The sequence below is a fragment of the Crinia signifera genome, chromosome 9 (assembly GCF_055691185.1).
Source record: "Crinia signifera chromosome 9, ASM5569118v1, whole genome shotgun sequence".
NCBI classification, from domain to species: Eukaryota; Metazoa; Chordata; class Amphibia; order Anura; family Myobatrachidae; genus Crinia; species Crinia signifera.
Window position 1 is genome coordinate 65,093,787 of NC_139225.1, and position 144,179 is coordinate 65,237,965.

The 144,179-nt window shown below is 43.6% G+C and overlaps 1 protein-coding gene across 1 annotated transcript; it reads left to right on the plus strand.

The window, feature by feature from the left end:
- The first annotated feature begins 17,476 nt into the window (after positions 1–17,476).
- STEEP1 (STING1 ER exit protein 1) lies at positions 17,477–62,550 on the plus strand. The gene is made up of 7 exons (XM_083159132.1): positions 17,477–17,661; positions 24,398–24,515; positions 37,550–37,591; positions 54,913–55,051; positions 56,437–56,526; positions 56,718–56,810; positions 60,999–62,550. Exons 1-7 carry the CDS (start codon positions 17,538–17,540, stop codon positions 61,059–61,061), a joined length of 669 nt encoding a protein of 222 aa, XP_083015258.1. The 5' UTR covers positions 17,477–17,537; the 3' UTR covers positions 61,062–62,550.
- Positions 62,551–144,179: the final 81,629 nt, after the last annotated feature.

The window sequence follows — 144,179 nt, forward strand, 5'->3', positions numbered from 1 at the left end:
TGAATGCCCGGTTTGTGCATAGTGTCGGGCAACCAGCTGCTCACTGTCACCTTTTAATACCGCCATACGGATGACCAGTCTATGCTGCGCCATCCACACTTTAAACTGGCAATCAGTTTTACCTACGTAATACTTGTCGCACAGGCAAACCATTACGTAGACTACGAATTTGGTAGAACAAGCAGGGCCAGATTAAAGCAGGGGCAAAAGGGGTCAGTCTTGCTAGGGGCCCCCTGTGGTTGGCATGTATTTAAAAAAAAATTAGCTAAAGTTTTTTTTGCATGGGACTGGGGTAGTGCTGCAGCTTCACCTGTCTGCCAATTTGACAATGACTAATGGTGCTGAGCATTGGTGTGCCAAGGCACACTGACTGCACAAGTGTGCAGTGCATTACTGGGAGTTGACTAAGCCTCATGCCACTTTGCACAAGAGGGCAGAGGCTTAGAAGTTTGTGCTTAGCTCTGATTGGTAGAGCTCATTACATGCTTCTCAGGACCATGGAGGACAGCAGCAGCAGCCTAATCATTGGAGGGTTTTTATTTAGAGGCAGCACTGGGACTGTGAGGTATCCTACAGTCCTATAGAGTAAGGTGCAGAGGATTTTCATGTGGTATGTGTGTATATATATATATATATATATATATATATATATATATCGAGGGAAAAAAGAGACAGGCACTCTCTTTACAGATGCTGAAGTCTGACTGGGGATACACCTAGCTCCTGGCTCACTGAATTATATCATTGAGAATTGGCCTGGAAGTTATCCACTCTATATTGATTGTTCACACTCACCAAAGAGTGTCTGCTTCTTCGCCCAACATTGATTGTGATTCCTGGTTGCTATGGAGCCTATTTGATACATCGGCCTAAGACCAGAATTCTAATACTATCAGTCCGTTCACAAACGGCATTTCGAATTGATTTTATGCTGAAAAATCTTGGCTTTTTGATTTATAAGGCCTTATTGGATCCAGATCACCCCTGAGGAAGTCCTAAGCTTCATTCTGGTGTTGGATCATCTTGTTGGATCTACTGATCAAATTTTATGTTAAGTCGTATTATTGAATTGAAAGTTTTTATGTATTAATAACTGTAATAAATACAGATTTTTAACAGTGTGCAATTTCTGTGGTGAAAAAACTGTATTGGGCGCACTCCTATTCCTTTTCTTGTTTCTAAATATACAGTATATATATATATATATATATATATATATATATAGAGAGAGAGAGAGAGAGAGAGATATAGATACATATATAGATATATATCTCTCTCAACAACTTGGAGAGGCACTCCTTAATAAATTCTATGCCGGTGCACATCCAATGCTCCATTGCTGGAGCTAAATATACGGACCTCCATGGCAGCACACGATCAATGAAATAATTTCACATAGGCTGTAACATGAACTCAACGTTTCAAAGCACTTTAATACAGCTTCTTCATCAGGACAGATATGTTTCGAAACTTTGAGTTCACGTTACAGCCTATGTGAAATTCTTTCATTGATCGTGTGCTGCTATTAGAGATGAGCGGGTCCGGATCTCCGGGATCCGACAGAGCCGAATATGGTGATCCGAGTCAGGATCCGAGCAGGCTCGGGAGTTCTCGCCTGAATTCCGGACCGAAAACAAGGCAAAACGTCATCATCGTGCTGTCGGATTCTCTCGGGATCTGGATTCTATATAAGACACACGCGCCCCCCGCCATCTTCTCTCCATTATAGGAGAGGGAAGAGGGTGGTTGGGATCTGTGCTCCATGCTCCGTGCCCTGTGCCCTGTACTGTGATTTATTTAGTGACTGATTTTTTATTTTGATGTAAACTAGGTGCTGCAGTGCTCACACGCAGGGGCTGCAGTGCTGCTGACTGTACACTCAGTGTACAGGGGCTGCAGTGTCCATAATACAAGGGGCTGTGTCCAGTGTGTCAGGGGCTGTGTCCAGTGTACAGGGGCTGTGTCCAGTGTACAGAGGCTGTGTCCCGTGTACAGGGGCTATGTCCACTGTCCAGGGGCTGTGTCCAGTGTCCATGGGCTGTGTCCATTGTCCAGGGGCTGTGTCCATTGTCCAGGGGCTGTGTCCATTGTCCAGGGGCTGTGTCCAGGGTGACGGGCTGTATCCAGTGTGATGGCCTGTGTCCAGGGGCAGTGTCCAGTGTGACGGCTGTGTCCAGTGTACAGGAGCTGTGTCCAAGGGTGGTGTCCAGAGGCTGTGTCCATTGTCCAGGGGCTGTGTCCAGGGTGACGGGCTGTGTCCAGTGTCCAGGGGCAGTGTCTAGTGTGACAGCTGTGTCCAGGGGCAGTGTAAAGTAAGAAAAATAAATAAAAGTAATAAATGAAATAAAAACACATTTTTGGAGGATGATGGAGGAGGAAATAGTGGGAGATCAGCAACCTGATAGAAGTGCTGAAGCTGCTACCACCAGTCATTACAAGGCCGATGGTCAAAGGCCTAGAGGCCATGTGAAATCAAAGCAGAGATTTTTTTGGGGTAGTTTATTAAACTGCCACACTGTCTGCCCCTGCAGTGCTGCTCTGCTTCCAAAATGTGCCAGGTTGGAAGTGTAAGGTCCACATGTATGTGATGCCCACTGCTGTCACTTAGCTTAGTCATCCAGCTACCTTCGGTATAACCTTTTGGCCCAACTACAGTAAATTAAAACAATTTTGTGAGCTGTGAAGTGATCAAAACTGACTAGAAATGAGTGGAAAATAATGTTATTGAGGTTAAAAACACTTTAGGGGCAAAAACAGGCCCAAATTCTGATATTTTAGCCATTTTTAGCATTTTTTCATAAAAATCCAGATCCAAAACCAAAACTGCCAAGGGTGGTTTTGCCAAAACCAATGCAGATCCAAAACACGAAGGGAGATCCATATCCAAAACCCGAAACAGTGGCCGCCGCACATATCTAGCTGCTATATATATATATATATATATATATATATATATATATATATATATATATATATATATATATATATATATATATATATATATATATACTAGGTGATTCATCGCGCCCTACGGGCGCTCTTCACACCGTCGTAAGGGGCTCCGGCCCCTTAAACGGTGAATATTTTTATTGTGTTAAATATATGGGTAATGTAGGTAGGGGTGTGGTGGGTGGTGGAGGGTTGGGTGCAAGGGGTGTTGAAAAGTGTTAGCGGTTGGTGTGTGTTGTGAAGTGGTGGGTGTGGGGATACTATGTGTGTGGTGGAGTGTATGTTGGGAGGTGGGCCATGTGGGTTGGTCAGGTGCGGTGGTGCGCCGTTTATTTGTAAGGTGCATATGCGATGGGACTGCGGATGTAGCAGCAAGGGTAGTGCTTTTGGGAGAGGGATGGGTGCATTGGTAGTGCGGGTGGGTGATGGCCGGGTGTGGTGTTGGCATGCGTGGGTGCATATGTGAGGTGGCTCACTGTACAGTGGTGCTGCGGGTGTGGTAGGGTTGGGTGTGCTGCAGGTGTTTTGGGGGTGGTGTGGGTGGGTGCATTAGTAGCGCAGTTGGGGGAGTGTACCTGTGTTACTTGGAAGGTGCAGTGTGCAAGAGTGTGTTAGCAGCAACAGTGTGCAATATTTACCGTCCTTTACAGTGCTGGAGTCCCGCAGAGGTTTTCCTACCTTCTGTAGGCTTGTAATGCGGCTCTGTAGAGGCAGCAGGTCCTGTGTTTGTGGTGGCGGTGGTGGGCAATGCAGGATGGGGTTGCCTTTTGTTTCCTGTAAGTCCTGCAGGCAGTGCGGGTGGCGCTTGGTCTGGTTGTGGCAGCAGGGAGGAGAGGCGGGCTGTGTAGCGCAGGTTCACTGCACTGGCAGGTGAGAGGATGGTGCGGCAGGGATGTGGGTGTTCGCCGCTGCTTCCAGGGGGTGAGTGTCAGCAGGCAGCGGGGGCGGACTGTTGCCTTAGCAGGCAGTGCGGCACGGGTGCTGTTCAAGGGGCTGTGTGGCAGTATGGTGATTGCTGCAGAGGAGGAGGCGGATGATGAAGGAACTTTTCCTGTTCTTCGCTAAACATGAAGATATTTGCGAAGCTGGGTGCCACTGGGCTTCCCATCGCACACCCATAAAGTTGTTGGAAAAATTTTCCATCATATAAAAATAATTACGTTCTAATGTCAGACGTAACAATTGCAGAAACAGTGGATGGGGACAGGGCTGGACAGTTGCTAAGATTGGAATCCAAATGGATTTATCGCCTGCAAACGATCAGACCACAGGGTCTGAATGAAAGATTTAGCTGGCAAATATTTCTTTAAATGTTTGCTTGTACATTTATTAAGCCATTGCATTGCATAACATCTCATTTATTGCATATTATGTATGGACAAACTGCACTGCTGTGCATCCATGTTGCGGTATTCACGGCCGGCTATGATCCTAACTGCGGCCGGGGATGGCGTCCTGTACTGTTGCTTGGCAACCTAGCCAGGACTGACGTCAGCAAGTAGCGCCGCTCCCGCTGGAGGGGACACTCACTGCACCCGGCCGTGGTGAAGATCCAAAGCTGGTGAGTATATATGTCTGTCTGTGCGCCGCAGAGCGCTGTTATTATGGGGGAAATTTCCCAAAATGGATTTGTAAAAAATATTTGTATTCGTAGGCAGAAATACACCTATTTTTTACACATTTTTACAATTCGTATTCCTAAAGATGGAACATTCGTATTTGTATTTACAAATACGAATGTCTACACCATCGATAGAATACGACAGAAATCACCATTCAAAAGAATGGTGGCTCCTGATGTACTAAGCAGCCGTACTGATAATACGGCTGCTAAGTGGTGTAAAACACCCACGCAAATACGACAGGAAAATACACCTTGCTTTCCCTGTCGTATTTGCTTTAAGCCTGCACGGATCAGTCAGATCCGTGCAGGGCCGGTGCAAGGCACCGGAGCGCCCCAGGCGAGTCGGGGTGGGGGGTGTACCTGTCCTGCGGCTGTGTATATAAAGCTTGCGGTGGCGGCAACGGGGGGTCCCTGCAGTCAATAAGAAATAACGAGCGCTATCCGCCTGGCTACGCGTAATCGCTTCTGTTGTGAAAACACTGGCCGCACGGCGCACGCTGATTGGCTGAATCTCAGCCAATCAGCGTGCGGCCAGTGTTTCCACAACAGAAGCGCTTCCGCGTAGCCAGGCGGATATCGCTCGTTATTTCTTATTGACTGCAGGGACCCCCCGCTGCCGCCGCCGCCGCCGCAAGCTTTATATACACAGCCGCAGGACAGGTACCCCCGCAGCACGGGGGGGGGGGGCGAAATGCCGCCCTCCAGTGGCCGGCGCCCTAGGCAAATGCCTAGATTTGCCTAGTGGTGGCGCCGGCCCTGGATCCGTGCAGGCTTTAGTGTAAAAAAATAGAAAAAAAATAAATATTTAAAAAAAAAACAGCGTGGGGTCCCCCCCACAGCTGTAACCAGCACCAGGCTGAAGGAGCCGGGGCCGGTAATTAAAAATCAGGGAACCCGACAAATAGGGGTTCCCCGATTTTTAACAACCAGCCCCAGGCTCCAGGTCCGGGGCTCATACCTCCCAACACTCACGATTTCAGCGGGACTGTCCCGATTACTGGGTCCTGTCCTGCTGTCCCAACTGCGGCCGGAGGTGTCCCGCTGCGGGGGGGGGCAGTTGGGAGCACCCCCAATTTAACAGAATAGACGCTGTGCGCATGCGCACAGCGTCTATTCCCGGCCGAAAACGGGGACACGGCTCATTTGCATAAGCCGCGCCCCTCATTCACATAAGCCGCGCCCCCTTTTTGGACGCGGTTGTCCCTATTTCTGCAGCTACAAAGTTGGGAGGTATGGGGGCTGGTTCCCAAAATACGGGGGACAAAATGACTAGGGGTCCCCCGTATTTTAAGAACCAGCCCCAGGCCAAACCAGCCAGCAGGGTAATGCCACAGCCGGGGGACACTTATGATATAAGGTCCCACGGCCAAAACATTAACCCTACCGACCAGTCAGCCTGGCCAGGGGCCCTGGGGGAGTGGGGACCCCCCCAATAAAGGGGTCCCCACCCTCCAGGACTTACCTGACCAGGCTGAAGCCTGGTGCTGTCCTCGATGCCCCTGGGCGGTGGGCATCGAGCTGATAGTGGTGTAAAAAATAGAATAATCTATTGTCTAATACTGGGGCACTATGAGTCCCAGCAAGCCTCCCCTGCAAGCTGGGACTTGGAGAACCACAACTCCCAGCCTGCGGGGCATTAAAGGGCCACAGTATTAAAAATAGTAAAATAAAACACACTGACACACACTTAAAATAAAACTTTAATACATACAAAGCCCTTACATACTGATACTCAGGACTCAGGGGCCCATTGTTACCACCTACTGCTGTTTGGCATATTGTAAACTTGGGTACACATGGAGGAGGAGGCCCAAATTATATTTTTGCACCTGGGCCAAACACTCACAAGTTCCGCCACTGCCTACAGCCCATAGGTAAAATCCGCCATTGAATGATATGCTTTAGCAGGTAAATAAATAACGTGTTTTTTTTAATCCATTTTTAACTTGCTTTAGACTTGTTTCACATTTTATATCAGCCAAAAAGCAGTGGGAACAAAGCCATAAGACATAGGGTGTAATTGTAAACAAGGTTTCTTAGTTTCCTTTAAATTCATCATCATCATCATTATTATCATCTATAACACAAATATAACCTTATGTGTGAAGGGTCATCTGCTGGTGATGGTGTATAGGAAGACAATCTCTAAGCCATACAGTATCCCCCATGGGCACCTAAGTATACACTAAAAGCATTGCCTCTGGCCTTGTTAGGGAAGTGTGTGAAGTGACCGCTCAAGCATAAGACACTGGGGACTAGAGCAAAATAATTGCATTGTTGTTTGTGAATATCTGATATTTGTTTTTCTTCTACACTGTACTGTGACAAAATGATTACATTGCATGTTTATGTCTTGTTCTGAAAAATGTTTTGTTAAATAAATTCATATTTGGTAGATGTGGCTGGAAACCTGGCCACATGAACAAAATGGACGCCACGGCACTGAAGGGGTTAATTCCTGTGCTGCCATCTTTAAATGACAATGGAAACTTGACATGTTTAAAATGTGTTTTAACATTTTGTATCTAGTGTTGTATGCACAGTTGTAGGGTTACATGTTTAAGTGTATTTATACAGTATTTAATATGTGATTGAATGTATTCTAAAGGGATTGCCATCTTCTAGGACTAGGAGATGATATGCAAATTGTAAATTCCTAGCAGGAGGTCTGATGAATGACCAGTGCACAGCAGGCAATGGGCTTGGGACCTTATTGTGGTCCACAAGCAATGCTGAGAATTTTTCAGAGTTGCTTGTTGATAAAACGCCACTTACCACTCGCACAGCTGTCCGACCCCCTCTTGCTCACCGAGTTCCCCGCAAGGCTGCGAATGGATGATTTGCATAAACATCCATTTTCAGCCTTGGGTACGGGGGCCAAATCAATCGCTGGTCATTGAGCAGCGAATGATTTGGAAGGTGCATGCAAAACTAAGACACTCTCTGGTGTCTTAGCTTGGCGTGCTCCCTGTACGAGAAAAGGGCGGGCAGCTGACATTCGCTGCTTGCCCCTGACACCCACGTCACTGACTAATTTCCATGGGAACACCCAGCATTTTCATGGGAACATCCAAGTTATGCTGGTTGTTCAAATGGGTGCAGCCCATTGCTGCAGCCCCCACCTCCCTCCCGCACTGGGATGGCGAACTAGCAATGTGCTGTGCCCGCTCACACCCAGCATATGCACATGTGCAGAAATGCCTCTGTTTTTCTGTGGGAATCATCCTCCTACCCAAGAGTTAGAGATTCTTAGGAATTGGACTGATTATTTTGAAAAGGTGCGATTTTCTAACATTTGCTATTTTTAGGCAAAAAAGGAAGAAATCACACATTTTTCTAAAAAATTGCACTTGTAATAGGGTGCATTTTGCGAAAACAATTGCACATTTTGGCCTGTCTAAAGATAGCACATTACAAATTACTAGAGACAGGATTATATGCATTTGCATATTTGCATATGCATGTGCATATTTTGCCCATTCTCACTGGTTATTGCATATTTTTCCTAAAATCTAGTGATGGTGCATATTTTAGGCCCAGCCCTCTTCCCACCCGCGAGTCACAGCACTGCTTTGCCCTACTGCTGCTGGACAGGTAGTGGTAGAGTGTGCAGGCTGGGGCAATATGTGCGCAGAGTGGGGAACCTTGGATGTACACTATGTCTAACACTGCTCTAGGCTGCCAATCCATGTTGATAAAAGTCAGTCAGGGCGGAAGCCGATACGAAGTTCCTGAACCTTGTCTGCCCCTGGCCTGGGACTTTACACCAAGACACAGACTTCTGCAGCAGAGGAGGCGGGCAGAAGGGTTGTGACATCACGCGGTGCTGAGAAAATGCTGTGTCACAGTGCGTATGCGGCGCAGGGAGGAAGCCTTCTACTGCGCTGCCCTCACACGCTATGCTGACATTTTATCCATCGGCGCTGGAGATGAGGGTCCGTATAGTTGATGCAAGAAGAGCTTTGGATGCTGCAGTATGCTGTAGCAGCCAGGAAGAAAAAAAGTCCTGTGTATAGCACTAGACATCTGCAGATGCTGTGGGACTATTTTTGAAGTTTATTTGCAACAAATTTTATGCTGATTTTTAAATAAATAAGTTAAAAATTACTTTTTTTATGTAGCATATTTTAACACTTTTCATGCATATTTGCATGCATATTTCAAGCTTTTTTTGTTGCATATAATTCTGTCTCTACAAATTACATGCAGATGTTTTCTCATAGAAATCAAAATCGCAAATGTAATAGGGTGCGATTTTGGTAAACATTACAAAAATTTGCAAACCAAATAGACCAGGTCCAGGCTGTCAAATTTCACTGAACTATGGGGCAGCTTCAGATCTGTTCACTTGGGTCCGAATTCGTCCCCGTCCCCGATGCTCAGGGTTTGCGTAAATATGTGCATTTGCAAACCCAAACTCTCTGAGCAATTCACTGGAGGAGGGGAGGGAAGGGGCAGCAGCAGGGGAACAGCATACTGTACCTCCCAACATGACCCTCTCCAGGAGGGACACATTGCTCTGTTTCTGGACTTCCCTATTAATGTATGATTGCCATCACCTGTTTTAAACAGGTTAATGTATAAGAAAGGTGCTTCAACACCGGTGATACTAATCCTAAATTAAGAGCGAAGTCCCGAAACAGAGCAATGTGTCCCCCCTAGAGAGGGTCATGTTGGGAGGTATGGAACAGCCAGCGTTTTATCAGGGATGTGCAGTCAGGGGAGGCAGTGTAATTTTGTATTTTTGTATCAAATAATACTAATAATATACTTATGACAAATATTCTGTGTCATAAGTATTTTCTCTATGTTATTTTAGCAGCTTATAGTATTTAAATAGTTTGGGAGGCACCGATAAGCAACAACAACTGATAACAAATGCAAGGGGGTGAAGTGAGGGGGGGCACCTAAGCAGTGGGCTAAAAAAAAACATTAAAAATAATGGCAAAAGTGGCACTTCTAGAAGTGCTTCTATCACAACATTCAAGTATTGTTTGGTTCTTACCTGGTTTGTGACTTCTCCTGTCCGTTCAGCTCTGCTCCATGCTGCAAGGAAGTTCTGTGTGGTCTGAGCTTTGCTAATTGATTGCAGCACTTGGGTGAGTCCATGCTGCCAGGCAGTTCTGTGTAACCTTTACCATTGCTTATTGATTTAAGCACCTGAGTGAGACATGCTCAGCCCTCATTGATTACGGCACCTGTGAGAATCCAGTTCCTTGTGCTTCCTATAAAACAGTGGTTCCCAACCTCAAGTACCCCCAACAGTGCACGTTTTCCAGATCTCCACACAGAATCACAAGTGACATAATTAGCTCCACCTGTCGATCTTTTTAAATGTGTCTGAATAATGAGTGCACTCTTGAAAACATGCACTGTTGGGGGTACTTGAGGACCAGGGTTGGGAAACACTTCTATAAAAGGCAGTCTCTGGCAGGCAGACTCTGCCAGAGTATAGGTTCACACCAGCTCCAGCGGTCCTGTGCCTTATCCATTACCTTGAAATTCCTGACTATTGTATTTGACTTCGGCTTGTTTCCTGACCATTCTCCTGCTTGATCCTTCGGTACCTGACCTGTGTTATCCGGTGTATGATCTCAGCTTGCCTAGTGACCATTCTTCAGCTTCATCCTAGTGTACTGCAAACTGTGCTTTCCTGTGTATGACCCGGCCTGACTATGGACTCCCTTTGCCTTATCCCCTGGTAGCTGCTTAGTCAGTTCTCATCTCAACCAGGCTAGCTGACCACACTTCCATATTTCACCCTCATTAGTAATTATACCAACTCACAAGGGAAACCTGACTGGGGGGCCGCGACTGATGTGTCAGGCGCCGCAGAAGCCCGTATCCCGATTGGTGGGATCACTGGCAGAAAACCCCCGGCACGGTTAGACTCCGTGCCTCTGCGTCAGGTCACGCCAATTCCCGAGTTAGGTAGAACAGTACTTCAGTTTGTGACAGCTTCATTGACAGGAGCTGCTGTAATTGGACAGCAGATCAAGCTGCAGTCCAATCACAGCAGCCCCTGCCATGTAAGCTTTTGGCAGTGCCGCTTCCCCTCCCCTGTGAATTGTACCTCGACTCCCCCATCCCCAAGTATATTGGTAAATGCTGGTGGGGTTCCGCGGGGGGTGTTGGCGGCGGCCAGGTACAAGTGAGTGGGGTGGTGGCTGTGACTGTGCCTCTCTGTTCACAGCCACCACCGTACGTCACTGCATTTATAGGCTGTGAGTGTATGCAGCCTAGAGAACAGGTCTGAATCAGGCCCCATGTGTCGAGATCTATAAAGCACTTTAATGGCTCCCTGCTCAGCTGCACTGAGCAGTGTATAAGTGGCTGCTGAGAAACGTTGCTTCTGGCAGTGGGTACTAACCTTTTCAGCACCCAGGACAAGGGACAGCTCCCAGGCATCATTCCATTCTTTTCACATTTCCTTTCAACAGTATTATATCTTGATAAATCAGCTCAGCCACAGCCAGGAAGCCTCTGACGATCCTCTCCTGACTACTAAGCCACTACATGTGCTGCATTCTGAAGCCTATTTCTCTCTCCAATGTAGCTTGCTCCTACACTTACCTACACTTCCAACTGCAATCTCAGTTGGTCTATAATAAATAAGAGCCAGTTGCGTACTGTTACTAGTAGATATTCTCAGAAAACCCAGAACCTGGGATCTGAATCTTCAAGGGTGTTAATTACAATCTACATAAAACACAATTTCAATAAAGTGTTCCATAGTGCTTTAATACAGTATATATATATTTTTATGGAGCTAAAGGTACTAGAGTAATATGCTATTTCAGTAGAACTCGATCTGCCAGAGACTGGTGGTCATGTGAGGAGAAGTTATAGCAGAGACATCTGACAAGTTGAATTTTAATGAGTGTTCTCCCCCTGTCCCTAAGCCTAACTATCTCCCTAGCAGTGGCGTAACTATAAATTTTGCTCCCCCCTGCCAAAAAGTTTGTGCCCCCCACTTCTCTCCAGCATGTGACGTGATGATGTCACATGCATACCGGAGAAGCTGAAGTAGGATGGAGGAAGAGAGACCAGCAGACACTGCTGCTTCCCTTTGCTCCGGCGCATCCCAGGCCACCCTAGCACGCCCATCCGCCCACCCATCCTGTACACAGTAGCCAAAAGCCGGCTCTGTGTATAGGCAATTGAATCAGTGGGGGATTTGTCGTCGCTGCCATGGCCGCATCCGTGCTACGGCTGACTCACCTCAGGTGCTCAGCCAGTGGGCATCGTCAGGCAGCAGCATGTCAGTGCGTCGAGCAGGTGCCAGCGCCCACATAGACCCCGTTGTGGCTTGCTCCCCCAAGCGACTGCTGGTGCTGCCTTACAGTAGTTACGCCACTGCTCCCTAGTGCCTAACCCTAAAGGTGCCCATACACAGGTCCGATTTGGCCTGTTTTAATCTGAATGGGACGGATCAGCCCAATATATAGGGTGAAAATTGGTAAAATCAGACCTGTTTGGCATCCGATCCGACCCGTGTGCATTGGATCGGATCCTGTAGATCATATCTGCAGCATGTATGATCTATTGGATCAGACCTATCAGCAGCACATTGTGGATACCTTTTTGCACCCTTTGTGTTTCACATCTGATCTAGCCGTAGGTGTCTGTAGAGTGGGGAAACGCTGGGCAGGAGAGGTGTTCTCCCCGCTCTGCACCTCCAAGACCCCCCTTTCCTCCACATGCCACTGGCAGCCAGAGAGAGGCTGATGTAGCGGCACTGCAGCCAGGAGATTTGAAAACTCCCATTCAAAAGAATAGGGGCCACTGAGCACTCTCTCAGCCAATCAGTGGCCACCCATTCATTTGAATGGGAGTTTTCAGATCTCGTGCACCCCCACCGCTACTGCAGATCCATGGGAGTCCTTTTTACATGCGATAAATCGCACATAATTTTTCCCATGTAAAAAAATGGCACATCAAGTGCTAAATAGTATGCAGTCCTCCCTGTGAGCTGCAGGGAGGATTGAAGGGAAATCAGGTCCAACTTGTGTATGGGGATCATATCACACACCCCCAAAGCATAACCCAACCTAATGCCTAGCCATAATCCTCCCAAAAGCACATAAACCAAAGTGTCAGCATTCTGAAAACGTTGACATTTACTTTATAGATGTTCACATTGTGAACATTTGGACATTTTTAGAATGTTGACATGATAACTGTGATTTTACGGGAGTGAGAGGTGATGAAGTGGCGGGGTGCGAGGTGATGGCGGGGAGAGGGGGTGAGGTTACGGTGGGTTAGAAGGGTAGGGTTATGGGGGGTGAGGTGGCAGGTGGAAGTAGGGAGAAGGCAGGTCTTGTTCTTAACATGATCAGCGGGTCTCCTGTTTCCTGGCTGACACTGGTCTACTTTTCTGCTCCGCAACTGTTGCTGCTTTCTGGCTGCCATTGCTGCTCTCCTGTGTCCCAGGTGCTGGAGGCTGCTGATGTTTGGTCCCTGTCAGATGTTGCTCTGCTTGGCCAAGGCTGCTCTCCTGCTCCTCGGTTCCAGCAATCACAGCGGACATCAGAGCCAATCAGAGCCGCTGCTGCCTGATTGGCTGATAAGTTCTGAGCTCCAAATGGTAGGACCGGCCCTGAAAGGGGCAATGTTGAGTGGACAGGGGCAGAACTGCCTCTAAATGGAACTGACGGAACGCAGTTCTGCCCTGTTCCGGCACACTTTAACTAGGGCTGTCTTTCCCATTGGGCTTAATGGGCAGTTGCCCAGGGGCCCAAGGATAGTAGGGGCCCACCACAATGGGGAAGAGGGCACTGTCCTAGGGAAAGGCGGCGGGCGGGGTGCGGCAGGGATACGGGCAGCGGCGGGTGGAGGGGATCCGGGGAGCGGCGGGTGGAGGGGACCCGGGCAGCGGTGTGTGAAGGGGACCCGGGCAGCAGCATGTGGAGGAGATCTGGGCAGCGGCATGTGGAGGGGATCCGGGCAGAGGCGTGTGGTGGGGTCCGTCCGGGAAGCGGAGACCTTGATGTAGTGCTGCAGATTTTGAAAAGACTGGCCAGATGCTGATTGGCCAGACGCTCAGCCAATCAGCGCCCAGCCAGTCTTTCCAAAATCTGCAGCGCTTCCCGCCAGGCGGCAAACAGCACTACATGAAGGTCTGAGTCGCCGCTTCCTGGACGGACCGCTCCACCCACCGCTGCCCGTATCCCCGCCGCTGCTGCACATAGGTGAGGGGGGTTGTGAGGGGAGGGGGGCCCTCAAATTATTTTGCCCAGGGGCCCATTATATTTTTAAGACGGCCCTGACTTTAACCCCTGATGCTAATAGTCAGCTGGCTCCTGGTCCTCAATGGGGAATAGCTTCAGCTGTTGTCTGCTACGTGGGGTGTATATGAAGCTCATGCTGCTACCTCAGGTGTTTGGCTGTAGCAGGACACACTGCGCTTACTGATCCTCGCTCAGGTGTTTAATCTGGGTGTTGTATTATGCATTTCCCAGCCCACCACAATCATTGGCTACTTCATCAAGAGTGGAGACAAGACACTTTTATTGTGCATTGTTCTGTGTTAAAAAAAAATGGCATGGGGGTCCCCCCTCGTGAGCACAACCAGCCCTTGATCAACAAATATGGGGGTCGATAGGATGATACGTGTAAGTTTTTTGAAATTGCTTTTCACAGGTAAACTAAAAGTCCCAGCAGGCCAACACCAGCATACTGGGACTTGGCAAATCACAAGTCCCAGCATACTGGGCATTAATAGGTCCCATTGGACTTGTAGTTCACCTGTAAAAAGAATATTTAAATAAAACAGACACAGAGAAAATAATAACTTTAATGTACATATACTAATTTCACAGCACTATACATACCATTCCTGGCTCTGTCGGTGACTGTCTTCGCTATAGTAAGGTGACCTGACATATTCACATGCAGCGAAACGCATTAGAATTTCACCCCTGTGGATCCACATATGCTGCAATAGTATCGCAACCATCTGGAGACGAACCCGCCCTACATTCAGGGTCAGACTTAGGAAGGCTGAAGATCCTGATGGAGTGTTGCCATCTACCCTTAAGACCTGTGCAACGCAGCTTGCACCCATCTTCACTGTCTTTAACACCTCACTGGAAATGAGTAGTGTCCCCGCCTGCTTCAAAGCTCAGTTATTATTCCGGTTCCCAAGAAGTTGGCTGTGAAGGATCTAAATGACTTCAGGCCAGTCGCACTAACATCAGGCATTTGAAAAAATTGGTACTAAACCATCTAAGGGAATTGACCAACACCCATCTCGACCCTCTGCAGTTTGCCTACCGTGCAAAAAGAAGCATTGAGGATGCAGTTAACCTAGGGCTGCATTATATCCTGGAACACCTGGATCATCCAGGAACCTACACGAGGGTCCTATTCATCGACTTCAGCTCTGCATTTAACACAATTACCCCAGCTATCCTACAGCCAAAACTTCTCTCCCTAGGAGTTCCAGAATCTACCTCCTCCTGGATTGTTGACTTCCTGATGGGACGGAAAAGCTGGTGCCTTCACATCCGTCATACGTATGATCAGCACTGGTGCTACCCAGGGATGTGTCAGTAAAAATCATAAAATTTGCTGATGACACCACCATCATCGGCCTAATCAAGGAGGAGGTTGAGTCTGCATACAGACGGGATGTGGACAGGCTTTCACAGTGGTGCGGCAAAAACAATCTTGACTTAAACCCCATCAAAACAGTTGAGATGGTAGTAGACATCAGGAGAAAACCAAGTGTCAAGGTACCACTAGTAATTTCCAACACAGTGGTGTCATGGGTAGAGACCTTCAAATTCCTCTGGGACAAAAATCTCTTGCAACCTCAGATGGGAGCCCAACTTAACTTCCATTGTTAAAAAGGCCCAACAGCGGCTGTTCTTCCTGAGGCAACTGAAAAAATTCAACATTCCGCAGGAGCTGCTGCGGCTCTTTTACACATCTTTTGCTATCGTGGAGACCATTCTATGCGCCTCTATTACAATCGTATGGAGGGGCCAATGAATTTGACAAACAAAGCCTGCAAATAGTAGTGAGGACAGCAGAGAAGATTATTGGGATGGACTGACTAATGACCTGTCCAACTAACGATCTGTCGAACTAATGACCTTTCGACCTAGAACCATGTCGAAGTTTTCCTATGTCGACCTAGACCCGTTTTGACCTTTTCCCATTTCGACCTAATAGAGTTGACTGTCATGCTGTAGCATACCCTCCAACATTTTCCCCATGGAAACCGGTACATGGGCGTGGTTACTGGTATAGGGGGCGTGGTCAGTGGTATAGGGGGTGTGGCCTCGTCCCCATCTGAGGACAGACATTAATTTTAAATCTGTACGGTACTGTCTGATGTGGAAGTGGCAGGCACCCATGGCGAAGATGATCCCCCGGTCATGCTCGCCCGCCGCCTGGGCTGGCCACCGCATCCCTTTTGGCGCTCAGGCAGCGCAGATTCGTGCCCACAACAGTCAGCTCATGCGGAGACTGAGGGCTGACTGAGTAGATGTCCTTTCCCATGAGTGCAGGGTGAGCGGGGCCGGCCCGTGATGTCATGACGCACGGGACCGGCCCGCAATGCACTCTTGGGAACGGGGGAGAGGAGAAAGCCAGCACAGCGCCACCTTTCACATCCCATCCCTTCCCCCGGTGGTTGCGGCCTGTGCTGGGCCCGAGCCTCGTGATCTTCCCAGTGACACAGCCGCTCTCAGCGACTACAGCTGCGGCCTGACCCGGCCAGCTCGCCCTGCCCACTTCTGGCACTTTGCAGCATCCCTGAGCGGCCAGACTACAACTCCCGGCATGCAGTGCGGCGTGCCTGTGTACGCACATCTGCTGACGGAGCGGAGCCAGGAGGATTTTGTGAGCACAGTAATTAATAACTGACTGCCGCAGGGAAATAAAAAAAAGCGGTACATTCTGTACTATTTTAATTTGCCGGTACAGACTGTTGAAAAATGGTACTGTACCGGCAAATTCGGTACAGTTGGAGGGTATGGCTGTAGACCAAATGACTGCATCTCTGATGATGTGGCATTAGATAAATACCTCCCAACATGACCCATTCCAGGAGGGACACAATGCTCTGCTCCTGGACTTCCTTCTGTGTTGAACAGGTTAATGGATAAGAAAGCAGATTCAGCACAGGTGATGATAATCATACATTGGCCCTTATTCTGGTTGGTGCGGCCGGAGCCGCACACGGTGCTCCGGCCGCACAAACCAATCCCCGCCCATGAGACGGATCGCCACGGCCGTCCGTACACGGACGGCTGGCGATCCGCATAAAAATGGTGGGGCGTACGCCTCCACCATGGTGGGAGCTGCCCCCTGCATTCGATGGTCGTCGACCATCGAAGGCAGGGCCGCACGCCACAGCAGCTCCCGCAAGCTGAGACCACACGGACAATCGTCCGTGTGATAGCTTGTATGGGGGCTGAGAGCTGACATCCGGCGACGTCAGCTTTCCGCCCCCATCAGTGGCGTCATACCCTGATTAGCATGCATACGCCCCGCGTTTGCATGGGAACGCCCATGAAACGCGGGGCGTATACATAGGGAAATGAGGGTATGAAGCCCCTCACGCCCCTATACGCCCCCTTTGCGGCGGACGAAATACGTCTGCGGCGAATGGGGCTGCACATGCGCAGATTGACCTCTGCGCATGTGCAGACTAAAAACATCGGCGGTACGGCCGCACGCGGGCCGTACCGTCCGATTCAGAATAAGGGCCATTAAGAGGAAAGTCCAGGAATAGAGCATTCTGTCCCTCCTGGAAAGGATCATGTTGGTAGGTATGCATGTACTCAGTGATTCAGCAGCAACTTCCCACTTCCAGCATATCACGCTTTCCTTACAGTAGAGTAGTAGTGAATCTGTCTGATCTGATGACGTTGCGAAGTGACATCACGGATCGGCCGTGTCACATGACTCTGAGGTCATCACTGAGCTGCACGATTGGGAGGCCGTCGCCGCTATGCCTAAAGTGGTGTCCCGGTCAGTGGTGTGCTCCGACACCCGGGACAGAGAGGAGTATGATGACGGGGAGAAGCCGCTACACGTGTATTACTGCCTGTGCGGGCAGATGGTGCTGGTGCTGGGTGAGTGCGGCCTTGCCTTGTCTAAAGCCTCGGCGTTGCGTAGGTATGGGAGCCGAAACCCACTAGTGTTCGGAATCAAAGGGTGTTCTGTGACATTCGGTGCCCCGTATCTCGTGTTTCTGTGACCGCAATTTCTTACGCAAGTGCTGGGGGAGTAATGAAGTTTAGGTAGCGAGTATGCCACGTTACATTGTTATTAGTGGTTCAAGTTAAAACATGCTTACCTTCCCTTCCCCCCGGGTTACTATCCTGACTTCCATGCTTCAGAATATGGAAACCCCTGGGTTACTAGCATAGCTGCACTGCTTCAGAATATGGGAACCACTGGCTTACTAGCATAGATGCTTCAGAACATTGGACACCCTGGTTTATAGCTGTACTGCTTCAGAACGTGGGACACCCTGGTTTATAGCTGTACTGCTTCAGAACGTGGGACACCCTGGTTTATAGCTGTACTGCTTCAGAACGTGGGACACCCTGGTTTATAGCTGTACTGCTTCAGAACGTGGGACACCCTGGTTTATAGCTGTACTGCTTCAGAACGTGGGACACCCTGGTTTATAGCTGTACTGCTTCAGAACGTGGGACACCCTGGTTTATAGCTGTACTGCTTCAGAACGTGGGACACCCTGGTTTATAGCTGTACTGCTTCAGAACGTGGGACACCCTGGTTTATAGCTGTACTGCTTCAGAACGTGGGACACTTTGGTTTACTAACATAGCTGTACTGCTTCAGAACGTGGGACACTTTGGTTTACTAACATAGCTGTACTGCTTCAGAACGTGGGACACTTTGGTTTACTAACATAGCTGTTCTGCTTCAGGACGTGGGATACTTTGGGTTACTAACATAGCTGCCCAGTTTTAGAACAAGGGACCCCTGTGTAATTAGCATACTGTAGCTACTCTGCTTCAGAGCAACCCTGTTCCCCTGGCCCAGGTTAATAACTACAATGCTTCAGAATAAAAGACCCCTGGGTTACTAACATAGCTGCCTTGCTTCAGAACATGGGACACCTTGGGTTACTAACCACCGCTGTTGCTGGACTGTGAGATGAGATGCTGATTTTTCGCTGCAGACCACTGAATCTTGTGAGTCCAACCCAAAGTTTATACTTTAAGGTGAGAGGGGCACCAAAATCAATCATGGCTCATGGCGACTGGGTTGAACTTACGCCACTGCCCCACTGAGTTGCTGACATAGCTGTCCTGCTTCAGAACATGGTCCCCCTAGGTTACTAGCATAGCTGTCCTGCTTCAGAACGTGCCCCCCCACCTGGGTTACTAGCATAGCTTTCCTGCTTCAAGGGTGCTGGCTGCTTCAGAACATGCCCCTACACCTGGGTTACTAGCGTAGTTTCCCTGCTTCAGGGGTGCCGGATGACCGTCCGACAGTCAGGATCAGTATACCGACATCATGCTCTGAACTTGAGCCATAATTATTTACAGGCAGAAATATTGGTGTCTTCATTCTGAAAAAGGGTCCTGGTCCCATCTTTATTAGTCTGGAGGGGTGTCAGCCCAGCACCCCACTATGTCCCGGCCCGCACTCACGGTCATAAATAGATGATTTTCACTTCCGCACCTTTCAATGGCGGCTGTTATCAGAAACCCCTCATTGAATGGTGTTAATTCAGTGTTTCCCAAACTGTGAGCCTAGACACCTTTTTGGGTGTTGCAATACACTTACAGGAGTGACTTGGGTTGGTGGATCAGGACCAAAATGCATTTTTTATGGCCAAGTGATAGGCAAAACCAGTGCTGGTGCCTGCCAAATGTAAAATATGTGCACTATTAGAACCACAATCATGTCCACCACTACATAACTGAGCATAAGGGTAATGTTTTTGATCATTAGGTCGATATGAGCCAAGGTCAACACATGGGCTTAGTTTGACATTGGTATTTTTGTATAATATCTGATTATTGTAACACAACAGGGAGACCAATATAGTTGGCTCTGCTTATTATAAAACCTTGGGGTAATGAAATGTTTTTCCCTTTGTGTCTGTCCATTTGTTTATGTCTGTTTTCTATTTCTTATTTTATTTTCTATATTATCTCCTATTGAAATCTATACACTATAAGCTGATATTGCCCATCAAATACACACCTACAGATGTAGCGCCCCTCATTCAGGCTGGGGCTGGCGATTGAATCGGCAGCCTCCACCATCCATCGGACAGTGCCCGCGCACAAGAAGCTTGTGCGCCCCGTTCTGATGGAGCTCTTCGTCTGTCCCCACTGCCTCCTCACACCCTAACCCTGCCCGTCTCCGACACATCCTGGTCAAATGGAGTCCCTCTCAGCCAGCGCTTGCCAGTGGGGACATTCTGTTGAGCCCTGAAACTGAATGAGAGGGGCTCCATCTGTATATAAACCACTCGGCCCATTAGGAGGAAGGGCGGCGATGCCCTTACAATACAGTCTGACGTGTGAGTACAGTGTTGCTGCTTTCAGACTGCAAAACTGGCTTTGACCCTGTATTTGAAAACGTTTACAAAAACGGGTCTGCCAGGTAAAACCCCTTTCACACCGCATCTCTTAAACGGTATATTACTGTTTAAGTGCGGTTTTTTGGACACTGGCAGACCCGTTTTTGGAAACTCCCAGTCTTCAGCGCACTCCCCGCGGGTTAACACACACAACCCCCCCCCCCTCCAGGGACTAACAACCCCCAATGTGTTTAAGAACACCCCCCCTAGGACTAACAACCCCCCAATGTGTTTAAGAACACCCCCCCCCCCCCCCCTAGGACTAGCAACCACCCAATGTATTTAAGAACACCCCCCCCACCCCCCCACCCCTAGGAGTAACAACCCCCCAATGTGTTTAAGAACACCTCCTGAGGATCCCGGCAGTATGGACGGCTGGCTGTGCTTATGAAAAAAAAAAAGTGACTTTCGGAAAATGTCTGCCCCATAGGAAAGACAGTTTTTTTAAACAGGTTTTCCTATGGGGCAGCCATTTTCCGAAAGTCCCTTTTTTTTTTTTTTTCATAAGCGCTTCCGTCCATACAGTACTGCGAAGGGGGGGTTCTTAAACACAATGCGGGGGGGGGGGGGGGGGGTAGGGGATGTTAACCCGCGCAGGGGGGCGGCGGCGGGGGGCTCCAGTGCAATTAATATTTAATGAGCTCATTAAATATTCACTGCGCTGAATTTAGGACCCAGCTTATTGGCTGGGTCCTAAATACCGTTTCAGACCCGATTTTGATGCCAAAATACCGGGTCTGAAACGGGTAGTACCCCTACATTTTAACCGGTTTACAAAACCGGCTTTTGTAAAACAGTAAAGTGGTCCTGCACCTTTCAGACCGCACAGATTACCGTTTTAAAACGGTAAAAAATTGGCAAAATATCGTTTTTTAAGTGCGGTCTGAAAGGGGCATAAGAAGGGTGGATATGATCTTGCTTGGAGGAGATAAAGGAACCCGGGCAGGGATTTTCGATTATGCAAGATCCTGAGGAAGCCTGGCGCTGGCAAAAGTAGTCTACCACTGCTCACATTGATCCCGCCGAATGTCTCATTATGCACACTGCGTCTCGGCGGTGAAGTCTACCTGGCAACATATCCCCTGAAGGTAAAACCCATGCTGGCCACCCACTTTGGACAAAGGTACTGTGGCCTCCTATTGAAATTCTGTGAGTGTGACTTTAATTTATACCTCCTCCATACCAGCCCAGATTGCAAGGGCTGAGGGATTTGGAGTATACCTCCCATGTTGATTCAGAGAGTCCCTGCGTAGGAAATGAATGTATACCAGTCCAATTTATGGGCTGTGGATAACAATTGGATCCAGATTGAACGGTATACAGTCAGGTCCATAAATATTGGAATGTGGACACAATTCTGATATTTTGGGCTCTATACACCACCACAATGGTTTAACTACAGACTTCCAGCTTTAATTTGAGGGTATTTACAGCCAAATCAAGTGAAGAGTGTAAGAATGACAACGGATTCTATATATGCTGGAAAGAAAATAAATGCAGTGAGTTTTTTTTTTTTTTTTTTGGTAGCTAAGGATATTTAGCACTGGTAGGTTTGTCCTGCCCCAGCAAAACCCAGCACTCAAGGGGTTAACACAGAACTGAACCTAAGAACCACATATAAACACAATCTACTTACAGTAATTTTATATATATTTTTGGGCCTATGGGTGCCGTGGAAAAATTCTGATACACTGGTGTCGTGATTCAAAAAAGATTGGGAACCCCTGGCATAGATGATGACTAATATGGCAGAGTAGAACTTGGTCACCAAAAAAAGCAGTCCTGCTCGGCAGCAGTCTCGGTATCTTCTATGGATACAGTTACCTTTATTATTTTATTTATTTTCTTATCATTTAACACGTTGGTCCATATACAATTAGCTGCCATAGTTTACAGCAGCAAATTGATTCGGCCAGGTATATGCAATTAGCTCTAATAAATGGCACTTAACGAATATTGTTTTGGGTGCCCCAGGAAAATATATCAGATTTCAGAATCACGGATAGGAGGCTGACCGGTGCCAGTATTAACTTTTAATAATGTTTTTATAAATATGATGCAATGTTATTTGATATCAATAATCTAGGCGACTGGCTCTTGGTGGCTGCATCTGCCAGCTATGCCCATCGCCTTCTCTGTTTTATGCCCACCCAGTTTCAGTTCCTGCAGACGACTCTGTTCCTTAGCCAGACCCTGGCCTACCAACATCCCTCGCCATCGCTCCATTGCCACCTCCAATGTGCACAGCGGCTATATCCTGACGCTATGGTTGTGAGCCTTGCACCGCAGAGTGCTGAATACTATTGTCCCCCCTCCCCTCTTCCCCCATCCTCCCCGCTATACCTGCAATACCCACCGGTGCCCCGATAGTCTAAAAATCCTGAATCTAAAATACTTCTGGTCCCAAGCACTATGAATATCAAAACCTGAACCTGTTAATGAAACAGATGTTTTCTTTTAGGTGATAATCTGCTTCTTGGTCTCTTAGGTAATAGCTTAGGTTCTAATGACAACTTTATTAGTCTCTTGTGATACTTTCTTTTAATGCCTACAATGAACTTTGAGAATTAAAAATAGCCTTCTGTAAGCAATTTTTTTTCTAAGCCTGTGTAATTGGCCTCAGTGGATGTTGTTCAATCAAGCAATTGCATGTTTGCTCTGGTAATGGAGGTAATTGCTGGCATCTATCTCATTACAGAAGGCTTTAGTAGTTAATTTATCATTAGTGGCTACAATGTTGAGATCCTTAAAAGACGCATTGGAATTGGTGATAGCAACTGTTAAAACTATATGGTTATTTCAGTGACTGGCTTGATCTTCCTAAACTAAATAAAAAGGTGATCACTAAAGGCCACAAAACACCATGCACACCCCAAACTTATGTAGTGGTTATTGATGTTCTGGGCAAACGTGTTACCCCATAATTGAATTGCCTACTACTGTACCTCCCCATAGTTTCTTGTGTCTCTGCCTTATGTGACAGTCGGGATTGCCACGCTGTGGACTTGCTACCTATTTCATTCTCCCTTTATGGGGGTTGTGGACCCCCACGAGGGAGCAGTCGGGATTCCGACGTCGGAGTAATGACTGTCGGAATCCCGGCTGTCGGGGAGCCGTCCGGCACCCTATTTTTTGCATTAGAATTTTAGCGAAGTAGTAGTCTGCTCCTGTATTGAGGATGCAGCTTCTATTAAATATATTGTTTGAGCAGCACGGATGATGTTATGGTTAGTATTACTGCCTCACAGCACAGAGGTCATAGGTTTGGTCCCCACCATGGCCCTAACTGTGTGGTGTTTGTATGTTCTCCCTGTGGTTGCGTGGGTTTCCTCCGGGTACTCTGGTTTCCTCCCACAATCCAAAAATGTACAGGTAGATTAATTAAAAATACAACAACAACGTTATTTTTATTTGTTATTGTGAAGTGCTTAATATATATAGATTTTAGTGTTTATCTCCCGTTTAACCACTTTGCCTGCATATATAATATTCCCTACTTTTAAGAATATATTTATCTTCAAATGACGTTAACCATTTTATATAGAATTTCATGGCAAAATGAAGTCTTCTGAACTGTTTGGGATAGCGGTATTCTAGTCTTTGAGGATATAATTGGATTTGAGTTCCTTTGTGTCACTTGGCTTGCTCCCTGCAGTGCTGCAGTAATATTTAATTTGTGATTGGGTGCACCGTGCTGCCGATAAGAACAATTCTGTGCTTAAATGTTTTTAATTAAAGATCCTTTTTCCTCTATTTATAATGACACAACCATAACATAAGTGTAGTAATGTAAAACTGTATTACCTCAGACATTTGATTCTGGATAGAATAAATGTTTTAATTACAGAACATTGTGCTCTTAACAGTAATAATCTGCAGGTCACAGAATATGGTCAAGTATTTGTATACTTTGTAATATAGACCCTATGCAGCAGTAGAGTAGTTCACAAGCCTAGCTGAGACCAAGGGCAGAATTTGGCATGGATCACATATGACATGAGCAGGAACAATTGATAAAGCAATTTTTTTGCAATGACTTTGGAGAATGTAGCTCAATAGTGGCATGGACATTCATTTTATCTTTACCCATTCTTCAATGCTATATTAGACCGAGTGGGAACCACAAACCTTTCGTGCTTGCTGTTTGTCACTAGATTTGGCAAACCGCTTTATGTATAATATGAAAAGGGTATTTATGGAACTTTTCCTGACATTTCTTTGTTTTATATTTTTTCCCTTAGACTGCCAGCTGGAAAAACTTCCCATGAGGCCGAGGGACAGAGCAAGAGTCATCGATGCAGCAAAACATGCTCACAAATTCTGTAATACAGAGGAGGAAGAAGCAGTTTACCTGCGCAGGTACTAATAAAAAAAAAAAAAATAGATAGATATAGCAATGGTTTCCAAATAAATGAAGACTGGAGGCTATATTATTATTGTGGAAGGCACCTCCTTGTTGATATCGGATGTACCAAGTGCCGGTCGTCATATATATATATATATATATATAGAGAAATGACAAGTGTGAGCAGCGCTGTTAATTAGAGTCCAAAACGTCTGTAAGAAAGTCCAAAGTCAAACTTTAGCAAGGATGACCGATATTGTGCACCAAGTCCAGGTTAATGAACTGCAGCAACCTCTCTTAAGGGGGGCATCCAGGGTCAGGATGAAACAAATATCTAAAATAAACAGGAGAGAGAGGTGCGCCTCATAGTGCAGATCAATGAGTATTTATTAAAGAGTTAAAACACTCCAGGTATAAAACACAGTTGCTCGTACCATGAATTAAAACGCTGTGGACTGATTACCACATGATATAACACGTTACCCACGGCAAACAGCTCCTCTGGAACCACGAAGTCCTTAGTAGCATGTATCGCTGCAGACACTGGGTTGTGCCGCAGAAACCAGCAGACGGTCGGACGAGGGGACACCAGAACAGGAGAGAAGACGGGACGTGATGGAAAGCGGGTATCACAGGCCACGCCCTAACGCGTTTCGTCAGAGACTTCGTCAGAGGGCGTGGCTCTGTGACTACCCGGTTTGAATATAACAGGACAACAACCAATGAAAACACAGTGGGTGTCTGACATCACTAAAGGTGTACACACTATAGTAACGTGCTGATTAGCAACAAGTGCATGAATGGAAACACATGAATTCAATGCACCCTTTCTTTTACATAGTACTAGCGTATTATGACGGGCTGGAGTGATATATATCATGTCGCAATCCTGTATGCATATACAATTTATGAACAAAACAATTAAAAACATGATTTAAAACATGTATAATAAAAATATATATATATATGTGCAAAAAAAGCGCACATGAAATATCATTAAAACAATACAAAACAGAAAGACATAATATACATTAAAAAAGATGAATAAGTGAAAGATATTTATCAATAAAATAAGGACATATAAGCAGTGAATTAGTTGAGGAAAGGAGTTATTTCATAACCCTCATTTAATCCATATGGTGTTAAGGTATTTAATTTAAGAATCCAATAGGTTTCTCTACGTGTTAGCAATTTATCCCTATCACCTCCCCTTTTGGGGATAGGAATTTGTTCTATGGCTCGGATCTTCATACAGCCAGGGTCACTATTGTGAAAGTTTTTGAAGTGACGGGGAATGCTGTGGTTAAGAAGTCCATTCTTTATGTTACGCTGGTGTTCAAGGGCACGGATCTTAAATGCCCTCTTAGTTTTACCCACGTAATGTAGGTCACAACTGCAGGATATGATGTAAACCACGTAAGTGGAATTACAATTAAGAAATTGATGGGGTTTAATAAGGGACAATTTAGGATTATTCAGATCTGTCCCCTTTGCAATATGTTTACAAATCTTGCAGTTATTGCAAGGAAAGCACCCCTTAATATCCAAAAAGGTGTTAGAAACAGCAGTATTGGTTGGTTCTAGCTGACTTTTGGCAATCATATTTTTTAATGTCTTTGCCTTCTTGAACACAATACTGGGTTTATTAGGCAATTGTTTACCCAATACAGGGTCTAATTTAAGTATGTGCCAATTTTTATCTAAGATGGTCTTAATTTCCTTTTCTTTAGAATTAAATTGGGTAACAAACAAACAGTCATTTCTTTTAGCCACAGGTTCAGATGAAGTTTTATATTATAGGTAATTTAGAAAAGTTACATATAAAAGAAGCCAAACTTTGGTGGGACCTTAAGAGTCTAAATAATTATATTGAGTGTAAACGAATCCCACGTGGGCTCCGCTTATTGAAAACTCCTACTATAGGTTCAGAAAACGAACAGTTTTTAAAAGACTGGAACCACATCTTAGATGAGTGTTCCCTAGAGCTCATGAGATTGCTAGTATCTGAAAAGACTAAACTTTTTAAAGAGACAGAGAGACAATTACAGGTCATAGCTGTTGATTTAGAAAAAATTTTGGACAAAGAAAAAATTTTAGCAGTAAAAACATCGATTGAGAAAAAAGTATCGATAATAGAATCCAAAGTTATTGAAACTAAACAGAAAAAATTTCTGCGTGATAAATCTGATTATGAGCAAAATATTGTTCGCACTTGGTCTCAAAATAGAGATACCATCCAAAACAAGAGTGAGATACCCCCTGTAACTCCACGCACAATTAGACCTAAGAATAAAAATGGTGGTCCGAGAGATAATCATTATATAAGGAATGATACTCATAATATACAAAATAAACATTATGATTATGGATATCAACATCAGCGCAGGGGTTATTTTAACCAGCGTAGAGAGTATAATAATTCTAGTGATTATTATCCCCGGAATAGTCATAATAATGACCGGTACAATACCAAAAACCCTGATGGATGGACAGTAGTACGTCCCAAAAATAGAAGTAATAGAAATCCCAATATGAGGGACCGTAGACAAAATTTTTGGAATCAACCTGTCTTTGACGAACCACATGGATTCGTTCATGATAATCGTTTTGAGCGACTTTATTCTAAAGATGGTGAAAATGATCAGCATTTTTTAGATCAGGCCCCCCATCCAAAACATCAAATACAGAAAAATGTACCCAGAACCCCAATAAGCATCAAAAGAAGATTAGGGGAGGGAGGGGATCAGGAGCTTCCACTAAGAGAAGCAAAGATCAGAGTATTATAAACACTATAATTCCTGTTACTGATGAGGCCTTGGATAATAGTGGGATTTATAATCTTTCTAAAAAAATACTCACTCCCGTTGAAAAATCACTTCTTATGAAGGGTCTTTCTTTTGCGCCTTCAAGTCTTCCTAATAAGGTCGACCTCCAGATAGATTTAAACCTTTTTGTCAGGAAGTTGACGCTCAAACGTCATTTTCTCAAAAAAGATGGAGAAATTAATTCGATGGTAGACAAGCCTCCAAATATCGATAACTCTGGCCTCAAACTTAAGTCTACTTTTTATCCGCTTGAATCGAAGGGCCCATATTTGGATATGTTTTCTGAATTAGTTAAGAAAGATCTTGATAAAATCGATAACACTAAGAACAAACCCTCAAATCTTACTTTTAAAGAAAGAGGTGCTTTAAAAGATCTGATGAGTGATTCATCTATAGTAATTAAAAATGCCGACAAAGGCGGTGGCATTGCTATAATGGATCGTGAATATTATGTCACTGAAGCATATAATTTATTATTAGATGATGTTTCATATAGAATACTTGACAATGATCCTACACAAATGTATATAGCAGAATTGGAATTATTATTAAAGCGTGGTCTAAGTGAAAAAAGCATCAACTTGGATGAATTTAAATACCTTTATAATACTACACCCTCATTTGCCACTTTTTACCATTTACCTAAGCTGCATAAGAATCGGGAACGCCCACCAGGGCGCCCGATTATTGCAGGTGTGGGGTCCTTGACCTCTAGGTTGTCTGAATATGTAGACACGTTTATTAAGACCTATGTTCCTTCCTTAGACACCTTTGTGAAGGATTCCACACATATGCTTAAAATATTGGAAAACATCGAATGGCGTGCTGGGTTTGGTTTTGGTACAATTGATGTATCCTCCCTTTACACCAAGATCCCACACCAGAGGGGTATCGATGTTATTAATGATGTACTCACTAACAATAGTGGTTTATCTGATGTGAAAATCCGATTTATTTGTGATTGTTTAAGATTTGTGTTGCATTTTAACTATTTTGAGTTTTTGGGGGATTGGTACCTCCAGACTTGGGGCACAGCGATGGGGACGATTTGTGCCCCAAGTCTGGCCAATCTCTACATGGGTGATTGGGAGAAGAATACCCTGACCCCTGACTTGCTAAGGAATGTGAAATTGTTTAAAAGGTACATCGATGATATCATCGTTATATGGGATGGCGATGAATCATCATTCAATTCCTTTGTCGATGTTCTCAATTGTAATACTTATAATCTCACATTTACCCACAAATTTAACAAGAAAAATATTGAATTTTTGGATCTCTTTTTAAATGTGGAGAATTTCCCTGAGGTTACATCTATTGAGACTTCTACATTCTTTAAACCTGTAGATTCTAATAGTTACCTGCAATTTGAGAGCTGCCATCTCAAATCTTGGAAGGAAAATATTCCATTTTCGCAGTTCATCCGCCTGAGGCGTAATTGTTCTAATATATCCATGTATGATTCCCAGGCTGAGGTTTACACCTCTAGATTTGATGAAAGAGGGTATCCTAAAAATACTGTAACTCGTGCACGCGAGAGAGCAAGAGCTTTAGAACGCACAGACCTTTTGGAATATAAAACTTCATCTGAACCTGTGGCTAAAAGAAATGACTGTTTGTTTGTTACCCAATTTAATTCTAAAGAAAAGGAAATTAAGACCATCTTAGATAAAAATTGGCACATACTTAAATTAGACCCTGTATTGGGTAAACAATTGCCTAATAAACCCAGTATTGTGTTCAAGAAGGCAAAGACATTAAAAAATATGATTGCCAAAAGTCAGCTAGAACCAACCAATACTGCTGTTTCTAACACCTTTTTGGATATTAAGGGGTGCTTTCCTTGCAATAACTGCAAGATTTGTAAACATATTGCAAAGGGGACAGATCTGAATAATCCTAAATTGTCCCTTATTAAACCCCATCAATTTCTTAATTGTAATTCCACTTACGTGGTTTACATCATATCCTGCAGTTGTGACCTACATTACGTGGGTAAAACTAAGAGGGCATTTAAGATCCGTGCCCTTGAACACCAGCGTAACATAAAGAATGGACTTCTTAACCACAGCATTCCCCGTCACTTCAAAAACTTTCACAATAGTGACCCTGGCTGTATGAAGATCCGAGCCATAGAACAAATTCCTATCCCCAAAAGGGGAGGTGATAGGGATAAATTGCTAACACGTAGAGAAACCTATTGGATTCTTAAATTAAATACCTTAACACCATATGGATTAAATGAGGGTTATGAAATAACTCCTTTCCTCAATTAATTCACTGCTTATATGTCCTTATTTTATTGATAAATATCTTTCACTTATTCATCTTTTTTAATGTATATTATGTCTTTCTGTTTTGTATTGTTTTAATGATATTTCATGTGCGCCTTTTTTTGCACATATATATATATATTTTTATTATACATGTTTTAAATCATGTTTTTAATTGTTTTGTTCATAAATTGTATATGCATACAGGATTGCGACATGATATATATCACTCCAGCCCGTCATAATACGCTAGTACTATGTAAAAGAAAGGGTGCATTGAATTCATGTGTTTCCATTCATGCACTTGTTGCTAATCAGCACGTTACTATAGTGTGTACACCTTTAGTGATGTCAGACACCCACTGTGTTTTCATTGGTTGTTGTCCTGTTATATTCAAACCGGGTAGTCACAGAGCCACGCCCTCTGACGAAGTCTCTGACGAAACGCGTTAGGGCGTGGCCTGTGATACCCGCTTTCCATCACGTCCCGTCTTCTCTCCTGTTCTGGTGTCCCCTCGTCCGACCGTCTGCTGGTTTCTGCGGCACAACCCAGTGTCTGCAGCGATACATGCTACTAAGGACTTCGTGGTTCCAGAGGAGCTGTTTGCCGTGGGTAACGTGTTATATCATGTGGTAATCAGTCCACAGCGTTTTAATTCATGGTACGAGCAACTGTGTTTTATACCTGGAGTGTTTTAACTCTTTAATAAATACTCATTGATCTGCACTATGAGGCGCACCTCTCTCTCCTGTTTATTTTAGATATATATATATATATATATATATATATATATATATATATATATATATATATATATATATATATATATATATATATATATATATATATATATATATATATATATATATATATATTTATATTTCATGGGACCTATTCTTAGTGTTATGAATTTGCGGTTTGATAAACTACTGGCAAGCACTCCAGAAAGGCTGCTGAATACAGAGGTCGCTCTAACCAGTGAGACCATTTGGCCTATATTAACATTACATATAATGCTACAAGTGTGGAGCACAATTGGGGCCCATAACATAGTAAGTGTAAGTATATTTGTTGCCCCTATTTTATAATAATATAGCTCTCAATAACCTATTGATATTATTGCCCCCAAATTAAATTGCATTTGAAAAAGAATGCCCCTTTATTACAATACAGTATCGCTGTAATAGCATAGAATAATTTGCCCGAATACTAACTAAATTAAACAATTGTCCTTTTTATAAAGATAAGGAACAGCATTGTCCACCTAAATGAATAAATCCTCTGGTGTCTCCTTAAGTTCTGTATGGTTCTGCGTGCAGTTTGTGTTATAAAGTTGGGAAGAACCATATTCTGCCAGATATGTAGCAGTTTGGCTCAAAGCGCCAGTGGCTTTGGGATATCAAAACTGGCGGCCATCACCAGGTTTAACATGAGCCCTGGACAATAAATCAATCGGTGATGTATGGATATATACAGGATGAAAAAATGTGCGCAGGTGTAGCAGCTGAATTAGTTCAAGACTCCCAACAGAAGGTTCTCCCTGAGACCAACAATACAAATGCAAACAGAAATAATGGAGTCATAAACACTTATCCAGCGCTTTCTGTAAAACTTCTTCTGCTGAAAAAGCCTTCGTTCAGCATATACTCCACATGTAGGGAATATAAACAAATCACTTCATCGTGTAATCTGCTACAAATTAATTATTTATTTATTACACAACGAAACAATCAGTTAAAATACAATGCAATCCAATAAAATTTCTTCCAGCATCAATCCTAAGAAGGGGGGGTAATTACCAGAAGCGGAGGAACTGCAGGCATACAGTTCAAACAAGCGTATGGTATAAGTCTGTGAGGAGCTCTGGATACCGGTACTCCTTTCTCCTCCTGTCCGCAAGACTGTTCCTCCGATAGCCTGGAATGCCCCTCTCTCTTGGCTGGAATAGATACGGGTGCGGGCTCCACCACCGACGCGTTTCTTCCCCGTCCTGGGGACTTTATCAAGGTGTATTTTCTGCCCGCTGTACACGATCTTTATACCGCCGCCGTCCAATCAACATACTCCGGCAGCCCGGCTGGATTCCTAGACAGAGGCTCACTACAAGTCCCATAATCCTTACCGCGGCTGCCGGCTTCCTGCCGCTGGCGTGATCACGTGGTCCCAGCGCCCAGGGTTTCCATGACTACAAGACGCCTGAATGCAATCACGGCGTTTGTGTCTCCTTCCTATATTTTTTTCTCCATGTCCCTATGATGTCTGTTTTATTTTTCCTCCTCCGTGGTGATCTTTATGAGGAAGTGGAAACAATACATAAGATACAATGAAAATTTACACAATATAAAAAGAACCTCATTAAACCATCTACGAGCTAGGGACCCTTATGCCTGGGGGTCTCAATGCTGACTTTGAGATCAAATGGTTCCTCTAAACATCTAGGGAGGGTGAAGGTTCTCATACTGTCCTGCACGTATTTCCCTCTAACTATAGCACTTTAACACTCTAGCACTTTATCTCTCTTTAGCACCTTAGGTATCTCTGGCACTTACGTGTATACTATGTCATTCTCTTAATTGAAGCTTTTAATTGGAGTTTTTAATGAGGTTCTTTTTATATTGTGTAAATTTTCATTGTATCTTATGTATTGTTTCCACTTCCTCATAAAGATCACCACGGAGGAGGAGAAATAAAACAGACATCATAGGGACATGGAGAAAAAATATAGGAAGGAGACACAAACGCCGTGATTGCATTCAGGCGTCTTGTAGTCATGGAAACCCTGGGCGCTGGGATCACGCCAGCGGCAGGAAGCCGGCAGCCGCGGTAAGGATTATGGGACTTGTAGTGAGCCTCGGTCTAGGAATCCAGCCGGGCTGCCGGAGTATGTTGATTGGACGGCGGCGGTATAAAGATCGTGTACAGCGGGCAGAAAATACACCTTGATAAAGTCCCCAGGACGGGGAAGAAACGCGTCGGTGGTGGAGCCCGTACCCGTATCTATTCCAGCCAAGAGAGAGGGGCATTCCAGGCTATCGGAGGAACAGTCTTGCGGACAGGAGGAGAAAGGAGTACCGGTATCCAGAGCTCCTCACAGACTTATACCATACGCTTGTTTGAACTGTATGCCTGCAGTTCCTCCGCTCCTGGTAATTACCCCCCCTTCTTAGGATTGATGCTGGAAGAAATTTTATTGGATTGCATTGTATTTTAACTGATTGTTTCGTTGTGTAATAAATAATTAATTTGTAGCAGATTACACGATGAAGTGATTTGTTTATATTCCCTACATGTGGAGTATATGCTGAACGAAGGCTTTTTCAGCAGAAGAAGTTTTACAGAAAGCGCTGGATAAGTGTTTATGACTCCATTATTTCTGTTTGAATAAATCAATCAGTGTATACAGAAATTTTGCTGATTTGTGTTGGTTTTGAGATTGCCTGAAATAAACAGCATGATCTACATATCCTCTAAGTATTTAAAGCATATACTGGACATTTACCTTCAACATGTACTTACAGCAGTTCAGTCACTACTGTAGCTTTCATTAATTGGCATGCCGGGGAGGTGGCTAGCTTTTACAGGGTCATCAATACGTAATATGGGTTATAACCCTCCCCCCTAGGGTTAGGATCTTATAGAATGCTGCTTAACCACTGATGAATAAAATGAAGATTTAAACACTATTTTATTCCGATTTCTGAGGCAGGTAAAGCAGACAGCCACATTGGGTTGCAATGTAACTCCCTTCATCAAACTATACACACATTGATTTCTCAGCTGTGGTATGTTTTCTAAATCTATAGATGTTTTTTATCTATCTATCTATCACCTTGTTTGTATTTTTGTTCTGCACCAGGGATATGTTTGAATGAGCAGTGTGCTAATTCCTATTAGTTGCAGTAGAAAGTAAAATGAAGATGCTTTTCCTTGCCACTGTATGGCATCCCATCATTCATTTATTATTTGATTGCCCTTGATTACTGGAGCCAAATTTCTCTCTGCTTCTAATGTGCAGTAATCGGTACAAGTCTTTAGGTTAGGGAAAATTTTAGCCACATTCCAATTAAATATTTACAGAGAAAACAAACATTTTCCATGTCAGGTGATCACCAATCATTTACACTGCAAAACCAGTTTGATGTTGCAGTGTAAATGATTGGCGCTTTAAAAAGAAATGGAGATTTCTCACCAAATCTCTCACTTTCTGAATCTCTCATTCCATTAAATCTCACCCAATGTGTTTTTTTATTTATTTACATACTGTTGTTTAAGTTGCATACAGATGGAACGATGCTGGAGTGTATCAATTCGTTCATCGTGCGTACACATGGAATGATACACTTCACAAAAGATTGGTCTATGATCTTCCTGCAAGCAGGGAAGACCATAGACCATTGTTAACAATTGGCAGGTACGCGCATCGTTAACGATGCACAGTACATTTTGAACAATTGGTCCTTCCCATCGATCAGGAACACCCACATTGTCCTTCAAATCGTTCTGTGTGTATGCACCTTTAGTTGGAAGTTTAATAAATAGGAAATTGGTGTTTGCAAAATATGTAAAGAAAAAACACGAGGTGCAGATGCATACTCCACATTATTCATCAGAATTCAAAGTTCTTGGTATATTTACTGGACGATAAATTTTGGCCACCAACCAACTTCATGGTGACCTTGTTGTCTCTGGTGGGTCCCTAATATGAAGTTTTAATCAGGGGCCATGTACCCCCAAAAAAGCCGGCAAAAGACAGTCACCCCAGGGCAGCACACAAATGAAAATCTAAAGTGTTTGTGTTAATAAGAAGGAACCAGAAGCTAATGGTTAAAGTGTTATACAATGGAACGTGCTAGAAAGTATAATATTAGTGAAAAATAAATAAATAATGCTAAATAGATGTGCCACCACAAGGCAACCCAGCAACACCAACCCAAGGGGAGCTGCGCCCTAAATCCATCGCGAAGACTAGCAAATCGTGTGCATTTTTTGGTCTTATCTTCATTGTGCCTTCAGTTTGCAGTCTGTGGCTACCAGGGACCAAGCTGGTAAAAAATGTTCAGATCGGGTGGGTGGGGTGCTATTCCAATTGAAGGAGTCCCAACCTTCAGGTGTACGGTGTACACAATGGTGTAGATGCACACTCCACATTATTCATCAAAATTCGAGGTTAAGGCAAGTGACAGAAAGGCCCAAGTAATAGCCAAATTGTCATTGAAGGAAAACATATATTATAGTGTTCTTTCTAGTACCCGCTATCTTTGAAAACCCATGCAGTTCCTGTTACCTGCCTGGGGGGTCGCTGGTTGCTGTGGTGTTTCTAGCACAGGTCTGGTTTGCATATCAGTGCTGATATAAAGACCAAACTGTGCTAGAAGCACTACAGCAGACAGTGACACCCCCAGTCAGTGAAGAGGAACTGCATGGGTTTTCAAAGATAGTGGGTGCTAGAATGAACACTAGTAAAGGTTATTTTGCAAAGAAATTTACATGTATTTGCAACGCCCATAGAGAAATTAAAGGTTGGAGCTGCTCCTCTCAATATGTCTCACATTTTGTGGGATACTATATATCTATATTTTAGATCTATGTTGAGTGAGTATGCAAAAAGCTCTACCACCTTCTATCTATCTAATCTATACTATCTATCTATCTATCCTATCTATATATGTATCTTATCTATCTATCTATCGAGATTTCTTATGATCCTTATTTTCACAAAGGTACAGATAACACTCCAAAATAAGGTGGCAACAAAGAAAGTTTGCAGGATTCTCAGTTTTCCCACAGGATGGTGTGCAATATCATAGGTGATGGAACTCTTGTGTCTTCAGTGTTCAAATAAATAGTATCAGTCTATAAAGGTGACAATCCTTATAGTTATTAAGTCATTTGCGCACCAGATGTTATATGTCAGGGCATGTATGATCCTCTATTCCAAAATCCCCTGGACTCTATAGTTTTTTTTTTTTGAGGTACCAGAATTAAGACAGACTCCTCAAAAAGGAAACAAACATTAAGACCAAAATAGAGGAAAGCTGACCTTTTTATGTGGTGCACCTCATAATTAATAAAAATAAACTTTTATGAAAGTAGGTTAAAATTGTGAAATATTGTATAAAAGATAGGTGACACTAGGAAAATAAAAATAAAGTGTTTAAAAATAGGTGGCGGACAGTCGGTACACTTTTTGACTTCTATATAGTAGAGATTTATTGGTACTCTTTACCTAGAACGGCGCCCGCGATCAGAATCGCGGGCGTCGGGGGTAAAAAATCGCGGGCATCGCGGGTAAATCGCGGGTACATCAAAATCGTGTACCCGCGATGACCGCGATTTTCCCATAGGGAACAATGTTAAAAAGCCTAATTGACCGCGATTTTAATGTAAAATGCCTCAATGCCCGCTATTTTACCATAGGAATCAATGTTAAATGGGCTACAGAGCCCAAATAGACCCAATTAACCCTTAAATGTCACCCCAATTTTTTGACGCCACCCCACGATCCACGCCAACCCGAAGCGTGGCGAGCGCAGCGAGCCCGCGAGGGGCGGCGGTACGCGTCCTCCGACCTTTTCATGCCCTACTATCCACGTCGGCGTGGAGTTGAGAATAGAATAGTGTGGCGAGCCCGAAGCGTGGCGAGCGCAGCGAGCCCCGCGAGGGGACGCGGATACCTTCACAGGTAAACGCGTCCCTTCGCGGGCTTCACAGGTGTCGGCGTCGCCACGGACACCTGTGAAGTCCGCGAGGGGACGCGTATAACTGTGAAGGTATCCGCGTCCCCTCGCGGGGCTCGCTGCGCTCGCCACGCTTCGGGCTCGGTGGCACGCTGCGCTCGCCACACTATTCTATTCTCAACTCCACGCCGACGTGGATAGTAGTGCATGAAAAGGTCGGAGGACGCGTACCGCCGCCCCTCGCGGGCTCGCTGCGCTCGCCACGCTTCGGGTTGGCGTGGATCGTGGGGTGGCGTCAAAAAATTGGGGTGACATTTAAGGGTTAATTGAGCCTATTTGGGCTCTGTAGCCCATTTAACATTGATTCCTATGGTAAAATCGCGGGCATTGAGGCATTGAATGCAAAATCGCGGTCAATCTGGCTTTTTAACATTGTTCCCTATGGGAAAATCGCGGGCATCGCGTCGCGGCCGTTTATGTACTGCCCGCGATCCCGCGATCACCCCGATGGGCGCCGTTCTAGGTAAAGAGTACCGATTTATTTAATGCCACAAAGGATTAATGTAGACTATTTGTATTTTTGTCTTCTATTGTACAAAGCAATCAAATCCTTTATTTTTTATAAAAAGCTTTATTGCAATACCTCTTCACATAAAGTTATGTTCTCTCTCCAATCAGTTGTTACTTGTTGCAAAATCATCTCACCATAGAACTTACATTGTTACTGTACAATATGCAAGTGAGAAAAATGTTGCCATCCACTGTAATAAACTTTTCTTCACACTTGGTGTGCCTGATATTATAATGGCATTAAGACTAGAAAACTCCCAAACTGGAAAGAAGTATAATAGTGTGATATTTCAACATATTTAACAAAACACAGAAGAGAATGGTAAAAATGGACTCCTCAATATTTAAAACATAGTAGTGCTTCTCTGATTGAAGAGGTAGTCAATACGGCCACATATGTGTCCTGATGACAGGTTGGTCCTGAAACCACATAGATTACATTAAAGAACCATGTTTGCACATTGCTAAGCCTGGACTGACACTTCTTCCTGCAGCTTTATATGTGGGGATCTCACCCTCCCCAAAGCGGGCACCTGGGAAAGTCTGTTTCATTATACCAACAGCGAAGTGCTGGACCACTTTTTTGGGGATATGTATATACAGTATGTTTGTATGTATATGTTTTTTTTTGTTGGGAGCTGTGCAACACTTGTGGCACCGTATAAAAAGACAATAGTAATATATTTTATTTTCCCATTACAGACCAGATGGCATTGAGCGTCAGTATCGGAAAAAATGCAGCAAGTAAGCAAACAAGAATTATTATAATTTTTTTTATGGTAAAATATTACATTCTATCAATTTTCTTGATTGAAATTACAACAGAATATTTTAGTGAAAATTTTTATTTTTTCTCTTTAAACAATTTGCAATGTTTGTGTGCAGTGTGTTTAAAATATTCCATTCTTAAGCTGTGTACTCACGGGGGCGATAGGGTCTGAAATCGCTGGAAATATGGTCGCAGGCAACCATATTGCCAGTGATGGGAGTGTGCCCCGGCGATAAATCGCCGGGTGCGCGCTCCCGTTTTCAGCCCCGTTCTAATCGCTGGTCGCAGGAGCTTGCTCCTGCGACCAGCTGATTACCTCTGCGGCACCGCCGGCAGAGGTTCCCTTTCATCACCGACCATCTCTGGTCGCTGATGAAAAGGAGAAACTGAGCAATATATTGCTCAGCCATATATTGCTAGCAATAGACTACATAGGATATAGTTATACACTAAAATACATTTATACAAATACATTTTAATACTTATTACTTTAGTATTTTTTTTGTATCTTGCTGTATTTATTCGGTAATTCAGTAAACTGTTGAACTACAAAAAATGGCAACTAATCAAAAATAAATTGATTATTACAAAATACAATAATACACAATGATTTCTCAAATGGATTAGTAACTTTTTTTTTGAACTGCAATATATGCAAAGCAAGAGTTTGATAATAATAAATAAATTATGACTTGAAACTTTTAAGAATAAGAAATTTAAATGCTATTCAATATTGTATATTATAATTACATTTTAAGTATGAAGCACATGAGCTACACAATTCCGGTCCCTAGATGATGGGCCACAAGCTTTTGATCAAAATAACAGCCATTGTTTTATTTGTTACATACAGAGGTTTGCAGTATATTTGTGCCGATAGAAAAAGTTGAACTTTGATCAGAATTTATGTTTAAGCATAAATCTGAGAATGTTTGTAATATTAAATGGGCTAAAAAAGTTATTCAATTTAAGTGGTTCAGATGTTATGAAAAGATTCTTCGAAGTGTTGCAATTTTGTGTTGTAAGTGAAAGTAAATGCCTACTTCTGTATTTTTTTTTTTTTTGAATAAACAGTATTTATTGATCCAGGCTTAAAAGTACTGTGCGAGTATCTGGGGAGAAGCCGTTATTTTGAAGGAATGATGCATGAACTTTGACATTTTTGTCCCAAATGCTGTTGGGGGAAAAGAGCTTTGGTTGCTCTCTAAAGTGGGGAATGTGAACAACAAGAAATCCACAGTGTATATACCCTTCCATTAGGTCTGGAATATTGGCGATAGCCTACTCCAATGCAGCCGTTAATGAAAGCATTGAATACATTTTTTTGGAAAAGTAGAATCTGTTTTGATGCGGATTGTCAAATTCATGGCCTTTTTTCCGGCAGTTGAAACATTGAGTTCTGACTTTTGAGTTAGTGTCGGATCAGAAGAAAAACTGTCAGAATCCCGGATTGAATACCCCCTTTATTCTGGTGTCTTGTGCTATAGAGCTATATAAAGTGATTGTTGAAGTGCATAGCAGGAAATATTGTATCCCATGCATGAGTACCCCAAAAAAATCCTTCCCTGCATCTAGTGGGGCACCAATAATAGAGTTTCCAGTTTGTTGCCTAAATTAACCCCTTCCCGACATTTGACGTATATATACGTCATGGTCGGGAAGTACTTCCCGACACATGACGTATATATACGTCATGGCTGAAAACTGTCACTGCGTCTAGAGACGCAGTGACAGAGGGACAATGTCTGCTGTCCCTGACAGCAGACATGTCCCTGCGTGCCCGGGGGGGGGCTGCGATGCCGCCCCCCCGTCGCCGATCACTGTGATTGGCTGTTCAGTGTGAACAGCCAATTACAGCGTTTTCTGTGTCACCGGCGAATAACGTTCGCCGGTGACATGGGATCGGAGGTGATTGGTGCTGTAAAGTACAGCACCAATCACCGTGGGGTGTAAGGGTGACACTGGTGTCACCCCACCTCACCCCGCCCGCCCCCAAAGGCCGTGATTGGTTCGTCGGACCGACGGACCAATCACAGCCATGGAGGGGGGTTTAAACTAACGGTGACTGCACTGCAGACGCCATTCCGGTCTGGAATTGCGTGCAGTGTGGTCACCGTGCCTGGCTGCCGCAGTATACTGACCTGATCCGTGCAAACCGTGCAAAATACTTACCTGATCACTGCCTGGATCTTGCTACTTGTGTTGTGCTGTGTTGTGCTGTGTTGTGCTGCTGCAGTGAGAGAGAGAGAGAGAGAGAGAGAGAGAGAGAGAGAGAGAGAGAGAGAGGCCTAGTGACAGAGAGTGCTATATTTTGCTGCAGTGTAATAGAGTTATAGATAGAGAGAGAGATAGAGAGATAGTGACAGATTGTGATATATATTTTTTATATAACTGACTGCTGCCCCCCCTTTTGTGCTGATCACTATATCTGAGGTGATCAGCAACTTTTTTGGGGGTGCAGGGGTTTGCTGCAGTGTCATAGAGTGATAGATAGTGAGAGATAGAGAGATAGAGAGAGAGAGTGATAGAGAGTGCTAAATTTTGTGTCTGCTGCCCCCGCCTTTTGTGCTGATCACTATATCTGAGGTGATCAGCAACTTTTTTGGGGGTGCAGGGGTTTGTAAATTCCTGTCAGTGCTGCAGTGTCATAGAGTGATAGATAGTGAGAGATAGAGAGAGAGAGTGATAGAGAGTGCTAAATTTTGTGTCTGCTGCCCCCGCCTTTTGTGCTGATCACTATATCTGAGGTGATCAGCAACTTTTTTGGGGGTGCAGGGGTTTGTTTTTTAAATTCCTGTCAGTGCTGCAGTGTCATAGAGTGATAGATAGTGAGAGATAGAGAGAGAGAGTGACAGAGAGTGATAGAGTGCTATATTTTGTGTCTGCAGGAAATATATACCTGCCAGTTGCACCAAAGGTTGTGCACCTGCTGCCCCTCACCTTTTTTTTTTTTTTTGAGGGTGCTGTGGGTATTTTTACACACACTGTGATTTTGTGGGTGTCCTGTGGCCACTGTGCGCTGATCAGTGACGTACATCACTGATCAGCTTTTTCGGCACAGGGTTGATTTTTTTTTTTTTTTTTTTTAATAAATTCCTGTTGCCTTTGAGCGCTGTTCAGTGACGGTCGTTACTGACTAACATCTGTGCTCAATTTTTGGTGCAGGACCTTTTTTTTTTTTTTTTTTTTAATAAATTCCTGTTGCCTTTGAGCGCTGTTCAGTGACGGTCGTTACTGACTAACATCTGTGCTCAATTTTTGGTGCAGGACCTTTTTTTTTTTTTTTTTTTTTTTCTGCACTACATACACACTACCTGGTTGAAATAAAGTTTGTACCCCCCCCTACACTATACACGTGTTGAAACATTTCACAACCACAAACACAAAAATAAAAATGGCATCCCAAAGGTCATCCCAAATGTCATCCCAGTCATCCAGAAGAATGTACTCAGCGGAGGAGGCATATGCCATGCTTGCCTCTGACAGTGACACAGACAGTGATGCAAGCGGGGAATTTGAAGGATTTGTGTTAACCTCATCTTCCTCCTCTAGTGATGAGGGACCCCCTCAAAGACGCCCCCGTAGAGCAGCTGAGACCCCCCCCCCAATGATTGATCCCGTATGGATCCCACCACCAGCCAATTTTGAGCCCCAGGTTCCTGAGTTTTTGGCCATCCCAGGAATCCAATTTGATTCCACAGGTCTCAGAGAAATTGACTTCTTCAAATTATTTTTCTCTGATGATTTTATAAATTTAATGGTGGACCAAACTAATTTATATGCCCAGCAGTTTATTGCTCAAAACCCCACGTCATCATTTGCTAGGTGGACCCCTGTAGATGCAGTAGAGATGATGGCGTTTTGGGGTCTGGTGTTTCATATGGGCATAGTAAAAAAGCCAGAAATTAGGCAATATTGGAGTACAGATGTTCTGTACAGCACCCCATTTTACCGTATGGCCATGACCCGGACTCGTTTTGAGATGATCCTTAAATTTCTGCATTACAGCGATAATGCACAGTGCCCACCCAGAGATGATCCCACCTTTGACCGGCTATTCAAAGTCAGGCCGGTCATTGATCATTTCAGCGCCAAATTTGAGGAGATGTACATCCCCCAACAATTCATTTGTGTGGACGAGTCCCTTTTACATTTTAAAGGAAGGGTTAAATTCCGCCAGTACCTTCCCAATAAGAGGGCAAGGTATGGCATAAAATTGTATAAACTGTGTGAAAGCACCTCAGGGTACACCCACAGGTTTAGGGTATATGAAGGGAAGGATTCAAGTATTGAACCGCCAGAATGCCCCCCCTCCCTCGTAGGTGTTAGTGGAAAAATTGTCTGGGATTTAGTGCACCCCTTCCTGGATAAAGGTTATCACCTCTATGTGGATAACTTTTACACTAGCATCCCCCTGTTTAAGGCCCTTGGTTCAAGAGGTACAGCAGCTTGCGGTACTGTGCGCAAGAACCAAAGAGGCCTCCCAAAAACGCACATTGCCCAAGTAATGAGAAGGGGTGAAAGCAGGGGAATATGCACTGAAAATATGTTGTTGGTCAAATATAAGGACAAGAGGGATGTCCTTATACTGACAACAATTCACGGAGACAGTACCACCTCCGTCCCTGTACGAGGTACCAGTACCCACACCTCAAAACCTAATTGTATCCTGGATTACAATAGGTACATGGGCGGAGTGGATCTTTCAGATCAGGTACTGAAGCCGTACAGTGCCCTGCGGAAAACAAAAATCTGGTACAAGAAGCTGGCCGTGTATATCATCCAGATGGCACTGTATAACGCTTACGTGCTATTCCGTTCTACCGGCCAGAGGGGGACATTTATGCACTTTCAAGAGGAAGTCATAAAGGGCCTGATATTTGGGAACCAGCAGGCAGAGGGCCCCAGTACTTCTAGTACTGGCCCCCGTATTGTACCAGGGCAGCATTTTCCCAACGAAATCCCCTCCACTGCAAAAAAGGGCAGGACACAAAAAAGGTGCAAAGTTTGTTATAAAAGGGGAATAAGAAAGGAAACTATTTTCCACTGTGAAACTTGCCCTGACAAACCCGGCCTTTGCATAAAGGAGTGTTTTAAAATATACCACACATCTATGGATTATTAGGTCCATCAATTCACCGTGCATCGGGGGTCTTGCTAATGCCACATAGCACCCACCATTCATTCCACCTGAATCTGAGCCGCAAAATCCAAAAATCACTCCTTCCCTTCTGAGTCCTGCCATGCACCCAACTGGTATTTTTTGGTCACATATGAGGCATTGCCATACTCGGGAGAAATTGGGGCATATATTTTGGGGTGCTTTTTCTCCTTCAAACCTTGTGAAAATGAAAAATTTTGAGCCAGAACTGCATTTTTGTGTAAAAAAATGTAATTTTGCCCAGTTGTATCAAAATTGGTGAAACCCCTGGGGGTTTGAAATGTACATTATACCCCTAGATGAATTCCCTGAGGGGTGTAGTTTGCAAAATGGGGTCACTTGTGGGGGGTTCCACTGTATTGGTGCTTGGGGGGTCTTGCTAATGCGACATAGCACCCACCATCATTCCACCAGAATTTGTGCTGCAAAATCCAAATATCACTCCTTCCCTTCTGAGTCCTGCCACTTTTTGGTCACACATGAGGCATTGCCGTACTCGGGAGAAATTGGGGCACAGATTTTGGGGTGCTTTGTCTCCTTCATTCCTTGTGAAAATGAAAAATTTTGAGCCAGAACTGCATTTTTGTGTAAAAAAATGTAATTTTTCATTTTCACTGCCCACTTGTATCAAAATTGGTGAAACCCCTGGGGGTTTGAAATGTACACTATACCCCTAGATGAATTCCCTGAGGGGTGTAGTTTGCAAAATGAGGTGACTTGTGGGGGGGTTCCACTGTATTGGTGCAACATAGCACCCACCATTCATTCCACCAGAATCTGTGCTGCAAAATCCAAAAATCACTCCTTCCCTTCTGAGTCCTGCCATGCACCCAACTGGTATTTTTTGGTCACATGTGAGGCATTGCCGTACTCGGGAGAAATTGGGGCACAGATTTTGGGGTGCTTTTTCTCCTTCATACCTTCTGAAAATGAAAAATTTTGAGCCAGAACTGCATTTTTGTGTAAAAAATGTAATTTTTCATGTTCACTGCCCACTTGTATCAAAATTGGTGAAACCCCTGGGGGTTTGAAATGTACACTATACCCCTAGATGAATTCCCTGAGGGGTGTACTTTGCAAAATGGGGTGACTTGTGGGGGGGTTCCACTGTATTGGTGCAACATAGCACCCACCATTCATTCCACCAAAATCTGTGCTGCAAAATCCAAAAATCACTCCTTCCGTTCTGAGTCCTGCCATGCACCCAACTGGTATTTTTTGGTCACATGTGAGGCATTGCCGTACTCGGGAGAAATTGGGGCACAGATTTTGGGGTGCTTTTTCTCCTTCATACCTTCTGAAAATGAAAAATTTTGAGCCAGAACTGCATTTTTGTGTAAAAAAATGTAATTTTTCATTTTCACTGCCCACTTGTATCAAAATTGGTGAAACCCCTGGGGGTTTGAAATGTACACTATACCCCTAGATGAATTCCCTGAGGGGTGTAGTTTGCAAAATGGGGTGACTTGTGGGGGGGTTCCACTGTATTGGTGCTTGGGGGGTCTTGCTAATGCGACATAGCACCCACCAAAATTCCACCAGAATCTGAGCTGCAAAATCCAAAAATCACTCCTTCCCTTCTGAGTCCTGCCATGCACCCAACTGGTATTTTTTGGTCACATGTGAGGCATTGCCGTACTCGGGAGAAATTGGGGCACAGATTTTGGGGTGCTTTTTCTCCTTCATACCTTCTGAAAATGAAAAATTTCGAGCCAGAACTGCATTTTTGTGTAAAAAATGTAATTTTTCATTTTCACTGCCCACTTGTATCAAAATTGGTGAAACCCCTGGGGGTTTGAAATGTACACTATACCCCTAGATGAATTCCCTGAGGGGTGTAGTTTTCAAAATGGGGTGACTTGTGGGGGGGTTCCACTGTATTGGTGCTTGGGGGGTCTTGCTAATGCGACATAGCACCCACCAAAATTCCACCAGAATCTGAGCTGCAAAATCCAAAAATCACTCCTTCCCTTCTGAGTCCTGCCATGCACCCAACTGGTATTTTTTGGTCACATGTGAGGCATTGCCGTACTCGGGAGAAATTGGGGCACAGATTTTGGGGTGCTTTTTCTCCTTCATACCTTCTGAAAATGAAAAATTGTGAGCCAGAACTGCATTTTTGTGTAAAAAAATGTAATTTTTCATTTTCACTGCCCACTTGTATCAAAATTGGTGAAACCCCTGGGGGTTTGAAATGTACACTATACCCCTAGATGAATTCCCTGAGGGGTGTACTTTGCAAAATGGGGTGACTTGTGGGGGGGTTCCACTGTATTGGTGCAACATAGCACCCACCATTCATTCCACCAGAATCTGTGCTGCAAAATCCAAAAATCACTCCTTCCCTTCTGAGTCCTGCCATGCACCCAACTGGTATTTTTTGGTCACATGTGAGGCATTGCCGTACTCGGGAGAAATTGGGGCACAGATTTTGGGGTGCTTTTTCTCCTTCATACCTTCTGAAAATGAAAAATTTTGAGCCAGAACTGCATTTTTGTGTAAAAAAATGTAATTTTTCATTTTCACTGCCCACTTGTATCAAAATTGGTGAAACCCCTGGGGGTTTGAAATGTACACTATACCCCTAGATGAATTCCCTGAGGGGTGTAGTTTGCAAAATGGGGTGACTTGTGGGGGGGTTCCACTGTATTGGTGCTTGGGGGGTCTTGCTAATGCGACATAGCACCCACCAAAATTCCACCAGAATCTGAGCCGCAAAATCCAAAAATCACTCCTTCCGTTCTGAGTCCTGCCATGCACCCAACTGGTATTTTTTGGTCACATGTGAGGCATTGCCGTACTCGGGAGAAATTGGGGCACATATTTTGGGGTGCTTTTTCTCCTTCATACCTTCTGAAAATGAAAAATTGTGAGCCAGAACTGCATTTTTGTGTAAAAAAATGTAATTTTTCATTTTCACTGCCCACTTGTATCAAAATTGGTGAAACCCCTGGGGGTTTGAAATGTACACTATACCCCTAGATGAATTCCCTGAGGGGTGTACTTTGCAAAATGGGGTGACTTGTGGGGGGGTTCCACTGTATTGGTGCAACATAGCACCCACCATTCATTCCACCAGAATCTGTGCTGCAAAATCCAAAAATCACTCCTTCCCTTCTGAGTCCTGCCATGCACCCAACTGGTATTTTTTGGTCACATGTGAGGCATTGCCGTACTCGGGAGAAATTGGGGCACAGATTTTGGGGTGCTTTTTCTCCTTCATACCTTCTGAAAATGAAAAATTTTGAGCCAGAACTGCATTTTTGTGTAAAAAAATGTAATTTTTCATTTTCACTGCCCACTTGTATCAAAATTGGTGAAACCCCTGGGGGTTTGAAATGTACACTATACCCCTAGATGAATTCCCTGAGGGGTGTAGTTTTCAAAATGGGGTGACTTGTGGGGGGGTTCCACTGTATTGGTGCTTGGGGGGTCTTGCTAATGCGACATAGCACCCACCAAAATTCCACCAGAATCTGAGCTGCAAAATCCAAAAATCACTCCTTCCGTTCTGAGTCCTGCCATGCACCCAACTGGTATTTTTTGGTCACATGTGAGGCATTGCCGTACTCGGGAGAAATTGGGGCACAGATTTTGGGGTGCTTTGTCTCCTTCATACCTTCTGAAAATGACAAATTTGGAGCCAGAACTGCATTTTTGTGTAAAAAAAATAATTTTTCATTTTCACTGCCCAGTTGTACCACAATTGGTGAAACCCCTGGGGGTTTGAAATGTACACTATACCCCTAGATGAATTCCCTGAGGGGTGTAGTTTGCAAAATGGGGTCACTTGTGGGGGGGTTCCTAACTTTTAGCATCTTATGGTGCCTAGAAACCTACATGGTGCCTAAAAAATAATCTCATAAAAAGGAGGCTCCAAAATCAAGTAGGTGCTCCTTCTATTATGAAGCCTGTGGTTTGGTCACCGTGCACACTAGGGCCACATATAGGATATTTATGAAAACAAAAGAATTGGGGGAATCAATTTTTAGTCACATTTCTCTAGTAAAATGTACTGTGTTCCTTAGAAAAATGTATTAAAATTGCAAATCTGCAAAAAAAAAGAAATTTTGAAATTTCACCTACACTTTGTTTTAATTCCTGTGAAACACCTAAAGGGTTAACAAACTTCCAAAATGCTGTTTTGAATACTGTGAGGGGTGCAGTTTTTTGAAATGGCATCATTTATGGGGGTGTCTCACATACAAGTCCCTCAGTCACATCAGAACTGAACTGGTCCCTAAAAAAATCAGTGTTTGAAATTTTCTTGAAAATTTGAGAATTTGCTATTCATATTGTAAGCCTCCTAGTGTCCCAAAAAATTAAAAGGAAGTTGAAATAATGATGTCAACATAAAGTAGACATATGGTCTATGTTAGTTATTCACTATTTTGAGTGGTATGATTATTTGTCTCACAAGCAGAAAATTTAACATTTTGCAAATCGCTAAATTTTCCATTTTTTCACGATATTTTGGTATTTTTCACAAAAAAACACAGACTGTATTGACGAAAATTTACCACTAACTTGAAGTACAATGTGTCACGAGAAAACAATCTCAAAATCACTGGGATAAGTAAAAGCAAAAAAAAGTTATCCCCACTTAAGTGAGACATGTCAGATTTGAAAAAAATGGCTCTGTCAGGAACGCAAAAACTAGCTCTGTCAGGAAGGGGTTAATATCTACTATGATGTGGCATCTATTGTGTGGCATGGAATAAAGCAAACTTGGACCTGGGCATTTGCTGAATTAATAGACCAGGCCTAGTTCCAGCATGTACAGTCTGTATGAAAGAGTTATTAGTTACAGTATGTGATGAGTTGACATAGCCATAGCCCATTCAAAACCATAGCAAACGTCTACATTCAGTAGTGACATTATACAGTGGCTGAAGCATAAGGATGGTTCTGTGTCTAGTTTGACACGGTTCTTCCCCGTAACATAGACACACCTTTTATATTAGAGATCACATCCCAGGTAGAGGCAACCTGTTCTGAAACACCTCCCCAATATAAAAGGGTTATGACCTGCTGATCTTTTATGCTAATTAAATTGCTGCATGCTCTCATCCTTCTACCAAATTCTTACACCAAATGCCTAATTTACATAGCGTTGCCTCATGTCGCAAAGGAGCTACATCCCAAAATGGAAATACAATGCTTTAAAAATGTCCCGCCATAAATCCTTTGGTGCTGTAGCACAGGATTTTATACCAGTGCAGAAATGCCAACCATTAAATGCAACCTATGTAATGACAAATATATCAACATAACAAATACAAGAAAACATTCTTTGAAGATGATATTGTCCCAGAGATCAGGGTAGAAAAATTCTAGTTGTGTAACCTATTTGTGTATTGAGGGATAATGCCCCCAAGGTCCAGGATTACTGACAGAGGGTACCGTAGTCAAAAGATTAGAATTAAGATGGAAAAGGTTTCTGATATTTTAATTGGATTGCAAATTTAAATTAAGGTGGGTGTGTCCCATGCGGTTCCCATTGAAATGTATTTTCCCTGGCTATGTATTAGTCAGCCATATAAGTCAAATCACTTGCCTAGTCTAATGTTGTTTTTTTGCCTTTTTGCAAAGTTCACATGGAATCTCTATAGGAGGATACTCTATTAAGTATTAATTTGAAGATGCAAGTTTGTAAGACTTTGGAGAAAATAATGAGGCTGTCTCTAGAGTTGTTGCATCTTAGTCCATCTATGTGACTGAAGATCATCTTCCTCTGATGTCTTTTGTCTATATAAATTATGGGTTGAGGTAGTACAAGCCCTCTTCTGGATATACAGCACAATACAACTGGAGTAGTGCAGATAACCGCATACATTTTTATGTTTTATCTTGGTTAGAAAAACCATTGTTCTTGTTTCATTTTGGACTTGTATAAGACTTTGTGTTGGACTCTACTTTATTATTCCCCCTGGCTGTGTAAGTGTGCCTCTACACAGTTCATATTCTATTTTAAGCTTTCTGCTGCTGTTCAGCACAGGAACATGCTACATTCTTGACATTTTTATAATCCTCTGTGCTGCAGTAAAAAAAAAAGGCAAGGTCCTGGGAAGGAACCTTTGGGAATAAGAAGTTAGTAAGTACATCTTAGGCAGACTGGCCATCTTTCTTTAAATCTGCCATTACAAGACTAAGCTATAAAGTGCAGATTTCATTGGGTGGCAGTAAAAGATGTTAACATTGTTTGAACAAGATGGTGCAGGACTTTTGAGAGCAAAGGGGGGGGGGGGGGGGTGTAAGGTGTTTGTTTTCTGCCCTTTACTTTGTATTAGTTAGCAAGAGGATTACTAGTGATTAGTTCAAGTGTATATAAATGACACCTAAAAGAGCTATACAGTACATGGTATATGCTGCTCTCTATAAGTAAATAAATAGATAATGGTTTCCATCTGAAATTGATCTTGGTTTTTATTGGAGAAGCTTAACCTTTTGAGAGCTGTACTTTGTTCATGTCTGTAGACTAAAGGTGCCCACACACTAGAAAGATCTGCGATCGTAAGATGTGCGCATAAATTATCCTTCAAATCTTTTGCCTGTCCTGGACAAAAGATTTCAGGCAAGCGCACATCTTTACCAAAGATTTTTCTTAAGATCCCATGTGCGTTCCTATGGATATTTTGTTAAATCTTCTGATCTTTCATGCATCACGTAATATCAGAAGATTTAGCAAAAGATCCACAGGAGCACGCATCGGACAGAAATCGGCTGATTTTCGTCCGATTATCGGTAAACATCGGACGATATATCGGCCGATTTATCAGAAATAGGCCAATCGGCGTAAAAATCGTTCTAGTGTGTGGGCACCTTAACATATTGTAGGTCTTGACTAGGTGCATTCAGCATCCCATCAGTTGGGGTGCCGGCTGTCACAATATCCACACCATATTGTGGTGCCAGAATGCCGACATTGATGCAGATGTCAGGATGCTGAACGTAAGTATGCAGGTAGCATTAGGGGGTAAGTTTTAGGCAATACTGCTGGACTTGGATGGGGGGTGGAAAGAAGGTAGGAAGGGTTGGGCACTTAGAAGGGGGGTTAGGTTGCAGGGTGGGAGGATTAGGTTTTGTTAGGATGTTGGGGAGGAGGGTTAGGTAGGGGGGAATGAAAAAAAAAATATTCTTGCCTGACCCCTGTCTGGATTCCTCCATTGTGCTGCCGATGTCTGTATTCTGACCACTGGTCATCTCCACTGACAGTCATTCGTATGTATCATGTCCCATGTTTGGTTTTTTTTTTTTCTGCTTGATGAAATACTCAGGTTTATTCACTAAGATAGGAGTTCTATTGAAGATGGGATGTTGCCTATAACAACCAATCGGATTGTACTTATTTATTTAGCACCTTCTAAGATAATAGAATCTGATTGGTTTCCGATAGAAACATCCCAGCTTCAATAGAACACCCATCTTAGTAAATGTTCCCATTTTGTGAGAAATTTACTAAATGCCTGTTGTTGTTTTTATTTTTATTTTTTTAAATCCTGGTGGGATTATACCTATCATCTACTATGTTTAAAACCACCACAGATACACAGAGATACCACACTTTAAACTTGATATAACTTTCCAGCCCCCCCCCCCCATTTGAAGGATTGAAGCCATTATTATTAATAGTATTATTATTTTTTAAATGTATGCTTTCAAACCCACCACCAAAAACCCAGAAAAAAACATGCCTTGCATAGTGACTGTTATCAAAGGGCTGTGTATGTTTGTTTGTGTGTGTGTGTGTGTGTGTGTGTGTGTGTGTGTGTGTATATAAGAGGGGGTTAGGGGGGGGGTGTTAGTGGTACCCAAAATAAAATCCTGTAAGTAAATAAAAGAAAATGGAAGGATGTGGGGTGCAATTAAATACATTTATATTTTTTGTGTGTGAGTGTCTCCTGTCATTGTATAAATAGTATCTTTACAAGTGACCTACATGTCCCAATCAGCCCTCTCTGATTTGAATGTGCAGCTCCCACACTGTTCTTATCTGGTAGAGCCTACTGGCACTCATTGGGGCAGATTTATTAAGCTTGGAGAAGAGATAAGCTGGAGATAAAGCAGAGAAAAGGTAAAAGGAGATAAAGCACCAGCCAATCAGCTGTGTTGGAAAAGGACAGTTGGGAGTTGATTGGCTGGTGCTTTATCTCCTTTTACCTGTTCTCCGCTTTATCTCCAGCTTATCTCTTCTCCAAGCTTAATAAATCTGCCCCATTGTCCTCATCAAACGTATTATTCCCACAGTTCAAGTACTAGCAATTAAATATTCTTTCAAATGTGGCAGGTCACATTTACTTATTGGCCTGATTTCATTAGGGATTCCAGTCCAGCGTTTCTGCACTATGTTGCTGACTATGCACAATCGGATACGGTTCGTTTTATCGAATGACATTAGGTCGAATGTCATTTGGTCGACCCCACTAGGTCGAATGTGTAAAAAGGTCGACATGGGTTTATGTCGAACTTCCGACTATGTCGACTGCCATTAGGTCGACTGGGGTTAGGTCGAATTGCTCTTTTTGGGGGTTTTTTGGCCGAAATGTCAACAGTGTCGACATGGACACTGTTGACATAGTTAATCGGACGCTCGCTTCACTCGCGATGCTTCGGGCACGGTGGCTCGCTTCGCTCGCCACAGCTTTAATAACCTCCTCCACGCCCTAGTGGATGGTAGGGCATGAACCACCGCCTGTCGGCACATGTCGGCACCAAAAAAAACCCAAAAAGAGCAATTCGACCTAACCCCAGTCGACCTAATGGCAGTCGACATAGTCGGAAGTTCGACATAAACCCATGTCGACCTTTTTACACATTCGACCTAGTGGGGTCGACCAAATGACATTCGACCTAATGTCATTCGATAAAACGACCGTATCCCTGCACAATCCCATGAGGCTTTGGCGACATCCTCTGTTTCCTGTACATGAGGACAAAAGAGTATATCGATAGTGAGAGCCATACTGCAAAATGCCAGTCCCACATCCCTGCTGGGGTACAGATGTCGTCCTGCGTGTTGCCAGCTTTAAAGCCTAGTTCTGGTTAATGTAAAAAATTCAATAGAAGTCCCCCTGATTCTTTCACTACCAGCTTCCACTTCAAGGCTTTAAGGATCAGAATGTAGGACAGTCGCTGGGATTCAACAATGTTTAGAAACCCAAAACAACCTTAATTAAATACTGTAGTTTTGAATAGACTCTACGCAGTGGGTCACATCGGTTTCGAAACCTCTTAAAACCTGCAGCTTGGAAAATTCAGACCTACGGATATGTAAGTGGATTTGCATAATGATTGTATATGCTTTTCTGATAAAATGGTTCCTGTTATACCTAAAAAATGAATGAATGGTTAAGGTTATACCTAATGAAATTGTCAGCTTGCCACACTTAATACCTTATTCAACTATGCAGGCTCCCACTAATCTTTGGGGACAAAGTTTGGGATGCCTCCCAGAGATTGCCAGCTTCACAGTGAGAAGTGTGCTGAACTCTTCCTGTGCTCCCTGGGCTGTGAGGCCTGAGGTTATGAGCGGATGTTATGCTGCCACCTTGTGATCCCAATAAAATTCTAAAATAGGAAAAATATGTAAACAGCACTTGGTTGTTAAATCAACTTTTCATTGAAATAAAAACTCCATTTTTCTGGCTCTTTATTTGCAAACTATGGGAAAATTGAATGCTTATTTGGAAATCATGGGAATTACGCTTCTTCACTTATTATCTAAGGTAAAAGGAATGAAATGCTGGGGACGTGGTGCACTTTGTCACAAACAAATGTGACCCATGTCAACCTTTTGACTATCGACATTCCAATGTCAACCTAATGATTGTGTCGACACACTGATCCTGTCGACCAAAACCCATGTCAACCTTTTTCAAGTGTTGACCTAAAGCCTGTCAATCTTCAGTGGTTGACCCAATGCATGTCGACCTTAGTTTGGTGGACCCAATGACCCATACCCCTTTCCATAGTGTCCTGCTGGAAAGTCATCTACTTCCGGGAAAATCTCTAAAACAAGCGAAATCCGCTCAGTGTGTATGGACCTTTACACTCTTTTACTTGGGTCACTCATCATTCTGAGTAACTGGTTGTGTAATTGTTTCATTATCACATGCGGTTCTGTACTATATGCCTTATTCAGACCTGACTGCAGGACAAAACCATGTGCACTGCAGGTTGAGCAAATGTAACATGCAGATAAAGTTCCCTGTTACAGTGATATACTCTTCAAGCAGGCGATGTACAGTCACTATAACATCAAATGTGGATGTTCTACCATGGAACTTGATGTGTGCCAAATCTTGTCATTTCCTCTTCTCTATTGAGACATGGCCACCCAACATTTGGGCTATACCTGTACATATTCAGTATAGGGACCACTTTTCCCAGAACTAGTTATCTTAAGAATAGGATAGAAGTTAAGTTGGTATTCATTTAACAAACCTTTTTATCCAAAAGCGTGCTGTATGTTTTCCCTGAATTCATCTGGCGGTCGAGCTCCAACTCTATGGAACTCTCTTCCTCACACAGTGCGAGTAGCCCCCGCTGTAAAAGCTGTTAAGCTTGTTGTGTATTTTGAGCTGTAAAGGCAATGGTGAAGCACTTTGAGTCCTATTGGGAGAAAAGTGATATATTATTATTATTATTAATTATTATTATGTTAATAAAGATAACACTCATACGCCATGCAGTTTAAGCAAACTCTTCATGATCCCCATGTGCATCAGGCTTGCTGCTGTTCTTAAGGTGTGTACACACTTGTACAATTTATGGTGTGTACACACTTGTACAATGTGCATGAGATTTTGACTATATAGCATGGGTCCTCAAACTGTGGCCCTCCAGATGTGGTGAAACTACAAATCCCAGCATGCCTTGCCACAGTTTTCCTATAAGGGAGTGTTAAAACTGTGGCAAGGCATGCTGGGAGTTGTAGTTTCACAACATCTAGAGGGCCGCAGTTTGAGGACCCATGATATATAGTCAAAATCTCATCTGGATTGCATGAAGAGCACATGGGTTTTAACCCTTGTGATCCCGGTGCGCGCTCCCTTATTTCAGCCAGAAAGTCTTGGCTGCATAGACTATATAGTGCAGATCTGCACTATATAGTCTAAATTGTATGCAGATAGTCTAAATTGTACAAGTGTGTACACACCTTTATGGTGTGTACACACTTGTACAATTTAGACTATCTGAATACAATATATACAATTTAGACTATCTGTATACAATTTAGACTATCTGCATACAATATATACAATTTAGACTATATAGTGCAGATCTGCACTATATAGTCTATGCAGCCAAGACTTTCTGGCTGCGATACGGGAGCGTGCATCGGGATCGCAAGGGTTAAAACCTGTGTGATCTGCATGCGATCCAGATGAGATTTTGACTATATAGTCAAAATCTCATGCACATTGTACAATTGTGTACACAGCACACTTGGTTCCAGCATTCGGTTCAGACCACAGCTGATCTGCCTCTGATGTAGAGACCATGTATACTGTATCGCTTCTTGTAGCAATATTATTCCTTACTACATTATTTACAGATGTGGCCACATACATCTATCCTCCACAAGCTAAAGTGTGAGCCCTGTTTGACTCTGTGTATCGCCGGGCGTCTTTTGGTTTGACTTTTTTCACTAAAATGTCTCTTTGCATATTTTTCTAGAAACACTGTAACGTATTATTTTGTGTGCAGATGCAATCATGCTGTGAACATAGACATGCTGCTTGTCCGTCGTCTTTGCGCCCTTGTGTGAATACGATGCATTTTAATGGAAAAGGCACAAGATAGATGAGTGGTGCTGAGTGACTAGAAGGGCTGTTTCTAGGGAAAGGAGGCTATATGTATGTGGACGTTTCTTTATGTTGTAACTTATTTTTATGTGAACAGGTATTTTCCTTTTCTAGACTGATTTTCCTTTCATATGCTGCTTGCTTCGACATCCTATATAATAAGACTAACGCTGCTCCTCACTTCTATGGGGGGATTCAAGTGGTTTGCTTGCTGGCAGCCTCTAGGTGGCACCCGGCGGAGCACTTCAAATGCTGCCATTACTGTTATGATGATCCATCATTTTGACGGGTAACTAACATGTTTATAATGATGATCTTCTTTCTGCAGATGCTTCCTCCTGCTCTTCTACCAGCACCACCTGAAGAATGCCCCTGCTACATTCATTGTCAATGGATCACTGGTCAAGTTTGGCCAGGGATTTGGCAAAACAAACATCTACACCCAAAAGCCAGACCCACCTAAAAAGGTATCATCTGTCTTATTTTATTTGTATCGTGCCAGTGTACATTGTTGCGCTTTACAATTGGGGACAAAACTGTAATAACACAACTTTGTAATGAAAGACAAAGATCAGAAAAACACCTGCTTACTGTCTATGGGGAAATGCACTCAGTCTCTTTACGGTTTTGTTCCCTATTGTAAATAGCAATGAATATGCTGGCACTGTAACCAATTCTTTCAGCTAGACACACAAGCCTGACCACTATTAAGGAATAATCTATCTTGCAATGAAAGTCTCTGGTGTAATCTATTGTAGGTTTGCCAGGGGCCACCCAAATACCACCTATATGCGGCATAACTGCAGTAAGCAGGAGCCAGAGCAGCCGCAATGTATGGGATCGGAAATGTATCGTGTGATAAAACTTTGTATTTGGGATGAGTCTTTCTCCGGACGATAAAAACTGCCTATAATTAGCCCGATAATGATCTTGGGTCAAAAATCCGGCCTTTTTTTGGTCAGAACAAGGATCAAAAGGAATTGTGCTCTGTATTGGCGGAGCACCCAGATAATTGTATAGTGCATTTGCCTAAGCAATCTGACAATATTTCCAGTCAGACTATCCAGCATGATGTTTTCGTGTCAAGCACTGACCTGGCTGTCCCATGCACATTTTCCCTGTTTCTTCACAGCAGAAGAAAGGAGAAATGTCTGCTCCTCAGAGCAGGAACCCAGATATTGTATGGTCACACACTTGGATATCTACATGTATAATCGCAAAGGGTGTGAGGCTTTCAGATAAAATGCTGTGCCTAGCTTAAGATATGCAAAAATATATATCTAGCATATAGGTAACCTTTTATTCTACTGTACAAAACTTAACCCTATTCCTCCAGACCTACCCATGAAACATTAAGATGCACCAAAGTCAGAATAGAGGTAGAAGCTGTGCTCATGCGTAGTGTAACAAACATTCCCCAATTTACACTTTTATGGTTTTGTAAACGGACTTTCACCCATCTGTAAATCAGTCCCCTGGTGTCTAATATAGGACTTAGACGTGTGCTGGCTTTCTTTGTTCTGTTTACTGACCTTCATTTAAGCAGAAGTGCAAATGGCATCTCAGGCTGGAACATTGTGGTATGTGGGAAGTGTGGAGGACAGGGAGAATGTTAAGTGGCAAGTGCACGCTCTGTTCCCACCCTGGGGCAATGACTGAACACCAGTAACCGTTCATTGCAAAATTCAATTGCAAAACAAAGTTTGAGGACAGCTGACAATTATACAAAGGTGATAGAGAATCTGTACAGAAGCCTCCATTTTGTTAATCCAATTAAGATTTTCTAACAAGTTTTAGATCAGGTTTTGAGTGTCAGTAATTATATTGTGCCAATATTGACTTGTTGTTTTAGGTAATGATGACCAAACGCACGAAAGACATGGGCAAGTTCAGCTCCGTTACGGTGTCCACCATCGATGAGGAGGAGGAAGAGATAGAGGCGGTAAGTGGATCAGTATAAAGCAGTTTTCAACATGTGCTAGTATTATCCTTAATGTAAATCCCTTTATTATGCATACTAGACTTTCATGCAGCACTAGACTTTCATGTAGCGCACATTAGTACATGTTATCTATTTGCCACATGACTGAAATATTTCTAATCTGATTTACTGTTCCCCTCTGTGCCATTTAGAGGGAGGTGGCAGACTCCTATGCGCAGAATGCCAAAGTGATTGAGAAGCAACTGGAGAGAAAAGGAATGAGTAAGAGGAGGCTGCAGGAACTGGTATGTACTATGTTTGTTTGTAATCCAGGATTAGGATTATTATTATTACCATCCGTGGGGCAGCACGGATGGTGTAATGGTTAGCATTACTGACCCACAGCATTGAGGTCATGGTTTCGATTCCCACCATGGCTCTAACTGTGCAGAGTTTGTATATTCTCCCTGTGCTTGCGTGGGTTTCCTCCGGGTACTTCGGTTTCCTCCCACAATCCAAAAATATACAGGTATGTTAATTGGCTTCCAACAAAAAAATTAACCCTAGAATGTCTGTGTGTGCATGTGGTAGGGAATATAGATTGTAAACTCCACGGGTGTGGTATATTAACCCGACAGTCAGGATTCCAAAAGTCAGTACTCCGACGTCGGAATCCCGACTGCACAGCGTGGGGAGTGCAAAGAAGCCCCTTGCGGGCTTGCTGCGCTCGCCACGCTGCGGGCACGGTGGCAAGCTGCACTTGCCGCCTATTTTATTCTCCCTCTCGTGGACCCCCACGAGGGAGCAGTCAGGATTCCGACGTCGGAGTAATGACTGTCGGAATCCCGACTGTCGGGGAGCCGTCCGGCACCCAAGCTCCACTGGGGCAGGGACTGATGTGAATGTTCAAATATTCTCTGTAAAGCGCTGCAGAATATGTGTGCTCTATATAAGAAACTGTTAATAAATAATAATTATATTCATAAGGCGCCACAAGTGTTTCGCAGCGCCATACAAAGGAACAGTACAGGGAGACAAAACTTAACATTTACAGTAAATAAAAAATAGAAATAGATTGCAGGTAAAATGAATGCCACAGTTCAATACACAATGCAGCTTAAATGTAAGTAGTGAGGAATTGATTAACGTACTATGTGGACAAAGATGGACACTGAGTTTTTGAGTATGGGAGAGCAGTGAGTGAAATGTGAAGAGAAAAGGGCTTAGACGACAGGAGGGCAGAGGGTCCTGCTCTGATGAGCTAACCATCTAGTAGGATGCCATTATGCCTGTTCTTCACAAGCATCATCGCTGCATATATTTGTGTACAGAACACTTTTTTGTTTAATATAGGGAAAAGTAAACCTTGTATTAATCCCTTCCTAAAACTATATTTATCACAAACACTTTTTCAAGGTAATTGCTTCTGAAATAGAGATTCTGAATTTATTTTAATGTTTGGAAAGTGGAGAACGGTATAACCTGATTTTGGGGCTGTGTTTACATATCCTGCTCCCACAAACATGAATCAAAAATTGGCTACTGACAGTACAGCAGTCATGCCAGTAACACATTTATGTTCCTTTCGCATCTTTCTTCCTGATATTTACACCCATTTTCTCACACTTTTATTATGATCTCAGAAGATTTTAAATGTACTTTTATTTTCTAAGGTGGGACTTGTATTAAAGATGGGGATGTTGCTATGGACAACCAATTGGAATCTACTTATTTAATTAGTACCTTTATAAATAGAATCTTAGTGGTTGCTATGAGCAACATCCCAGGTATTGTAAGTTTTCCTACCAAGTTTTCTGAACTCAAACATTAAACAACTCATTGGTATATTCCAATAATTGTGCTTTTTTTTTTTTTTTTTACTCTGTTTAAAATGTTTTATTCTTATTATTGCATTGCCATATTTTGCAGTAAATATTGTAATTTGCGAATGTTTAATTCTTATTTGTAGTCGAGTGGTTCCCAACCTCTGTCTTCAAGGTACACTAAAGCTCCATACACACTAGGTGGTATTGTGAACACGATTACTCAGAAAGGGCTTTCTGAGCGGTATTCACATTATCGTTGCGTGTACACTAATATCGTTAACAATGCAGGCTCCCGCGCATCATTAGCAACCCCCTCCCGTCCTGCGTGTTCAGATGAGGGAAGTCCTTGGTAACAACTGCTGCAGCACGGTCATTGTTAACCCAACCAACCTCCCACCATACCTTGTTTTCTTGACTGAATCTGCAAGTGTGTATACGCTTGCCGATGCCGGCACTCCACTGAGTCCCTGCCACAACAGTTGTGAAACAGTGATGTAGCCTATGTAACAAAGACTTTTCCATAATGAGATATAGCAGAGATGAGACCAAAGTCTAATCCTAAAATGCATCTGTTTAATATAAACCTTATACATGTGTCTTGAAGGTCATTTATATACAATAGTTTTACTCATTTTGTGTATTAAACAAAGGGTACTTGTGTATTAGCAGGGCACCCAATTAGCATACGTACGCTAGTGTAGGGAAATCGCATCGCATGGGCCGTTTTAGTGCCGTGCCAGGTGATTTTCCTATGTAAATTATTCACTGCTCTCTTGGCACCGGCGGATCGCATGCTTTTTTATTGGGTGCGATGCCATTACGTTAGCTATGCACTTGTATGACATGCATTGAGGTTTTAGCCCCCCCCCCCCCCACTATCCACGCCACCCCAAAGCGTGGCGAGCGCAGCAGAATGCGTCCTCCCGACCTTTTCAAACCTCCCAGTATCCACGTCGGCATGGAGTTGATTTTATTATAGTGTGGTGAGCCCTGCGAGGGGACACGGAATACATGTAAAGTAATCCGCGTCCCCTCGTGGGGCTCACCACTTTTCAGGCTCACACATTATATAAAGTCAACTCCACACCGATGTGGATAGTGGGTGTATGAAAAGGTCGGGATGCTGCGCTCGCCACGCTTTGGGGTGGCGTGGATATTGGGGGTGGGGGGTGCCTAAAACCTCATTGCAGGTCATACAAGTGTATAGCTAATTGTATTGGGGGTAGAAATGCACACTCTGTGAGTATGGTCCACTGAAGATGAGTTCCTCCTGTCAGGCTTACTTGTGTCTGTGCGGTGATGCTACGGTGTCAGATTGTGCGGTGCTCACAATACGAGATAGACAATGGAGTGTGATGCACATAAAACATTTATTGCACAGAAACCGGTACAGTCATGCTATGTTAGCAGAGTCCTGTGTTACTGGCAATGGGGCGGGGTGGGGGATGGGTGGGTCGTGGTGTCCGACCTGGGTGACAGGGGTCTGTGCTGTCTGTTGCTGAGAATGGGGATGGTGGTGTGTAGTCACCGCAGTGGCTACACACTGGAGAGTACCTGATAAATCAAAGGTCGGCGAAGTCTGAGGCGGGAGGCACAGGTGGGTGGTGTGGGGGGCTGGCGTCCTGTCCCCTAACCGCAGTACACCTCTGTCCTGGTGTCCAGCGAGCTACTTCCGGTCCTTGTTCCTCTGGTTCTGGTCCTGGATGTTTCCAGCCGGGACTTGATCGATAGTGGTGACCCGTCCCAGCTCCACAGAGCTGGTGGTGCGTGGCTTCTGGGTGAGTCGGATCGCGGGACCCTCGCCGCCCGGTGTCGCGCCTTTGATCAGGTACTCTCCAGTGTGTAGCCACCATTCCCAGCAACAGACAGCACAGACCCCTGTCAACCAGGTCGGACACCACGACCCACCCACCCCGCCCCATTGCCAGTAACACAGGACTCTACTAACATAGCATGACTGTACCGGTTTCTGTGCAATAAATGTTTTATGTGCATCACACACAATTGTCTATCTCGTATTGTGAGCACCGCATCCTACAGAACCCAACAGTGCACAATCTGATACCGTAGCATCACCGCACAGACACAAGTAAGCCTGACAGGAGGTACTCCTCTTCAGTGGGCCATACTCAGAGTGCGCATTTCTACCCCCAATACAATATCGATTTATACTGGGTTCCAGGACAAGACCCAGAAATTGCTGCACCGCTATACACCCATCAGGGTAGAGCGCAATACTGAAACCCCAATAGCTAATGTAATGGCATCGCACCCTATAAAATCGCATGCGATTTTGCGGAGATGCGATCCGCTAGGGCCAAGAAAGCAGTGAATAAATTACATAGGAAAATCGCATCGCACGGCACTTAAAAAGGCCCATGCGATGTGAATTTCCCTGCTAATACACAAGTACCAAACAAAGTTTGTGCTTTGAACCATCAGAAAGCAAAGGTATCTCAGCTGCACACATATTCTGTGTTCCAGAGTTTTGGGTATTGGGGAGAGTACCTTTGTGTTCTGTGATATTAGACAACTGGTGGATGGGGAAAGTTCAATGCAGTATCTGAGGAACCTTGTCTAATCATACAAGGTCAGAGAGGACTTTGCTTATGCCAGAAGTTTATTCTAAGCCACAATTTGTTTTTATTTACCTTGTTCTTTTCACAGGCTGAATTGGAAGCAAAGAAAGCCAAAATGAAGGGAACATTGATTGACAACCAGTTCAAATAGAAACGACACCTCAAGTAAAAGAGAATTCTTTTTTTAGAAGGATTTTCCAGGCAGAACATGATGTTTACAAGCAGTATGACAGATGTGTGTGGCATCAGTGCCCACCCTCTACAGCTCCTTTATGGCACGAGTTTGGGCAGCTGGGAAACATCTGATTACATCCGAGTTACAATCCTAATTATGCCTACTGTGTATATTTAAAGGAAGTCTGTCAACAGCACTACATGGAAGGCAGTGCAGAAGGCTCCGTTTTGTTCAATGATTCAGCAGCTATTAAATGTTTGATTCTTTTATAAAGTATTGCAATTTGCAGAAAATATATAAAAAAAGAAACTCATGTCATTGTGTAGTTTCCTCTGTTACAATTTGTTTTTATTTGTACAAATTAAAATGAATAAAATGTATTAGGATTTTATATTTACATAGACTTGAGAATCACTGTTCTAGTTTATACAGGTGTGTCCCCGTTCTCTCCCATTATGGCATTCTGTGCAGTCAGATGCATGCTTGACTTGGACACCCCACTATGGGTAGAAATTCTCAGGCTTTCCTATATCTAAATCTCGCAGCTGCACTCAGTTATTTATAGCCATCAATTCAGTTAGATGTGAAAGGTTCAAGTTGCCATTGCCACATGGTGTCAACGTGGCCAGGAGCACTCCGTCTTGCAGCCTTCGAGACCCGATTTCTGCTCAAATTAATTTAAAAGTGCTTGCAGCCCCATAGAGGGATTTTGTCGCACACCACTGCATCCTACATTGCCAGCAACCATAGTAATGCTTTGTATGTTAATCACAATTGTGCTCTGAATTAGACGCACTGGGGCGGATGTATTAAGCCTTAACTAGAGATAAATGCAAGGGTGATAAAGAGAGATAAACGTCCAGCCAATCACCTGCTAACTGCCATGTTATAGGTTGTGTTTGAAAAAAGTCAGTAAGGAGCTGATTGGCTGGACGTTTATCTCTTTATCACCCTTGAATTTATCTCTTGTTAAGGCTTAATACATCTGCCCCACTGTGGCATCAACAGTTTCAAATGGGAGCTTTTAGCATGATTTGAAAATAGGTAAGTGAGAACACCTACAGTATGTACATGGGTATTGTGATAAGGGGGAGGGGGTTATACTTATATCTGCATATTTTTGTACTTAAAACTCTTATCAGGAGTTGTAAGGATTTATTCTGTTTAACCTTACAAGTTATCTGCTGAATTTTTTTTATTACTTGTGAAGGACTCTGGGAGCCAATGGGGGATTAACAGTGGCACATGCAATTTATCTGATGTGCAGCACATCTGAACTCCAAACCCAATGTGCACGGGCAGGGCCCCATACACTGATATCTGTGGGGGCCCCCTTCCCCATAAAGCACAATAGCGGTAAGGAGCAGGGATGGAGTAGTGGTGGGGACCAGATGACTGAGCAGGGTGGGGGGCAGTGACAGGGAGATCGGTTTGGGCACCTCAGATTAGAGCTGTCCCCTTCAAACCCCCCCCCCCCCCTTTCCTCTCCCTTTCACCGGGCCTAACGTCAGAAACTATGATACATACATACACACACACACATACATACATGTATCCTCAAACATGCATACATGCGCGCGCACACACAAGTAGAACATATATATAGAGCACAGACAGACATACATACATACATACATACACACACGTAGTGCACACTGACAGAGCGAGGAGAGCACAGCAGCTGTCATTGATGCCAGGTCTGGCCAGCAGCCTTTTTATCTTTAAGCCTCTGACCCATGGCTTAAAAATCACGCATTTGGCAGGTCGGCGGGGAGGGGGCAGGGCCAGTATGACAAGTTTACATGACAAGTGTCATTTTGGCTCCACCCCTTCACTGTCGACCCGCAAATTACGGCAAACAGCTGTGAGGGGGCAGACTAATGTTGTGTACACACGGTGAAGATATGCCGTGCTATGTGAGTCCTGATACGATCAGATCATATCGGGACTCGCACGGCATGCATGTAGTGGCACAATTTTGACGATATAGTGCAGATATGCACAATATAGTCAATGCAGCCAAGACTATCTGTCTTGCGATACGTGAACGCGCATCGGGATCGCAAGGGTTAAAACCCTTGCGATCTGCATGTGATGCTGACACGATGTTGACTATATTGTAAACATCGGAAGGCATATCTTACTGTGTGTACACACTATAACACTAACACTATGTCAGTGTAAAAAGAAAACATTTGTTTGCCTAGGCTAGCACTTTGATTTAGGATTGTTTAATTTGTCTCATTACTTTTGGTCCCTTAAAGTGGGAGGCACATATAGAAATCGTTGTAATTCCTACACTGTTCACCTGGTCAAATTAAAGCTGAAAGTCTGCAGTTAAAGCACGTATTGTTGGTTTATTTCAAACCCATTGTGGTGGTGTATAGAGACAAAAATATGAGAATTGTGTGGATGTCCCAACTTTTATTTATCTGACTTTATTAAATACCCCCCTTAGTGAGGTATTTGGCATTACTGAAGCTATATGCATTGTTACTCATTTTTGATCAACTATTATTTTATTTATTTATTTACAGTTTCTTATATAGCGCAGCAGATTCCGTTGCGCTTTACAATAGTAGACAGTGATAAGACAAACTGGGTAACAAAAGACAGACTTGGAGGTAGGAGGTATTGAGAAAAAAGATAGTTGGATCACCCTTGGGCGCAGCTGCTACTGGGTATCGAACACTTGATGAGGAGACACCACTCCTCCAACAACACATCTACTACACAAAGTTTTCAAGTGGACACCCTATAGCGCTCTGAACACACAAAAAAAAATATACACAGTACTTCCCTTTTTAAACTTCTAGGACAGTTGGATGAAACAGGCGATCCTGGTGATCAATTTTTCATTGTTGATTTTTCATGTAAAACAATGGAAACAAAGGGATCATGTGATTAATGAACTGTCCATACAATAAGTGGGTTGGTGCACCCGTGTGGATTTTGATGGGATTCTGTGCAGCTGTTATTCCTCCACCAATAAATGGGATGTATAGATGAGCGTACCAAAACTCACATCAAAGATGTGGTGGTTAAACACATCAAGGTATCTTTTATATGCGTACCCCAACTCACACTAAGTGGATGTAGTATTCACACATAAAGGTATCTTTTGACTGAGATGAGTAAACGATATAGCCACCAAGGTGCGTACCCCAACTCACTGAATAAAAGGCTGTGACGTTCACATCAAGGTATCTTTAGGACCACTCAGTATATGGATCATAAAAGCTTTTAATGTCTTCCACATCCAGAAGTACATAACATAAAAATTAATAAAATAAAAACAGGGTGGTCACTGTGACTGCCAGTTAGAAGAAAACAATGGCGAAGTAGGAATTCTACAACCTGGAGGGTCTTCCGGATAGTCCACCAGGTAGAAGCTTCAACCAAGGTCCCAAACTGGATAGCAGCAGTCCAACAGCAAGCCCCTTCCTCTGGTCACACCATTGATTCTAATACATTTGATTCATTAATTTGGAAGCTTTTAATAATTTCAAAACAATATGAAAAGACCAAAATTGTTTTGTGTGCTCCAAAAATATACGGTTAATAATCATTTTGTAACACGTCAGTGCTGAGTGAGTTGTTTATGTGCTTTGATGACCAAACAATGATCTTGCTATACAAGTGAATTGATTGATTTAATTATCCCCCTCTGACAGAACTGCCATTTGTGCTTCCTGCCCTTCATTAATCTGCTTCCTCGTTTACCTGTACGTAAGACACATTGATTTGTCACTCTGTTGTCTTGCATACTGAAATCTGTCCCCTGTCATTTGGCATCTTAATAAAATCTGACAGCTCTACATTGCAAATGCAGAGGCAGCATCTGTTGGTGTGAGCCAAAGAGACATCTGTACTAGATCTGCGTTTATTCCCAGAGGTAGACAGAGGAGACACTTCTTAGTGTGCGTTTACTATAGTGATGCGCATTTGTAGTGAAGATTAGGTAATATGCGCTCAAGTTTATCATTAGCGTGGGTCCTATAGGTATGGAGAGGTATGTGTATGGTCTTAAACGGGCTGCAGTCAATCAGGTGTGTCCTGGACACCCTGTGAGGTACTATGAGAAAGAAATGGATAGACTGCGCTCACCTGTGATGCGCTTATGATGAATATACAAATATATAGTGTGTGGATGTAAGCAAAGAGGAGAGTAAGATGGTAAGTGGGTAAAAATTAATGAATTTATTAAATAAAAATGAAGTCGCAGTGGGAGAATGTGTGGAGTCCTGGTGATGCAGGAATAGGCCAGCGGGGTATCACTCCACTAGGCCTATTATTTAGGTGTAAGAGTGACCTAGGTAGGACTCTTTAACCATAGGTCCCTTAATAGGAACCTATGTACCTATGTGGGTGACCGCAGCGGTCTGTATGGGCAAGGGGATGGGGGATAGCGTGGATACAATGTCCAAGTTCACAGTATTGCGAACTTGGACATTGTATCCACGCTATCCCCCATCCCCTTGCCCATACAGACCGCTGCGGTCACCCACATAGGTTCCTATTAAGGGACCTATGGTTAAAGAGTCCTACCTAGGTCACTCTTAAGGGGCATACACACGTAGAGATCTGTGCTGAGCAATTTTGCTAAGCTATTTTGCTAATCAATTTTGCTGGTGTCAAGATCTCCCATGGGGAGCACATACACATGCAGAGTTTTGTGCTAAGTGATTTTGCTAAGCGATTTTGCTAAGCAATTTTGCTTAAGCAAAAAAAGTCAGGGTAATGGTTCAGAATGAGAGATTGTGATCAGTATCTCTCATTCTGTACACACAGAGAGATTTGCAGTCATTTGCTAAGCAATCTTACTAGATTGTGACTGCATGCACTGACTTAGTTAGCAAGAGATATTTAATCTCTCGGAGCATACACACGGAGAGATCTGTGCTTACTTTCTAAGCAATCTAGTCAGATTGCTTAGAAAATAGCACAAATTTGCTCCGTGTGTACACCCCTTAACACCTAAACAATAGGCCTAGTGGAGTGATACCCCGCTGGCCTATTCCTGCATCACCAGGACTCCACACATTCTCCCACTGCGACTTCATTTTTATTTAATAAATTCATTAATTTTTACCCACTTACCATCTTACTCTCCTCTTTGCTTACATCTACACACTATATATTTGTATATTCATCATAAGCGCATCACAGGTGAGCGCAGTCTATCCATTTCTATAGTGATGCGCAAGCTGACAGCACTGCCAGAAGCTCCTAGTGCTTTCAGACCCTTATTTATTAATATTTATTATCATTTTTGCTTGGTTGTTTTAACCTTAAATAAGTTATTGGTAATGGATGCAGAGTGTATAATAAATCATCTTACAATTTCATTTAATAAGTAGGTAATCAGGTTATTTTCTGTAAAACAGGACAATCTCTAAGATTATATGCCTTCCAACCATTCGTCTGCACAATGGGCCTAATTCAGACTTGATCACACTGCAAATGGGCTAAACCATGTGCACTGCAGGTGGGGCAAATGTAACATGTGCAGAGTGAGAGAGAATCAAAATTGCAGTATAAAGTTAACGCAGTCAGTATTTACCCTGCACAGAAACAAAATAACTCACCCAAATCTAGTTCTCTACACTTTACATTTGCCCAACCTGCAGTGCACAGAATTTTTCCCATTTTTGAGAACAAATTTGTCCCGCAATCAAAGCTGAAGTAGGCCCTTACAACATCTAGTTCTAGGTAATGCAATTATGCCACATTACCCTGATTTTTCATCTACTTCTCAGCTCTAGTGCCTCACACTAGGTACTTTCCCTATGACCTTAATCTATGGGATTCTCTCTTGAATGTTTAGTGCTTGGAGATCGTTAACACTCAGTGTGGGAGCTGAGAAAAGCCACATGTACTACCTTATGCTGTGTGAGAATCCATTCAACAACTATATGGGCATTACTCATTTTAGCGCTAGCACCAAAATACGCTTCCCTTCTCTGTACACAACACAGAAACAAACCAATTTTGAAACACTCCTATGACATGTCTACAAGCATGGGTGGATTGGGACACAGGGAGAATCACACTTCCTGCTTGTCTGTACTTCCTTTCTACAAGTATAGTGCGGTATTAGAGGGGAGGCACCAGAATGCTCATCCCCACTAAGTTCAGCAGTCGCTGTCACATGATGACACTGTGGCAGTCAAACTGAAGGTACTGTTCTTGGACATGTGCTTAAGAGTATTCTTCACCTCGGTGAACGTAGCATACCTCCCAACATGACCCTCTCCAGGAGGGACACATTGCTCTGCTCTTGCTCATTCCTCTTGATGTAAGAATGCCATCACCTGTGTTGAAGCACCTTTTTTTATCACATAACTTGTTCAACACCGATGAAGGTAATCATACATTAAGAGCAAAGTCCAGGAGCAGAGCATTGTGTCCCTCCTGGATAGGGTCATGTTGGGAGGTGTGCAGTAGTACACTCACACCGCCAGCAGAGGGGGTGGGCACTGAGACGTGTGGGAATGTGCAACTGCAACAGCAGAATCTAGGGATGGCCATCGGTGCTATAATCATTGATGATTGTCATTGCACATTAGCCATCAATGGCAACCATCAAACGGTCATCGATGGTCATCTATGTGATGTATCAATGATTTTACTTATCAATGGCCATCAATTTTTTTTGACTGACTGGCTCGAAGGCTAATCATAACCTGGGGACGTGATGTCACGAGTGGATCTATGCTCCGTGTCCCGGAACCTTAGGGGTAAAAAAACAAATCTAGAATGCTGAGCCATCGATGGAGGGAAATCATCTGGTTCTTCCTCCATCAATGGCAAAACTATTCTTCATCGGTTGTAAACCATCAAGAATTATGAATCCTGGATGGTCCATGGCCATCCATAGCAGAATCACTCTGAGATTTACTGAGCTTTAACTATAAAGTAAGTAATGGGAAGGAGCAGAGTGATAGAAGAGAGAAGGGCCTGGAGTCTGAGGGAAGGAGGGAGATAGAGCAGAGGATGGGGCTGAGGTGCAGGGTGGTTTTACAAAGGGACAAGCCATGCAGCTGCACGGGGCGCTGCATAGCTCGTCCCACAGAGTAGATGACTGTCTTTGACTGGTCTCAAGAGATGCCTTGGCGCCGCTGTTTAACAGTCATATATGATATACAGTCAGTCGCACGGACCCGGCCGCTGGGAGTAGGATGGCGTAAAGAGCCGTCCCGTGCAGTGATATCCCCATCTGGACATGCCATGTCTAGCTTAAACATTTACTGATGGACATTTATTTAAGCCAGACCTGGCTGGACTATATGCTTTTGTTGTTGCGGCTGGTCCAGCTGGGGTTGTGCAAGGCTGCTCTTTACTCCTCCGCCAGGTGGCCAAGCTCGGCGCATGTGCTGTTGCTCATCCAGTATGCTGAAATCGGTGTCCAGTGCTATTTCTCCTGGCTGGTGGCTACACTACACTGCGCTGCTGCAGTCCTCCGCATCTGTTCCGACAGTCAGAGACTCCTTATATGGTGTAACGGTGGTAGGTGAGTCCTCCTCCTGCTCATTTCTCCTCTAAGCTCCTCATGACTAAAATTAAGGTTGACGACCTGGCCTGCCTTATGGTTACCAGGGTTTTCAAATTCTGAATCTGCTTACTATAATTAGTTAGTTAAAAAAAAAGTGCACACTGCCTGCTTATTAATTACATGCGTTTTTACATGCACGCTGTCAGTGGGCATTGTAGTGTTTGTTATAATGTGTAATGTGCATTACAGTGTGGGGCATAATGTTAATGGGCATTAAGGTATGTAGCATAATATCTAATGGGCATTATGGTGTGTGCCATAATGTGTTATATGTATTACAGTGTGTAATGGCAATTACGGTTAAACAGTGTATATTGATCGAAGTATCCTGTTACTGTTTGGGTTTCGGGGGGTGATTTGTGCACCCTACTGGGTCACTGTAGGGCCTTCATGTTTATATGTCTCTGTAAGGCCTTCAGGCAGCCAACCTAAGTGGGGAGGACTGTGACCATTGCTGTGGTAACCAATGTCTGCCCATGCAGTTTGATAAAGTGGGGTGTAAGTTATTTTTTTCCCTACAAGAAACAAGGTACCTCAAAAGAGGGAACACAGGATAGATATTTCTGTATAATGGGGAAAAGACAATGAATCGGAGAGCAGCGCAAATTTTTTTCACAATAATATGTTTAATAATATTTAAACACTGATTAATATATATATATATATATATATATATATATATATTTATATATATCACATGTACATAAGTATTCCCAGCCTTTACTCAATACATCGTTGGTGCATCTTTTGGCAGCAATTAGAGCCTCAAGTCTTTTTGAATATGATGCCACAAGCTTGGCACACCTATCTTTGGGCAGTTTTGCCCATTACACTTTGCAGCACCTCTCAAACTCCACTCACAGATGCTTCCTTGGATGGGAAGCGTCTGTGTACAGCCATTTTCAGTTCTCCCCAAAGATGTTTAGATTCAAGAGATGGGAAGAGGTCACATTTAAGTTGCAAGTATAGTCAGAAAACTGAGGGAGAAATACGTACATTTACAGAGGAGAAAGTCCTCACAGAACTCTCAAAACTGAAAGTGGATAAATCAATGGGGCCAGATGGGATACATCCAAGGATACTAAATGAGCTTAAAGGGAAGCTGGTAAAACCAATAACAGAATTATTTATCCAGTCATTAGCTACTGGAATAATCTCAGAGGACTAGAATGTAGTCCCACTGCATAAAAGTGGAAGCAAGGAAGAGGTAAGCAACTATCAACCCATGAGCATAGGTGAATCTAGGGGGTGGTCCGGGGGTGCACAGGACCACCCATTAGCCCATTTTGTAGCTGAGGATGGGGCTTTCCAACGAGCCCAGCCCCGTGTCTCTAGCCCCCTGGGAATTGGAGATATGGCCAGGCAAAGCTGGAACATTTTCCCTATAGGATAACATGAGACCCGCTAATTACGACCCCCACCCTGTTCAACAGCTGCCAGTGTTCGGCATCACTGAAGCTCGAGATTGATCTTGGTCGAACCCAAATCGCTGGGCCTTCAATCTGATACCAGGCTGGATCCATATGGGTTAATTGGTTCCAGGGATATTGAGTTTAAACCATTTTTTTTAAAATTTCTTAAATGTAATTTCATGATTGTTTATGTTCTTTGAGGGCAGATTTCTCTGGAACCGAACAGCCCAGTTTCACAGGACCAAAATCATTCAAAGCCAACTCAAAAGTTTGTCAATATGATACTGGTCTCATGTAAATGGGTCAGTTAGTTCAGCGACCATATTTCCTGCGATATTACACAAAATTGCCCCCCCGTGTGTACGCACCTACAGAGTAGTAGATAAGTAAAATAGCCTCCCATCAGTGGTGGTAGAGGCAAAAACAGTAGTAGAATTTAAACATGCTTGGGATAGGCATATTGATATCCTTACAAAAAAAAAGGATCAAATATGGTTTGAGGTAACATGTTTAACAAGAGGGGGCATACTAGATGGGCTAAGTGGTTCTTATCTGCCATCAAATTCTATGTTTCTATGCTAAGCCTGGACTCTGGCTGGGTCACTCAAGGACATTCACAGAGTGGTCCTGAGGCCACTCCTTTGATTATAATGGCTGTGTGCTTAGGATCATTGTACCGCTGGTAAAGGAACCGCTGCCCGTCTGAAGTCAGTAGTACTCTGGAGCAAGTTTTCATCCAGGATATGTCTGTACATTGCTGCATTCATCTTTTCCTCTATCCTGACTAGTCTACCAGTTCCTGCCACTGAAAAACATCCCCACAGCATGATGCTGCCATCACCATGCTTCAATGAACTGTAGGTATGGTATTGGCCTGGTGATGAGCAGTTCCTGGTTTTTTCCAAACAGGATCCCTAACATTCACGCCAAAGAGTTTAATCTTTTTCTTATCAAATTAGACTTTTGTTTCTCATGGTCTGAGAGACTTTCTGATGCATTTTGGCAAATTCCGATCGGTTTGCCATGTGCTTTTTACTAAGAAGTGGCTTCCATCTGGCCACTCTACCATACAGACCTGATTGGAGGATTGCTGCAGAGATGGTTGTCCTTCTGGAAGGTTCTCCTCTCTCCACATAGGATTACTGAAGCTCTGATGAGTGACCATTAGGTTATAGGTCTCCTCCCTGACCTGTTCTCTCCCGATCGCTCAGATTAGGTGGCCGGCCAGCTCTAAGAAGAGACCTGGTGGTTCCAAACTTCTTCCATTTACGGATGATAGAGACAACTGTGCTCATTGAAATTGTCAAAACAGCAGATATATTTATCTACCCTACTCTGGATTTTTGCCTCAAGGCAATCCTGTCTAGGAGGTCTACAGACAATTCCTTTGACTTCATGCTTGGTATAAGCTCTGACATGCTCTGTCATGTGTGGGACATTATATAGACCGGTATGTGCCTTTCCAAATCCAAATCATGTTTAATCAACTGAATTTACCACAGGTGGACTCCAATTTAAGCCATAGGAATAACTCAAGGATGATCAGTGGAAACAGGATGCTCCTGAGCTCAGTTTTGAGCTTCATGGCAAAGGCTTTTAATACTTCTGTACATGTGATTTCTTATTTTTTTTTATTTTTTAATAAATTTGCAAAAATCACCAAAAAACTTCATTGTCATTATGGTATATTGTGTGTACAGTTTTGAGGGAAAATTTGTGGTACTTATGTAATATCTGGGCTCCCGTTTTTCTTATGAGACCACGTCCCCTCGCGGGGCTCGCTGCGCTCTCCACGCTTCAGGCACGGTGGCTCGCTGCGCTAGCCACACTATATAGAATCAACTCCATGCGTAGTTGGATAGTAGGCTATGAAAAAATGGGGTGCATTTAACGAGGGAGCCCAGATAATACATAAGTACCAAATTTATATTTTACGATTTGGAAGACAGCTGTAACATAAGGTGGGAAAAGTGGAGCGATGTGAATAGTTTACCTTGTCTTTCAGGTACGGTAAAGAGAGCATTTCCTCCACCATTATTTATTTATTTATTTACAGTTTCTTATATAGCGCAGCAGATTCCGTTGCGCTTTACAATAGTAAACAGTGATGAGACAAACTGGGCAACAACAGACAGACTTGGAGGTAGGAGGGCCCTGCTGCAAGCTTACAATCTATAGTGATATAGGGGGGAAACACAAGGACAGGCACCAGTAATAGCATAGCAGTTACAAGTCCAGAAGGGAAGCTATATAATACATAAGTGCCTCGGAGGGTTATGCATGTAGAACTTAAATATGATAGGCTTGCCTGAAGAGGTGAGTTTTCAGGGAACGCAGACGATGAGCGTCTTGCGAGGAAAATCAGCCTAGCAGCAGCATTTAAAATTGATTGCAGTGGTGAGAGTCTGTTCTTGGGAAGACCAGTTACAGTAGGAGACTATTGCAATAATCAATGCGGGATATAATCAGTGCAAGTATAAGAGATTTGGTAGTGTCTTGTGTGAGAGAGGGTCGTATTTTGGATGTTTTTTAGATGCATGTAACATGATTTGGAGACAGATTGAATGTGGGGAAGAAAGGACAGTTCAGAGTCGAGGATGACCCCTAAGAAACGAGCTTGTTGGTAGGGTAGATTGTCGAGTTGTCAACAGCGATGGAGATATCAGGATGGTAACTGTTCTTAGTTGGCGGGAATATAAGTAATTCCGTTTTGGAAATATTGAGCTGGAGTTGGCGACAAGACATCCAAGATGAGATGGCAGAGAGACAATCAGAGACTCGACCCAAAACCACTGGTGACAACACTGTGGTTGATAGATAGATTTGAGTATCATCAGCATACAAGTGATACTGAAATCCAAAAAGAGCCGATTAGTTTGCCAAGAGAGGAGGTATAGATTGAGAAAAGCAGAGGACCTAAGACTGAACCTTGCGGAACTCCGACTGACAGAGGTAATGAAGAGGTAGAGTTAGAGAAGCGAACACTGAAAGAGTGATCAGATAAGTAAGATGTGAACCAGAAAAGGGCTGTATCATTAAGACCTAGGGAGTGTAGTGTTTGTAAGAGAAGAGAGTGATCGACTGTGTCAAATGCAGCAGAAAGATCAAGAAGAATAAGTAGTGAGTAATGGCCTTTAGGCTTAGCCATTACCAGATCATTCACCACTTTAGTCAGTGCTGTCTCAGTGGAGTGTTGAGAGTGAAAGCCTGACCGAAGTGGGTCGAATAGGGTGTTAGAGTTATGAAAGTTTGTGAGGCGAGAGTAGACAAGTCTCTCCAGTAGCTTGGAGAGGCATGGGAGCTGAGATATAGGATGATAGTTAGAGAGAGAGTTAGGGTCAGAATTCTGTTTCTTTAGAATAGGAGTTATCACTGCATGCTTGAGCAGAGAAGGAAAAGTACCAGTAGTAAGAGAGAGATTGCAGATTTTAGTTAAGGTTGGTATAATCACAGGAGATAGATTTTTAATGACTTGCGCAGGTATAGGATCGAGAGGAGAGGTAGTAGAGTAAGAGGATAAGAAGAGTGCGGATACTTTCTTTTCATTTGTGGGTTCAAATGAAGAGAAAGTGCCAGAGGGTTCAGGTGGGGAAGAAAGAATGTTATCAATTTTGTCCTTAAAGTAGGAGGCAAGTTCTTGTACACTGATGGTAGCTGGTGGGGGAGGAGGGGGAGGGTACAGAAGAGACTTAAATGTGTTAAAAAGTCGCTTAGGGTTGGTGGCATGAGAAGAGATGAGAGATTGGTAGTATGTTTGTTTGGCAGCGTTCAAAGCATTGCAGTAGGAGTGGTAGCTAGTTTTATATGTGAGAAAATCCGTCATACTACGAGATTTACGCCATTGGCGTTCCACTTTACGTGACTGATTTCGTAGTTGTCTTGTTGTTTTGGTGTGCCACGGTTGGCATCTAAGCCTACGTGGGGTGTAATGGGTAGCAGGAGCCACGTCATCAAGGGCTGTTTCAAGAGTCTGGTAGAGGTGGAAAACAGCAGAGTCAGGAGAGGTAAATGTAGAAATTAGTTGTTGCAGGGAGGTGGTAAGTTGTGGAAAATTAATAGCATTAGTATTTCTGAGGGTTACAGTAGGCTTGCATGATTTCAGTGTCAGTGAGCTTGGGGTAATGGAGGAGAGCGAGAGGTTAATGAGATTGTAATCAGAGAGAGGGAAGGGAGTGTTAGTAAAATCAGAGACTGAGCACAGCCTGGTGAAAACAAGGTCAAGGCAGTGGCCTTCCTCATGAGTAGAGGAGTCAGACCACTGGGAGAGGCCGAGAGAGGAGAGGAGGTTAGAGAGATTAGTTTGGAAGCATGCAAAGATGGTCGACTGTCAATAGCAATATTGAAGTCACCCAGGATGACAGTGGAGATGTCAGAGGATAAGAAATGGGGGAGCCAGGCAGAGAAATCTTCTAGAAATTGAGTTTTGGGAAGCCCAGGTGGGCGATAGATAACAGCAACACGCAGAGGGAAAGGGGAAAAAACCCCTAATAGAGTGAACTTCAAATTATGTAAATGTGAGTGAAGGAACAGGTGGTAGAACTGAATATGCGAAGTCTTGTGACAGTAATATACCAACCCCATCTCCTTTACAGTTACCAGGCCTGGAGGTGTGAGTGAAGTGGAAACCATCATGTGACAGTGCTGCAGGCGAGGCCGTGTCTGATTGTGTGAGCCAGGTTTCTGTAACTGCCAGCAGGTTGAATTTGTGAGAGATAAAGAGGTCATGGATGGATGTTAATTTATTGCAAACAGAGCGTGCATTCAATAGGGCACATTTAAGTTGTTTGGAGTGTGGTGGGGGGCATGTGATATTTATGAGGTTAGCCGAATTTCTAGGCATACAACCAGTAAACTCTGAGTGGGACAGGTGGTTGGGGCCTGGGTTTGGTGATGTCACCAGCTAATAAGATTAGAAAGGAGAGATAGATAAAGGTGGATGTTTGTGTTTTTTTGTATTGTTGGTGGGATGTGGATGTTAAAGTACAAGTAGAGAAGTAAAGACCCCCCATACACTATGCGATTTTGGGACAATTTAATTCAATTTCGGCACTTTGGGCCGATAACCGGGTGAAATCGGCCCAAAATCGCAGTTGTGTGACATCTGATCCGATGCGCGGTCCCGTGCGCATCGGACCGGATCAGGGAGGTCGGACGGTCAGTACATACGATCACGTCCGACCTCCCTGTATGCTATGCATATGCCTGCCCACCTGACAGGCATATGCATGCAGACTGACCGGGAGCAGCACGGCAGGCAGCGGGTCCCTGAGCACACTGACCTGGCCGGGCATGTGATCACAAATAGCGCTGCAGGACAGGCAGTGCAGTGGCGGCTATTACATTTTTTAAATACCTGTCAAATGACAGGACGTTCTCTGATTGGCTGAGAGCTCTCTCGGCCAATTAGAAAACGGCCGGTCATTTGACAGGTATTTTGAAAATCGAATAGCCGCCACTGCACTGCCCGTCCCCGCTGCTGCTATTGTGATCACATGCCCGGCCAGGTTAGCAGCACTCGCCGCACGCACCCGGCACCCGCCGGGAACACTTCTGAGAGCCGCCGCCCGCCCCCACTACTGCCGCTGCCTTGCTCCTCATTGGCATCGCCGCTGCCCGCCCCACTGCTCATCACCACCCTGCAGCTCCCCATTTGTTTTACATGTGATAAATCGCTTGCGATTTATCACATGTAAAAATTGGCTCATCAAGTGACAAATTGTATGTGAGCCTCCCGGGGAGCTGCCGGGCGGCTCGCAGGAGAATTGGGTCCGACTTGTTCTAAGGACAAGTCGGCCTAATGTATGGGGGCCTTTAGTAAAGAGCTCATGAGTGTTTAGAAGAGGGGAGTGAATAATAGAAGAGGCAATGTGAACAGAGTGGTGAGTGTCAGGGAGATTATAGGATGAGTGAAGTTTGGTGAGAATTCCATGTAATGAAATGAGAAGTAGCAGTTTGGTGAGCATGATGTAATAATGTGTATTGTATTTACCTTGCTTGATGTTGTTCAATGTTTTTTAACTGTTCTTTAAAAGTAATATCACTTTGTAATGTATCACTTAGTATATTTCTAACTTAAGCTGTGTACACACGGGGGCGATAGGTGCTGAAATCGCTGGAAATATGGTCGCAGGCGACCATATTGCCAGTGATGGGAGTGTGGCCCGGTAATAAATCGCCGGGTGCGCGCTCCCGTTTTCAGCCCCATTCTAATCACTGGTCGCAGATGAAAAGGGGACACTGAGAAATATATTGCTCAGTAATATATTGCTAGTAATATATTGCTGAGCAGTATATCTCCCCCCCCCCCCCGTGTGTGTGGCTTTAGAGAACTGCCCAGGCAGAGGACTGCCTTATAAGTGCAGTGGTGTAGGTTGGTTCCACGGTGCCCGGAGCAAGTGCATGTTTGCCGCCCCCCCCCCCCCCCCCCCCCCCGTCGTCATGTCGCTGCATCCCAAACCGGCGCATGCGCAGTGAGAGCGCTCGCCGGGTTTTAACTGTCCCCACAGACGTGCACAGGGTTAACACTGTGCTAAAAAATTGAATAAAGCTGCTCAATAAATAATGCGGTAAAAAATGAGGGTGAAAATCTCCCCTCTCCTAGTAAAAGGCACAGATGGGGTTAAGGATTAGTCCTGCCTGTGTTCCTCTGGGTACCCTTGGAGATAGGGCCACACTGGCCAACTCACGTGCTCTGGGCTGGTGTCTGGGGTGGTCTGGTTCCAGACCTTTCTATTCATGTGCCACAGGATGCTGGGGGCCATCACTGGTCGCTGCCTGATGTGGGGTGCTGCTGTGGGGGGTCAGTTGCTGTGGCCAGGTAGGTGCTGGCTCCCTGCCGCTCTGGCTGTTGCCCAGGCGACACTGGGTACTGCGGCCAGGTGCTGGGTACATAGGCTTGATGCAGGGCCTGGGCTCTCCTTCTCTCCTGTGGCCACCAGGACTTGCGGCCACCAGGACTTGCGGAACAAGGAGGCCACATTGGCCGTGGAGAGGAGAAGTACCTGGTCCCTGGAGAGGAAGCCCGGGGTCGGGGTCAGTGCAACGAGGAGAGTGAAGCTGCATGGCGAGGGGCAGGAGGAGGAAAAGCAGCATTGTGGCCAGCAGCGCATGGGAGCAGAGATAGGACGGAGCGGAGATTGACAGCTCCAGTCCCCGGCACCCGACAGCAGCGCCTGATACCCGGCAGCCAGGTGCCGTGGACTGGTGTGGTGATGCGGCTGCCGGGTATCGGGCGCTGCTGTCGGGTGCCGGGGACTGGATCTGTCAATCTCCGCTCCGTCCTCTCTCTGCTCTGCTCCCACGCGCTGCTGGCCACGCTGCTGCTGGCCACGCTGCTGCTCTTCCTCCTCCTGCCCCTCGCCATGCAGCTTCACTCTCCTTCTCCTCCTCGTCGCGCTGACCCCCGACCCCGGGCTTCCTCTTCCTCTCCAGGGACCAGGCACATCGCTCCATGGCTAATGTGGGCTCCTTGTTCCGCCCCCTACACAGGCACAATGGGGATCCTTGGCACAGAGGGGAGCGGGGGGAGCCGGCGGCAGAGCTCCGGAGCCAGGTGACATGTCGGCGCCCGGAGCTGGTTCTCCGCCGGCTCCACCCTAGCTACACCTCTGTATAAGTGAAGATATATACCAGGTCTGATTAGAAGAGGCAACAGCTGAGGTCACATGACCAGCTAATCAAAGGACATCAATTAGCTTGTTTTAAATAAACACTAGCCAAAAATATATACCCCAATAAATTAGGCCTCTCTGACAACAGCTTCAAACAGGTTATGCAAAGGCTAGAAACATCCTTAACAATACAACACTGGATCTGCAATTGCCATAATTCAGATTAGCAGTTAAAGTGATTTCAAGAGACAAATTAAAAGTCACATACATGGAATAATTACTGCAAGACCTCAATAGGAGTATATGCAGAGCACTGGTACTTGTAGTGCTCACAAATGAAAAGTCACATACATGGAATAATTACTGCAAGACCTCAATAGGAGTATATGCAGAGCACTGGTACTTGTAGTGCTCACAAATGAAAAGTCACATACATGGAATAATTACTGCAAGACCTCAATAGGAGAATATGCAGAGCGCTATTAAACCACACGTCCTATATTTCAACATTGGATAGATCCTACTAACACAATTTGACAGAACCGATAACATGAATTTTTCGTTAGTGCCCCCACACCTCCCAATGTGACAATATGCCTGATGACTTCCCACCAAGTGGCTCAAATATCACCAGCTGGAAACAATGTCATCACTCACAGACCATTGACACAATAGCATCTGCCTCACTCTGACAGAAAAGAAAACATCTGACAGGAGGATCTGAGGAAACTACAGGAATGCATCAAAGTCCTTTGAATCAATCCTCTTCAGAGAGTTTAAAACTGGTGAGAAATTCTACTGAGTTTCCACAGTTTGATGGTTACAAATGTTCCATCTTCAGCAAATTCTGATTTGATTTTGCAGTACATGTGCGCTGTTTGTTTGGGTACTCTTTCAAGAATTGTTAAATATTTTAAAATAATAAAGAACTGAACATATTTTTATTTATTTATTAACAGTTTCTTATATAGCGCATACACATTCCGCAGCGCTTTACAGAGTATAGTTGAACATTCACATCAGTCCCTGCCCAAGTGGAGCTTACAATCTATGTTCCCTACCACATGTACACGCACACACAGACATTCTAGGGTTAATTTGTTGGGAGCTAATTCGCCTGCCAGTATATTTTTGGATTATGGGAGGAAACCCATGCAAGTACGGGGAGAATATACAAACTCCGCACAGTTAGAGCCATGGTGGGAATCGAACCCATGACTTCAGGGCTGTGAGGCAGTAACGCTAACCATTACACCATCCGTACTTGACCAGCATCTCAGTTTCAGTTTAAATGTTGATGTTTACTTTCCTAGAGGTTTGTTGAAGGCTTTAAATGGTAATCATATGTGCCAACCCTCCTGATTGTCAGGGAGACTCCCTGACAAAAGAAGCAATCTCCTTGCTTCCCTGAAGAATCTCTAGAAATCTCAATGATTGCACCTTACCCCCATTATATAGCTGTTATACAATATAGCAGATGTGGCGAAGCAAGAAGCAATCCCAAACAGATGTATTAGCATCTCGGCTGTTGGAGTGGGGGAATAAAAAGTGCATCATCATAGTCTCTGCCGGGCCAGCTCCAACGGACATACACAAGATCTCGAAAGCATTGCAAGACCTCCCCTGGGTCCTGGCAGCCTTCACAGCCAGGTGCAGTAGCTGTTGGAATGGTCACAGCTACTGACAGTTTATACTTTGCCAGGCACATTGGCGCGCTGTCATGTAGATAGCAGCATCGATAAAGAAAGGGTGCTCTTGTCAATTACCACGCAACCCTACATTCATGCATGTGTAAATTCAGAGATATTTTTTTTAGATATATTTGTGCAAATTTATGATTTAAGGTCGTCAAAGCTTCTCTGTATATTGGGGGTCCTCTATTGCTATATCTAGGTGCAGGGTGCGGCACCCCGAAAAATCTGCATAAATCAGAAAGCCCGGAGCAACACACCAGTGAAAAATATAATTAAAGTAATTCGTTAATACAGTAAGTAAACCTGATAGGAAGCCAGAGCTACAGTATATACAACCACACCAATCCAGGCGCCCCTGCATTTGTGTGGTTAGATGGCTCTGAGGTAGCACAATATTATCTTCCTTCAACCACTAAGCTCTTCTCTAAAGGTGCGTACACACGGGGGTGATTTTGTATAATATCGCGGGAAATATGGTCGCTAAGCGACCATATTGCCCACAATGGGAGTGTGCACCGGTGATATATCGCCGAAAGCGCGCTCCCGTTTTTACCCCTGTAGTGATCGCTGGTCGCAGGAACATGCTCCTGCGACCAGCTGATTACCACTGCCGGGCTCCCCCGGCAGTTTCTTTTTCATCAGTGACCATCTCTGGTCGCAGATGAAAAGGAGAAACTGATCAATATATTGCTCAGCCATATATTGCTCAGCAATATATGGCTGAGCAATATATCTCCCCCGTGTGTACGGGGCTTAACTCTATTTCTTAGTTTCAATGACATTCATTATTTTTGTTTAACTTTTTGTATATAGCTCTGGCTTCCTATCACTTACACTTCGTAACACTTTAAATAAGTTTTTCACTGTTGTGCTGCTCCAGGCTTTCTATCTTATGCTGATTTTTTGGGATGCCGCACTCCGCACCTACTGTAGATATAGCAATAGGGATCCCCAATATACAGAGAAGCATTGACGACGGCTTTAGGGGTTGAATCATAAATTTGCACAAATATATCTAACCAATATCTCTGAATTCTTTTATAATGTATTGTTCAAGACTGGTTACTAATACCATTCAGTTCGCTGGAGGGAAGCAATGTGTTTTTTTTTATTAAATCAGGCCAGCCAACATCACTCCAACTTGATGACACAAACGTAGGCGGAGAGTGTCTGATTATCGTATGCACCTACACACTTCCAAACTATCATTCCAACCAGTAACTTAGTTTTGCAAATGCTGATCTCAAGGACCATATACACTTATGTACAAGATGGGCCATTTTCATCTGATTCCGATGGGTCGGGCTGAGAAATCGGGTGAGACTGGCCCAAATCACATGTGTTTGACATCCTATCTGATCCGATGTACGGTCCCTTGGAGGTCGGACCTGCCTGTGCGTACGACCTCCGACAAGTACCTCTCCCGGCAGCAGTGAGCGGGGTTGCATGCGATACATCTCATACACTGCTGCAACTTCTCGCAGTAGTGTATTGCCACCTTTGAACATTTGTCTTATCTGAGGAAACCAATGTTATTGAAAAATGAAAATGTCCTGTTAAATAACAAATAAAGTAAATGTATGTGGGAAAATTAAACTATTTGTATTCTGTATTTCACTAAGTAGCTCCAGTACAACGCCTGGGGAAGGTAGTGCGTTATTCTATAAATGTATTTTCTTGGAACTTGGGGGAAAGAGAGAAAACATGTTTATAGTAGATAATTAAACATGAATCTGCAGACTGTCAGCCAAGCTACAAAATCAAAATGTTTTGGGTTTAATGTATGAAAAATAAAGATTAAGCATAAACCATTGCAACATCCCTTTGTTGCTGATTATCATTTCCCTGTAGCATGCAAAACAGAATTTGTACAAGGGGTAATGCACTCATTCATTTCATTGGGATTGTGCGCTATATGTAGATATCCCTTTGAAATAAAATGATCATTTTAATTAAAAGGTATCCACATCATTGTTTATTTTCCAATATGTCTTTACTGTTATGGACTAAACGTAAGGACTCCCCTCACTGCCAAGCAATCACAAGCCAGTGTGGAAAGTCATTAATGAGTATCTGAAGGAAAGAAAGCTACAAAGTAGCTGGAAGGGTGCTGGCGAGGGGTGCTCTGTCTAGCAGCTACCAGTGGGACTGAGTAGGTCCCAATAATGAGCTGGAAAAGGGAAAAAAATGAGGTAGCGCTAGAACCAATGAGGAGTTTTTAGATGAAAAGTTAACATTTATTGGTACGCATACAATATTAATAAATGCAAAATTAAATATTAAAATGAAGGTATGGTTAAAAGCATATGCACACTGCCGTTAGAGCCACTGAATCTTGGATTTGATAAGGATCCGCTCCTATTGAGAGAAAGGACCAGTCAATTTCAACAGAAGTGTACAATTCTGTTACATTGACTGGTCCTTTCTCTCAACACCATCTTTGGCGGCATTAAAAGTGGATCCTTATCAAATCCACCTATTAGGGTAGGTGAGATAATATATTGACATTTAATTCTTTATTAAAATTGCTGGATATATATTCTTCCACTCACTTCTACAGAGTCCAAGTGAGCCCTGAACAGGACCTACTGTTTGGGTTTCCAGCATAACCTTCACAACACTCGAGTACTGACAAAGCCGGCCAACTCTGCTTGGACCCGTTGAATCTGTACTAAACCTTCAGTAACAAATGTATGGGTTGAGGAAAGCGGAGGAACCAATTTCCACCTTCCCCTCTCTACTCTTGTAACAAAATTTCCACACCACACCCTTTTTTAGAAAAATAAGTAGAACAGGGCTCAAGCACTACTCTATCAGATTTATCACTAGATTGACTTGCTTGGTACAGGTATTAGCATCCTAATAGCACTTTTTTTTTTTAATACTGTAGGACACAGAGAAATGTCAACAGGGAAAAGAGGCAGCTTATCATTGCTTATTGAAAGAAGGGGAAAGTATGGTGGCAAAGAAAGAATGGCCCTACACACAGTATTGCTATCTTGCCCAAATAATCCAATAGATGTTGTAGGTGGGAGCCAGCTGCCAGCTTATAGCAACAAATCAAGGCTTATGGTTTGTCCACACAGGCCGATCTTGTGGCCGCTGATATCGATTCAATATTGACGGCCGGTGGGGTGTCTGCATCGGCTGCCATGGAGGGAGGAATGGCACGGCGGGGGGAGTGGCCATCATTTGGAGATAGTAAAAAAAAGACTGTGCTGCACATTCGATTCCATTGCCTTGGGGCCACGCATCAGCAGAAAAAATTGTAAAGAGACTGCCCAATTTCCTACAATGAACGGAGTGGGCAGTCTTGAGGGCACTTATCAGAGCTGTCAAAAAGCTGCTGCTGTTAACAGGAGGGTCACAACTGTATAACCAAACAACAAAGAAGTAGTCGAAAGAGCGCTGTAGTTTTAAAATATTGGATATCCTTTTTTATCCATTATAGCTATAAACGTTGATAATTTCGTACTTGTAATAGGACACTACACCCCAATTCGTATATAACAGTGGAAAGTCCGTTCCTACGAATGCCCCTGCATAAAGTTCCACATGAGCGGGTAGATTGCAGATTGTAGATTTTTCCTGCCTTCGCAAATAAAAGTCTGTGAAAACTGACTTTTATTTAGGAGCGATACAATGAAGACGGGGTGGGCGGCTGACAGACGGCTGATGTCCTGTGACTTCAGCTGCCCACCCCAGGCAGGAATCGGCCTGCCCACACACCCATTGCCCTAAAAAAAGCTGGACGTTCCCATAGCACTGCACCGTCACCGCCCCCATCTGCCCCAACCCACCCTCCCTGCAATGAATGGCTAGGAGAATGTGTAACTCACCGAAGCCATTCGTTTCCAAATGTCCATATGCAGAGTCCATAGGGACTCTGTTCTACCATCTCCATAGTAAGGCTCCTACCTCAAACTTTCATTTCTACACTTTACCATAGCATGGGCGCTAAACTGCTATTGACCTTGTAGTGCACCTAACTGTAAAAAGACACAAACTGCCTGATCAGAAAATGGTGAAGAAATCTCTTTTCTGCTTGCAAAGCTGTTCACACAGAGAGCTCAGTTCAGCACCTGCATAGTACCTCCTCCTTCCCAGCATCGCTCACTTCTATTTAGTCCCACATAGCCTGAGCTTACTTCAAACAGCTCTTTTTTGCAACCCCAGGGAAACAGCATGGAGATCTATGCCATCCTCAGCTCCATAGTATGTGCACTATGGAGCTGTAGTTCATAGTAGTATGTTGTATGTTGTTTATAATATGTTATTATCCCATATTGAGCTTTTAATGCTTTCTTATACTATGTTACTCTATTTTAGAAAATATTTACAGTGCTAAATAACTCACTTTATTATGCTGGTTGTGTGCTAGGTTTCTGGTGCTGCCTGTACAGTTGTGTGCTGTATTGAACAAAGTGTCTCTTCTGCAAAAAGAGGTTTCTTTACCACTTTCAGATTAGTAAGTTTAGCATCCAAAGCAGCTTGCTTTACATACAGTAGCATGTACAGTAGTAACAGTAAAAATCAAAGCATGAGTACAGTAGGAGCAAGTTTCATCTTTGCTCCTTTGGCCATGGCTAGCCATGGCCAGCCATGGCTATTCTATTGTTCTCAGCTGCAATACGTATTGTATTGCAGCTGAGAACAATAGAATAGCCATGGCTAGCCACGCCAAAAGGAGCAAAGATGAAACTTGCTCCTACTGTACTGTTGCTTGTGGTAGTATAGAAGGAGTTCAGCAGGTTAGCCAAACATGAATGTAACTGAACTGTGCTCACTGTGAGGAAGGTATTCACTAGGAATAATCAGGCGCTCAACAGTGAGCTGTCTCTGCAATATAAGCAGCTGCTTTAGTGTGAGGGCAGTCACTCCCCACTCAGGAAAGAGAGAAAAGGACTCGCACAAGGCGAGTTAAAGCAGCGCTTGTATCAATGAATGAGACTCAATGGTATGAAAAAGTAACAAATTTTACTAATATAAAATAGTGTACACAGTAGAACATTACATGTATAATAAAAACAATAGAAATATAATAACACAATAAATTGGAAAGGTGGGCAATAAAAGTAAATTGGAATTAACAAAATAAAATTGTAAATGTCCCCGCCTCAATGGACAAATCTGGAAGTATTATTTTTATCACTTGTTAAGGAAGGTAGGTAAGTGCACGTTACCGATGGAAGACTCTGGATCCTTTTTTGAAGAAGTATGGAGCTGGGAAAATCCTCACGATGTATGCGGTGTATAGATGGTTACCGCTGGAGGTATGGAGGGTCGCTCAATGTATTTCAGTCCTCTGTTTTGGGTGTGAGAGCTGATGTGGGTGGTCTCGAACACCGGAGGTAATTCTGAGGTGATGCGCCCAGATGGAGATACCAGCAATAGGATCAAATAAGGCTTCCGTGCCCAGAAATGGAACCTCACTGGTGTGGATGTTGTTACCAGTGGTTTCTAGAGCACGGTGTCCGCCAGCGAGTCGTGTCCAAACAAGGGGAAATAAAGGTATCCACAATCAATGTGATGTAGCAGCAATGTCCAGAGGTGGGGGGGGGTTTCACCTAACGCGTTTCACTGCGTCCTGCAGCTTTATCAAAACTTCTTCAAAAAAGGATCCAGAGTCTTCCATCGGTAACGTGCACTTACCTACCTTCCTTAACAAGTGATAAAAATAATACTTCCAGATTTGTCTATTGAGGCGGGGACATTTACAATTTTATTTTGTTAATTCCAATTTACTTTTATTGCCCACCTTTCCAATTTATTGTGTTATTATATTTCTATTGTGCTCACTGTGAGAACTGCTTTGCGACCAACTCTTCTACAAAAAGGTTTCTTTACAACTTTCTGATTGGTTAGTTTAGTGTCCAATGCAACTTTGGGACATACAGTAGTGTAAGGTCCCTTTAACAGTCGGGTCCATCATGCATGCTGTGATGTTAGCTCCTAGGGGTCTATTTTCATTGTATTACATTTTTATAGACATTTTTATAGGATCTGAAAAAAAAAATGAAGGGCTTATTCTGCGAAGGGGAGGAGTTATGACCATTGGTGTGTGGGCATAGCCAAAGACACCCCTATGCTATCCTCTCGACAGTTTTTCTAAACACATAAAAATAGAAAAATTGCAAATATTTGGGAGTCTTCCTCTGTCACCAGTGAATAGACGGTAAGTGGCAATAAAGTTAAAATCAAAACACACCTGATTTTGCATTCAATATAATTGCTCTTTTGAAATGCTGTTTTTGAGACCAGAACTTTTTCACTACATCATGTTGTTGCTATGGACATCACATAATTGGAGTTTTAGAATAATGCAATGTAGAGGTGAATGGGGTTCCTTTCATTACACAAGACAAGCTCTGTTTGTTTGGTCTGGGGAGCTGTAGAGATGTAACATCAGAAATGTTTACAGTTCTGTCCTCAGTGTACCTTACTTACTTTTATGTCGTTTAATTTAAAAATACTTGATGCAATGGTAATGAATCAGCAACTGTCCCACTGGCCCCCTTTCTAGAATCCTGGCAGCATCCCATGGATGCACTTACTACATAAGCTGGCAGGTTAGGTTAGAAAAGTGATGCCTGGAATGAGAGGCATGTATCTCAATAAATGGAGAGCACCTGTAGACACTGCTCTAACAGGCTCTGCTTACTATTCTGCCTCATCCTGGCATTCTGTTTGAAAGGGCTTTGGAAATTTATGTCCTCACGCTCAGTGCTGAGAGAAGGATGGATTGCAAACAAGCACTTTTGCTTATGTTTTCACATTCCTCAGACGCTTGGTTTGGCACAGGACACAGGGATGTGCTCTCTCTCTTCCAATCTACACACAAAGGGGCCTACCTGAAGTGAGATATTGTAGTTTTATTCTACTCCAGTCTACATGCACGCAAAGATATACAATACTGCTTATTTTTTTCTAGTCCACTTTTGCTGTCCCATTCATCTCTAAAGAAGAGCTATGACTCGAATGTACGTTTATGTTTTGTCTGCAACAAGAATCTCTTCTGCTAAATATACTTTTTTTTCGAATTTGAGAGTCTTAAATATGCAAAATCATACTTGCCTTATCTATTACTTGATAAGGCAAAAATCAAGTAGTCCCCCTCCCCCATGGACAAGTGGTCAAGTCTCCCGACCAAAGTTACCTGCCTGCTTCCCCCCGCACCTGCACACCACCACCACCCCCGAACTTGGAGGGGGTGTCCGATGGCAAGATTTGCAGTGAGTTTCATCATTGTGGCTCTGTCCCCTTTCTCACAATGCCTGTAGTCTCTGCGTTGTGTAGTGGGAGCGGATCCACAATGATGTGATTTTGTGGACACTCCCCCGCTCCGCAATTAATCATCACTCCCAAAAGGCATGCCACCTCATCATCGATTCCTGGAGATCCCCCCTCCCCTCTTCTTAATGCGAGCACCTCAAAGACGCTCGCACTCCTGGAAAAGTGGCCATGGCCTCATAAAATTGGCGTGACCTATTCAAAAAATGGGCATGGTAGTTCTGAGGGACCCCCGAGTGATGGAGCCTGGAGCACATCTACAATATATATATATATCAGTATATATACACTGCTTCACTTTATTCACTTGCTGGCTGAGTGTGAGTGGCTGGGCAGCTGGCAGCGGCAGGAGCACCACCAGTGATCAGTGATTCACCTGGGCCTCGCCGGGATTCGGGACTTGGAGCAGCAAGCCAGCAGCAGAGAGGAGGCCACCCGCAACCAGTCCAGATGATGGCAGCGCAGCACACAGGCCTGGGAGTCGGACACTTGTACCCGTCTGTCGTGAAGCTGCGGAGACAGGCGCAGAGGCAGGCGCGGAGGCAGGCGCAGCGGCGGCATGGATGGTACTGGGACTGGCCACTGGGTAGAGGCGATGGAGGACTGGAGGCTTTTTTAGACACCTGGATTCCGGGATAATGCGGACATAGACAAAGGAGGTCACTTAGGTTGATTCGCAGCTTTGCAATTCAACCAAACGCCACCCACATGACCCCCCGTCGCATGAAGACTTTCTCCGCATAAATGCAAATAGATGTTTTGCGTAAACATCCATTTGCAGCTTGCATGCTGGGAGGAAAGCATTCGATAGTCACTGACCATCTGCAGTGCTTGCAGAAGTAAGACACTTCTCTGGTGCCTTATATCTGTGAGCGCCCTGTGCGGAAAGTGGACGGGCAGCTGATATCTGGTGACATCTGCTGCCTGCCCCCCACTACCGCGTCATCATCAAAATACCATGGGAACACCCATGGAACGCCCGCCTCCCCACGCCCCCATCCACAGTGCTGTATGTGAGTGGTGGTCTTGTGGTGCCTTACCCTCTCTTGGTGGCATCGTCCCTGCGGTCATGTGCAGAGCAGTTCTGGCAGTGATTTCTCAACAAAAGTGTTCTGGTGAGTTTTCTACCCCATATCCCTAATTTAACTTTTGTGCCTAACTAACCTTACCCCCTTCTGCAGCCTAACCCTCCCACCTGTGCCTATACCTAACTATTGGTATTCACAGAATGTCAACATTTCACATGGTGACATTTAAGATATCAGTATTGTAAACCTGTTGACATTCTAAGGATGTTGATGTGGTGCCTGTTGACAATGTCAACGTTGTAATGTTTACATTGAGGTGTTGACATTATTTGCTGGTTTCTTTTGACCATCTGCCCCAATAATGTTTAATATGGGGCCAGTGTTTGACAAAAGGTCGACATGGGGTTTTTCACTTTTATTTTGTCACAATTTCGACACAGTCATGTTGGTTACACCATTGGAAGGACTGTTGGATTATTGACTTTACTTTACTGTCCCATATTGCCAGGGAGAGTATGAGACTATGCGAGTTCACGCAGTCGTACCACTACGCTGCTGCAGCTGTTGCCGCGAGAAAGCCGCAGTGTGGGAGAAGCCAGAGCAGCTTAACATGGAAGCGTTTCCCTCCTGATGGCTGATGGTGCCTGAAAGTGCACTAAAGCTTACCACTGTTGCCGATCGGACCCCTTTGGACTGGATGGGATAAAGCCTATTGGTCTACATCTGTCCTGTGGAGGATTCTCTATACCCCGTTGTGGGTGATATGCGATTTTGTCTTTATGAAATGTGAGCATTTTCCATTTTTATATACAATGTTGCACTAGATGTCCTTTTAAAATTTCCCTTAGGATTCCTGTGGATCGCTTTGTGAAGCGAAAGACCCTTGACATGCTATTGAAGTTTATTTACATGTGAGTGCATCCGTATACCATTAAATTGGCCAATTGTGGATACAATATTTGCACTATGGTCTGTTTCTCTTTTTTTTCCGAATATAGGGTTACTTGATATTTAAAGTGACCCATATATTCAATTGTGTAAGTTTGTTTTTCATGTATCTTGGCCAGGGTTGCACAGTATATTTGTTGTTACATGAACCACACCCATAGGCGTGCGCAGCCCGTTTTATTAGGGGGTGCACCATTGGAGGGGGCGTGTCCATCACTATCTACTGGGCGTGTTCATCATCTCCTATTATTACACATAATGAAACACACTAGACATAATGTCACGCACAATAATGCCCATCACACATGCCACACACCGTAATGCCCATTACACATTATGTTAGGGCTTAAAAAAATATTATTAAAACAGGGACAATAGGGACTGTGCACGTCGAAGGCGCGCGCCAAAAATTAACACATACTTACATGCATATTACACATCACACAGCCATTACATAGTATACCACATTCCATAATGCCCATTACACGTTGTATGTGTAATTCCCATTACATGTTACGCCTCACACCATGATGCCCATTACACGTTACGCCTCAGACTGTGATGGCCATTACAGATTATGCCATGGGGGGGGGGGATGTGAAATGTTCTTTGCCAGGAGTCACATGCTCCCTGGAAAGGGGGTGGTTAAATGCTCGTTGACAAGGGGAGTTTCATGCTCATTGCTGGGGGTGCGCATTGCACACCAGCGCTCCCGTGAATCCGCACTGCCGGGTAGCGCTGTGCACTCTTCTTATAAGATGCCCACCGGAGCCGCAGCCTCCTTCCCTTTTGAGCCGCTGGCCGAATGCTGCACGCCGCACACTGAAGCTACTTTACCTGTCAGCGGCAGGCAGCATCTGGTCAGCCGCTCAAAAGGGAAGGAGGCTGTGGCGGGCACGGGACACTTGTACCCCAAGTGCCCAGGGGCAAATGCCCGCCCGCACACATAGTATACACACACACACACACATACAAACAACAACAAAAAAACGGTTTAACCTCAATATCCCTGGAATCAAATAATCCATATGGATCCGCCTGGTATCAGATTGAAGGCCCAGTGATCAACCTCGAGCTTCAGTGATGCCGAAGGGGGAACTGGCAGCCATTGAACTGGGTGGGGGTCGGAATTAGTGGGTCCCATGTTATCCTAGAGGGAAAAAGTTCCAGCTTTGCCTGGCAGTATCTCCGGTTCCCAGGGGGCTAGAGACACGGGGCTGGGCTCGTTGGAAAGCCCCATCCCTCAGCTATGATTAGGAGGTGCCTGTGCACCCCTGGCACCCCCCTTGCGCACGCCTATGACCACACCACCGCTGCCTGTTGTCTAGCTGAGCTGGCCCTAGGCTTGGAATGCATGCCCTTAGGCATTTACCTATTTTGCTTATGCCTAGGGCCGGCTCTGAGTACAGTACTCTATGTATAACACTGACCAGTGTTTGTGTCTGGACTTCTGCACAGTCCCATGCATTATAAGCCCCTATTTTGGGGATTAGATACAGTGTTCCGGGGTCCAGACCATTCCTGTTTTTACATGGGGGGCACGGTGTGGGGCACATAAAGCATAAAAGGTGTGAATTGTGCTTGTATCCTAGTCTACATGAGCCCCATGTAAGGTTCTTGCTGTCTGGGGTTTTAGCTGCCCAAATATTAAATGAGAAAGTGAATCTAGCATTTGAAGCAATAGAAGATGATTCTAAGCAATGATAAAAGACAGCAACATTAACCAGATGGAGGAAGAACCCACAAGAGGGGGAACTTAACCAATAAAAATTAAATCTCACATGCTAGTAAGGAGGCATTTTGGAAAAAGTAATGAAAAATGAAAACATTTGACCCGTGTTTCAAGAAGACGATTTGAAGGTGATAAATTTACTCAGCTTAGAGATGTGTTAAGGCTTATGGGATATTAAAGGATTTGGAATACTAGTAATGATAGTAAACTAAATAACAACACGCAGTGTCAGGCAGCAGCTACTATACTAACACTAATAAAACTCTGGAATGCCTAAAATGGTAATAGATTCACGTGTTCCAAACATCATTTTAATGTTGTACATGTTACTTCTCAGACTACATCTCAAGTACGGCGTGCATTTTTACACACTTCTCTATCAGTAATACTAATATATTGAAGAAATTGAAGGAAAGACAGGACAATTTACATTTGTTCTGGTCCTTATAAGGGTCTGTATGGGTTTTGCTTCCCATGGGAACGAAGCAGGGTTGGTGAAAGGAGATACATATCATATCTCGGCAGTGGGGATGCCAGTGGTGCCTATACAGGGAATTCTGAAAGAATCTCCATAAATAAGTTAACACTCTCCCAAGTGGCATAGCAAATAACTATGTGCCCCCCTCCCCCCCCCCCATCACTCCATCTTCCGCCGCAAAGGCCTGTAGCCATGATCATCAGATATACTTGTCTGCGGTCTCTGTGCTTCTCCTGCTACAAAGAAAACCGTCCCTTGCAAAATGGCCACCTTACAGCAGACAGTTATGAATGATACAAGAGGAGGCCGCCACCATCCTCAATAACTGTCTGCTAGAAGGGGGCGGACATTTTGTGAGAGGCATTTTTAAGACAGAAATATCTAAAAGGTCCTGACAGTGCAGCAGCAATAGCCCACACAGACCCCCGGTGCCCACACTTGCCAAGCACCTCCAAGCCACCAAGGGTTCTGCGGGAGCTATTGTTTCAGCACTGCCTCTCCCCCTACCCCTTAGTACATCTGCCCCATAGTGCCACCATTTTCCATTGCACTTTACAATGGGGAACAAAATAGTATTAAAACATTACTGGGTTAAAAAAGTAGTTGTTGGCACACTTGCAGGAAAAAAAACAAAACATTTTTTATTGTATTTAAAAAAAGAATAGCACCCCAGGACATATACTGTAGACTTAGCAGCAACCCATAAATTATACGGCACACTTGGCTCACCCCTGGACTGATACAACAAAAATATTTTATTAGAGAACCCCTTAGTCCCCCACAGCAGTCCCGTAGTTGTACCCTAAGTAGTTGTCCACTTAGTATATGAAAATGGACCACATATGATATGATAATACATCCCTATGAGGGGGTATTCGTCTCCTCTTCTCTGCCTCAAACTGATATGAACAACAAGGGTGGAGACGGAGAAGAGGAGACGAATATCCCCTCATAGGCATGTATTATCATTTATAGTTAGCGCTGTTTGATGAGACACCATCTCATATGTGTATACCTATGGTCCATTTGCATTTTATATATATGTGGTGTGGGGACACCATTGTGGTGCCTCATCTTTCTAGCTGCTTTCAGAGCTCAATTTGAACATTTGGATATCATCTTTTTTTTTTGTCTATTTAGTATATTTTCCCCCTCATTAGTTCACCCTTAGTAGATGTACAAAGTACCTGCACCATTAGTTCCTGATCTGTAGTTGTCCCCCTTAAGCAGCCCCCATTAAGTTAAGCCCCGTACACACGGGGGAGATATATTGCTCAGCAATATATTGCTACTGTAGCAATACATTGCTGAGCAATATATTGCTCTGTGTCTCCTGTTCATCAGCGACCAGAGATGGTCGCTGATGAAAAAGAAACTGCCGGGGGGAGCCCGGCAGTGGAAATCAGCTGGTCGCAGGAGCATGTTCCTGCGACCAGCGATCACTACAACGTGCACACGGCGATATATATTGCTGGTGCACCCTCCCATCGCGGGCAATATGGTCTCTCAGCGACCATATTGCCCGTGATATTGGACAAAATCGCCCCCGTGTGTACGCACCTTTAGGCAGCTCCTATTAGTTCCCCAATTAGTTTGTCCCCATTAGTTTTATTGTCTCCACGTAACCCCCATAGCTTTCCCCTATCTGCAGACGACACAGACACATCCATGCTTTCTGAATTGGGCATGTGGACTAAAGATGGCAACAATCTCCCGGACTTTTATAGATTCTGGGTCTCATGAGAATCTGACAGCGGAAAGATGACTTTCTGCCTCGTTTTCAGCTCAGAAAAAATGTCATCCGGTCCCAGGCTGCTGCAAACACACAGACAGACTTGCAAAATGATAAAATCCTCATCTTGTGAGAGTGTCTGCACTGCGCTCCACAGTGGTGGATTACTGCTGCTCCTGCCCGCTGCCACTGCACACACACAGTGGGGCAGATGTATTAAGCCTTAACAAGAGATAAATGTGAGGGTGATAAAGAGATGTCCAGCCAATCAGCTGCTAACTGCCATATTACAGGCTGTGGGTGGGATGTTCTAACATCCGCAGCCCTGTATCGCCGGTCACCGCATTCTTAATGACCGCATATTCTCTAACATATGCGGTCATTAACGCAAGGGACAGCTCTTGCGATAAGAGTGACACTGCGGAGGGGGGGCAGAACATACAGAAATGCAGTAAAAACCCTGATAACAGGGTTTTTACAGCATTTCTGTGTTAGAGAATCGCCCCCCAGCGTATGAAAAAAGTCAGTAAGGAGCTGATTGGCTGGACGTTTATCTCTCCTTATCACACTTGAATTTATCTCTTGTTAAATCTTAATACATCTGCCCCACTGAGTGACAACTGACTTCAACCTCTCTCCAATTCCTCCATTATACAGGCTCCTGACGGTGCCCACTGCTAAACAGACTTACGCCACTGGCCCCACCTCTGGAGCCACCACTGTTAATAACTATAGGGCCAGATGTATCAAGCTTCAAAAAGCCAATCAGCTCCTACCTGTCATGATACAGGCTGGTTTTGAAAAATGACAGGTAGGAGCTGATTGCCTGTTTGTTTATCACTCTCCATTTTATCACTTTTGAACATTCTAAGATCTGGTGAAGTAGCTAATACGAAATACAGTGTATCAGCAGGAACACACTCAGTTGAAATTCCAAATTTAATCACTGCCAAGTCCCCTCTCAATGGCCCTGCTTGTATAGATCTGTTTGCAGCCCTGTACATGGGCACAGATGGCGTGCATTCGGTAGGGTGGTGTTAACCCATACTTGCCGACTCTCCCGCAATTAGCGAGAGCCTCCCGCTTTAGACACCATTCTCCCGGTCCCCCGCAAAGCCCCCCCAATCCCCCGGAATTTCAAAGCTGAGCTTAAAAAAACGGACTGCGCATGCGCTAGTCCGGCGCAATGTGGTCGGGGCTTGGAAGTACTACGCGTCGCATCAGTGTGAGAGCCGCACGTGATGGTGAGACCCTGCTAGCAGTCACAAGCAGGGATACTAGGAGCAGCAGTGAGTGAAGCCCGCCCCTCTGACCTCTTCCCCTCTCTGCCTCATCTGAGAGCTGCTGCTGCTGCATGCTGGAGACAAAGAGGAGGGGGAGAGACGGGGACGGCATAGAATGCAGCTGTGAGGACTGACAGACCTGCCAGCTGGGAGCTCAGAGGAGAGGCTGGGGGAGGAGCTGGAGTGCTCCGTTCCCAGGTTAGTAGTAGTACATGATGTTGTTCTGCCACAGAAGCTCCATGCTGGCTGGTCCTGTGTGTAGGCAGCTATCCTGCTTGCTGGGCTTCAAACACTCACAGCCCAGCAAGTAGGTTTCTGAATCAGGCCCTTAGCTCATTTTTCTGTGTTGACCATGTCCAGGTTGACCTTTTGCTTGCGTAAACCTTTTCTCTATGTCAACTATGTGCATGTCAACAATATGGTGTTGACCCATTGACTGTAGATCAAAGTCACTTTAAGAGAGGAGGAGGTCCATTTGCAGGCTCCTAAATTTGGGCCTCCTCTCTCCCAGACTGCGCCGCTCTAGTGCACTAGATGGCTCAGACACTACTGCACATGTAAAAAAGGAAAAGAAGTAGCGCTGATAACACCAATGAGCATTCACAATATTTAATAACAAGAATATAAAAACAAATGTCAATAAAGGTGCCCACAGACGCTACAATTGTACTGTGCTATGCGTTTTTGACTGTACAATGGTTCTATACAATTTTTCTTCCAGCTTGCTATGAGATGTGCACTTGGATGCATGTGATGAACCCATGTTTGTAATGTTAAATTTCAGATGTAGTCTAAAAAGTACGTGCAGCACGTACTTTTTTAGACATACAATATTGGGCTCCAGGGAACATAAACACCATCCAATAATTGTACATAAGATGCAATTTGTGCTTAAAAAGTACAAAACGCATTCGATAATTGTAGCGTCTGTGGGCACCTTAAGAATAAAACACAGGATCCGTTCCTATAAATGCCACCGCCAATATAAATGATAATTTGCTCCAGAATTTATCCACGGGGAATGTGTAATGAGCACCAGAAAGTGGTATGCTGGTTGGAGTGAATAGTTACCACAATTGCCACAGAGGGATCACCAGGAGGAATTGTTCCATTCGGAGTGCATAACAGCACTATCTCTCCAAAATGGGTGAAGGTGCCAGAGTCCGATGGAAATGGGTGTCTGGAGTGCGCAAATGTAGCGCAAGTGGTGGCTGGTCCGGGTCCAGTGAATAAAAAGTGCTGGGTACAGTGTCCAGGGCTCCTAGTACCCAGCACTGGACACTGTACCCAGCACTTTTTATTCACTGGACCCGGACCAGCCACCACTTGCGCTACATTTGCGCACTCCAGACACCCATTTCCATCGGACTCTGGCACCTTCACCGATTTTGGAGAGATAGTGCTGTTATGCACTCCGAATGGAACAATTCCTCCTGGTGATCCCTCTGTGGCAATTGTGGTAACTATTCACTCCAACCAGCATACCACTTTCTGGTGCTCATTACACATTCCCCGTGGATAAATTCTGGAGCAAATTATCATTTATATTGGCGGTGGCATTTATAGGAACGGATCCTGTGTTTTATTCTTATTGACATTTGTTTTTATATTCTTGTTATTAAATATTGTGAATGCTCATTGGTGTTATCAGCGCTACTTCTTTTCCTTTTTTTATTTATCTCTTAAGGGACCACTCACCCCTTTAAGTAGCTGCTTCGCATATACATCCCTTACCAGCGCCCGGTATTGTTGCTTGACAACATTTGTTTTACTACTGCGCATGTGCACAACTCTAAAAAAATTGCCGCTGTAGACAGTTTTTCCACGATTCTGGCAGCTCTGCTGCCTTCATTGTGAGGCTCCAGAGGTGTAAGTATTAAAATAGGTGCAATGTGTGGAGTGAGGGTCCCCCTGGGACTCAGGTGCCCGTGTGCATTGTGCACAATGCAACCATTATAAATACACCACTGCTGTTGACCCTTTATAGCATGACCGCAAAATCATCCTTCTCTCCTCATATACAAATAAGAAACCTTGACTGTCTGAACTACAGTAGTGGATCGCCATCTTGTGGCTCAAGTAGGGACAACTTCTCAATAAAAAAGCTCAATGTGTCTTTGTGATACTATTACATAGTTACATACTGTAGTAACATAGTAGATAAGGCTGACTAAAGACTTGTGTCCATCGAGTTCAACCTAGGTTTTAATAGCTTATCCCTTGTTGTATAGTATGTTCTGAAATTTTTAAAGACAGATTATTATTCTTATTTGTACCCTTGGATGTTTTTATCCAATAAATGTTTGTCCAACCTTATTTTAAATGTATTTATTGTGTCTGCCGACACCACTTCTCCAGGAAGAGAGTTCCAAAGTTTTACTACTCTGACCGTAAAAAAAAAAATTTCTTCTAAGGGAACAAAATGTTCTTTCTTCTAATCTAAACTCATGCCCCGTGCCCTAGATTCCTTTCTTGCGGTAAAAAGTGTGTTTGACAGTTCCTTATATTGGCCCCTGATATATTTGTACATGTTAAGCATGTCCACCCTTAAACGTCTCTTCTCTAGTGCAAATAGTTCCAAATTGCTCAATCTGTCCTCATAGCTTAGATTCTCCATTCCCCTAATTAGCTTTGTTGCTCGTCTTTGGGTTTTTTCTAATTCTATGATGTCCTTTTTATAGTGTGGGGCCCAGAATTGTACTCCATATTCAAGGTGAGGTCTAACCAATGCTTTGTACAGTGGCATAATTACTTTTTTGTTAAGATCCTTTTGAAGCGTCTGTTTATCTAATAACTCTGCTTAATTTTGTGTCATCAGCAAAGATGAATACATTGCTGAGTAACCCCATCCCAATATCGTTAATAAATATGTTAAACAAAATGGGCCCCAGTACCGAACCCTGTGGCACTCCACTTAGTACTGGTATCATATTTGATACGGCACTGTTCACAACCACTCTTTGTTCTCTATTACACAGCCAGATCCCTACCCATCTACAGATATTTGCCTCTAATCCCATGTCCTCGATTTTATTTATCAACCTCTTGTGTGGCACTGTATCAAAAGCTTTAGCAAAATCTAGGAAGACCACATCTACAGCGTTTCCATTATCAAGGTTTTTGCAAACCTCCTCATAGATACCTAGTAAATTTGTTTGGCATGAACGATTTTTCACGAACCTATGCTGGTTAATACTGAGTAAACTATGAAGGTCTAAATATTCCTGGATACCATCCCTTAAGAATCCCTCAAATATTTTACCCACTATTGATGTTAATCTCACAGGTCTGTAATTAGCTGAGTCATCCCTTTTTCCTTTTTTGAATATTGGCACTACCTCTGCTATTCTCCAGTGTTTTGGTACCTTACCTGATGATAGTGAATTATCAAAAATGTAATATAGAGGGGTCGCTAGTTCCTCCTTTAATTCCAATAGTACCCTAGGATGAATCCTATCTGGCCCTGAGATTTGTTTGTTTTGATTTTGCTGAGCCGCAATATTATCTCCTCGGTCGTATTGAGATCCGGCTTGTTCGTCCCATTTATGGTACATGTGCGTTTCACTGTCTGCTCTCCCCTAGTAAACACTGATGAGAAGAACCCATCCCTTATCCTCTGTAAAACTTTTACCATTGATATCGGTTAATGGGCCTATATTCTATTTAATTATTCGCTTACTATTTATGTACTTGATAAACTTCTTGGGGTTGGTTTTGTTTTCAGTGGCTATGCGTTCTTCATTTTCCCTTTTAGCTACTTTGATTACCCCTTTACCAGTGCTATTTTTGTAGGAAAATAGGTTCAGGAACTGTGGGCGGGGGCATAAAGTGGGTGGTGGTGTGGGAGGAGCCACAAAGGGGCGGGGCATTACAGTTAAAAAAAATAACAACATATAATTCCTCCCAACAGTGGCAGTAACATAACAGAAAATGACCAGCTGTACCTCTAATGACCTCACCTCTCCTGCTCTTCCATTGATAGTAGGTGTCCTCTTTCTCTATACATCCTCTCTGGGTGAGCTTATGTGCTCACTCAACTTCCACATCTATGCTGATAACAGTGAAATCTACCTCTCCTCTCATGATCTCTCTCCCTCTATCCTCACTCATATCTCTAACTGTCTCTCTGCTGTCTACTCTTGGATGACCCAGCGCTTTTTTAGACTTAAAATATCAAAGACTAAGCTGTCATCTTCCCACCCTCCTGCATAAAACCTGACCATCGCTTATCCTAACCTACTGTTTATGCGCACTTCTTTACCTTCTGTGTCACCCCTGTCTGTCTATCCCTCCCCTTTAGAATGTAAGCTCTCACGAGCAGGGCCCTCTCTCCTCATGTGCCTTTCTTAGAATATATAAACCTCTGCCACCCTGATGATTGCTTCAGTGTCCTGTCCCCTGATGCAACTATCCGTATTAACCATGTACTTGTCCTAAACTGTCTTGTACTGTAATTTGTTATGTGTTTTTGATTATAACTATGCTCTGTAAAGCGCTGCGGAATCTGTGTGCGCTATATAAGAAACTGTTAATAAATAAATAAATAAATAAACAATCCCCAGCAGCAAAGTGGAGAATATGCTCGCGCCTAAGGCACGCGCCCAAAAAACAGGGGTGTAGCCTCACTGCAAGGGGCACAGCATTACAGGAAAAGACTACTTTATACCGCGGTTTTGCAACCTGCACTCAGAGAATTGGCCCATTATACATATGCCACACACCGTAACGCTTATTATACATATACCACACACCGTAATGCTCCATTATACATATGCCACACACCATAATGCTCCATTATACATATGCCACACACCATAATGCTCCATTATACATATGCCACACACCACGATGCCCATTATACATATTCCACACACCACGATGCCCATTATACATATTCCACACACCGTGATGCCCATTATACATATGTCACACACTGTGATGGCCATTATACATATGCCACACACAGTGATGGCCATTATACATATGCCACACACAGAGATGCCCATTATACATACGCCACACACCGTGATGCTCGATTATACATACGCCACACACCGTGATGCTCCATTATACATACGCCACACACCGTGATGCTCCATTATACATATGCCACACACCATGATGCCCATTACACATATGTCCCACACAATGATGGCCATTATACATATTCCGCACACAGAGATGCCCATTATACATATGCCACACACAGAGATGCCCATTATACATATGCCCCACACCGTGAAATAATCCCAGTGGTAGAGCTGTAATTACACGCCATCCCTGAACCCCACTCCCTGGCCGGGCCTCCTGCTGCCCCCATCTCTCACCGCAATCACGTTCACAAAGGTGGTCTTCCCGGAGTACTGCAGCCCCACCAGGGTCAGCTCCATCTCCTCCTTCCAGAACAGGGGTTGCCAGGGGTTCTTGCTTGTTGCCAAGGGGGGTTAATGCTCGTTGCCAGGGGTTCTTGCTTGTTGCCAAGGGGGGGGGGGGTAATGTCCATTGCCATGGGTTCTTGCTTATTCATTGCCAAGGGGTTAATATTTTTTGCTCGTTGCCAAGGGGGGTTATATTCCATTGCCAGGGGTTCCAGCTCGTGGCCAAGGGGTTAATATGTGCCCACCCGCCCGTCAGCTGCTGCCCCTGCCTTACCCTGTCTTCCCCTGCACACAGAGAGACAGACGCTAGAAGTCATTTTTCACATCCAGCGTCTGACAGGAAGCACAGCTCTGCAGCGTTACCAGGAAGTCACAGAGCTGTGCTACCTGTCAGACGCTAGAGGTGAACTATGACTTCTAGCGTCTGTCTCTTTGTGTGCAGGGGAAGGAAGGCAAGGGCAGCCGCAGCTGACGGGCGGGTGGCCGGATACATGGGCGGGTGGTCGGGCGGACACTGACAGGGAGCAGGGAGCAGGCAGGCTATGCCGGGCGGCCTGGAGCAGGTTCCGGAACGCCGTTCCTGATGACATCATTTTTATTTGAGCTTCAGGAACGGCGTTCCGGACCGTTCCGGCTGAAAAATAGCCCTGCCCTTTACAAGTTTTGTTGGATTCATTGTACTTGTTGAATGCCTAGTTTACGTTATTTTTATAGAATTTAAACGCTCTTGTTTTATTGTTTATTGCTGTCATTACTTTTTTGTCCAACCATGATGGCTTTTTTATTGAATTTACCGTTATTGACTTTTGATATGTATTTAGTGGTAAATGATTCAAGCATATTTTTTAGTGTATCCCACATTTCCTCTACATTTTCCCCTCAAATACCGCTTCCCACTCATTTTTTTTAGGGCTTCCCTGAATAATTCAAAGTTAGCTTTTCTGAAATTTAGGGGGAAATTTACTAAAGGAAATTTGTAAAAAATAGGTGTATTTGTATCCAGAAATACACTTATTTTTGACATTTACTATCCCGAAAATACGGCAATTCGTATTCGTATTGATAGCACATCAATACGAATACGAATTGCCGTATTTTAGGGATAGTAAATGTAAAAAAAAAGTGTATTTCTGGATACAAATACACCTATTTTTTTACAAATTTCCTTTAGTAAATTTCCCCCTTAGTGTTTTTGCTAGTCCTGTATGTTGCAGTTTACAGAAGTTGATTTCCAGTGAAACCATGTTGTGGTCACTGTTCCCTAGATGTTCAATAACTTTGGTGTTTGAAATGAAATCTATGTTATTTGTTAATACTAAATCCAATAGAGCCTCATTACGAGTTGGAGATTCTACCATTTGTGTGATTACCTTTGAGTAAGCGTAGGACCCACTGCTTTTTGCTGTTTTATATGTCTCCTTTTTCCAATCAATGTCTGGTAAATGAAAATCCCCCATAATTAATACCTGCCCCTGATCTGATGATTGTTTGATTTGGTTTAAAATTAGAGACTCTTCCCTATCATTTACGTTCGGCGGTCTGTAGCATATACCTATTAAAATTGTATTATTAGTTTTTTTGTTATTATCAGTTATCTCTGCCCACACGGCCTCCGTGTTATCTTCCTCTGTACCTGTGCTATCACACAATGTTTAGTTATTTTTTACATAAAGGCACATGCCCCTGCCCCTTCTATTCCCCCTGTCTTTTCTATAGAGAGTATATCCCTCCATGATTAATGCCAGTTGTGCGACTCATTACACCATGTTTCTGTTATACCAATAATGTCATAATCATCCCTAGTGACCACAGTTTCTAGTTACCCGATTTTTCCTGCTAAGCTTCTTGCATTAGCCAGTAAGCATTTTAGTTTATGTTTATTTTTAGTTGCTTCCGTTAAGGCTAGGTTGAGATCTCTATGCTCTATTGATTTCTTACTGACCCCAACCCCCCTTCTCCAACCTCCAATCTCTTACTTACACGTTCCTAACTGTACTGTCTTACATGCCCATAGTTTATATCTGCATCCCCCGTGTCTAGTTTAAATACTCCAACCTTCTAACCATCCTGCCTCCCAGCACTGCTGCCCCCGTTCCATTCAGGTGTAATCCGTCTCTGCCGTATAGATGGCACCTGTCTGAAAATTCCGACCAGTGCTCTAGGAACCCAAACCCCTCTATCCTACACCATCCCTTTAGCCATGCGTTTAGCTCCATAAGTTCCCTCTTTCTCCCTAGACTAGTGCATGGCACAGATAACATTTTCGAGAAAATTATCTTGGATGTCCTTGCTTTTATTTTACGTCCTAAGTCCCTGAAATCGTTTTTAAGGACACCCCACCTGCCACTAACTTTGTCATTTGTGCCAACGTGCACCATGACCACGAAAAGAAAACAGAATATTGTGATCCTGTAAATCAGGCATTCCCAACCTCGGTCCTCAAGGCATACTAAAGGGATTATTTACTAACATGGAATTTCTATTGAAGATTTGACATTTCTATCGGCAACCAATCAGATTATATTATATTCTAGAAGATGCTAAATAAATAAGAAGTATATTCTGACTGGTTGCCCATAGCAACATCCTACCTTCAAAAGAACTCCCATGTTAGTAAATAAATCCCTAACAGTGCAGGTTTTAGTGATATCCTGGTTTCAGCACAGATGGTTAAATCAAAATAATTAAGGCACTAAGTAACTCACCTGTGCTCATGCCTGGATATCACTTGGACTATTTTAGTGAGTGCCTTGGGGGACCAAAGTTGGGAATGTCCGTTGTAAGTACATCTTATCTCCAATATTAAAGGCTGATAAGTTATTGTACCGCATAAATTAGCTCAAAATAAAGTAGCATAAAAACTAAACAAAAGTTTAGTGAAGAACAATAGTAAATAGAGTGATTCTCTGTAAAAGAGGCATCTCCCAATTTAGAACCGTCAGCACGGGCACGATGGTGTGCACATGGTCCATACACTGGGCCAGATGTATCATAGCAGTGAGATAACACTTTCTACTTTGTCTCATTAACGAGGCAAATCAGGAAGGGTCATCGACAAGATGTATTAACATCTTGTCCGCCAAAGCGGTGGAGCTCAAACTCCCCTCCTTCAATGTTCCCTTCAAGAAGACAGCGCATCAGGACCCCTCGGCCGGCTGTACTAAGCATGCGCAAGATCTTGCTACTCACTCAAGATCTCCAGCGCAGCCCAGAACCGACAAGAGGGGCAGCGATGTCCCTGTGTTGGGGTTAGGGCATCTCCACCCTTCAGCTGCCAAAATAGACAGCTGCAGGATGCAGAAGGTCAGTGTTGCTGACTGTTCATCTATTTGTCCTGCTTATCCGCCTGCTATTATTTAGGTCATTTATCACACACTGGCTACTTCTTACAAGGGGACATATAGGCCCCTATTCTGGTTGACTCGTAAGGCTGTGAATTCGCAGCCTTGCAAGTCCACAAAACCCGCCCAGCGAATGCCCAGCCGCTCCGTGCGAATGCGAATGAACCAGAATAACCCCCATGGTATCAATGCATATAACGGGCCTGATTCTTATCTGTTTGGCAAGCTGCGAACCTTGCAGCTTACTGAGCAGTTGTGGTGCCGAATGATCCCATCATATGTGCCTGCATCAGGAGAAATGCCCTCACCTGCCCACGCAAATATAAGTCAGTGGAGACTGACTTATATTTGGGGACAGTGGGACGAAAACAGGGCAGACGGCTGACATTATGGGGGGAATTTACTAAAGGAAATTTGAAAAAAAAAAGGTGTATTTGTATCCATAAATACACTTATTTTTGACATTCACTATCCCGAAAATACGGCAATTCGTATTTGTATTGATAGCACATCAATACGAATTGCCGTATTTTCGGGATAGTAAATGTCAAAAATGAGTGTATTTCTGGATACAAATACACCTATTTTTTTTACAAATTTCCTTTAGTAAATTTCCCCCTTACTATCTCGAAAATAATATATTTTCGGGATATATTCCAATTTTGACCTTAATATTTCCATGGTTAGTTGGAACCCTTCTACCACAATGCTCCAAAGAATATAAGAAATCTATTGTCTTCCACAAAAAGGGGGTTATTCTGGTTGATTTGCAATACTCCGAATTCACAGCCTTGCAACTGCTCCAGACGCTACGCCCGATGCCAGTACGTGTATGTAAGCATGGCCTGCGAATGGATGTTTCACATAAACATCCATTTGCAGGCTGTGGGGGAACACCCACATCATTCGATAGCTGCCGACCATCGAATGATGTAGACGGTCCACGCATAGCTAAGGTTACTCTCCGGTAACCTTAGCTATGAGTGGACATTTAGCAGAAACTGGGAGGGCAGCTGACATCCGGTGACGTCAGCTGCCCTCCCCCCGGAACCCACGTCATGGGCCGATTACCATGGGAAAGCCCAGCATTTTGATGGGAACGCCCATGAAATGATGGGCGTTCCCAAGGGCGTGACTATCTTCCGCCACCCTATGCCCGCAATCTTGGTTGCGTGCACCTGGAAAACAGCCTGTTCGCCTTGGCGGCACGCACATGGCATTTACACATGCGTATGTGCAAATGCCAAACATCAGTTACATGCGGGGGATGCAAAGTGATTAGAATAAGGGCTCAAGTAACCTTAGATATGCATGGACCTTTTATGGTTGTTGACCATCGAATGATGTGGGTGGTCCCCCACATCTTGCAAATGGATGTTGATGTTAAACATTCATTTTCAGCCCATGTGAGCGCACGCAACATGCGAGGGGGGGCAGGCTTTCTGGCATTTGGCGGGCGGCGTTTAGTAAAAAACACTAAATGTGATCCCGCAAAGTAATGAAAGGCGCCCTCTTAATCTACTTCACCCCTTTTCCCAGTCACCTCTTTTATGGCTCTGTGTTCCATTTCTGTTCCAGGGGTTGGGGCCCAGAGCCATGGTTACATCACTGTCACTGACTGCATACTCCAAACCACAGCTATCATCTGCATCAACTCAGGCTGATTTATATTCACATTTTACAAGATCTAATTGGCAGCCTTATACTGTTTCTATGTAAACCTATTCAGATGTGCTTGTTACATTGTGTCTACTGACTTATGATATAACACATTCAGGGTAAATATTTTGTATGTGTTGTCTGCTCAGTTATCTGCTCCATAGGCAGTTGTCTGTTCAGCAGGTTACTTATACACATAATTAATACTCATACCATCGTTGAATTGCCTGATGTTTACATTTGGAATACAGATGTGTTTCATTTCTTATTCTCAGTTTTTAACCATTTCTGACTCCTGTAGGATTACGGGAGGGATACTGGAACATTAACAGATATTTTTGTGCATATTAAGGGAATCTCTTTGGCATACTGCACAAAATTATGTATATTGATTCTTGTTGTACCTGTCAACATAACGGTAGGCGTACGGAGCCCATTTTACTAAGAAGTGCACCATTAGAGGGGCATGTTTATCATTGCCTACTGGGTGTGTCTATCACCACCTACTGGGCATCAATACAAACTACAGTACATAGATGCTGACTTATTTATGTATATGGGCTCCAGAATGAATCACCCCCCATAGGCAAACACAGGGGGGGGGGGTGTTCTGGTTGCCCGAAAACCCCCTCCTTTTGGCAAGTGCCTTAAATTATAACAACCATAGCGCTGGTACATAATATGATTAATAGAACTGCCACCACATCATGCAGTGTAAGGGACAGAGCAGAGCTGCTGCACATGCCTAGTGTCCAACTTCTTCTATCACATTTACTGTATGTGTGGATCTGAGCCCTCAAACATCGCAATAGACCAGAGAGCAGCTGTCTGTAGGAAGAGACAGGAGCATTACAAGTGGGAGATTGTGAGCTTGGAAAGTGCAGTACTGGTGTGATGTTGTCAGACTGTGTGCAGGTGTGTGACCATTACCTGTGTTCCTGTTCTCCTCTCGGCACTTCTTGGCTGCGACCTGCCTGCTTCACTCGCCTGCAATTCAGAGGGCGGAGGGACAAAGGGACCCCGGGAAGACGATACCCCAGACCACCACACACAATGGTCACCACACGTGAGGACAGTGATCAAAATAATTTATTTTGCAGCTGATAGAGTCACAGATCACCGCTATGAAAAAGATAAAACCATGCAGTGGCAACAACAATATTTTGTAATAAATGACAATGATTGGCAACAGTTTTCACTTAGAATGATATTGTGCGCGATGGGGGTCACTGTGGCACATGTAGGCCGCACCTCACACAATACACTGTATAATAAAGGCAATATACGGTTTCAAACCATTAATGTAATAAATTACAAGAAAAGTAGTAATGATTGCATAACAGAGATACCGTGCATGATGGGGCCACTGGAACCTGTAGGCCGCAATTCATATACTACGTCACTAATAACTTATGCAGTTGCACCACGATAAAGACAATTCCAACCATCAAACAAAAAGAGATGCAATAACATTTGCATGAATGATAATAATGTAAGATAATTTGTACCTGGCAGGAATATTAAGAAGTGTCCAGGCTGACAAGACTGAGTCCCAGAACTGCGCAGTTTACTAATTGTGTTTGGTACCTTTTGGCCTAGGTGCACCGTAAGTTGAAGTAACTACTATAGAATTTGTAATCCAAGGCAAAACAAGTGTTAACTCTCCTCTTGCTTCCTTTCACGAAGGGTGAGGGTAAAGGCAGTCACTAGAATGTGGATTGTGCCCCAATCTAAGATGGTGCCAGTGCTGGGCTAACTTGTGGTGTAAATGGAGGATAGGCCACTAGGCCGTTAGGGAAACGTGGCCTGGGGACTGAGGGGCACTGTGGGGATACAAAATACCTGTATTCCCTTACAGCAGAGGTGGGGAACCTCAGGCCCGGGGGCCGTATGCGGCCTCCGTAGCCGGTCTGAGTGGCCCTCCCACCTGCCCGGCAGCTTTGCCAGAAGTCAAGTACAGGGGAATTCTTGCAAGAGGTCGGTAGTTCTCGCGAGATTCCTCTTAATCAACAGCAGCCGGAGGCTGTCAGTCCTATTCAGCAGCTGCTGCTGGAGCATGGGATGGCTGCAGCAGGACAATTTGTAAGATACATTTTTACTTATGGCCCCTGAAGGATTTTTTCCAATACAAACGGCCCTTGGCACAAAAAAGGTTCCCCACCCCTGCCTTACAGGTTGCTAGCTCCTGGGCTGTAGGCCCTCTCCTGAATGGCATCTCCCCTGATAGCCGGGCTGGTTGCTGTCAATCACTGCTGGTGCGCTGCTGGCTGCGAGGTCATAGGCGGCCGTGTGAGCATGTCTCCTGTGCCACGGCTGCGGCGCTGCTCTGGCCCGGTCTCTCCCGTGTAAGCTATCTTACTTCGGCGGCTCTGCCTGGGGTCTCTGCAGCGCCCTGCGCACCTGCTTACTCCTTACTTCGCGGGCACCCACTGCAGGCGGCTTCCTCCTGGGGCGGCTCCTGTCAATCACCGCTGCTGCTCTCACTGGGAACCGCCGCACTACGCTGTTTGCACGGCTCTCTCTCCCCGCTGGTGTGCTAGATCCCTCTGCCGCACGCTGTGTCCCTCTCTCTGCTGGAAGGGTCGCCAGCTGTTGATCAACTAGTTTCATGGCGGCCGATATATTGGATGCGATATCGGCCGATATATCGGATGCGATCCGATGCAATTTTTTACCTGTTCATAACCCCACTTTCCACTACGCATGGTGTAGATATTATAGTATAGTGTGGCGAGCGCAGTGAGCCCCGTGAGGGAACACGGATTACTGTGCTCGCCACACTATATAAAATCAACTCCATGCGTAGTGGATAGTGGGGTTATGAACAGGTAAAAAAATCGCATCCGATCGCATCCGATATATCAGCCAATATCGCATTCGATATATCGGCCGCCGTGAAACTAAACAAGTACCAATGTTTGAAACAGCCTATACTATAGGCCATCTGTACTGTTAAATATCAATACTGTATCCCATACAGTATCCAGTGTATAAAAGACCAATTTTCAAGGCTGTTATTGCTCCCCCAGACTCCCGTACTTACTCCAATGAACTGCAGAGTGCAAGATTTTGGATAACATTTAGAACCCCCCCTCTAAAAACCCTGCATTTGCCACTGCCCCCCCCCCCACACACACACACAAAAACACACAAAGGCACACATCACAAATTGACTACACATTATGCCACACTCCATACTGCCCATTACACATTAGGTCACATTCCATAATCCTCATTACATGTTATACCTCACACACCGTAATGCCCATTACGCATTATACCGCATACCATAATGCCCATTACATGTTATACCGCACTCAGTAATGCCCATTACACATTATGCTGCACCGCATAATGCCCATTACACATTATACCACATACCATAATGCCTATTACATTTTATGTCACAAAAGTGCCAAGGGGAGTTACATGTTTGTTGCCCATTGGGGAGTGACATGCTTGTTGCCAAGGGGACTCATATGCTCGTTGCCGAGGGGACTTACATGCTAGTTGCTACGGGGGACTTTCATGCTCATTGCAAAGGGACTGCTCATTGCCCAGAGGAAAGTTTCTTGCTCATTGCCAAGAGGACTTACATGCTTGTTGCTAGGGAGGACCTACATGCTTGTTGCTCAAGGGGACTTGCATGCTCGTTGCTAGGGGGACTTTCATGCTCATTGTCAAGGGAACTTAAATGCTTGTTGTTCAGGGGGATTTACATGCTCATTGTCAAGGGGGACTGCTTTTTGTCCAAGAGTTACATGATCATTGCCAAGGGGATTTACATACTCATTGCTAGGACGGACTTACATGTTTGTTGCCAAGGGGACTGTTCATTGCCCAGGGGATTTACATGCTCATTGCTAGGGGAACTTACATGTTTATTGTCAAGGGGAGACGCATCAGCCAAGGAGACGCATCAGCCAAGGACGGTAGCAGCCTCTGTAGCGCAGGGACAGCGCTATAGAAGATGTTAGTAGAGCAGGAGAAATCTGGTTCACCCCGCTATCAATGGACGGTTGTGGTGAAGGGTTCCGACAGTCGGGATCCCGACAGTCATTAGCCCGACATCGGGATCCCAACTGGCCGGACTCAGATAGCATGGCGAGAGCAACAAAGCCACTTGGGGACCTATTCTATTCTCCCTCTATGGGGGTCGTGGACTACAAGTCCCAGCATGTAGGGCATTAATGGGCCCGCTGGGACTTGTGGTTCGCTAAGCCCCAGCATTCGGGGTAGGCCTGCTGGCACTTGTAGTTCACCTATATAAAGCAACGTTATGAATGAGTGTTTTAACCCTATGAGGCCGGAATCCAAAGCCCAGGGATGCCAGTGGACGGGTGAAGCCTGGGGGGGGGGGGACACCCCTTTATTTGGGGGGGTCCCCACTCCCCCTGGGACCCCGTTCAAGGCTGACCAGCCAAGGTGCTCATGGTTCGGCTGGGGGACCTTATGTAAAAAGTGTCCTCAGGCTGTGGCATGACACATGTTTCAAAATGCAGGGGACCCCCAGATTTTTTGTCCCTCATATGCTTTTTGACCCCCGTATTTTTGGAACCAGGTCCGGCTCAATGAGCCCGGGGCTGGTTATGCTCAGGAGGGGGGGACCACATGCCATTTTTTTTTAAAACAAATTCGCACATTTCCTTCAAATTTTCACGACTAAAAATCGCCCATTATCGCACCATATCGCACTTTTTTGCCGGGAGCACGCAGCTCATTAAATATGTGAATTTGCGGCAATTTTTTTTTATTTTAAACGATAATGGGCTATTTTGAAAGTGACTAAAACTCTCATCCTATTACATGTCACCCAATAAATCCTCCAGATGAACATAACAGCCATGTTTTCTTTAATAAACAGTGTATTTTTGTGTCTAAAATTATATGTAAAAAAAAATATAGAATTTCTAGCGTTACACTGGCTTTCGTGAAATTTTGTTTTTGTACATATTCTATTCATTGTAAATACTGATTTTATCAGCTGTCCAGCAGAAATACAGATGGGAATTATTCTGCGTAAGTAGGTTTTATATTACATATTTATTTGAATTAGTATACATTCCATGGAATCGTATCTGCAGCTTCAATGTAATGAACAGTGACAATGATGGATGGAGCTGTACAATGACACCAGTGAGCGATGTTTTCTGCTGTATGTTCAACACCTGCTCTTTGTCAGACCTTCTGTCGGAGATGGACGCTGTCTGTAGTGATGAATCTGTTTGTACAATGGGCCTGATTCAAAACTGATCGCTCCGCCGATAGACTACACATGTTTACGGCATACTTGCCCGCTTTTGAAAACTAGTTTCAGGGAGATTATAGTTGGTAGTAGAATTTTGCACAGCGTGTTATGCTCCACCCAAAGGGCGTGTCTAGTTCCATATATGGAGAGATTGTGAAAAGAGATTGTGCACATGGCAGCTAGAAGTGTGGGTGTGCACTGCTATATCTGCATACCTCCCAACTGTCACGATTACAGCGGACAGTCCCGATTTTCGGTCCTGTCCCGCTGTCCCACCCGCGGCAGGCATTGTCCCGCTGCGGGGGGTGGCAGTTGGGATACCCCCCAATCTAATAGAATAGACGCTGTGCGCATGCGCACAGCGTCTATTCTCGTATGAAAATGAGGTCGCGGCTAATTAGCATAAGCCGCACCCTCATTTGCATACGCCCCATCCCTATTTCTTCAACTCACAAGTTGGGAGGTATGTATCTGGGATCTTTTAAAATGACTTTTATCCAAATGAAGACGAGCCCCAGAACAGTAAGTAACAGTAAGAACTACTATACTTGGTAAAATGCTGGGAAATGGTGCTGATGATTCAATGTAAATGTGTCTGTCTTTCATTCATTTTATCCCAAAAAATGTAACAGTGTAATGTGGGCTAGGTGAAATGAGGGAGATTGCTAGACTAATGAGGGAGAGAGGAAGATTGCTGCTATTTCAGGGAGTCTTCTGCAGAATGCAGGAGGGTAGGAAAGTATGGTTTACGGCCAGTAGGCTGTCCTTTAATAATATACGCTATTGTAAGCTTGCAGCAGGGCTCTCCTACCTCCAAGTCTTACTGCTTTCACATTACAAACCTGCTTTTAACAAATTTTTGTAAACGTTTCTTAAAACGGATCTAAAGCCAGTTAAACCCCTTTCACGTTGCATGTTGTAACTGGTATATTACCATTTCAATACCGTTTTTGTACCATTCACATTCAACCCATTTCACCCATAGAAAACAGTGGATGTCATTTTAAAGGGTGTGGATCGTTTTATCAACTATATTTAGGTCGACATCGTTGGGTCGACAGGGGGCAAGGACGACAGGGCTCTAGGTCGACATGGGTGAAGGTCAACAGGTGTCTAGGTTGACAGGGGCCAAAGTCAACATGGGTTTAGGTCGACATGGGTTAGGTCGACAGGTCGTTAGGTCGACATGGGTTTTTCGCTGTGTTTTTACTCGAATGTCGACACAGTCGACATGGACACCATTGGAAGTGAACCACAGCCCCTCGCAACGCTCGCAACATGCCCTTGTGGATGGTAGGGCATGAAATAACGCCTGCTGGCACATGTCGGCTCATAAAACAGTTATAAAACCCATGTCGACCTAACGACATATCGACCTAAGCCATGTCGACCTAAACCCATGTCGACATTGTCCCATGTTGACCTAGACATCTGTCGACCTTCACCCATGTTGATCTAGAACCCTGTCAACCTTCCAGCATGTTGACCCAACAGTGTCGACCTAAGGACTGTTGACCAAATGATCTCAACACCTGCACAGTATGCACTGGGTTAAAAAAGTCTCCTATCGGCTCTTTACTTCCTGCCTGTGCCTAGTGAGATCACAAGGGAGATAGCCTATCACCCTCTATGACCTGCTCATGACTTGTAAATACCGTTTCCGAGCAATTTACACTACAAATGGATTGGCTCTGAAAACAGTGGAAAACCCCATGTTGACCTTTTGACTGTCGACCTAGCCCATGTCGACCTAAAGCTTGTATCGACCTAATGTCATGTTGACCTAGACCCATGTTGACCTAGACTCATGTCGACCTTGATCCATGTTGACCTTAACCCATGTCGACCTTGCTACATGTCGACCTTGCTACATGTCGACCTAGTGGTGTCGACCTAGTTGTTGTAGACCCAATGATCCCAACCTGGGAGTTCACATTTCACCCTGCACAAAACTTTCTGTTTCTGCATATTACCAGGTTGAACCTTTGCTACAGTATATGATGCTAACATTTGCTAGATTCTTATGCAGGAGTCTTTTGGAATATGTGATGAGAATGGTGAATATCGACTAAGGTTGAGCAGCAATTTCTGGAGAGGTTTCCCGCTGCAGGGAAAAGACATATAGGTACGTAAGACCTGCCAAGGACTTAGGGATGGGTTCCTTCGGTGTACAGGGGCTCAGGTTGTTTTTTGCTCTCCCTCCACTCTGCACCAGCAGCTGCTAATCCTTTATAATGTAGCAAATGCACCACCAGATGGCACATGGACAGAAGACAGTATTAAAATGTATGTATATGAAAAAGTCAGACTGCAAATTTATAAAGGACTAGTCAGACAGGCGAAAGTTTAAGCTTATGCAATTCTCAAAAGTTGTGTAAAATGAAAATGTTTTTCATTTAATGGACCCTTATAGGCCCTTAACCCCTTTGGTAGAATGTCCGGAAAAGACAGGGTGCGTTAGCGATGAACCACTGGCGCACCACCATCCCCCCTGTTGCTGTCCCCCCATTGTCGATCCTCCCCCTCACTGCCCCCATTGCCAGGGAGGATTGGGACTACTCGGGAAGGATCAGGGCCACTCGGGGAGGATCCACTGCCCTCGGACTTTCGTGTGTTCAGGCGTCCAAACACAGGAATGCCCAAACAGAACGGCTGGGTGCACGAACACACACGTGCTCCTGGGCCCCCGCAAACAGTCAAAGCCGGCAGAAGCTGCCCCCTTCTGTGGTATATACATACACACACAGACACATATACACATACATATATACATACACACACAGACACCTGACATTCAGTGATGTCAGCTGCCCCCCCCCCCCTCGGCACCCACGTCACAGGGTTATTTCCATGGGATGTCCAGCGTTTTCACGGGAATACCCATGAAATGCTGGGAGTTCCCATGGATGCGACTACCCCCTGCTGCCCAACACACCCCACCTGCAGTGCTGGGTGCGTGCGCCCGGCATACACTCTGTTCGCCATGGCCTCATGCATATGCACAGGCGCAGAATTGTGGCTGTGCATGCGCAGACACACAACATCGCCATCCCCTGCGAACACACGGGGGATGCGAATAAACCAGAATAACCCCCATTGTCCAGCACTAGCTAGAAGTTTCTGGTTGGCTGATTGCAAATCCACCTCTGAATTTGTCAGTGTTGATCATTGCTTGTGAATATACTTGCTATGTGATGTTTTTTTTAGCTCTTTTACTTCAAATGTATTTTATTACATATGTGTTCTCATACACCTATCACCTTTAGACCATATGGCAGAAGACGCCTGACATAACTGAACTTTCAATTTTGCATCTTATTCACATTGCAGACACAGCGAAACAGCACTCAAATGACACCAGAGATACTGCAAATGTAACTGCACAGGAATACATTTTTCTGCTCTGGAACAAATAGTATATCCCTAGTAATCAGAATAATCAATACAATCTTTAAATAGAATCTATAAATTGAGGGGGACTAAAATCACAGAATGTCGTCTTTTCAATACACTCAATGCTTAACAATGTATTTACTCCTACATTGAGTCAGACATGTCCCCTAAAAGGTGCACAAAAAGTTAAAAATGTATTACCTAAAATGAATTAAACATACACAAAATTCATAACATATAATAAATAATAACAAACACACAAAAAGTTAATGCATGTGCCACCTATTATTTGTTATGATCCAATACAAAGCATAAGGATAATTCTGACCAAGCAGGCACCAGGCAACAATGTCTCTATTTGATAGGGCAGTTATATAACCTCCAATGGGCTGGATACCGGCATCAAACAGCAACAGCAGTTTCTTTCTTTATGGGAAAAAAGGTGACTCCTGTGGCAATAGACGCTTGCACAGTTTCAGTGCAGTGAGCAGACTGTTTGTGAGAATGCCGGCAATAGCTGTGATGTAATGTACAGGATCTCCCAAGGTGTTCCGTCCCGAGTACACTCCTTAGAGAACGCGTTTCGCTGCTCTCTGGACGGCTTTTTCAAGTCAAGAGTCTCTTGAGAGGACTCTTGACTTGAAAAAGCCGAACAGAGGGCCTTATTCTAGTTCACTCTTAGAGGCAAATTCCTTCTTAGCTGGACCAAACCATATGCACTGCAGGGGGGCAGATGTAACAGGTGCAGAGAGAATTAGATTTGGGTGAGTTATTTTGTTTCTGTGCAGGGAAAATACTGACTGCTTTATGTTTACACTGCAATATAGATCTCACTTTGAAGAAAAACCCCACCCAAATCTAATTATCTCTGCACTAGAATAAGGTCCAGAGAGCGGCAAAACGCATTCTCTAATGCTGCTTTCAGACCGCAAAACTGGCTTTGACCAGGTATTTTAAAATGCAAGTGCGGTGTGAAAGGGGTATAAGTAATGTAAATAAATACATGAATAAATACATAAATAAGTATATGTAAATAGATATTTATTTAAATACTGTAGGATATGTATCAATAAGTAATAAATGTAAAATAATATTTATAGAAACAATGTCAATAAATATGTGCAAATTGAATTTACAGTATGTATACACAGTCACTTCTCCTGTTTCGTGGTTGTAAGATTTGAGCAGTCAAAAAGTGATAAAAAGGCCAGAGATAAACAACCCGCCAATTAGCTCCCACCAGCCAATTAGCTCCCACTAGTCTGTAGCATGGCAGCTAGGAGCTGATCGGCTGGATGTTTATCACTCTCCATTTTATCAATTTTTAAAGTGTGATACATCTGATCCTTTGTCTTTTACTGACACAGATGCTTCTCTCTGGCTTTTATAACAGTGTATGTGCTGACTATATAAATAGTCCATGCTGGATAGCAGTTAGGAGACACCAGGGTCCCAATACTCAGAGATGGTCTTTGAGAAGAGAATCTAGACTTTGCAGATCTCTTCTGCTCAGGAGGGACATGCAGAGCCGGCCTTAGGCATAGGCAAACTAGGCAAATGCCTAGGGCATTTGGAATGCCCAGGGGCACCAGCAGCTTCTGCTGTTTACAATGATATGCAGCATGTCTATATTCTGTGTGTGAGTGAGGCTGTATCTGCATACGAAAATAGTGTATTCATGGAAATCACTGTAACATAGCATTATGTATGCAGTTACAGCCACACTCGCACACAGAATATAGGCATGCCGCATATCATTTTAATCATTGGAAGCTCCTTGTGTGTGCTGGTCATAAAAATGCAAATAAGACACATTTTCAGCAAAAAAGGCACCCAACGCTAGCAGAACTGGCCAGGAGCTACATTGCCAGAGGACACAGTGTTAGCGGCTGTGCGAGTGCTGTCTGCGGGTGGGTTCGTTGTGCAATAGTGTTCAGCATATGTGTAAGGGGCATTATGTGTGTCATCTATAAACGCATTATTAATGTGCAAAATATGTGTAACAGGCATTATGTGTGTCATGTGTATAAGGGCAATAATTATGTGCAACATATGTGTAAGGGGCATTATGTGTGCCATTATGTGTATGAAGGGCATTAATAAAGGTTGGCATAATGTGTAAGGGGCATTATGGTTATAAGGACATTAATAATGTGTGTCATGTGTAAGGGGCATTACTGTGTGGTATTATCAGGGGTGCCGAGAGAAAGGGGTAGGGGGTACAAATTACCCAGGCAAAAGTCTGATGGAAGGGCCCAGTGGCCCCCTCCCCTTAAGTGACAGCAGCAGCTGCAGCTCTTCTCCTCTGCCCAGCACACACTGCTTTGTGCTGGGTTGCAGTGTGGCCATAGAGGTGCTTAAAATACAAATTTTCTCAGGATTTTTTTCTAAGGGTATAATGTGAATAATGTGAGGAGTAATGTACATAAGGTAAAGTGGTACTACTGTGTGATGTAACGTGAATAAGGGACACATCACATGATATAATGTGAATAAAGTTGCACTACTGTGTGGCATAATTTGAATTGGGGGTACTATTGTGTGGCCATGCCCCTTCCCAGCAAGAACACACCCCTGTTTGGGCTGCACCAAATGTGTGCGCTGTTTCTATTTAAAATATTGCGGGTAGGCACACCAAAATGATGACTGCTATGATAAGGGTTGATGGGGCTGGGAAAGGGGAGCAGGGTCAGAGGCGCAACTAGTGGCGGTGCTAGGGGGCACCAGCCAAAATCTTGCCTAGGGCGTCATTTAGGCTAGGGCCAGCTCTGGGGACATGCACTTATATTGCTTTTGGCAGAGACATCTTGAGCAATGAAGCTCAATGACACTTATTTCATGGCACTGTTTTGCTGTATAATTCTGCATGTTTGTAGAACATTGAGTGTCCATCTGACATTGCTTGTACACCTATGGCATGGTGGGATTCGGTTCATAATCTGGAAATGTTGCTGCTGAATGGAGAAATCATTGGTCCCATGATGTCCTGATCAGCAGTTTGTACTGTAATGTGTGTCAGCTACTGAACAGCCCCGGTCACATCTGGATGCATATTGCTGCTGCATGTTCTCTGTGTGATTTGGACCAGTGAATTAACTGGATAATGTGATATCATTTGTAAGGTATCATATATCTGATACCATATATTCCTAGTGCTGGTATATGGATAGACAGGGGGTAGGTGCAATGGATCATAGACAGACTGTGACCTTACTGATCCTTAAATGTTATAAGTAAAAGAAAATCTAAATGAGTTTTGGAAAACAATAAAACCTGTAAGTAACGTTGTAGTTTTATTTTACCAACTTTAAGTTCACCAGCCATCTATCACAACTATCCCCACCCTCCCCCAGTGGTGCCCAGAAAACACTACAGACATTGTTACACCCCAGATAGCACCCAATTCTGTCCCTGCAACAGATGTCACAATGGATATAATGTAGATGGGCGTCAGACTTAGATGAGTATTTGCAGTGTTGGGTACTCTGCACTGTGAACTGGTACATGTTGTGTGTGGGGAATACAGGAGGGGGACAGGGTCACTATTTTGGGCAGGGTCACATCTTAAAAAAGTCACTGGCTGACAGTTGGCCATATAGGTGTGTCAGTCTACCAGGAATCTTACCTCTGAGGCCTATGGCCAATCTGTCCCTGTACACACCAATGCCTCCGCAGTGAAGCAAGGAGAATAAAGAGAGGCCACAGTTAATAAGTAGGGCATTCACATGATATTTTCAAATATAACACTAAAGACCAGATAAAAAACCAGCCAATCAGCTCCTACCTGGCATTTTTCAAACCCAGGTAGGAGCTGATTGGCTGACTGTTTATCACTCTCTATTTTATCACTTTTGAAACCTGATAAATCTGGCCCTAAAGGAGAATAGAGTCATACCACACACCACAGCTACCAGTGGCGGCTCCAGAGGTGGGGCTATAGCACAGAGGAGCCCCACCAATTACCACCCAAACATCGCTGGCAGTTAGGATGGCTCCCCTATTTGACAAAGCACATGAAAGACAGAAATGAAAAGCAGAATTTGAAATTGCAAAATCATTATTGGGTTGCACAAATGATTTCAATTAATTCTAGAGTTGACTACTGTATTTATTCCATAGCCACATACCTAAGTAACAGTAAATGCATATTTAGTCATCACACCAAACAAGAAATGTGCCTGACATACAATAAATCTGGGATGTTCCTGGTGAAGACCAGGATGCATCTTGTGATTAGCTTGCTTTGTATAGGCATTTTATGTTTGTGAATCTGGATGCTAATGTATTCATACTGCATCAGCTGAAAAATGTGTTAAGGTGATTAAAGTTATCTTGGTGATTACTATTTTTTTATAGTGTAATAAAATAGTTCAAGAGTTTGCAGTCATTTAAAGTGAACATTTAATCATTCACACCAGTTCATACCCTATTGATGTCTTCAGTCTACTCATTCTACCAAACATGTACTGTACTGGGGTCAGGGCTGATTTTAGACCAAGTAGAGCCCAGGGCAAAAGGTCCCCTTGGTGCTCCCCTTAAAAAAAAAAAAAAATCGAAACTTTTTTTGTGTGTAGAAAAGAAAATACAGGTACACCTTACTTACTTTATATGGTGACTTCTTTGCAATGGGAATCAGTTAAAGAAATTGATCTTCCCTGGGAAGACAGAATCTCCAAACATGTGTACCCTGTGTCATCTACTGCCCAATGACCCCTCAAGTAACCTGCCCACTGTTTCTCTCCAGCCTCTTGTCCCATATTTTCAGCCTCCTGTCCTGTCATTCCAGCCTCCTGTTTTTCCAGCTTTCTGCCCGTGTTCACTCCAGTATCCTGTCTCTCCAGTCATCTGCTCCATGTTACTCCAGACCCTGTCCTTCATGCCTCCTGCCCCAGCCGCTCTAGCATCCTGCCCCCTATCCTCCAAGCTTCATGTCACATTACTTTTCTGCCTCCCTTTTCACCATTCCAGTCACCTGCCCCCTGTCACTATACTCCTTCCCTATGTCCTTCCAACCTCCTGCTCAGTTTCTCTCCATCCTTTAGTTCCATCTCTCCGAGCTCCTATGTCATCTCAAGAGCCCCCATAAGAAGGGATCCTGGGTTGAACTATACTTATAAATAATAGGAAGTAGTGACAGTGGGTGTGTAGAGTGGAGAGGAAGGGTTAAGGGAGAAGTAATGATTGGTGTAGAGAACAGGGAGATTCAGTATGGGGAGCAGGGGGAAGGTGATGGGAGTAGCAGGGTGGGTGAGGGTAGGGAGTACCGAGAGAGAAAGGGAGCAGGAAGCAGTGACAAAGAGTCAGTGTAGAGAGTAGTGCAGAAGGATGGTGTAAGGATTAGGGGGAGAGTCAATGTAGGAAGCAGTAAGGTAGAATGGGAGTAGACAGCAATGAAGAAGGGTGCAGGGAACAGTAAAGTAGAGTGGGAGTAGGGAGCAGTGAGGGTGGGTGTTTGGGTAGGCATAAATGTAGGCAGGGATTGTGTACCTGTGTAATGTGTACAAGGCACTAGTGCCCAGCACTGTCCTTTAAAACTGCAACCTACAATAATCTTGAGAATCCAAGGATTGGAGGTTTCGATCCCAGGAATCAACATTTTTAGTCCAAATTCCTAGGATCCCACCAATACCAATCCTAGGATTTGCCTCCATAATTGTGATAGCAGCATATTAAACTATAAGCATGTTAACTTGTGGACAGAGGTACAACATGCTGGTTCCATGCATATAGAAATCTGGTTGGAACTGAACCCATGTTGGCATTTCTTATGGGAAATGCAAGCTGCTGTGCCACCACGGCATTCCGGAAATTGTCATAAGGGAAATGTTACATACAGTAGGCGCAAGTGAAAAACAGGACATAATGCTGAAGATGTAATAAACTTGTTGCTGCATTGTGGTAACTAATGTTTGTATACAGCTTTCACTGTGTCTTATTAAACAAACATATTTAGAAAACACTTGAAGGCAAAGTTGCATAGTTAAAACATATTTATAAAATAAATTTAGTTAAAATCATCTCTAATCTGGACTAAAAGTATATGTAGCTGCAGGACCGGCGCTACCACTAGGCAGCTTTAGGCAGCTGCCTAGGGCACCAGCGGCTGGAGGGCGCCCCATTTCAGCCCAACATTTAAATTAATTTTATTTCTGTGTAGCAGCAGGTCCCTTGAGCCACCGCTATGGTTTCCAGGGGTGGGACAAGCAGCTCAGCAGTTAGACAGCAGCCGCCCGGCCCTTACCAGCGATAGCGCTGCCTGCACTATAGAGCAGCAGGCAGTAGCAATAAGTAACCAGTGCTTCAGATCAGTATAAGCGAGCAGTGGTTTACGGCCACCAGTGGAGCTGGTGTCGCTGCAGGTCAGTGGTGGCCGCCCACCCCCCCTCCTCCCCTCGTGGGCCAGGTGAGCGGCTCCCGCCCCAGGTGCTGGCTGGAGCAGGAGAGGAGCTGCTCGGCCGCAACCCCCCCCCCCCCCCCCCCCGAGCAGGTCAGCAGCCCCCCCCCCCGGAGCAAGTGAACAGCGCCCACAAACATCCACCCCTTTTGCCTGGGGCACACAAATACCTTGCCCCGGCCCTGTGTAGCTGTCATTTATTAATGAAATTAGGCCTTCCTACAGCGGTTAACATGTAATGTTTGCTATATACACTGTACAGGGCCGCCAATAGGGAGGTGCTGTGGGTACAGCTGTCCCGGGCCCCGTTCTCTGGAAGGGCCCAGGCAGCTCCTTTTGCTCACCGCAACCGCTGCCTCCGCTGAGCTGCACTCAGTGTGCTGAACAAAGCAGGTCCCGGAGTGCAGGCTTCTTCAACCCAGGATGCCGGCGGCCAATTAAAATGCTGCCACAATACTTGGTGAAAGGTACTATAGCACTAAAATCAGAGCAAAATCATCCTTTATTTACTATGTATATCATTTAATCTAATTATTTCAAAAGTACTTCTTAAAATACCAACATAGCATTTTTTTATGTCATTTATAAGATGCTTCCACCAGATGGCAGTATAACACCATTTTCTCATTGATGCTTATACTTGATTCTACTTAACTCTTCAACAAATATTTGATTCAATCAAAGTACTGCATGACTTTGTACAGAATAAGCTTATGCAGTGACACATTTGAAGAGAGTTTCCAATATAAAGCTAAGGGATATGAAAGAATATGTGCAATTCTTCATTTTTTATGAACTAAGGAATATATGTCACATTGTTGCATGACTCAGCAGGACTGGTCTAGTAAATGCACATAATGGAAATATAGTAATATAGATCTGAAAATCACTAGCTGTAAAAATGTAATTGACACTGATGCCATTGTCATTAGGTTATTGAGCTAGGATGCCACACACTGCATTAGTAGTCCAAGCCTTTAATATCGAGGATGTAATAAAACACCAACATAGACTGTGGTAAGTGAGTGTGGCACCAGCACGGCCTGCGCCCACCATTTACAGATTGGGACTCCAGATGGACTGTTGTCACAATGTCACCTGATCCTAATGTCTCAGTGTATGACAGATGGGTGTGACAATGATATATCAGGGGCTTGATGTCCCTTGTCTTTTCTGGATGATGTCTGACATCTTTCTTGGGAAATCATTAATGATTTTCGCTTTCTCCCATTTTGTACTGTTTCCTATGTAGAGATGTATTCAGTGTCACAAATCAGATCCTAATACCTTTTACACTGCCCAAATGACCATTTACATCATTCACTACCCTGACTTTCTTCAGATCTCTCACTTACGGGAACTGAGAATAAATGTCCAGGGGATAGAATTCTCTACCGAGGTCACATCTCAGCTTTCTTAGTCTGCAAATGATTACAAAAAACACTATTCTGAGAAACAAAAAAGTAGCTGAACAAGTTCAAACCTATAGATTTCTCCTAAGCAACCTTACCATAAATTGTCTTGATGTACTGGGGAAAAAAAAGATAAAACATGATTAACTCATTGTGTTCCCATGTTATCCCAACTTAAAAAGCAAAAAAAAAAAAAAACAATTCCTGACCTAAAAATGTCATGAGAAAAATTCCCTGTGGATGACACTATATATATAGCTTGGCATTACCTTGATTACTTGTACCTGATTCAAAGACATGTCAGACCTTTTCTTGGATGCCTCTGCTACAGAGAACCCTCTGCATTTGTGAAGGTGAAACTTCCCTTTGTTTAATCTCAAAAGACCTTTGTGACAGGATCAATACATTAATCTTATGGTCACAGAACGGTATTTATACAATGCCCAGATGTCCTGAGAACATCAATAAGTCATGTAAATTATTGTCACATCATTTCTTGTTTGAAGATCACATATTTTATGCAATTTTTTTAGAATAGTCAGTTGGTTTGCATAGTGATTCAAGGATATACTGTATGTCTTTGTTGCTTTTGACTTTCAAGAATGTTCTTTTCAATACAGATGTGATATAGATTACAAGTATGGGAAATGCTATCTGATTACTAAATATAATGCAGGAGAGTGTTGTGAATTCTCAAATAATTTTGATAAATACGCCCCATAAAGAGGCTCATCAATAAATTTAACTACCTATAACCTCTATTAGTTCAAGCACCGACACTGACCACTAGAGACTATTCGATGGACCAAATTACTCCTGTCACAGTTTAAAGTGAAATTACATTGCATAAGCTGTCATTTGGATTGGCTTTTAACTAGTATATAATATTTAATAACCCTCAATGTCCTATACCAGTGGTTCCCAACCTAGGGTACTCTGCAGACCAGTTGGGGGTACTTGAAAATAAGTTTGGTAATGGCGGAAGAAAAAGGCAATGACTCCAGATGGCGGAAGAAGTCTCCCATTGCCATGGAGACAAACCAAGTTGCGTCACTTCCGGTTCCATCTACAGCACCATCAGCATCTCCTCGTGCTTTTGCCCAACCAGAAATCCACTGGGAGCAGGCCATGCTGTTTTCAGACATCAACAGTCATCTGTGCTGCGCTGGCACTGGTGGAGGAAGCAGCAACATTAATCCTACAGGCATTAGCGGGAACCTTGGAGACAATACACAGAGGGACCCCGTTTCCTGACCTCACACTACTCCTCCGCTACTTCTTAATAAAAGGATAGGCATACGCATACCGCTCACTTCCACTCCACGCGTAAGTACTGTACTGTGGATATTTAAAATGGAGAGAAGGTGATACTCATAAATACAAAAGCATATTCAAGAGGTACGAAGGAGAAAAAAGGTTGGCAACCGCTGTCCTATGCAATACAAATAGATTTCATTATAACATTACACAGAATACTAAAACTACTGAATCAGAGTTATTTCCATAAGTCAAATATCTATTATTAACGGGCATTTATCTGCGGCCAATGTATTATGCAGAACTTTACATTCGTTACATGTTTTGTAATTGCACTTAACAAACTTAAAATTATATCTAACATGCTGTTAGAGAGGCATTAAGGAAAAAGTGATATAATATGTTATACAAAGTTGCCAATGTTTAAGAAGATATTTTGTAGTGAAGCTATAAAAACTGTGAATTTCAAAAATGCTAAACATAATCCACTAATATGTGTTAAAGCTCATAAAATGGAACATGAGATGACGAGCAGTAAGGAATGCTAGCAGGTAGTAAACTAAATGTTAGAACTCAGTGCCAGGAAGCAGCTACTGTACTAAGGCTAATAAAGTTCTGGGACATATAAAGAGGGAGATACAGTAGGTTGCATAATTACTCCCTATCTAGTTCATCTATCAACCCTGGTTTCCCCATGGATTGACAATCAAACTTTTAATGATGTTCTTTGTAACCAATTTCTTGCTGTGTATTTATTTCCAGCATTAGTATATATATTATATATTGTTTATTCTGCAGGGGATGGCGAGTCGGGAGACATTACTGGATGATGGCATGCCTCAATGTGTTTCTCACAGCCTGTGGGTTTACATCTCTCTTCTGTTATTCTCCAGGAAGTGTAAAAGCTGAAAATTTGATAAGATTCACAAAAGGTGATTGATGAGAACAATAAGTTCAGCTCTCCGCACCCGTAGGCAACAAAGCTTCGCACACTGTTGCTAAAAGCCCAGCTCCACAATGTATACATAATGCACCTCACACCTTCTATTCACTGGTCTCTGTGTAAAGGTTCTTCTATATAGTAACAGCCACTCAAATATGTTTTTGAGGGCCTGGTAAGTGAGACAATCCATTTGCTTATGTAAGCTAGAGGAAGGCTGCTTTATGTCTGTATGTTGGAGGGTCGCAGTTAACTAGTTAAGATCAATAATTACATTGTGAGAGGGACCTTAAAGACGGACAAAGCAAACAGAAAGCCGCATTCAGTTTAGGCATTAGGACTGCTCAGAATATCACATAGACAATAGCCCTCACCTGCTATGTGTGATAGTAACGAGCATTACTATCACACAAGATTGCGCACATTTATAGACAAATACAGAAGGTAATTCAGGAAGAATGCTGCAGCTGATCTGTATTACTCTGTCTGGGAAACGGTCTGATTTCTTAATGATCAAAAAAGTCAACTTGGACATCTCAGTGAACCGCATTATATTCTCCCACCACCTAAGCCCCCTGTCGACTTTCAAATGCCGACCCTTTGCATGTAGACCTAAACAGTGCTGACCATATCCCCGTTTGATAGGACTTTCAAAATATGTTAGAAACTTATATTTTCTCTGCTAAGACAGATGGAGTTGGATCTAAGCACCGATGAGTTCAGTAAAGCTCATTAGGATGTGCAGGCTGTCACAATGTGCCTTATTTTGGTTCATTCTTTCTGACAAAATCCTTCTTAGATGGACAAAACCATGTACACTGCAGGGGGGGCAGATGTAACATGTGCAGAGATAATTAGATTTGGGTGATTAATTTTGTTTCTGTGCAGGGAAAATACTGACTGCTTTATTTTTACACTGCAATATAGATCTCACTTTGAAGTAAAACCCCACCCTAATCTAATTCTCTCTGCACATGTTACATCTGCCCCACCTGCAGTGCACATGGTTTTGCCCATCTAAGAAGGATTTTGTCAGAAAGAATGAACCAAAATAAGGCCCAATGTGCCTGATCCCAGCACTTACAGTACTTCCCAGGTACAAAGGTTGTGGTACCCATGGACTCTTATGAAGCAGCGGGCTCTTGGTCCTCGGTGCCCAGTGCTGGGATTCAGACTGCTGGCAGCTGCTTCATGGCTGGTGGTGCTCTCTCCCTTCTGGGATGGGCTACTGTGTGTCCTGTAAGGGGCCCGAGCAAAACAATTGGAGACACAAGTCTCCACCTATAAAGGTAAGTACAGGAGACTGTTCCTGTGCCAGAGTATAGGCTCATACCAAGCTCCAGCGTATCTAATCTTGTGTTATTGGTCACCTCTGTCTGACATTGGCTATTCCTAGGGACCTGTTTCCACCTGATCCTTTGGTACTGCATTGGTAATTCCTGGTTTGACATTGGCTACCTTGTGACTTGATTCTGCCATCTCCCTGGTACTTTGCCATCCATTTTGTTCTGACCCAGCTTGTCAACTACACTTGTACATTTCACAGTGTACAGTATGTCAAGCTTTACCCACAGTATACCAACACCTGTCTAAACCTCTTTCTGGGGGATCCCTGGCACATTAGACTGCAAGACTCTGTTCTGGGTCTTAGCCATCCCAAAGTATAGGAAAACATCCATTATCCAGCTGTGAGTTGTGGAACAGTTGTTATAGAATGAAAAGTTAATAAATAATAATAATAATAAATCAATAAAACACACTATTGTAACCCCCATATCAATGCCCATCCTCTACCTGCTTCTCCTACTTGAACATCACCCAGAAGATGAAACATTCAAGTCAGCAAGTATGGGTTAAACAGTTTTAGATAAACTCAGTTGTACAATATGCCTCTGTTTGGATAATGCAATATACCTCCTGCTGTGTGGCCCTCGGTGGCAGCATGTCCTTGATTTTCCATGCAAGCGAGTGCATGTGTCCTAAATCTGATCAGAATCATTAAGATGACTTGTAAAAGTTTGAGCTGTCAGGGGTGAATGTGTGAGACATGAAAGGGCGGTGGAGACAAAAAGGACAGATAGGAGAGTGTCCTGCTCGGTAGTGGTAGATAAAGGCCTAGAGAGAGATTAATGAAGCTCATCCAGCCTTTCTATACAAGAGCAGACGGTATGTCGCTGTCCTGGGAGCCTGTGATATGTCATCCTTACATTGTCTATGAGCTCTATGACACCTGAGACAATGAGACTTTTAGAGCGTGAAGAGACTGGTACAGGCCTCTCATCTTACCAGTGTTTGCTCATGAGGTGAAGACACAAAATACTCCCCTGTTGTAGTAATAAATAGTCTGCCCTAGTAACGCATCCCCTGTAAGTGCCCTCACTGATACAATATTAATCCCTGGAGTTCCCTCATCGTCTATAGAGAGAGGTAAAATGTGCTGGCAGTCACAGAGAACATCCCTAAAGCCACATTGTATTATTCCAGTGACTCTGCTTGTAAATATATTTCCTGCTACATCAATCTGTTTTCGGGCCAGATGCACTAAGCTTCAAAAGTGATAAAATGGAGAGTGATAAACAGCCAGCCAATCAGCCCCTACCTGCTATGTCACAGGCTGTGTTTGAAAAATGTCAGGCAAGAGCTGATTGGTTCGTTGTTTATCACTCTCCATTTTTATCACTTTGGAAGCTTAGAGAATCTGGCCCTTTATCTGTTCAGGACTATAGTACCAGCCAGTCGTTCGTTGGTGATTTTATGATACAAATGAAGGATTTATGAAGTCTTTACATTTCTCATGGGACTGTATTGAGCAAATTTACAACAATAATGAGAAATCTGTGTGTACAAATTCAATTTAAGCTTGTACCTGACTTCATCAATTTCCATTCATTTGCTTTGGACTAAACTGTCTTCTAACTGCAAACATTACCTATCATCATTATATGCTTAATAGTACTTAAATCAGATGAGGCGTAGCTTCATAAATCCCCACTAGATGTCGCTGTTGAACAAGTTATTCTTCCATGAACTAATTACGGAGCTGCTGCCTGATTATTTGGGAGATGTAATTATTTATACTTTGTGGGGTTTATCACAAGGTAAATAAATGAAATGAATAATAGAGAATATAATAGGAAATGCAAATAAATGTACATTAATCATGTCTTCCTTTTAAATTGCCACATTAAAATGTCTGTTTCCCACAATGCTGTACTAGTTAGTTAATGGCATTTACTGTAATATAATAAGTTTGATCTCTTGATATAACTGTAGGAAAAGGGAAGTGAGTTATTACCTGTCGCAGTGTCCCCACCTGTGCAAATCCTTAAGGGTAAATCTGTATAAAATGGAAGAATAGATGGCTTAGCTATCCTTACACGTCTTTTCTTTCATTTTATACAGATGAATAAACTATAGTAAAGCCAAATATACAAGTGGGTATGACATACTTGCCTACCTGACCCTCTCCATGAGGGAGAAAATGCTCTGCTCCTGGAATTCCCTGGTAATGTATGATTGCCATCACCTGTGGTGAAACACCTTTCTTATCAATTACTAGCTCACCACAGGTGATGGCAATCCTACATTACCAGGGAAGTCCAGGAACAGAGCATTTTCTCCCTCATGGAGAGGGTTAGGTAGGCAAGTATGGGGTATGAACCGGCACTCATAGGCATGCACAGCTAATTTGATTAGTGTGCACAGCCAGGGGGGGTGTGTCTAGCACCACCTTTTGGTTGTTTCCAGCAATAAAATCACATGACATAATCTAATTCCTCCGTAGTACACCTCAGAGAGGCAGTGGTTTTTAACTTTTTTTCAATCATCCATAGGCCAGACATTTCTTATTAAGACATTTGGGGGAAAAAATTAAGTCAATTATGTTTATGTCATTCTTAGGCCCAAATTTACTAAGATGGGATTTATATTTCACATGGGATGCTGCTTTGGACAACCAATCAGAATCTACAGCTTACATATGGAGCACCTGTCAGCCAGCCTGCAGGATCACCAGATGCCCTGAGCTGGAACAGGCTGGCGGACTGGAGCTCCATCTGATGGGGACGCGTGACCGTCTCACACGCTCACGCATCCCCATCAGCTAGGTGGCCGGGAGTGGCTTCCCTGGACGTCTCTGGTTCAGGGAGACGGGCAGGGAGGGAGGGCAGCTGGTGGGGGCTGCGGGGAAATGCAGGGGACCGGCGGTGGGTGGCAGAGGGCTCAGACGGAACGGGGACACGCACGCGCGCCCCTTTATGACGGGTGGCGCAAGGCAGCTCCATTGAGAGCTGCTCCATCTGTATTTATTTAGCACCTTCTAGAAGATAATAGATAGTCTATAGCCACAACCCATGTGAAATAGAACTCCCATGTTAGCAAGATTTCCCCTTTAGTGTCAGCTATGTGATGAGGAACAGGATTCACTTCTGTTTGCCCACATATTTTATGACTGGAAGCCACCAGCACTGGTTCACCCTTCAGTGAATACAACCTGATTTTGAGAGGGTCACATGGTATGAGGCAAAATGCCCATTCTGCCACACAGTGGGGGAGATTCTCTAAGAATCTCCGCCCCCTTCACTGCCCATCGCATTTATAATTATCGCATATGTTGTAACATGTGCGATAATTAAGGCAAAGGACAGCTCTTGCGTTAAGAGCTGTCCTTTGCGGTGAGAGTCGCCGGGTCCCAGCAGGTCCCGGCGGCTCCCCCCTCCCTCACACACCCGGAGCTGCTGCTGCTGCTGCGCGGGGCTCTCCTCCTCCCTGCACCCGGAAGAGGAGCAGAGCAGGGAGGAGGTCACAGGTTAGGGCAGCACAGCTCTGTGCTGCCCGGACACAGGTGAGGGGGCGGTTCGGCGCGGGGCGGCGGAGGGTTGCGGTAGAAGCCCATTGGCTTCTATGGGGCATCGCCAGATTTTTCTGGCGATGCCCCCCGCCACGGTAACCCTTACAGCATCCCAAAATGCGGTAAAAACCCCCATAACTGAGTTTTTACCCCATTTTTCGCTTAGAGAATCTCCCCCAGTATGAGACATGTTCATATTCAGAGGATGACACTGGGGTTAATTTATCACTCTCTCACCTACTGTAGCTTTAGTAATAAAATGCAACCTGTTTTAGATTAAATAGATACATTTGTGATGACTTTGTGGTGTTTAACGGGAATGTTTTTCTGTACTTAAACTAGACCACAGGGCCATTAGAACTTGTATTCATATTACACGAGTGTTTCAATAAGTATGGTACTGTGTAAGGTTCTTTATTTTTTCTAATATCCTACCAGACAGAGCAGGTTCTGCTTCCATCATGGCCATTAGCCTGCATATCAGTCACACCGTCCCAACATCAGGTGTAAGGTGGAAGCGCTGTCGGAAACTTAAAGATTCTTAGGGCAAGATGTACTAAGCTTAAAAAATGATAAAATGCAGAGTGATAAACCACCAGCCAATCAGTGCCTAACTTCCATGTCACAGCCTGAGTTTTATCACTTTTCAAGGCTTAGTAGTTAGTACAACTTTACCTCTGTGTGATCAAACTTCTGCATCTAAAGGACACATCAGCAGCTAAAATTAATCGCCAACATGTCATGGTGTATGGTGATTATGGGCGGGATGTATTAAAATACATCGCCGCCCTTTGCCGCCCGCCCACCGCGATGCCAGCGCATATGTACTGACATCAAAACTAATGGGGAATACAGAAGGCTCTGTCCTGGTGGGAAAGTAAAATGCAATAGAGGACATTAGAGAGATTTTGTTACCTTACTTATTGAATGTATTGCCATCAGTGAGACCCTAATATCTCCTTTTACATTCAGCTGTTAAACCTCTCTTTTGACATTCACTGCTGGACTTGCTTTATATAAAAACACAGTCTGTATATACGGATGAAGCAGGCTCCATCTTTGCAGGGGCTGGCGCACGAGACGCTTGCGCGCGCCCCGTGGCTACGGAGCTGTCTCCGCCGCCTCCCCCGATGCCCCTCGCCGCCTTCTTCCTGCAGGCAAAAGTGTCCAGCGGGCAGGAGGGAAGGTTGGGGGAGCCTTTGATCACCACTTTCCTGCTTTACAAAGAAGCAGGTGATCTCTTAATACAGTAGTTGCACTTGGGGTTCCAGATGGCTGACATCAGTCAAATGGTCGACACCAAAAGTTAGACATGCATTAGTTAGACATTGACAAAAGTTAGACATGTATTAGACAATTCATTGTTCCATACTTTCCAACATGACCGATTCCATTAGGTACAAAATACCCTGTTCCTGGACTTCCCTGCCAGTGGCAGTTACAGAGGTTGTAAAATTCAAAAGTGGGGTCACATCAACTGCCAGTGAGTCCAGGACAGTGATGTTTGGGGTGGCATTAGGTATGAATCCCCTTTTTGAATATTGGACTGTGCTGCAGCCCCAATTCTGCAACTGCCACTGGTAAGGAAGTCCAGAAACAGAGCATTTTGTACCTAATGGAATGGGCCATGTTGAAGGGTAAGTTGTTCATACAGTAAGTTACCATCCCAGTGGGCATAGAGGGAGAATAGAATGCCTGAAGCATTGTGAGCACAGCAAGCCATGCAAGGGGATGTGGTACACTTGCACATATACTGATTTTCCATGTCAGCATTTTACTTGTGTTGTTACTTTTATCATTGTCAGACTAATGCATATCTAACATTTGGTAAGCTCGGCACACTAGTTTATTCTCCCACCACGCCCTAGTGGATGGTAGGGCATGAAATACCGCCTGTCGGCACATGTCGGCTCAAAAAACAGTGAAAAACTCATGTCGACCTAATGACTGTCGACCTAAACCCATTTCGACCTTAAGTCATGTCGACCTTGACCTATGTCGACCTTTAACCCTGTCGACCTTGGGGCCAGTCGACCTTCCGGGGTCGACCTAATGACTGTCGACCTAAGTGTGGTCTGACAGATGACCGTTTCCCATGTAAACAGTACTGTACAATAAGTCGTAACAAGACAAAAGAAAACTATAGAAACATAGCATGCATTATAAATGTAAGATAGACACAGAGGGATTCGTTATTCGCACAGGACCCTCATTATTGGAGGATAATGGGTGGACCCCCTACTGAATTGTAAGAACCAGGTATGTTCCACAGAGGGTGTGCTACCACTGGACATAATAAATTGTACGCAAAGAAAGAGGAAAAGAAGTATGTCCTGGCATGGTGCACCTATATGGACTCACACAAGTAAAAATTAACTTTTATTAGCGTAATTTAAGATAGCGAAATATAAAAACACACAAACAAGACAACATGAATATGGTGTGTTTAAAAAACGGTGGCTTTACACAATTTTTGACTGTGTTGGTATAACTGTATGCAGGTATTATCTGCTGACACTTATAGTAATCCTTATCAATATTTAGTATAGTAGTGTCTTCTCGGCTTAGTTCCCCAGTGTGGAAGTGCGTGGGACTGTATATAATCTCTGAGTATGTGCTGGCCCTATTCAGTATAATAAAACAGTGTCAGTGGAAAATATCCACTATTAGTATCTTGAATTGGTGTAGCACAAAAATATTTTAATTGCTGCAGCGTGTCACTGCATGGATTTCTACTAATTCTTATGGTAGAAAAAGGAGAATGTTTTTCTGGGTTGATCCTTAGAGCGATCAACACGAGTGTCGACCCATGTAGATCATTTCATGCAGTGAAAAAGGTGTGTTCTGCCCCTTTAAAATTCAGCTTACATTCAGAAGGTCACGGGGGACCTTGGACCTTAAATGGAATAGAGTTTTAGAAGTGAGTCAGCAAATGCTACCCTAGGTGCCATGTCCAGTTTTAAGCATCCTGAAACAGAAGAACAGCTTGGTGCATACTGTATAACCACACATTTGTTTAGTTGAGTAGAAATGTGTACTGATAAGCAGTAACCTTCCCCGGAGAACCACTGTAATGTTACCACCTCAGCAGCCTGGCAGTGCCGCTGTTACAGCAGCAGCGTGTCTCAGTTACACATCATGTGCTCTCTGCAAGCACTTGAAAATCTGTGCAGGGTATTGTGTGACGTCCCAATGATTCATTATTACCAGGCGGCTCATAAAAGTGGCTACTGTTTCTAAATCCCATTAGACACATTTAAATCACACTTACCAGTCCTCATTAAATGAATGCAACTAGGTTACAGTTATTGACACCCTATTGCTAAGATAGCTCCTTATTGTTAGTTACTCCCATGTAAAAATGTATCTAGTTACTGCTAACAATTCTAATTAAAGACTTATAATTAGGTACAGATGCTTGAGCTGGCATTCTCAGCACAACGAATCAGAAGTGCTGGATGACACTAGGGGGGAAATTTACTAAAGGAAATTTGTAAAAAAATAGGTGTATTTGTATCCAGAAATACACTTATTTTTGACATTTACTATCCCGAAAATATGGCAATTTGTATTCGTATTTATAGCACATCAATACGAATACGAATTGCCGTATTTTCGGGATAGTAAATGTCAAAAATAAGTCTATTTCTGGATACAAATACAGCTATTTTTTTTTACAAATTTCCTTTAGTAAATTTCCCCCTAAACCTCTAAAACTAGTCTTTGTAAGGAGATTTCTTTCATTAGCATTAACTATGTTAGTTAATAGTAATAAGGATATAAAACAATTGTTGAGAGATTTACTACAGAATTTGTCATTCTACTTGTTAAGTAGCTCAGATTAACTACGTTCAAGGACTCCCAAGTGTGAATACACTACAGTATATACAAGATACTGTAGATATAAAAATACATGTTAAATTATTATTTATTTATATTGTAAAGCTATAAAAAATGAGGCCACTTCAATTTTGTGATCTCATATGCCCATTGTACAACACATGCTGAGTGGATTTACATGACAACAGCTTCAGGAGTGCAACGCGTTCTTCCATCCAATAGGACTGATGCGCCCACATGCAAGACAAGATATAGAAATGAGATTCCACACTTGGGGAAAGAGATTATTGTGGTATTCCCAACAAACATCACTCTGTAACACTGTTATCTCTCTGCAGTGGCGGATTCAGGGGGGGGGCACCTGGGCACGTGCCCCCCCTGTCATTTATTTTGTAGCTGAGGACCAGGGCTTTCCAACGAGCCCAGCCCCGTGTCTCTAGCCCCCCGGGAACCGGAGATATCGCCTGGCAAACCTGTAACGTTTTTTTCCCCATAGGATAATATGGGACCCGTCAATTCCGACCCCCACCCGGTTCCGACGGCTGCCAGTTCCCGCCCTGGCATCACAGAAGCTTGTCGTGGATTTCATTCAATTCCAAATCTCTGTGCCTTCAATATGATATCAGGCTGGTCCAAATCGGTAAATCGGTTCCAGAGATATGGCGTGTAAACCGATTTTTTTTATTTTTGAAATGTAATTTCATGGCTGTTCATGTTCTTTGAGGGCAGATTACTCTGGAACCAAACGTTCCAGTTTCACTGGACCAAAATCATTCAAAGCCCGATCAAAAGTTCTTCAATATAATACTTGTCTCATGTAAATGGGTCAGTTGTTTCTGAAGATATAGCCGGTTAAATGAGATAACTGGTTAAAGGGGGGAGGGGTGGTTTTCTCTCCCCCTCACACCAGAAAATGCAGGGATTAGGCTGGTGTAAAAGGGGCCAACCTGGGAATGCATTTTCTGGTGTGAAAGGGGTATTATTTCAAATAGCCGGGACCTGCAGTGCTCTGAATACAGCCAGGCTCTGCCACTGTCAGTGGCTATCACTTCTGCCTGGTGGCGGCTGTCCCCCATTTACCACGAGCATGTATTCCCCCTTGGCAATGAGCATGTAATCCCACATGGCAACGAGCATGGAACTTCTGGCAATGAGCATGTAGAGAAGCAGCAATTATGTAGCATAATTTTTAATAGGCATTATGGTGTTTGGCATAACACATAATGGACATAATGGCGTGTAACTTAACGTGTAATGGACATTATGGTGTAAATGTTTAATGTGAGCCTTTGGTGGACAATGTCCCTGTTTATGAAGTGTATTGTGAATTTTGGCTTAATCTGTGTGGCATTATGTAAATTCTGGCTCAATCCATGTGGCATTATGTGAATTTTGGCTCAATTCATGTGGCATTATGTGAATTTTTTCCCAATCCGTGTGGCATTATGTGAATTTTGGCTCAATCCGTGTGGCATTATGTGAATTTTGGCTCAATCCATGTGGCATTATGTGAATTTTGGCTCAATCCATGTGGCATTATGTGAATTTTGGCTCAATCCATGTGGCATTATGTGAATTTTTTCCCAATCCGTGTGGCATTATGTGAATTTTGGCTCAATCCGTGTGGCATTATGTGAATTTTGGCTCAATCCATGTGGCATTATGTGAATTTTGGCTCATTCCATTTGGCATCCTGTGTAAGGGGCAAGTATAATGGGGTCTAGTATTTTGTTGCATAATGTGTAGAAGTTGTATATGGTGTTGACACGCCCCCTGTTGAGTGGCCACACACCCTTTTCCGGAGCGCGCCTTTGGCGCGCGCACAACTACATCCTTCACTTTTGTCGCCATGGTGGGCCTGCGTACTTTAAATGCCAGGGCCTATTTTTAATTCCATTCCCACCCTCTCCTGCCACTCTCTTAGCATGTACACTGGCACCACTAACACCGCCCCTCCCCCACCCAAACCCTTTTTTATCATGGTGCCCCCCCTGTCATTTTATCCTGGATCCGCCCCTGTCTCTCTGCACAAAGGGTTTAGAACGCCCAGCATTTTATGGGAATCCCCATGAAAACACTGGGCATTTATCATGTGTACCCAAAAATTGGTTAGCACATTGTTCTATCCTCTAGTGTATACACTTCTGCTAACACCATTCTGTAGCTGGTACAGGAGTAAATCAGACACAGGAGATGTGCACCAACAGCCGTAATGTATTGTAGCTACAACAGGTGAGAACTACTCTCCATTGTCAAAGTTTGATTTATGGGTGAACCCTTAGCAATAATTTGTGCATTACAGTGAGCAAGACTTAATTTGTCCATACATGGATAAGCTGCAATATCCGCCTACATTAAAATGTATATTGTATAAGAGGATACTCGTTGTTATCCATTCACTGATATTGTACTACTATAACCTTCATTGTATACTGCCCTGTGGGCAGTTTTATTAAAGACATTTTTTACTGTAACCGAATTTCATTCTGTGCAATAGTATAAGGTTTAGCGCACCCTGAAACCCCCATCTTTTTTTCTATTTCTATAACCGGGTCTCATCTAACAGAGGACCCCTTCAGGGTTGCTGCTCCTATTCTTAGTACATTTAGCGCAGTGTGTGGACCTTTCTATCTCTCTCTCTCTCTCTCTCTCTCTCTCTCTATATATATATATATATATATATATATATATCTGGGAAGGAGTTTCAGCATGCGCCCATTCATTTACATATATGACAAGTTTGTTGAACCAACAATACAATAGTCCAAAAGGTATTCGTAAAACATTTATTAAGGAGTCTTCCAAATGGTGATAAAGTCCCAACGCATTTCGTCAACAGCTCCTTCCCCTCTATCTCTAAACCTTTGGGTCCTGTCTAACAGGGGGCCCCTCAGAGGTGCTGCCTTACTTTTGTGAGGCACGGTTGGGTACTGTGGTCATATATATATATATATCCAATCTTACTCCCGGCACTGTTGCCCCAGAAGCGGGGTGTCTTGCCCAGGTGCCTTCCGTGGTGGAATAAACTCCACTTGTATATGCTCCTTGTTTGCGGTGGCACTCAGGGACTCCAAATGTTCACAACTTTAGTGAAACTGTATTTCAACGTTTCGGAGGTCTTACCCCCTTCGTCAGGATACCTGACGAAGGGGGCAAGACCTCCGAAACGTTGAAATTAAATTTCACTCAAGTTGTGAACGTTTGGAGTCCCTCAGAGCTGCCGCAAACAAGGAGTATATATATATATATATATATATATATTTAAACTTCGGATGGTGCGGCACTACACAAAAGAAAACAGGCAGGACAACTGGCTTGTGGTCAACGTTTCAACGCCTATTTATTCGGCATTTTCATCAGGATAAATAGGCATTGAAACGTTGACCACAAGCCATTTGTCTTGCCTGTTTTATTTTGTGGAGTGCCGCACCATCTGAAGTTTGTATGTTGCTATCCTGTGAGGGCACCCTGAGACACTGAGCAATTAAGAAGTGACTGTGCCGGTCCCTTCCATTGTTTATATATATAGGGGTTCCCTGCGTCCCAGGTGGTGACCCCATAGTGTTAGGGACCTGCTCGACAAGAGGTGACCTGGACAATTGGTGGGCAGGCCAATATCACTGGCCAATGATATAGTAACAACCTCTTATTATATATTATTTTGTAATTGAATGATCGCATAGTGCATTTGCACCCTCTCTCTCTTTGTTATATATATATATATATATATATATATATATATATATATATATATATATGTACTTATATGTTAGTTGGGCACAGTAGATTCAGAATCTGCCTTTGGAACAATGATGCTGAAAAAGTGTTCAAGACATGGGATCTTACAGTTACCTCCAAGAATTCATGCAACTACTCATTATTAAGGTAAAGTTTACATTTTTTTAAATAAGACTAGAAGCAAAGGGCTAGTCTAAAAAAATATTAGAATTATGATGTCCCTTTTGCACCAGGTACGATCAGAGAATCTTGATTGCCAAAGTAGCCTTTGACTTTATGGCATCAAAACTGCTTTTTTTTTAATGATGAAGTAAAACAAGGCCCAAAAAAAAGATTATTTTCAAATTACAAAAATTGCTCTTTGCTCTTAAGCTATCAGAAAGAACATGAGTTTGTATCATTAAAATATTTTTTGGAACAAGAGTTTACAAAAAAATTACAGATGATCCATGCTTATACTTAAAAGTTTGAAAAATGGAAATCGTTTATGCAATAACCCTATGGGAAAGTTGGCATGTGCTGAATGGGTCCTGCATTTTGATGCATGGAGCTGGAGCAACAACAGGAACTATTCTGAAAAACAGGATCCTGGGCTCAGCAAACTTGGAATACTGTTGCTGAGCCCAGGGTATTTATATTCAAAATTCATGGCCCCTGGCTGTTGCGGAAGTTTCAGCTTACCTGTTTGGCTGTGAACAACACTATCGATATTCGTAATGGTGATCTGATGCTCAGTCTTCAGAAGCAGCTCTTGGATCGCAGATACTGGCAGCAGCCTATGTTTTGACAAAGAGAATCCCAAAGCTAAAGTTTGAGATAATTAAAAAGCAGCTGTTGAGTGAGGGTGTTAGATGTGTCATTAAGATATTGCAACCACTGTTCTCAGCTGTGTTTATTATACATTCAGATGTCATCAGTGCTCAGCTGCTAATAAAGTTAGATTATTATACTGTAGTACGTGTTTGTTCCGGATTGTACAGAAACCAAGAGTTCCTGATAGATCATACCTTCTTCTGCTCCTATACTATATAGCATATCCACAAACTATATAGCATATCCGATAACACATATGTGATTCTGATTTGTACGCATGCTGATGTTTTGCTTCTGTGCATGTGTGAATATCCTCAGAAACCCTTACTGTGCACACAGTTGTGTACTTATTTGCATGTACTTGAAAAGACCATTATGAGGCATTTCTGAAAATGGGTGGTAACCAAAAATCCCTCCAAAAACCACAAAAAGAGGATGTTTTTGTTAGAGATGTGCAGGCTTTGATTTACTCTGATTTCGGTACTTGTGTAGTATCACGGCTCCCATAGCATGCCAAAGGGGGGCAGATGTAAAATGTGCAAAGATAATTAGATTTGGGTTAGGTATTTTGTTTCTGTGCAGGGTAAATACTGGCTGCTTTATTTTTACACTGCAATATAGATCTCACTTTGAAGTAAATCCCCACCAAAATCTAATTCTCTCTGCACAAGTAGCATCTGCCCCACCTGCAGTGCACATGGTTTTGTCCATCTAAGAAGGATTTTGTCAGAAAGAGTGAACTAGAATAAGGCCTTTAATGCCGGGAGTGGTGGTGCTGGTTCACCACCAGAACTATCATATCTAGTTTATATGATAAAGTTTTAATCTCTCCTGGGCTAAGTACTGTACACCACTGTGACACATGCATACATTTCATAGAGTTAAGTAAACAACACACGCCTGCTGTCTAGACAGTCTGTCCTTTAAATAATGTTCTACTCTGATGTTTTTGAGGTTAGTCATGCACAATAACACAGGCATGTGATGTTATTGTGACTGATTAATTATTAACAAGAGATAACTTGCAGCAGCTAACCTTTAACTACATTTCTCACCCTTGATGTCCAGGCTCTATACACGAATATCCCACATGATAAAGGCATTAAGGCCATTAATCACTATTTAGATTTAGACGGTGATATCTCTACATCTCGAAAAAATTTCATTCTTGATTCGATATTATTTATTCTCACGCACAATTATTTTATTTTTGACGATCACTACTTTCTTCAGCGTCTTGGAACGGCCATGGGGACCAGATTTGCACCCAGTTTTGCCAACCTCTATATGGGCTGCCTCGAGGACCAACTTATATGGGGTGGCCCGTATAGAGAGAATCTGGTCCTCTATGGCCGTTTCATTGATGACTTATTTATTATTTGGAAGGGGGGTTATGATTTGGCACTTGAATTTGTTCAACACCTTAATTCTAACACTTTCAATCTTACGTTCACCCACACATTTAGTTTTACATCTGTTAATTTCCTGGATATTGCGTTCTCTGTCCAGAATGGCATCCTTATTTCAACAAACTATCAAAAACCAGTTGGAACTAATAACTATTTACACTTTGACAGTGCACATCACAAACCATGGATTCGGAACATTCCAAAAAATCAATTACTGCGATTACGTCGCAACTGCACATTAAATACAGATTTTCAGACTCAATCACTCAATATGATGGATCATTTTAAAAGAAGAGGTTACCCAGAAGGTCTCCTAAATGAAGCCTATAAACAAGCTACACAGGTAGAACGAAGCAACTTATTGAAACCATCTAAAATTCCTCTAGAAACTGGTGATAACAAAAAGAATTATGATACTCTTACATTTATATCTAAATATAATAAAGAATCAATGAATATTAAAAGAATCTTGTTGAAAAACTTCGAAATCTTGAAGTATGATAAAATACTACAAAATAATATAGATCAACCAAAAATAGTATTCAGAAGGAACAGAAATGTTAGAGATCAAATTGCTCCCAGTTTTCTACCATCGTTACCATCCATAACACAACCTGGATGGCTATCTACTAAACCATCTGGTAATTTTAGATGCAACAAGAATATATGTTTGACATGTAAACACATGATCAATAAGATCAATATAGTGACATCGTCATACAATAAGAAGAAATTTCCTCTGAAACAATTCATGAATTGTGATACGACTTTTTGTGTATATTTACTTGAATGTCCCTGCAAATTACAATATGTAGGGAGGACCACCCGTAATATTAAGACACGCTTTAGAGAACATCGGTCTAATATTTTGAGAAAACTATCAACTCACAGTATTCCACGTCACTTCACTCAATTCCATGACGGCAATCCTGACCAACTTGCAGTCATGGCAATTGAGCATATCCCCACCACAAAGCGAGGAGGAGACCGGTTCAGAAAGCTCTGTTTAGCTGAATCATCATGGATTTTTAAACTAGAAACTCTCAAACCCCAGGGATTAAATGAAGCTCTTGATCTGACATGTATAGATTAAATTACAATAATTCTAATAATATCATCTGTTTATTCCTTCTACTCCCTTCTACCCATCCCTCCATCCCCCCTAAAATAGCCTGGCGTTTAACCTATGAGGACTGAGGCGACCGGCATCTACCTTTGTTGCGTGGGATTATCCCATGTCGACATAGGTTTGCAGATGCCGCTCCCCCCACTCCTGTGGTTTATAACCCCAGCTCTATTTTTATCATGATCTAATGGATTCCTGACAAATGATTTATTTATATATATATATACTCCACTTAATTTCATAATTTTTTGAAGTAGGTAAAAATATAAATATAAATATAAGTATCCCTTTAAACATTCCACAATATTACCTACATTTATGTATCTTCAAAAATCTATTTATTTTAATATAAGCTGTTATTTCTTTACATCTCTTATATCTCAATGTTTATATGACTATTTACATAATATTTGATAAAGATAACTATTATGACAAATACAACTACTACTCTGCTCTTAGCGATAAATTTATATATGTGAAAATTAAGGTCTTCTACTGCGCAATTACTTTCTCCTAAACTCTAACTGTTACTTGAATCAATAATGGTTTATATTTGGCTACTTTGTATAATTTCCTAACAAATACAATTGTGTCTAAATTTGTCTCTGTTGCTGACAATCTTATAACTAAAAGACATTTATCTTTCTCTCCTCTTTCGAAATTACTGACACAGACACCTGTGCCAATTATCCACCTAATAATAATAATAATCTCCTGAACGCATTGAACTAAGTGCAATTATGCACTTATAAAATTTCTAAATGTAAATCCTCTATGTACTATTTATATACTATGTTTTGTACTTACTGGACACACCTGCCTTTCTTATCACTATCCTTATTATTATATTTATTTTTATTGCAAACAATTAATTGTTGATTGATTAATTAGCATTGAGCATTTAAATAGCATCACAATATGGAAGTCCATATCCGTCTTGAGAAAGTCTCTTGTTACCATAGAGACGAAACGCGTTGACACCCACTACTTCCACGTGACGTCCTCACGCTAGCACCCTCCGCTACTCCAGCCTGGCTCAACTTAGCTTGCCCGGACCGACACGTCCCTGATACAGCGAGACGCTACCACCGACTCCTTTTTCATCCACCTGATTTGACAGGCACGGACGCCAGCGCTGTACTTCTGCCATCCTTCGACTTCAAACCAGGCGGACTGAGTTTTACTCCCCGCTCTCCGGCATTAACATCTGAGCCGGCTACTCATTCATTCCAGCGGGTCGAGCCGCAGAAACATCAGGCTCCCCGCCTCCTTTCCTACAACTACGGAAGGGTGAGCCGGCTATTCATTTACTCCAGCGGGTCGAGCCGCAGAAACATCAGGCTCCCCGCCTCCTTTCCTACAACCACGGAAGGGTGAGATAATTATTCTAAAGTCAGTTATTATAAGCCACAGTGATACCCCGTTGGACTGCCTTGTGCGTGTTATTATACATGCTAACCAATTAAAAAAGGGGTTCCTTCACTTTTAGCTTGTTTTCTACTAACTTTTCGGCCTGGCCTGAGCCTTTGTGCTACTAATTACTTCATTTATACGGAGCAACAATCTGCATGCGTGAGGAAAAGTCAATTAAGCTTTGCTATCGCTATATATAGCTTTCATAAATTTGTGCAATATATTCTGCTATTTACTGCATGTTTTATTATAATTATAAGCTCTATTTGCTTATTTTATTGTCTTTTTTTACCTTTTACTTTATTTTGTATTTAATAAATAATATATGCTAAATTCAGAGGTGTGTCCAGTTTTCATATTGTTCGCCAATATCTACCAGAGCATTAATTACACCATTAGCGCAAAGTGTTAACACCCTTTTCAACCTTTAACTACATGTCAACAGCAATAACAGCAGTTTCTGTATATATTTTAAAGGCTGAATTGCTTTATATACAGGAGAACAGTACCCCCCCCCCCCCCCCCATACACACACAAACACACACACACACACACACACACACATATACAAATATAAAAAACTTTTAGTACTAAACAAATTCCTCACCTGCACTGGACTGGTTTATTATTATCATGAAAACATAATTGTAATTTGTAAGGTTTAATGCTGAGGGTCTAAAATTATAATACTGTACACAAAATCTATATAGGCTGACTATAACAAATCTATACATGATGTAGTGAACAAGGAGATTAAACACAAATAGACATGAGAAATCCTGTGAAATATAAATATTTTAGGAGTCACTGAGGAATTCTGGGACCATATGAATGCATAACATCATAAAACTCAGAAGTATCTTCTAATATCATTTTTATTATTATTATTTTACAGCAGGGGTGGCCATTTGTAACAAAGCAAACACCTTCCATGAGGTCATTTTCTATTTAGTTGTATTTTGCCTTTAGAAATTTTTAAATTCCCTTACAGAACTCTCTCCAAATAAATCATGTGACAGAAGTAACTCAAACAGTACTTGCTGATGTTTTACAAGACTTCTCCGGTAGAGTCTTTGAGGGGGCAGCCCTATCCTATGTGTGTGAGGCCCAGAGGCGTATCTCTGGGAGGTAGTGGAGTCATCACCCGCCGGGCTCCTGCTCCCAAGTGGGATCCTCCTAGCAGCACCATAGTTGTCACAGTCTCTTTATTTTAAACATAATATACATAACATATATACATACACACATGTAAGTGTGTGTGTGTGTGTGTGTGGGGGGGGGGGGGGGGGGGGGCACCAATATTTATCTTGCCTCCAGGCAACTGGGACGAACTTACACCACTGGTGGGGCCTATACCTCATTCCATACTTCGAGGCTTCCCCTATGTTTGTAATAACCAGAACAGGTGTTACTCTATAAATAATAAGCAAATAAACTTTGGTCCCTCATTGAGGGAATAATATTTGTAGAAGAGACTTTTAGTGTTAAGGAACAATGGGGCAGATGTATTAAACTTTAACAAGAGATAAATGCAAGGGTGATAAGGAGAGATAAACGTCCAGCCAATCACCTGCCAACTGCCATGTTACAGCCTGTGTTGGGAAAAAGTCAGTTAGGAGGTGATTGGCTGGACATTTATCTCTCCTTATCACCCTTGCATTTATCTCTTGTTAAGGCTTAATACATCTGCCCCATTGTCAGGAGAGCCGATATACCCCTCAATCCGGACACAATGGACTAGTCCGGCTGTCTAGTAAAAGCAGTGGGGCTGCGGACCAACTAATTTCTCCTGCAAAATAGGGAAACAACTTAAAACCCTCCGTGAGATATTAGAAAGTGTTAATAAAGTTTGGAGGCTTGAGCCCCAACTCTGCATGCCCAGAGGAGCCGTTGACAGTTAAAGGTTGTTGGGGCTGAGTCTGGGGTTAGGGCAGAGCTGTGCAGCATAGTGGAGACCGAGAGCGGCTGCTGGGACAAGTCTGACAGCTTTAAAGAGACCGGAGAGGCGATACTTACTCAGGACGGGGATCCGGTGACCGGGTGCAGGAACCGATCAAAACCCGGTCCGCCAGGAGGCGTGACACCGCCCTCTGGGCGGACCCGGAGCTCTGGGCACCAATACAGAGGTGAGCCGGGTAGATGAAGGCCGGCGCTGGGCGGTCCCAGAGCTGTCCCTTGAATCCTGAAGGCAGACAGAGACGCTGAAGGGCGGTCCTGGGCAGCGACGAAATAGCCGGCAACAGTGATTAACCCAGCAGGAGGCGGGCTGTTTACAGCAAGGAGGCACAGAGGGGAATGGTGAGTGCTAAGCCAAACCCCTAATTCCGCATAGTACCACCTCCGGACTGTCCCAGACAAGCCTAAAGCCAATTAGAGAGATCCCTTGAGAGATATAGGGACAGTGGTCACAGAAGCCATAGTAGACATTTGTGAAGAGGAATATAAGCTGACAGGGAGTGTAAAGCAGAGATAGGCTTAAATGAGTAAAGTCACAGCCCTAATTTATGTCACCAGTGTATGGATTACAGTGAACCAGGCTGCATACATATCTTTACTTTGAGCAGTGAAGGAGTCCAGGAGATGCAGAAGTCAAAAGTAGAATAGAGCTGCCATCATAAGTAAAAGGGAAATGGCACAGAAGCAGCGTTATTATTAACCATAACAGAGTTCATTCAATGCCAAGGGTAAGCAACAGCGCCATTGGAGCAAGGATCATCAAGCATCCAGAGTCTGTCAGCACAGAATTTCTAAAGTTAATAGGAGAGCACCCAGTATAGCTATTGCCAGCGTTTAGGATTACAAACTAAGATAGTGAAGCAGGTAAAGCTTTCTTCAGCAGTAGTCTTAAAAAGACACAGATATTGTTACACTGTGACCAAGACTTATACAAAGTAGCAGCAGAACTAAACTATAAAGCCAGTTAACAGGAGACCCAGAACCCTGGGAGGACAGTGTACCATAACTGTATAAAGCTGGTTGTATTATACTATTTATGGGTTTTATTGTAATAGACATGTTATGAATTTGTGAGAACATGGTTATATTATCTTCTGTTTAATTGCTTAATTTAAGAGAAGTTGTAGGTACTACCGAGTCATTAATACAGAATTTGCATAAGTGAATATGTAATGTATTGTCGCATAACCCCAAATTGTAATTATTCCGCTGCATAGTTTGTGACAGCTCGAATGCTTTATGTTGCATATTTATGATTAATTACCTAGTATAAAATAAACTATACTTACCGCAATTGGAACAGTTCTTCTGGTGAAAGACGACAGAAGAAGTACCTGTAAAAGAAGAAAGGTAGTGGAACATTATAATATAATTCCAAGTATATTACATGTTCATAACAGCAATTTGCTGGATTTTACAGTTTGGGGTGGGGTTAGGAGGACGCAATCCCAAAAAAATTGCGTCATCTAATCTCATCACCCACATTGAGACGGTACTTATTCAATGCTTTGTTGCTGATGTGAGCATTCATAGAACTTTGTCTTGGATATTGTTCAGAAAATTGCTTCTTGCAATAAGAGGTGAACTGTGCTATTTCATTTATTTCACACTTTGCAGTGTGCGTTTCGTACCCACTAACATGAACCATTTTATAAGGTACAGAATACTCTGCACCTGAACTTCCCTCTTTACTGCACGATTGCCATCACCTGTGATGAAACACAATCACAATAATGCAGTAAGAGGGAAGAGCATTTTGTTCCTAATGGAATATTTATGGAGTTACCAGACATCCTGAGTAACATGAGAGTTAAGCCTCATACAGATGGAGCCCCTCTCATTATGGTCTGGCTCTAGCCAGACCGCCCCTGCTGGCTAGAGCCGGTGGAGAGGGACTCCATCAGACTGGGATGCGATGCTGGGCAGCGGGACCCTGCCCGTCTCCGCTTCAGGGAGGGGGGGCGGCTAGGGGGGCCGGCAGGCAGGTTTGGGGGGGGGGGGGCAGTTGGGGCAGCTAGGGGGACCGTTGATGTCGGCGGGGAGCTCCGTTGTCACGGGGCATGCAAGCGTCTTGTGTGCACGCGCGCCCTGGCGGGAGCCCCAGCCAACATTAATCACACTCCGTCTGTACATACCAGTAGTATAGTTAACTATATTGGGCGCAGG

Coding starts and splice junctions, on each gene's coding strand:
- STEEP1 (XM_083159132.1), top strand. CDS start 17,538: ATGCCTAAAGTGGTGTCCCGGTCAGTGGTGTGCTCCGACACCCGGGAC. Junction 37,592..54,912: donor TATCGGAAAAAATGCAGCAA/GTAAGCAAACAA, acceptor TTCTTTCTGCAG/ATGCTTCCTCCTGCTCTTCT. Junction 55,052..56,436: donor AGCCAGACCCACCTAAAAAG/GTATCATCTGTC, acceptor TTGTTGTTTTAG/GTAATGATGACCAAACGCAC.